The 144179-nt window shown below is 42.1% G+C and overlaps 1 protein-coding gene and 2 long non-coding RNA genes across 9 annotated transcripts; 1 reads left to right on the top strand and 2 right to left on the bottom strand.

Moving 5' to 3' along the window:
- Window positions 1-27291: 27291 nt before the first annotated feature.
- On the bottom strand, window positions 27292-30874 carry LOC109202385 (uncharacterized). The gene is made up of 3 exons (XR_002062311.2): window positions 30743-30874; window positions 27989-28149; window positions 27292-27900 (listed from the first exon to the last, which is right to left on the bottom strand). It is a non-coding gene; the product is annotated as an uncharacterized LOC109202385 (long non-coding RNA).
- Window positions 30875-42419: 11545 nt separating this feature from the next.
- LOC100693618 (axin-2) lies at window positions 42420-120350 on the bottom strand. 7 transcript variants are annotated; one of them, XM_025908044.1, is made up of 15 exons: window positions 120214-120350; window positions 104936-105116; window positions 104673-104727; window positions 100193-100310; window positions 76011-76068; window positions 57437-58380; window positions 54753-54893; window positions 51979-52081; window positions 50062-50202; window positions 49027-49448; window positions 48792-48941; window positions 48472-48705; window positions 47174-47278; window positions 46670-46795; window positions 42420-44176 (listed from the first exon to the last, which is right to left on the bottom strand). In XM_025908044.1, exons 6-15 carry the CDS (start codon window positions 58267-58269, stop codon window positions 44050-44052), a joined length of 2382 nt encoding a protein of 793 aa, XP_025763829.1. In that variant the 5' UTR covers window positions 58270-58380; window positions 76011-76068; window positions 100193-100310; window positions 104673-104727; window positions 104936-105116; window positions 120214-120350; the 3' UTR covers window positions 42420-44049. The 7 variants fall into 7 exon arrangements, with proteins under 7 accessions (XP_025763829.1, XP_013128478.1, XP_013128477.1 ...); XM_013273024.3 differs by having other exon boundaries at window positions 104902-105116; XM_013273023.3 differs by lacking the exons at window positions 76011-76068; window positions 100193-100310; window positions 104673-104727; window positions 104936-105116; window positions 120214-120350 and adding an exon at window positions 59794-59944.
- On the top strand, window positions 60181-82802 carry LOC112847131 (uncharacterized). Its single transcript, XR_003220502.1, has 3 exons — window positions 60181-60370; window positions 75704-75812; window positions 82741-82802. It is a non-coding gene; the product is annotated as an uncharacterized LOC112847131 (long non-coding RNA).
- Window positions 120351-144179: the final 23829 nt, after the last annotated feature.

The following is a 144179-nucleotide window of genomic DNA, read 5'->3' on the forward strand; positions in this document are numbered from 1 at the left end:
ACCCTTGGTTGCCCCCTCCTTCACTTTAATCCAGTGGCAGAATTTCACTCGACAAGTGATCAAAGACCAGTAGCACGATGCCAGGTGCGGCTGTAGCTTCAACTGTTGACAACCACCTAGCAATTTTTCCCCCCTTCCTTTTTCTCTTCTCAGAAACCTAAACAAAGCTGGGCGAACTGCTGTGTGTGTTTGAGTCTGAGAAAAACAGTTTCTCTTTTTTTTAAGACTTTATTCGATTTTTTTTTCCAGAAGGAGAAGTAGAAATGTTTTTTTTCTTTCTTTTTGACGGTGATCTGTATTACCTAGTCTCCTGTCCCCCTCAGTGCACGGTGTGGTGGCCGGTTTGAGGAGTTCTGTGACAGTAAATTACAGCACTCTTGAGACAGACGAGCAGCAGGAGTTGAGGTACAGAGAGAGGATGCACGGCGGGGATTAGGCTTTATTAAGACTCAGCCACCACTCATAGGCACAACAACACAACATGCAGGTGTGTGTGTGAGCGAATAAGTGAAGGATATACAGCTCAAAGTATCTTTCTCAACCTATAGGTGGTCGGCAGTGAAGAAAGATACACATCAGCTCTAATAGGGATCTCATGTCTAAAAGTGTTCGCTACTTTCTTGAAGAATGTTTCCAAACTGTACTGTTACATTGTTCACCAGCATATACTGACAGTATATATGGAGTATATGGTGATTTCTCATTATGTATAGGCCTGTAAAGGATTTGTGTGTTCTGTTAGCAATTTTTACTTTTATTTTTTTAAGTCTCATAATACTTAAAATTGTGATGCATACTTATTTTTATTTAAATAGCAGAACATGAAAAAAAATTAAAGAAAGCATTAAAAAAATACAGCCTAGAGCACATCTTATTGCCTACATCAAAACAGGGTGACAGCCAAACCGAGGAAAATATCCATCCATTAGTTTGTGAGGCCTCTAACACTTTGAGCAATGCTTCATTAATGCCATTTGGAGTGTATTGTTAACAAAGGAAAAGCTTTGTTTTAAATTACTTTATACAGTACAAGTGAAAAATTTAAGAACACTCCAGTTTGTCCAAGATAACAGTTTAGCGATGATGAATAACCTTCAGTGAGAAGATAAGTGATTTTTTTTAAAGCAAAGTATGATAGGTTTCATGGACAATAAGAAAATAACCTAATTAGCTTCTTGAAGTCGCCTCATCTGCCCTAAAAAAGAAAAGAAAAAGAAAATTATGGGTTTCATAAACACAAAGCAATAATTTTGACTAAATAACTACTGCAAATATAAACTCTATTGTTTTACATTTTACTCATTAAACAGAAATAACAGGAAATTTTCATGAAATTAAATTACTTAAAGTCAGCATTTTGAGCATAAATATTTTTGAGTGTATAAGACCCTACACCATCACAGATGGGAGCCAATAATGCAACAATCCCATATGAGGAAAAAAAAATCAATAAAAGCACAAACATCTGTTGGCTGTCAAACCTGTCTGTGATAAAGTGCTGTACGGTGTAACATTATTACAGCAATACTGTACTGCAATAAGAAATATTCCAACTAGAATGGATGGAAGAAGCCTGACTGACAATCTGGGTGGAGAAAAAGGTTCATCCCAAAGCAACAAAAGGAAAATGCTGCAGACCCTTCATGTGATAACTGCTACGGCCATGAAGATGGTTTGGGATGAACTGCGATGCACGAGTATAAAACATTTGCACTTTTTCAGCAACACTGCAAAGACTTTTCCAAACAATGTTCAATTTTCTTGATGAAAAAAAGAGTACTGTACGGTGCTGCTGGATGATTCCTTTTGATTAAATTTAGATTTTGAAATTCTACAATTCCTTTTTGATAAAACTGCATCAAGTTCAACCACACAAAGGAATCCCACTCTGTAACAACAGGAAAACTGTTGGTGTGTACCACAAAGTCTGATCTTAATCTGCTGTTAACATGCTTTGGGATTTATAAAGAACCTTTGGATGCAGAAATGAAAAGTATTTTTAGGTGCTACTTGTGTGATTATTGTGGAAAAGAAATGCTGAAGAGGATCTCTTATCTGAACGTCCTGTTTTGAGCTCAATTTTACAAGAATTTCACTGAGACGTACACGGTGGGTATACAAATCAGAGTCTCCCAGGAGAGAATACAGCTTGGATATGGACACAATTTGCAAGTCCAAAACCCATACTTGAAATAACTCTGTTATAACTTGACTCTGATGAAGCTCTGAGTTGCCCTTTGCCCTTTGTGATCAATATGCGTACGTTTGTGAATGAGCCAACACTGCATATATTTTCATATTAAAACTTTCTTCGTGTGCGTGTGGGTGGATATGGGGACTTACTGACAGGTGGGAAAGCAAGCGAAGCACTGTCAGGCTCCAGCTGTCGTGAAACGCCTCCCAAACACTCTTTAACACATCCACATCATCCACCCCCTTCCCCCAGCTTTGCTCTCATGCCTTAACTATCCTCTCTTGTCCAACCACTGCTGCGTCCAGCTGGAAGCTTTGAACTGGTCCAAACACACACACACACACACACACACACACGCACACACGCACACACAGATGGATTGAAAAAAGTTGAGTAGAGATCTGTTCAGACTGATCAAAAGATCAAACGAGTAACTAAAGAAGAAATTTATTTCAAAGCCTGTTCCACTATTTCATGAACAGTAAGAGAGTTGTAGACAGAGATTTGTATCTGTGATGATTAGAACTGTCATTTAGTGGTCTGGGGTAAATTTGAGTAAAGGTCGATGTTGTCACCATGATTTTGACTCACCACTGCGAGGCCTCAGCATTTGCTTCTTGGTCACCACCATGTAGCTTTTTGGGAACCAGTAGTGACCATATTTAGATGAATGAGTGGACTCCCCAGCTAGCGAGCTTGGTTAGCAGGCTGCTTCCATATTTTATAAGATTGTCCCGATGCCGGCAAATTAGCCCCAATTAATGGAGGGCTGCTATGTCCACATCCACCCACCAATCAACGCAGCCATGCCACTTATGTTAAAACTCCATAAAGTTGAAAAGTGAATGAGTTACAAATAATAACCTCCTGTTTAGTTGTTAAAAATAAAGCAATAGTTTATACTCAATGAAAAAAATACAGCTGAGCCTAGCAATCCTGTGCACCACACAGTTATAGCAGTTGGCTATTTTGATTTTTTTTGATGACTCACACACTTTGCACAGTGAGTTTCACTTTTTTCCTCCTGGATGAAGGTTTCTGGTACCAAAACCGGGGGCGTAATTTCCAGGGGGGTTAAGGGGTTATGACCCCCACCCAATAATCAGACCCAACCAATATAACCAATATAATATAATGAATTATCTTGCATAAATAGGCTGTTTATTTTCTTTACTCATTTCAGGTATTACCAGCAAAATAGTTGCATGTTTAATCATCTGGGAATTTAACCAGATTTATTTATTTATTTAGACAGAGATCGTCCACAATGTTCAGCACAAAGTTAAAAACAGCTTTGTTCCAGCATCCATCACGCCGATGAACAATTTATATCTGTATTGCTTTATCAGTTACATGATGGTCATTTTCTCATTTTCAGTATTTTATATTATGCTTATTTGCTGTCTGTTGTGCCTGTATTAAGCACTTAAATGTGAGGATGGTTGATTCATGACTGCAGAACAAATCAATTGATCTCAATGACAAATCGAATACAGGCCAGGTTGTAAACATGTTTATTTTTTTGCCTAAAAGTTTATGGGGAATTACTCTCTGTCGCAACTAGCCTCAAGTGGCCATTAGTGGAACAGCAATTTTTCTGTGTTGGATTCACGTTTCAGCCCCAAGGGTTGCAGTTTGAGTGGCAAGGATTCGCTGTGAAGGAGGCATCTTCATTAAAAGTCACAAGTTTGCAGAACCTCTCGACACCATCTCTTTCCTTGAAAAATGAAGGGTAGACTACTTCCAGCAGAGCAACTGTTGGTGCTGGAAATAAATTGTCTGTTCCTAGTATGAGCATATATAATTCCTACAGACCCAGAGATGGTCAGCATGTAGGCTTATCACAACACAGGCCTCATCATTTTTAAATATCTTTGCTGACTGACAATTAAATGGAGACTGCCGGAGCTGTTTGACCCAGTAAAAATAGGGTTGAAAGAAACCCGGAAACTTATTTTCGGAGCAGTTGAAGAAGTCTCGTGCCACATATGAAAGAAAAGGTTACCCGAGTTGGTTTAAAGTGAAAGAAAAGGCGATACGCAAGTACTGAAGGTACTGTTGTCCTTTTGAGAAAATCACTTGTTTTCTCCCTTTTGAAGAATTGGTTATGAGAGTAAATCTGACAGAAAATTATCTGACTAAAACAATATAACTCCAACACGCTGAGCGACTGGAACAGTGATGATCACATTAAAGAAAATCAAGCAAAAATATTCAGCCAATTCCTTTCAAGTTGATATGAAAATGGATTGTTGCGAAAAAGAAAAAAGGGGGCCAAAGAAGTCTTTTCTGGCTGTTAAATTGGATGTGCATATGACAAATTTCAAAGGCTGTCAAAATAAAAAAAAATGGAGGGGGGGAGAAGAAGAAAGGGCTGGAAAAAAATACATTTACATCATAAATGCACAGGTTCCCTTTCAATAGGCCTCTTCAAAACTCTGTCAGGCTTTTAATGGTAGGCAAGTTCAAAGTGGCACTAGACTCCCACTGCTTCCACAGATAGAAGTAGAACAGTGTGTGTGAGACCGCATCCCTATGTGGACACACACACACAGTGTAGCATGTGAACTGTTACCTCTTCTGTCCGAATTTCTCACACCAAACCCTATTGTGTGTGTGTTTGTGCATGCACTTGAGTGTACAAGTGTGCGTGTGACTGACAGGTGTATACGGAGAACTGATGGCGGGAATTCTTCCTCTTCCTCTGCTCTACCTCTTTGATCCACCCATCTCCCTTTCTGCTTTCTTCCATCCACTTTTCTTTCTCTTTTTCTGCATTTCTTCCGCTTCGCTCCCGGTTTGTCCTAAACTGTTGGCGAGAGATTGCTCGAAATGGTATCTCGGGGAGCATTGCAGACATTCTGAAAGCGCTCCGGATCCCGGTACCAGCCAGCCCCAGCCAACCAGCCATGCCCCACGGTGATATCCCTGCATCAAAGCCACAAATCTTCCCCTCTTTCTTTGCCTCCCTCCCCTTTTCTCTGTCTCTTTTTCTACGGTGGCACTTCCAGCAGCTTCGAATGTTTAAACTTCATATATCAGCCTCATTACGGAGCCTCAAAGCCTTCCATCGATTCTAAAGGCGCTCATTTGAATTTTTAATCACACGTATGTACGAGTGCTGCGCTCAGCAACTATCCGACGCAAGCATGCACATACACACCCTCGCGCTCTCATCTCCGCTCCTTCAGCTCTTTCAAAGTGCTCTGCCTCTGAAGTTTTGGAGTTCAAACTTCCACTTAGAAAAAGTCTCAGTTAATATTGCTCCGATGAGTTTGAATTTAGAGCGATAACTGTGGGCACACAGTTCAGGCTCCATTGTGGGCACGGTCGCATTGCTTGTGGGCGGCAGGGTGCTTGACTTGAGTTAACACAGGTGCTTCTTTAGACTTACTTTTCTCTTTGATGTCAAATATGTAGTTCGAGCGTAGAGAATATTATATAAAAAAATATACAGTTATACATCACTCGGTCCTCTTGGTGCATATACTGTAGCTATGTAGGGCCTTCTCACGCTCAGTTACAATGTGCATACAAAGTCCTGGCTAAGCTACAGAGAGACTTTGTCACTCAAGCAATAACAGGGAAAGGGAGAAAGAATCCTTTAGATCTTCCTGCAAGAAGTACACCTTTGAATCTGAATTTCCTTGCAGAAAAAAGCACTTTGAAAATCTAATGCATAAACATTATCTTCTTTCCCCCCACTTCCACCCCTCTTCTACTTCTTCCTCCCTTCATTCCCTCCCTTCACCTAAAGCGCACAAGCTTCTGAGCGACTTTGGAATAACTTCCCTTTTTTTAGAGTCCTCAGTAACTTAAATAAGAGGCGGTCGGGGATTTGGATATTGTTACGTCTCATCAAAGGCAGAGATCTTCAGCTATCCTCCCTTGCCTGTTCGCTTGTTGTCTGTCAACGCCCAGTCTTCAAGAAAGATGCTTCTCCTCAAGACTGATGTACTGTAATTTGATATACCCCCACCCCCACTCCACCTCCCCTACTTTTTTGAAAAAAAATCTTTGTTAGGGCACAAACTAGCTCAGGGGAGCACAGACGAAGACGTTAGCACTGGTTCAATCCGTTAGTTATCATTTTTTTAATGACAACAGTAACTAAAAAAAACACAAAAAACCCCTGCAGTTGGTTTCGTTACCTGCTGAATACTCTCGCAAACGTGGTCTGTTTTCACAAAAATATGAAATTCTTTTTGTTTAAAGGTTAAATATCTAATTTCCACATGCCTTAAAAAGGTTCAAAGCCATGTTTCAGAACCAAATTGTAGAGCTTCATGCTTTGCAGAAAGGCAAAAGGACCTTTGTGGCAACATGGTTCACATATTTCAAGCACCATGGAAGATTTATGGCATGTGATTCAACAAAAAAAAGACTGCACTTACAATCTTCAGCTAGGTCAAAAGATATTTCTTGATGTGCCTTTTGACAGCCGCTGTTTACCTTCACACAGCGGGCAGCAGACAGCAAAGCGTGTGCCTTCCTGCTGTCGGCGGTGTCGGCTCGAATGCCGCTCGCAGTCCGGAGCGTCATCAGAAGTTCAATGGATCATAATGAAAAGCTTCACGCTAGCACAAAATCAAACAGGGATTCTATTTATTGGAACCCATGTGGGGACTCCGTCTCATTGGCTTATAAGCAGTGAGTATGATTTAGTGAATGCTACCCATATGTTACCCCCCCTACCCACGAACCCATCACATGCTCTTTTTTCCATTCCACAAAACCACTGAACCCCCCCTCCCCATCACTTCTACCCCCTTCCCTTCTCCCCTTGCACCTGCTGCTGTGAACAGCAGGATCCCAGTGTGTGATTCTGTTCATCCCTCGCTTTTCTCCCCTGCGCTCACCACTCCATCCCTCCATCCCTTTCTTTCATGTGTGCTCTGCTGTCAAGCCCAGCTGGATCAGGCCTGCCAGTCTAGTCACATGCAGTCTTTGTTGGTGTTGAAACAGGCAGTGCTAAACCCATGTCTTGCAAGGCCTTTTATGTCTGTAGCATTTATGTAAGACATTAGCATTTATGTTAAAATGATACTAACAGGGTGCATAATAGACATATTTTCATTTCTTTTTTTATTTATGATAAACGGCAAGTTTGGGCTGAGAAAAAATCTTTCTGTACAGTCTTCAAGGGAAGTATCACACAGGTCAGTGTTTTTGCTGATACTGAATCAAATTTCCCGAGTCGCGCAACTAACGGAAACTTTTTATTCAAAGCTACTTTAGTGCGTTGTATGCAGACATGTAGGTCAGCAACACCTAGCTGTGAACAGTTTTAGGGACTACTTTCTACAAAACTACATCCATCTGTTGTATCATTGTGTGTAAGGAAGTCGGTGCCTACCCATGAGGACACCATGGCAACCATTCACAGTATACTTTTTTTTTGGATGAACTAGATAAATTCTGGTTTCAACTGGCAAAATGTTTTTTTCACATTTTGTCCAACTATTGTCATTATAATTTAAAGGTACAGTCAGTTGTTTGTTCGGTTTATTCAAAGAAAAAAAATGTATTTATGAACATACAATGGTTAATGTGTAATTACGTCTTCCAGTTTGTGGAAACCGCTGTGTTGCACCACCATCTTGAATACAGTGACCGTGTTGGACACCACTGTTCTGCCTCGTCTTGTTTTGTGTGTGTGGCTAGAGCCATAAAACATCATCCTGTTCCTCCTTGACTCAACCCTCATCTCTTGATCTGAAGTCAGGGTTCCAGCACACGAAAATCTGCATAAGCATGCTTACTGACAGCAGATGAGACATGGGACTCTCCCATTTTCATATGGCTGATAATGAGCTAGCTAAGCTACTGGTTATAAGCTAACACTATGCCATCTAATGTTAGCTGCTAGTTAGTGTCCTAAAAATCATACTTTCCCTTTGATAAACAGTTTGATTACATTCTCTCATCATATAAGAATCTATCCCTAAATGTCCAACTACGTTAGATGTGCTTCACTAATACCAGGTAACAGCAGCTAACAATGGTAAGAACAGCAGTGCTTACCAACAGAATAGTTCAGGATATCCTCAACAACTCACCTTAGCACATATCTATCATCAGTCACAACTGAGATTCACTGATTTATCAACTCGTATTAAACTCCTTTTACAAAGTTTCACGGCCTCCTCCAGAGATATGGATGCTTCTCACCCAGCATATTGACAACTGAGGTAAACAGTAAGCTGACAGCCTACACAGACAGGGAAAACTCACTCACTACAGGTGAATGGTGGACAGATTTTTGAAAGGCGGGGATAGTGTAAAATACCATACCATAAGTGTAAAATACCATACAATATTCAGTTTATATATATCTGTTTTTATTCCTAAGTTATTGCTCAGTGTTGATATTATTAACATATTTGTTAGGAGATAGTGTGTACAAATGTTCTTTGTACATAAATAGAAGTAGAAACACACTGGCTGGTCGCGGCTGTTATGAGGTTATGGTCTTGGCTAGTTAAAACATTGTTTGTTGTATAGCGTCCGCCGTAGCTAAGAGGATACACTTGAAAGTTGACCACAATCTGCAATCTACTGCCATCTAGTGGTGACATTTAAACACTGTAACTTCAGGATTGTAAAACCGTTCTGTAAACAGCCAAGATTTTAAAGATTCTCCATCAATGTGTTTTTCCATCTATTCCTACTATAAACGGAATGCTGATTAAACCATCCAAGAATTCTATGCTCCAGTTTTTGGTGAGTAAAATCTTAGCAGGTGATTTTTCTTTCTCACTATAGGTATCTGTGATATTGCATTGCATTCATATAGTCAAGAATAGCTGATAATTTAACACGCTAACCTCATGTCCAAATACGGTAACTTCAGGCTGCTGAAAACCAAGATGGCAGTAATGCATCACAGTGGTTAGTCCATTGTTTATATACAGTCTCTGGATGTTCCGTCTTTAACACACTTTCCCACCTGATTTCAAAACTTTACACCCATACATGCACGTTAATAGATGCTTACACACACACACACACAAAATCCCCTTTCAAACTTCGTCTTAATTCCTTGAAAACACCTGCCACTTTCTTGATGTTTCATTTACACGGGCAAAAAAAGAAAAAAAAAACATCAAAGATGAACACTTCAGCAATCAGCTATCACTCAATTAGTGCTCAACAATTTTTTGTCTAATGCACTCCAGAAGGAACGCGTGGAGAATGTTGAAGAGGGGAAGAAAACTCTTTGAAAAATCATACTTTTTCCTTTATCGCTTCATCTCATAGCAAAACAATTTCTTCCTATTATCCTCCCAGTAGGTGGTCCACTGTCCTGTAAAGGTGTACGGTAATGCTTTATAGGCAGAGAGGAGAAGATTCCTTTTTTCTTTGCACCTTGTACCCCGGATACATTAAACAGAATCAAAGACGACATTTACATACCATTTGTGTTTCATGTTTGAGGAGTTTAGACAGAAACAGCTCTCATCCTGTGTGAAAGTAGGGATGTTTTGACTTTCTGAACTTTTTGCAGAGAGAGAGAGAGAGGCGGGAGGGATGATTGAAGGACAGAGGAGGAGGAAGGGAGATGAAGAGTGAAATAACTCTCAAAGTTTTTCGCTACAATTTTCTTTTGTCATCTTGTCACCGCTTCTCCTCCCTCTTATCCAACTTTAGAGTGAACATGTCATAAATTAGTGACAAAAGCCTTTGAATTTGATTTCCTCTTTTTCTTTCTAATCATTTGTAATCTAACAGAGCTGAGCATTCTTCATGTCTAGTACAGTCACATTAGCAGTATCTTTATCTGACTAACGTATGAGTTGGGGTTAAAAATTACAGGATGCCTACAAAATTAGAGCAGCATGCAAAAATTAATCGCTTTTGAAATATTTCTCAAAAAATATTTCTTAAAAAATATTTCTTAAAGACCTCTGCATTATGCATGTCTTTGACCTCAGTATATGCATGTGATAAGTCTGCCTTAGTGTCTGGTCATATTATCAGTGACCTGCAGCGTCATCCAGCTGCACATGAGGCTCTTTTTTGGATTCATTTTGATCAAACAAAAATTACAGGAGAAGATTTCTAGGTTTCCTCATGAATCTTGATTTGTCTCTTGTGACGTGCTCACTCCTCATCTTGCTTTGCACCTAAGCTGCTCTGGTGTTGTTGCAAAGCCTGCCATTTATGAGCTGGCTCTGTACGTTCTCCATATGGAGTGACTGTTCTGCTTATATCCCTCCAGCTGTTTGTAGATGGACTTTCATCAACAGACAGTCGCAAAGGAGATCCCTTTAGTCCATAAGTGACCTGCTATACAGTTGAAAGCACGGTGCTGCAGTGTTTCTTCTTTAAACGTTGACTAGACAGATGAGGTGGGGGGATTGTGCCCTCCTCCCATACATACATGTGTTTTTTATGTCTGCTTTATTCGCAAAGTGACGCTTTAAAGTTTAGAAGATAGTAATGATGATAGCAGCTCAGTAACATTCTGTTTTATTTCTTTACAGATATAGTGATTTCAACCTTATTTGAAGCCACTGTTAATATTTATATGAATAATACTGGGAATATGTTACTACTTAGTACCCAAGAGGGCAATTTTCACTAGCTCACTGACCAGGTTGCCACCCTTGGTGTGTCTCAAGATGTGCAAAAAAGCCCCATAGCCTAAACTTAAACCTCAGAGGAAGTCTGAATGTAAGATATACTTTTGGTTTTCAAAATCAAAAATTCTGATTTGCTGTCATTCATACATTTGCCTATCTACACAAAACTTTACATGCTTCATCAGAATCAGAATCTGGAGATATCTACTGTATATGTGGGGAAATCAGCAACAGGCAATAAACCGTGTCCGATCTACATGAAATTTTCATACATGTTTTCATGTTTGTGTTCTAATAAACCATCCATGGGGCACAAGATGTCCTGAGCAACTTGTTTGTGCAATAGTCAAATTAGAATTGAGGGCGTAAGACATCTCATTGACTGCATGAAATGCCTCGAATGCACCACGCCCGACCCTCAGCACACTTTCACCGCAGCATGCCTCAACGTGTGCCGAGACGCGAGGGCCCAATCATCGCTACTTGCAGCTTTAATTACACTTGCCATGACATCTCAAAATGTCAGTACATTGGAATTAAAATGACTGAAATAAGCCTGGATAAGAACAGAAAGCTGGTTTACAGTCTTATGGTTTTTTTAATCTTTCTCAGTTAATTTAAAACTTGAGACAAATCCGACTGTTGTTCACATCCAAATTGTTGTTTGGTCTTGTGGTGGTCATTTCAGTTAGTGTTGTGGATCTATGGTGTAGTTTACAGTGTTTAGTTAGTAGTGAATGAGCAGCTACAAATGGACAAATACAGCATGGTATAATCAGGTTATGAGACAACCCCTCAGCAGGTTGTGAGACTGTTGTGAGTCAAATTCCAGTGCTGCTTTTATATCCCAGTCTGTCCATGGCCATATCTGTTGACATATGCACACAGGACTACTTTCTTCTCCTAGAAAATAAATGGAGGCAACTGCCTGCCATGTGAACTTGCACCTGCTGTGCATCCACTGTAACCTTGTCTCCTTTGTCCTCATATTCTTACATTAGTTTTCATTCATCATTGAGCTCACTACAAGCTCCTTTTCCACTCGCCACATTCCCCTCATTCGTTTCTCCCCCCACGTTCCTTTTCTCCTCCACGTTCCTGCACCTTTTTATCTTTTCCTCCCTCCATCCCTCCATTGCCCCCCTCACGTTTAATGAAGTCTGCTCTTGTGTAATCTTACTGTGATCGGGCCCTCTCACCTCCCCTCTGTGACTCAGGTGTGTTCTCCAACAGAGAGCCATTGTTCTCAGGATCCTCTGCTGAAGCCTGCCTGGCACAAGCACACACCTGCAACCAACAATGATACCTTTATTCGCCTCACACACACACACACACACACACACACACACACACACACACACACACGTGTGAACTCTCAGACAACATGCCGACATGCAGAAGAACGAGCTCTCCCACAACATTCATATGTTGTGGGAGAGCCACTTCTGGTTATCTATGGTGAAGGAATGAGGAAGAAAAAGTAGCTGGGCGAGAAGGGGTGAAGGAGGGGGAGAAAGAGAGAGAGAGGGGAGGAAAATGGCACAGATTACATAGCCAAGTTGTTGTTTGCACAAGCTGGTGTCATATTTGATTACATCGGACAGAGGATCAGCTGTGTTGGCGCACAGAAGAGGGGGGGAGGCAGGATCAGCGGTGCATGCTGGAGACATTGCACCCCACGGCGATGGGCAGTTAATGTTTAGTGCACAGTGACGGAAACATAACTCTATTTGCATTCACATGCTCTCAGGCGATGCGTCTCAAAAATCAAAGGTGATCTCTGCAACACAAAGGCACGGATGGGGTATTTCCAATGCACCTGCTGCAGTTTATGTTTAGGGAAATGGCCAACTAATCCTTTTATTTCCCTGCAACTGCCACTGAAACCTGAAGTCACCTCTTGCCTTAGGGTGGAAAGAAGGGAAGGGATGATCACAAGCAGAAAGGAAAGTAGAAGGGACAGAGTCAGGAAAGGGGGAAATATGGCTGAGATAAGGCAAGAAAAAATGTGACTATAATAGGAACAGAGAAAGGAGAGCTGGGGAAGACCTCTGTAGCTTGTAGATGAGATGTTATGCTAGAATCACCTGTTAATGGGTGCAGGCCTGCAGGCAGGCCTCTCAAGGTCTCAGATATCAGTGTTTGTATGCATGTTTGTGAGAGAAAGACGGAGTCAGCTATCATTGCGATAGGATTTCAACTTACCATGTACAGTAAATACGCCGTCTTGCCCAAGGATCACACGCACAAACCAAGTAAACTCTGTCCACCCATCCCTTGGGTTAGATTGAGACTGTGTGAGCTGCAGGTTTCCTGTTATAGCTGCACATATTTACAATAACAGAATCAAAGTTTAGGGTGGGGGATTCAAGATGACAAAACCTTCCCATAACACAGTTATCATGTGTACACAGTGTGTGGCACAGTGGAGCTACAGTAGTTTTCAGTATGTGGGAATGTCTTGGTTTAAATTGGGAGATGTGCTTCATGCTTCAAACCAAAAGAGGTTCACAACCTCAGCTTTCCAGTTCCAGTTCTTTGCCTGAACTCCAATTTGCAGCAGGAAGACTGTAAAGTTGTGAAGTATTTTGAGAATAATCTAAGTGGGTTATATGCCTCTCTGACGTTGGAACATGGGGAAAGGGGTGGAATATGAGTGAAGGGGAGGTGTACGGGTTGGGGGGTGGAGGGGTATAGGAGGCCTTTTGTAATTTTACATGTGACAGGAGCGAAGCGAGGGATGGAAATAGAACAATGGAAGAAATGCTGAGCTTCTGAGAAGGCCCTCAAAGACTTCCAACTCAGAGGCTGATAAAAGCCCTTCTACTTCATATCCCAGCACCCCCTTTTCTGTCTCTCAGACACACACACACACACACACACATACACACACACTTCTCTCTGAAGAGAATATCTTCAAGCTTTGTGCGCGTGCAGCTGAGCGACAGATCGCCAGGGTGTGACAACGATGACGGTTTCAAGCTGAGGAGACGTCTTGAAACAGAGTCACGGCAGTGTCACATCCTGATCGTGGTGTGATGAAAGTAGAGTAAACATGGTAAACATGCCAGGAAATTTTGGTCAAAACTCTGAAAGCGAGCAATACAATGGGTGGACGTGAGCGTCTGAAAAGTGAAACAGTCTCTATCCACAGTCAGAATGACAGTGTCAGTGACACTGTATCTCAGGAGGAGTCTGCGGGTAAATAGAAATGTGATGTTTTTTGAAAATCATGTACAGTGACACAAACAATGTTCTGTAATTACAGAAGAGGCAACAATAGCTACTCTTTACTTTATTATATTTCAATATTTTTTACCTGTACTGTTTTTTTATATAGAGTTTTAAAATGCACATAATTTACTTGCAAAACTAAAATTTAGATCAATAAATATCACATGAGAATTATATGGTAGCAAGTAGAAACAGGCAGTAAATCAGGGATTAAACTTGTGTTTTTTTATTCAGTGGGGGTTTAGTGCAAAACTTACATTTAGGGCTTCTGGAAATGTTCCTCACGTTTTTCTTCACTGAAAAAAGATCAGAATTTGGCATAAAATTTTAATATTAAAATGGGCTCAGATTTCTTTGTTTTTTAGGTTAAGTGAAGTTGTAAAATGTTAAAGACTTGACTGGCTGTGGAGAAAAATCTTTTACTACACTGAATATGAACTTTTTTTTAAAGTTTTTTAGTATTGGCCTATGCTTTGCAAAAGATTCATACAAAAGCTGACCTAAACAGAGAACTTTTGTTGTGCGGTGGTTAAATCACAGAATGTAATAGTTGGTGAGATGGTGAGGTCGTGACCCTTAAAGGGAGCAGCCGAAAGAAGAAGACTTTTGTTTTAAGCTTTTGGGTTTAACCTGCCTAAAAGCTTTTACAAGGAAGTCTTAAACTTGGAAGGCTTCTGAGCAATTTACTTTAAAAGCCACTGTCCAAATGAATAAAAAAAAAAAAAGCCATAGCTATCGAAACTTTTTAAGGATTTTTAAAAAATAATTTAAAAACTTTTAGTCCTGTTTGCATGGGACTGCTATAGCCAGTAACCTCATGTAATTTAGAAATTACTCTTGTGTGTTTTTCCTGTGGTCCGTTTTACTAAAATTTGATCAAAGACTACAGACCTAACATAAATGCTAGTATGCTTACAGATTATGCATGCACTCACACTAAAAAAATAAAAGAGACAAATCACTAAGATTTCAATTCACACAGACTAAAACAATCACATCAATTATATGTTGGGTAGTTGATAATTTGCCATTTCTGCTTTACAAATTACAGAGCTGGCTGCTTATTATTATTATTTTAGAATTATTAGGAGTCCAGACATAATGCTAGTGCTGTAAGAAGAGTGCTTTCCCCCCAAATACGTTTAAAACTATGTATTTCTACCTTTCCTGTTGAGCACAGTGTTGATGTGACCATTGTCACTGGCTTTATAAGTTCAAGCTCACGTTATAGTTTGATAACAATTTAATGGGGATAATCAGCATCTTTGACAGTGTAGAGCTGTCCTACAGATTTCTATTCAGGGTTATTTAGGAACCACGTGTCTGCCTTATAATGTCTCTGATATATTAACTTTATGATTGCTCACAGGTATGTATTTCCTCTCAATAGGTAGCTTTTTGCATGTAGCTTTATTAGCATTTAGCTCACCATCTCAGATGAGAGCATGTGGATAACTGGAGTTTCTAAAAGGAACATTTGTTCTCTTTGCACTCAACCAGAAACATTTTGTAGTAATGCTCCCATTTATTCTCAAACATCTGATTGTTGTGTGATAGAGTGATACTTGTTAGTGTGTTTCATGTTTGTGCTGCCTGTGAGTGTATTTAATGTTCGCACTTCACACCGATGCTGAAGAACTTTCTTCATATCTTTCTTAGTTCCCTCCCTTCTGAACCATGTTGAGAGAGGGAAGCTAATTAGAGTTGCGCAGCCTTGGAAGTTGAGGAGTAGGGGGGATAGTTAGCTGGCGGACTCATGGCGGCTCCCTGTGACATGATTGATTTGGACTGTCACAGCGCTCAGCTGGGTGTCACTGCATGGCGACAAATAAAGGATTACATCGTCTCATGGTAACATCCCCCCCGCCAGTGCCGCCACCATTGTTCGTCCCACATCAAAGCACAAAGGAGGCACATTAGCATTTTTAATCAGGGGAGAGGCTGGACGCTGTGCAGGCACCCAGCACTGGATTGTTACTTTAATCTCTGGGCGCCCCCTCTTCTCCCCTTAAAATGATCTCATCGAACACACACACAGACCATCGCTACATTTAGACAAACACACATATTCGCTGGCATAAAGGGCCATGTCTAAGGTTACAGAGTGGCCTGGTGGTGGAAAATTAACAAGACCCATCTGCAGTCACACTTCAATTAGCACTCGAGAGTTTGCCCTCATTTCACTGGACAAAAAGTCTGTCCTTTTTTTCAAAATCTTTTTTTTTTCAACTCAGTAAACGAGAGCCACCAGAAGGGCCGGAATACAATTGTCCTCCTCTGCCTTGTGTATAGCCTCCCTTGGAACATGCAGATGGATAATTAGGGCTACACTCCTGGTGAGAGTACAAAGATGATGCTAATTCCATTCATGAAGGGGTCTTCCGCTAATTACGTACAGAGTTGTTCTCTCTACTGAGTGAACAATTGCACAGCTGAGTGGTTAAGGTTAAAGGGAGCAGCGTTCATGTTTGGAATCAAACGAGATTAGCTCTGATTGGTGTGTCCCTTCAGCCCTCTCAGGAATAATTTACCTAATAAAGTACCTGAATTACTGCTTTCTTTTCTTGGAGTCAGCCTGAAAGGAGGAGGGGGGGATGAAGGCAAATTCTCTTTTGCAATTTAGATGCTTTCCAAACTTGGATTTAAGCAAAATGGCTTAAAGTGAAGGATTTTATTTCTAATTTGGCGCAAAGTAAAAAGCTCACAGTCTCTGTTTTGTCAGTGTTTATGTCTAAATAACGAGTGACTTGATATCATCAGGAGTTGGGAGAATAAAAGGGAGGAACACAGCAAAAGAGAGACAAAGGAGGAACTGAGACGGGAAATGTTTAAACAGTCCCTCTCTTTTTCTAAACTGTGGTTTTGAATCTACAAACCATTAACCACAAATGGTGTACACTGTATATTAATGCTGACTGCTTTCCAAGACGTGTTGCTGGACTAATTTGGTGGGGAATCAGCTCATTCGTTTTACCACAGAGTGAAAATGTCCTTTCAAATCCTGAAATAAGCAGCACGTCTCATGCTGTGTGTGTTTGTGTCTGTGTGTAATGCGACTGCAAACATAGGATTTCGTACCAATTCGTCTTAGTGATACATTCAAGTATGCCCTGACATTACAAGCCCTCCTTTATTGGCAAGCATTTAAGTTGTTCAGAGTATATAAGAATACGTTCATCTTGTGTTGCTGTGTGTTGTTCACAAGCTGACTCACAGATCTGGTTTAGAGGCACTGATAAGGACATTTTTTTTAAAGTTCTAGTTTGTTCCTCTGTTAGACAGGACAGCTGGTAGGAACAAATAAAACCACTGCAAATTCGATGTAACCTTATTTAAAGCCATATTAGACAACTTATATTTCCAGCTTTCTTTCCTTGCTTTGTTTCTTCTTTTGCTTAATTTCTTTTGCTGGATAGTTACAGTTACAGATATAGATATATTTACTGATGAATGCAGCTTCTAGACCTGAAATTGAGGCCAGTGCAGAAGTGCATTACACCTGCCAGCAGGGCGCAAAACCTTTGGTTTCAAAACAACACTTGGTTGTATAGAACAGCAGTCCCCAACCCCCATTTGGTACCAGGCCGCGAGAGTTGAGGCTCAGGTGTGAAATTCATGGTTTTCAGGGTTTTTACCGGTTTTTAGCATTAACGTGGTTTCCCTGGGTCTTTTCCCGTTTGTTATGAATAAATCTTCTTTTTTTGTAGCGGTATTGGTTTTATTTTGTTGTATTTATCCGCAACACCTTAAAGGCCAGTCCGTGAAAATATTGTCGGACATAAACCGGTGCAAAAAAGGTTGGGGAGCGCTGGTATAGCAGTCTATGGAAAATGTCTATTAGTCTACTTTGTCTGTGACCTCAGTAAATAGCTGATGCCTTTATGGTCTAAGCCACTAGTTTTAAGTCTTACTGAATACATTATGTTCATTTCATTATTATGTCAAATATTCAGCGTGTGCCTTTACATTGGGATTTCACCTCCAAATCTTTAATACACACTCTGTTGCTGCTACCTGAACTTAGTATTGTTGATTCCATATCGATAAGTAATATATTCGAAATGGCTTGCTGTGTGATTAATAGCATCACTATAGAATTGGGATGCACCCATACACCTTATGGATGCAGCGTGGTAACCAGCCTTGCTAGCGTTAGCTGATAGCTAAGCACTCTGTCCTTCCTTCCAAATGTGGTCATTCCATGGCTCCAATAAGCACACTGGCAATAACTTTTGTTGTTGTTGTGTATGCAGCTTAAGCAGTGCTTTGTTATTGATGGCCTACAGTGACTTTCAGACTTTCTTTGGGTATTATAAAGTATCGCTGCTTTGGCTCATCGACACCTCCAAGAGAGGCAAAAATGAAAATTCCTTAACAATAAAAGCAAAGAAGTTTAGCAGGGCGGCTGCAAGAAACAGGCCCTAATCTGCATGATCATCACTATGGCACGCGCTAGTGATCAAATACGGAGGGGGCTAAATAATAGATCACAATGGGGCTGTCACTGTCTTTTGTTCTGATGTGTGCACTGTGATGAGCCAGAGAATGTGCCTTGCAGTTTAACTTACAGACTACTGCTCATCTACAGTAGTGTGGCACATTTGCCCTATCACCCGCCGCACATGACTCGATTTGGGAAGAGGAAGGAGCGGGATAAGAAAGAGCTGTCACACAGAGAGACGATGCAATCTCGTACTAAAATTAGATAGTGGCAAGATTTTCTGGAGAGAGAGCCTGAATGAAAGTGAACGCACTGAGGCAAAGGTTGTCTCACCCCACCGCAACTGGTAAGATGACTTTGAAACAGTGACTATGATGCACGCTAAAATGAAAGAGACAAAAATACAGGAGGGAGCAAACGGGTGCTGATTACAATGATGAGGAAGAAAGAGAGAGGAGGGGAGGGGAGAAAACAAACCCAAGTCATCACAGCTAATCGTGTTATCATACTTTGATGTGTCAGTGGCGTACACAATGTACTTCTATCATTTATGACTTTTAGTGAACACATGATGGCAGAGGATTACATTTGTCAGTGGGGGAGGTGGTGGGGGGCTTTGAAAGAGATATGCTAATTTAGCCAAGGAGCAAAAGAACAACATCAAATATGTACCAGTGAATAGCCAAGGGACTTTCAAGTCTTAATATCCTTCAGAAGTGCTTTATCTTCACACCACAACCTGCATTTACAGCACAAACAGGAAAAGAGCCAGTAGTGGCTTCAAAGCGCCGCTGGTCTGTGAGTTTAATTCCAGATCAGGCTTAATAAAGGTTATCAGCCAGACCACTAATGAAACAAAGGCGAGTGCACATATGCAAGCGGTGTTAGCATGTTTCGCATCGCCCCCTCTTTCTCTTCTCCCCTCTCTCCCTCTTCTCCTTTTCCTCTTTCCTTCTTTTATGGCAGACGTTTGATTTTTTTTTTTTTTGCCAGCGTTTTAAGTTCTGCATCAAAGTGACTGGAAACAATACGCGACCCGCCTGACTCTGACTCTCTTCTCGCTCTCCCGCAGTCAGCGTTTGGAATCATAGCAGGGTGGTGCTTGTTTGATAGCTTGATAGTCATTTGTTTTGATCTGCGACTCCTTTGTCTCTGTTTGGGTCTGAAACAATGAGAGATTAGAACCCTAGACTGAGGGTGCAAGCACAGAGAAAGAACAAATGCTTTCTTTGTTGTTTTCCTTTCAAGTTTGCTTCTTTTTTACCACAAATCTTGCAAATCTTTTTTTGTTTTTTTGCCTCCTAGAGACTTGCTGTGCTCTTAAAGCCCCCCAAAAAGCCTCTCTCAGAGGGTTGTTATGAGCTCGGGCAGTAATGATTTTGAGCTGTTGCATACACAAAAAGGTTGCCTTGCTAACTTTTTAGCGCACACTGACAACAGGCAAAATTGGCTCCTGCCGTTCAGTGATGGCATCCCAATTATGAAACCATGAAGACAGGGAGAAAGGATGCATGATGTGAGAATCACAGAGAGGAGAGTGGTAATCGAATGGGGACCATATTAAAGATCTTTTTCCCTCCGTCTTCTCCATCAAACATCAAGGCAAGAGACAAAGAAGAACAGGAAAGGAGAAAGTGCCGTCCTCCAGTGGAAGCCTTGACTGAAGATGAAAGCTTTCGAGGAATCAAAGAAGTCCCATCACTCATTATATCTTTACCTTGGTGGGCATGCTTCAGTCCAGATTCACCGCAGTCACGGTGCCGAATACCACGCTAGGTGGACAGAGGATTCCAGGTGGAGGTCAAAAATTATTGAAATCTGTCAAACACAAAGAGGGCATCTCAAATATTATGCCTTTAGGTACTAAAATTCAGAGAATTGAAGCCTTGCTAGACTGGAAGGCTAAAAAATACCCAGAAACCTCTGGGCTGAAAGACGAGCCCCATGTGTAAATATCAAAAACTGTAGTTCTTCAAATGGCCACTTGAGGTTCCCTCCAAAAAGAGTCAACTCATGCAGACTTCCATGTCAGAATGGAAATGTGTCACACTTCAAATATTAAATTACAAATTTACAGCGTAAATAACAGTTTTGGTCCCTATAGCTAAATTCCCTGCTCTTTTAAGTGTAATCAAACCTTAAAGTTATGCATCATTATGGACACAGTCACTTTGACAGCCAGGTTCTTACACAGGCAGCTGAAGATGATGGGTATCTTCTACCTCAGTCTCAACAAATTTCAGTAAACTGTCTCCTCAGCTGGTTTTGTTGCATTTCTGTCTTTTGATCATTTTTGATACAATTTTCTGACAAATATCTGTGTCAACAGTATACATATGATTAATGGGTGAAATTCTAATATTGTATGTGTACTTTACTGAGCACTTATTGGCAGCTATCTGCATCTGTGTATTATTGGGGGCGACCGTGGTTCAGGGGGTTGGGAAGCTCATCCTGTAACCGGAAGGTTGCCCGTTCGATCCCCTGCTCCGTCTGTCTTGGTCGTTGTGTTCTTGGGCAAGACACTTCACCTACCGCCTACTGGTGATGGCCAGAGGGGCCAGTGGTGCGATATGGCAATCTCGCTTCTGTCAGTCTGCCCCAGGCTACAACTGTAGCTTGCCTCCACCAGTGTGTGAATGTAAGAGTGAATGAATAGTGGAATTGTAAAGCGCTTTGAGTGTCTCAAAAAGCGCTACATAAATGCAATCCATTATTATTATTATTATTATCCCTACCCAGTAAACTTCACCCTTTGCTCATTAGAAAAGAATGGGGAAAACATAATGATGAAACTGTATCATAAAGCCACAGCATGATGGCTACTTCCATTTTTAATATGCCATCTAGGAAAATATTAGAACGAGTTTGACAAATCGACAGTATAGGTAAGATAATGGCTTAGTTCCGTCTCTTCTCTCAGGGAGATGGATGAGGCTGTAAAGAGAGACGGAGACGTACAGTGAAGGCAACAGCAGCATTGGCAGGAAGGTCAGCGCTTTTAATAAGCAGGGTACACAATCTGATAAGGATGCAACTCCACATTGACGCACACACTCACACAGTCTCTCGGGTGATGTCCTGCTCGTCCTGGACAGTCACCTACCCTCCCTCATTTCCTCCCATCATGCACCCCCCCTCAACACACACACACACACACCACTCCACCCCCCACGTCCCTCCCATCCCTCTGTTGTTTCGTTTTATCTCTGTGAAAAATAATGAAAGCAAGCACTTGCAACCGTGGCTCCATTGATGTTCGAATACACAACCAGCAAATTCAAAAACACATTCTAGGATCAAAGTAAAAAGGGAGGGTGGGGGTGTGTGGAGGGGGGGGTCTTCTTCTTTCCAATGAAATTAGGAGCGCAGTGGAGTCTGGGGTGCAGAGCTCATTTGCTAAGACTGTGAGGCAAATAGTCGTTAAAGAATGGCCTATAAGTAGGCATTAAATGGAAATGCCTGCGATTCCTGTGGATTAGCATAAGAACCTTTTCTTGCCAGGCCAGCTAATAATATTCATTTAAAATAAATACATGGGAAACGAATCTGTTTGAAAAGCGGGGCGATTGCACATATTTACTGAAGGGGCCGTCGAAATGAAAGAATGGAGATTCACAGAGTGCTCAGAGGGATGTGGACTTGCGAATCGTCAGTTCTTTGAAGTTCCAGAAACTGGAAAATTAAAGTCTTTACAAAAAATTAGAGGAGGAGAAAGGTTTTATGATTCAGTGGGCTGGCAAAGGAACACAAAGCTGAAGATGTCAAGTACTTACAGTTATGTTGGATGAATTTATTCATCTTGTTTGTCATAATCGTGCCGTATAGCAGACGATAACCTTTGATCTTCCACCTATGGCAGCAGAGCTAAACTATGGGGGCTTAGATATGCTGCCACGGGTTTTTGTCCCTGATTCAGCATGATTCAACGCTAACAAGAGATGTGAAACTTTTATTTTGTTGGCAAAGTCTTAAATCTCTGACATGAAAAAGTGAGTTCTCAGTTGTCCAAACACATCAGGCCTCTGTTGCTCATAGGTTCTTTGATGCTCGTAAGTTCGTAGGCCAAGCCAATTAAAGTGACCCCCCTACCCCCCTAAAAACAAACACACTCGCACATACACACGTCCACGGGGCCTTGTTTATACACCCTGTGTCAGCAAATGTGTCAATGTGTGTCCTATGTGCGGCAGCTTCTAATGATGCTGGCCCATCACGATAGCCCAGTCAGACACTGACAGCCAAGCGCTAAAGTGGAGGAACTCCAGCCGTTTCTATAGCTACTGTGGAGTTCAAAGGCGGCCATCTTTTTCTAAGCATAACAAGAAAAGAAAGAGGCCATCACAGAGCAGGAGACCAAAAACGACCTCCGGGGTTACACGTCAAACCTAGCCCCCTCGACCCAGAGACCCTTGCGGATCCCCCCCACCTCCTCCCGTACCTCATGGTGTGAAGGCATTGTCCCGAGATGTGCGGCTGGCTGTCAGAAGCTTCAGACGGGGTCAGCAGAGCCAGGTAAAGATTCTCCTATCAGTATTATATTAGCCCACTTTCTTAAAGCGCAGGCTTTGAAGTGACACCAAAGTCTGTTGCAAGTATCTCTCATCTTATGTCCTTTTTTCTAAAACACTGCAGTGTCGACATTTCAAGCATCTTTCAGCGTTTAATGTTGAGCCTTTGATTTTTTTTAAGACACTAATTTTAACATCTTCAAGAGAGAAGTGAAGTCTCTGCGTTTGGGTCTTTTGTCTGCTGTCTTCTGCCCTTTCTCTCTCTCTTTATGATATGAAACAAGCTTAAAAGCAGAACTTGTTAAAAGGCGGATCTCCATCAAAAGTAACGCAGAAAGCGCTTTTTGGTGACATTTTTGCTACTTGGCCATTTTAACATGATGCCTGTCATCCCAGGGCTACTTTTTCTCCTCTCAAAAAGGAATTTTTACAAAGCGCACAGACAAACACTGCATTTCAAGAGGCAAACAAACTTAGATTGGGAAACCTTTGATATATTATCATGCAAAGTTGAACAGCAACCGCTGCAGACAAAGGCCATAAAAAAACCGTAAATGCGCTGTGAAATTTTAGGTATTCAGCATGGAGTGTTGAGACATCTGCCGCACATTTGCTAGAGAAATCATCTCAGTATCAGAGGAAAATATGGATGTTGAAACAGAGAAAGGCACATCAAACTTTCACAGTTTCCATAACTCTATCCAACCACAATGTGAAGACTGAATGCTCACACAATAGATGTAGATGTATTATAATCTTTTGTGGAGGCTGAAAAATCAGACTTTTCTCCTTAATAGCAGTAGAGAGATTAATCTCTCATTTTAAACCCAGTGAGGTCCTAAATGTGAGTAGTTTTTATCTTACCTAGAATCATTTTATTTGTTCCTTGATTTTCAGGATTTGGGAGAACTGTTGAAGAAAAAACTACATAGGGTTAGAAACAGGGTTAGGGTTTTAGGGTTTGTTGAGAGCAGGGTATCTTTCACTTCCTTTCCCCTTTCCTTTTTAAGTCACAGTGTTTCCTTACAAAGCCACGGAGAAGGAGCAAACTTCCTGGTCGGTCCATGGATGGGGAGGTCATCGATAAAGCTCACAAAGTCTTGCAGCTGCCTGATCTGAACAAAGCATTTGTATTCAGCTATTTTACAGTGTAATTTCATTAGTAAAGGAGTATTTGAAGGCCCATGTGGAGATGACAAATGACTATAATGATTAGTAATTCTTTCAACATATATGAGTGTTGGTGGGGGGGAGCAGAACCTTCCCTCTACATCTTGTTTGCCTTCTACTCTTGGCTCCACAACACTCTGTAACAGGTGTGGTGCAGCTATAATGTCAGACCTGTCTTGTCTTTCCATCTTCCTTTCCCCTCTCTGCTCCTTTTCTCACTCTTTTCCAGCCAAGGATACCAGTTTGTATCTATGTATGGAATCATCAAACAAAAGTGAGCTTCACATCACATCAGATAAAGAAGGCATGCCTGGGCACTTCTAACAGCCTCCCAAAGATGCCTGTTTCAAGTCCTCACAAGAAGGCTGCCTCTCACTGAAGTTCAAATGGATAGCTCTTGGGCACAAGCTTTCCAGGGGGGAGGGAGGGAAGCCTGCTCACCTCTGTACCATACTCACACATCCTACCAGGGAGCTACGTGAGGGGGAAAAAATTAAAAGCGCAGCTCATGGGCAAACCAACTGATTCCCTCTTTTCTGTCTCTCAAATAGCCCCCCTCCATCTCCTTTTATCACCCAGCTGCCCCACGCCACCCCCATGCCCTTGAGCTGCTACTGCAGTGTCAACAAAATTGAGTTTGAGAATATGGCCGTCTGATGAAAATCAGCTTTGCTCCATGAGATCTTCATATAAAAAAAGGAGATCAGTGCCTGAGCACAGATTTTCGTATCTCTCTTTATGAGCCCCATCTATCACAAAACTGAACTAATCGCCGGGTTATTGGCCGCGTTATCCACAGTTTGCCCCTTCTGAATGGTCTTTTGCCACGAGGACATGCCATTGAATAAAGACAATTAAACTACAAAGGGCTCGATTACAACTGTACCACTTTGATGAGGGAACAATAATTCTGCCAATACCAATCCTTATGAGTTCCTCCGGGTTAAACATTTTGGGAAAACAGTGTTAAGCTGTATCAAATTAAGTCAGAAGGGGGAAGTTCATTTAATAGCTTGGAACTCCAGACTCAAGATTAAATATCTTTTCCCATGAGCCTTTGCCCACTGTGCCCCTCCTCCCTCCCTACAGTGAGGCCTAATTTTCCTGTTTTCAGCAGGAAGATTTCACGGTTCACAAGATCAAAAGCTCGCATAAGCTCTGTGTTTGTTTACATCAGCCTACACCCAGGCAAATAAAACACTGTTGAATATCTTTCCTGGCTTGCGCTCGTCCGCCATCGCACATGACCGCCCACCTCTGCTCGCTGCACATGCTCTCATTCACTTTCATTTTCCACTTCTAACAATCCCAAGCGATGGATAGGATCTCAGCTCGGTCCATATTCATGAAGGGATCCCAAAGAGTTTACAGCTAAGGCTAATGCTAAACTTGGATCCTCTGAAAATGCCGTCTCTATCCACGAGAGCGACTGACAACTTCTTCCCTGTCTCCACATGGTGCATTTTGACACAGCCCAAATGAGGTCCTTTGACATTTGAAGTGGAAGTGTGACAAGAGGGACAAAAACAACCACCAAATCAACACATGAATAAATAATCTGTTTGCCTTTTCAGCATCCCATTTCGACAAACCGCAGGCCATCCCTCCTGAAAGATGCCTGTGACTCATTTGGTGCTGAACTGTTTTGAATGAACACGTCTCTTTGATGTTCGGCTGAGTTTTGACATGCCTTTATAGTTCTATTGTTTTATACAGTAATTTTCCAGTGACTGGAGTCATTTAAACAATAACAACCAGACAAGCAAGCATCTTGAACAAACTTGTTGAATATTACATATTGCAATAACTGAAGTTAGTAACTTTTGCACATTTCTGTCCTCATGTGTAAATGTAGTTGCCAGTCAAGACACTTTTTTTAAACTATGGAAACTTAAGAAATTGAGTGAATCACAAAGAAATGACTCAGACTGCAGTAACATTTTCCCACAGTGCAGGTTAGAGCAATATGATAGTGAGTTAAAGACAACTTTTCAGTTTGCAAGACAAATTCTATTTAAATGCCTGTACGTCTTAGAACAGGGCAGCTAGTCCTGATTAGAGGACTTGCTGCTTCGCTGAGTTACAGCTGAAGCACCCAACAAACACAGGAGGACAGGCATGATTCCTTCAAAGGTAGAGATCAAGCAACACTTATGAAACAGTCAAATTGTACCTGCCGCAGAATAACACCTCCCGGTGGAGAAGGACTTCCAGCTAGCAGGAGACTAAGAGGTAAAAGGCAGACATGCTGTAGAGATTAAGTCTCTTGGATGACTTGAGATTTCTTTGGTGTCCCCCCCAATAAGGGTTAGGCCTTATTTGGAGCCATCAGCTATAGACATGTCTGCCTTTTCATAAATATAATGGAACTAAAAAATGCTATTGGAAAATTTAGCACTATTGGCTCTTTACAAAAACCGTCTCGACAGTAACAGTAGTAACCACTGCCCCACCCTCCTGCCTTTGGTGAAAGCTTAATACAAGCATATCAACACACTTGACTTGTTTTGCAGCCACAGGAGCTATGCACCTCGCAGCCATTGACTATGAACTCCTCTCAGTATCAAAGTATTCCGGAACAGCTAAAGCTTAACAGGATATCATGCAACAAGATAATTATCCCATAGACACCACCAAAAGTACAACAGAATGGCTTAAAATGAAAGGAAACAAGGTGTTGCAATGACCCAGTCAAAGTCCAGACCTAAACTTGATTGAAATCCTCTGGCATGGGCTGTAAATAGGCGAATGCCCACAAACCTCAATGAACCGAAACAATGTAGTAAAGAAGAGTGGGTCAAAATTCCTGCACAATAATGTAAGAGACCGATGAAATCACACAGAAAACAATAACCTCAAGTTGTTGCTGCTGAAGGTGGTTCCACTTGCTGCTAAATCACGCGATGTACTTACTTTTTAAATTAAATTTTTTCACATCACTGTTTGAGGATTTATTACTTTTTTCTTTCAGTCTTTCAAATTGATTTTAAATAATCCCAAACTGTAGTTCAAATAAGAAAGTATCACTTTGGACATGTAATTTTTTTGCTTTCTAAATTTAGTTAAAGCAGTATAATACTTCCCAAATTTTGGTGCTTCACTCATAATAATGACTTAATACTCTTGACCAAACTATCTCACTTAGATTCAGGCTGGGTAATCCTGGAGGCCTTGTCATCTCATGCAGCCCTCAATACTCTGCTTCTTACACAAATAGCCATAACAGAGCCTTGAGAGTTGATTTAGTGCTGGAAAACTAATGATGGTCCCATTAAGCTCAGACTAGATGGGATTGTGCATCCCTAAGGGGTGCTGTGGAAGCCATACTGGTTAAATGCTGCCTTAAATTGTTCTTAACCAACAGTCACAGCTCCTCATGCTTCTACATATTCAAAAGTTAACTTTCACCACGTCTCACAAAGACACAGCATCTGTAACATGAAGTCTCAAATTAGACCAAAAGACCAAAGTGCATGTTTCCCCTGCACAGATGTCCACTCCAGTTTCTTTGTTCTTCCTCAGCAGTGGTGTCTTTCAGCCATGAAGGCCCGATCCGTGCAGTCTCCTCTGAACAGTTAATGTGTCGACTACTTTAACTGTGAAAAGCTGATTTGGGCTGTAATCTGAGGTGTTTACTTCTCCTCATCAGAGGTAACACTTGGCCTTAGTTGTGGCCCTTCAGCCAGCTTCATCCCACTGTTTCATCCTTTTCTGACATTCAACTTGAGGAAACTTTGAAAGTTCTTGAAATTTTCTGTACCGGCTCTGTTAAAGTAATGAAAGAGATATTTGCTATAAACCAACACTACATGAATTTTCACAACTTTAATTCAAACAAGGCAAAATCGTTCACCTGTTATCAGTGAGAAGCTCAAAATTCTTCTTCTTTTTCTTCCCTTTTACATCTATTGGTACCACATTTGTTAGCCTGACATGTCATCATCTGTTTTCAATCATGATGGATCTTTCTGCGTGCTCGCGTTCTTCCAGCTGTGAGCACGGAGATGTTTAGCCCTGCCAGATTCCCAAAAACAGTCATTAAAAACAGCAGAATAGGCATCGCATGTGCATGGATGAAAATCACTGTTCACAAATGACTGATTGCACTGTGGTCTTTGCATTTCTGGTGTTTGTTTTGATTTGTGAATGTGTCAAGATGAGGAGAATCATCTCATGCTGCAAATTTAGTGAAATAGGTCCCAGGTTGGTTCCATATCAGGTCCAAAAGATTTTACTGTCATTGCCAAAAACTGAAACTTTGACGAGTTGAAATGATTGCAGATTTAGAGCTTAACTGAGTGTAGACTGATTGTAGACTGTACATCATTTTCAAATTACAGTAAGTATTTTACACCTGGAAACAATGTACCGTTAATCGGCAATGACCTATTAGGGCTTTTCCCAAAATAGTCAGCCAAAGACTGTATATAAAGGATGGATGTAGATGTGCATTTCACAAACACCTGCTAATTAGTAAAAACGAATAAAATTAAAAGAGGCCACCTGCTGGTCATTAAAGATAACACAGAAACTTTTCAGTATCAGAAGCTATAAATCCATATTTTATACTGTCTAAATTTTGAAGCCAAACTGAAATACTTGCTTAAAGAACTATATTTTTAGCAGGTGTGAAATCTGTATTTTATTGTCATCTCGAATTAGAAGTTTTGCAATAATTTCATGCATACAGTTCTGATAAATGTGACAGCAGCTTTGCCATGCATCATACAGCTTTTGCTTCTCACCAGTATCTTAAAAAGAAACATATGCTTTTTTGTAAGTGTGCTAGCCCTCTTTTGAACAAGCTTTACTAACAAAGGCAACAAAGACAGGCGTAACCAGACTTGCCAGAACAAGCCCATCAACACTTCTCTCAAGAAAGAGACTCTCCTGAAACAGTAAATATACCACATTTTTTTGTTTTTTAGTTCTCCTGACACACTGATGGATATATTAATGATTTCTTAATTACAAACACTTTCTCTTGCTTAGGTCCAAAAACATGACACAACACTTTGTTGCCATATTTCCACTTCATCTGAAAGCCACTTGTACAAATGAAAGCTTTTCAGACATCAAAACCATGTGTAGTGAAATTATTTAGTGTCAGTCCCACATAATCAAGAACGGATGACTTTTGTTGACTGTTATTTGTGCTTTGATGTCTAACAATGATAAAGTGAGAACTCAATAAAAGGCAATAAAAGTATTGATTTTGATAAATGATGCAAAACAGCCACACGGTTAAGAGAGGTTACGACTTAAAAAGGAAATCTGGTTTGATTTAAGGATCTTGAACTTGAATCATAAACTGCTGCAGGTGAAGTGCAGTGGGTAAAGGCGAAAAGGGTAAATCACGCAGCTTTCCGAACACTGTTGCAACACTAACACCTGGAATGCTCAAGGCTGCACTTCCAAATGAAACCAGGCATCCAAGATCTTTACCTCCCACAATCGATTTAAAGGATCTCATTGTAGGTAAAGTCTGGTCCTCGGCAGATCACAAGCCAATTGCACAAAGGGAGAAAGTAATGCCTCCCACGCCCCGACTCTCACTACCTCTCCTACAAGGCAACTGGACCACCACCGACTGGTGTGGGTACACCTCAGACACAGGAGAGGAAGAAGGAGGAGAAAAGTGTGTGGTTCTCATGAAGGCTCCTTAATGGCAAGGCCAGTGCCAGCAATTTGAGGTGCCCAAGGCAAGTGAAAGGATTACAGCAGGGGAGTGTGAACTGCTGAACTTGAGCCAGAGAACGAAAAAGAGACACTGAAGCAATGAGAGTTCGTGATAAGAAAACATGTTGACCTCACAGTAAAACTAAAATATGTCTTTCAACAGTGACAACCTAAATTTTTTGTGCTTTCAACAAGATATACATACGTGTATATGATCTAATCCAAATATCCCACATTAAGGAAAACCCTATCAAATGCCAGGGGAAGAGTCAGATTTGAAGATGATTAGGCCAACGTACTTCCCTCTGCTCATCGCAGGAAACAAACAGTCCGGCTCTGAATTTAATTGAACAAACAAGAACCATATGGCTGTCTTTCTTCTTCCGTCATCCTCTTCCACCGCCCTCTTTTCCATGAGAAACATGTAAATACTAAGACCTAGAAACACATGTGGTTAGTCATAAAGCTGGAAATGCAGCCCCCGCTCCCACCCCTTCTCTGTTTTCCACCCCCAGCCTCGACCTCCTCACCCAACAAAACCAACCCGCAAGAAAGCGGACGAGAGAGAATAAACTTAAAGGAAAAGGGAAAAAACAAGAACAAAGAATGTTGGTAGAGGAATCACAGCATTGGGAAACTGACTTAACTGCCTGTGTGTGAAAAGCAAAGGAGAAGAGGGACAAAGTGGCGACAGAGAGGAGAAAAAAAAAATAACACAGGGCTGCTCTGGGCTCCTGCTGACTGCAGATCCATTTCCTCACTATGGTGGCCTCTCGTTAAACTAAGGAGTCCATGCTGGTCCATCAGTAAGCTACACGAGAGACCAGAAAAGACAGCACCACTGCAATCCTCATTAAAAGACTGTTGTCTAGTTTGGACAAAGACAGATTCCCTCAGAGACAGCCATTTTGTTCACGCAACTTTCTACCTTCTCATCCAACTTAGTCCCTTCCCATCATCAAGGCCGATTAGCCTAATCGTTTGTGCTTCAGGGGTAGTTATCTTCTTGGGTGTTAGATGAAAATGGCTTGCAGCTGGGTTGTGTAGAACTCAATCTCTAACAGGTGCTGGGCTCTGTGGGTAAAGAGTAAACAATGGTGGCTAAGCCCTGAGCTTTGCCAGGCAGAGTGTTTAGGGTGGGAAACAGTCAGGCTTGAGGGCTTGCAACGCAGGTGGCTTTCAGAGGTTCATTTAGGCATGTGTAAACTCTTAGTGTGGCTTAACTTGTTTTGGATGATGAAAATCAGTGATAAAATAAATTTAAAAAGGTAAGTTTATATATTTTACAAGTTAAATCTTAAGTGTGAGGCAAAAGACAGAAGATGAAAGTGCCATGGAACTATTAAACAAGAATCAAATCTGAGTGCGCTAGAATTTCTTGTAGATTATAATATTAAGCAAGTTGATGAAAATCACTTGTTGCCTGTTCTTTCCCCCTCTTCACTGGACACTAGTTCCGCAAGAATCACGTGACTGTGTCACATGACAGAGGTTTTTTTTTTTTTTTTTTAATCCCTGTGGTGTCTGGGAGGCTTCCAAACCCAGAGTGGCCTCACCACATTTCCCACAGCCGTCTGGGGAATGGACTGCGGACCTGAAGGTATGTGTGAGGCACAACACTGAAGGACTATGGCTGTCTTAGGATGAAAGCAAAGAAATTCCCCAGTTTCTAAAAACAAGCGCAGTTCAATATTGTCTGAGGCAGCCACACCCAAGCAAGACAACATGTACGGACAACAATGTTTGGTCGCTGCTGCAGATTCTTTCTCAGGGTCTTGGAACACAAACTTTTTTGACTTGTAAATCTAGAACGTGAGCGCATCAGTGTTTAGTTTGTTCTATGCTACTTATCAACAGTGTTCAAGGGAGGTGTTACTGCAGTAACATTATCGATGAGCTGTGTTCTTCGGTTTTCTGCATGATGGATCAATAGAAAAAAAAGACCCCTTGTTTCGTTCTGTGTACACTGTTGCAGCCATCGCTTGACCTTACGGCATGTAAGAGACGACAAAAATGACAGAGTCATCTACAACTTCAATCATTTTTGCATGTATGACTATGCCAAGGTTTGCTTGGGCCTGCGGGACATAAATTTTCCTCATCAAATGGTGCCTACTAATTTCTACCACCATGAGGACTCATCCACAGAGACACCAAATATATGTCCTTCATGTGGACTTCAAAGAACGATAACAGGAATGACTTCTCGTCCATGGTGACTGCAGCGGTCTTTGTCCATGCCCCCAACCGAGTATATAATCCTCGTCTTGGGGAGAGAGACAATTACTGTTAATTTTTTGTACAAAGGGGCAAGAACATGACATTAAAGAGCAAACTGTGCTCAGTCGAGGAAGAGCAATCCACTGCTGCGGACACAACATCAAAGCTCTAAGAGCAAAAGCAACATGGTAACCTCCTTTATGTGCAACTGATAAATAAAACAACCGAATGGTGGTAAGCTGTGTTGCCGGTTTGCTGGTTTACTGGTGGGCTGGGACCCTTCTGTGTCAAGTTTGCATGTTCTTGTTGTGTGGGTGTGGGTTCTCTGTGGGTACTGTGGCTTCCTCCCACAGTCCAAAGACATGTATGTTAGATTAAGTGGTGATTCTAAACAAGCCATAGGTATGAATGGTTGTCTGTCTGTGTATGTTAGCCCAATGATAGCGCAGCAACCTGTCCAGAGTACACTGTGTCTCTCGCTCTGTACACCCAGGATGCACTCCAGCACCTCCATGTCCGGCAATGGAAAAGTGGAATAGAACTGATGGATAGATGGCAAATGAATAAAGTATTTAACTGCTTGAAGAGTAATCTGTGAATCAGAACTTGTAACAACATTGCTTCTTTGTACTTTGTACTTTCTGCGTATCAGTATTACATACAACAGTATTACAACATAATATATAAGTGTACTGGAATTACTTTTTTGGTTATAACAAGTATCGGAGCACAATTCATAAAATAATATAGTTTAAATTAATTTAAAAAATAAAAAAAAATCAAAGAGCAGCACGATGGGGCGGTGTTTAAAACTGTTGTCTCACAGCAGGAAGGTCCTGAGTTCGAATCCACCAACACTGTGGAGTTTGCATGCTCTCCCCATGTTTGTGTGGGTTCTCGCCGGGTTCTCTGGCTTCCTCCTGCAGTCCAATATATACCAATGGAACTTTGAATGTTTGTTTGTTTCTCTTTGTTAGTCCTGCCATAGACTTGCGACTGGTCCAGGGAGTACCCTGCCTCTCCCCCAATGGCAGCTGGGATAGGCTCTAGCCGCCTCATGACTCTGAATCGGATAAGTGGAAGAGAACGGATGGATGAAAACAAAATCCACCAACAGATGAAGGGGTATTGACTGTTGGTAATTCAGAAGTAACTCCAATTAGTTTCTTTCTCAGTTGGCAACAATGTAACAGATTATTTTTAACTGTCAGAACTGTTACCATGTAACAAGTTACCTTTTAAAAGTAACTTTAGCCAACTCTGCTGACCATCTTGAACAGCTCAGGAAAACAGAAACAAGGTGACAGGTAAGTACCACCAATGTGTGAGTATACGTATGCATATACAAGCTGTTTCATTGAGTGCTTTTTGCACTTTTGGTAAAGGTAAGCAAAACCATAGTAGTAATGTGATGATAGCAGAAGAAAACCAGTTTGGACTGCCATATCTATAGAGGAGTGGAAGAGTCCACATCTTTGACCCCTTTTCTCTCATGCAAGTGAAACATAATATATGGGTTTTCATAACCTGAATAAATTTTTATTGTTTTCAGCCATACACGCCTCTCACACCTCCTCTGCCTTGAAGCTGTTTTCTCAAGCTGTTAACTTTTTTTTTTTCAGACTTATCGAGTAAGTCTGGTGCTTTTGGTATGAAAGTTTGGGTTTTATGGCTATTGACAGATTTGCTCCATGAGCTGAAGATATTCTATAAACTTGTTTCCACTTGTGATTCATTTATTTCCTCTGTGGCTATAAAAGATGCAAAATCTTTAATGACACCAGTGCTCTGACCATAATTGTCAACATGTTTCTATCTAGTGCTCAAATGCAAGACCACCCCAGCTTTTTCAAACATAACTGCCAGAAAAAAAAGAAAAGAAAAAAATCTTATGAGCAAGATGCCAACAGCCAAGATGATCATTTCAAGCAGGTCATCAAACCAGTGGGCTGTGTCCATCTTTTATATACAGTCTATTGTTTGTACAAAAAGAGCAAGAGAAACAAAAAGAGAAAAAAAAGACATTGTGAGTTGTCTGCAAGACAAACAAAACAACAACCACAACAGCAACAATGTAGCGAGTCTTGTCCGAGAGACCGCAGTTTTATTGTTGCTTAAGTTTAATGGCTTCTTGACAAGTGAATGAGAACTGTGTCACAGACATCTGAGTCAGCTTTTCTGCTACACTTACAGCAAAGACAATTTTCTATAAGTGATTACTTGTCAATTACTTGTCAACCAAAAAGGCTGCTAGAATCACAGAAGCAGCTTTTATCCGTAAAGGATTGACATTTTCCTTCTTGTCTACACCACCAATTCATGACCAGACTTCATAGGCGACAGACTGGTACTGGTTTATGGGTCGCATCTATCCCAAATATATCTTTATGGTAAGAATATGTTTAGCTTCAAAGCCTTTTCTGACCCCAAACTCCAAACCAGTTCTCTGTTTGCATACCAATCTTCCCACTGTGTAATGTAGGCCAATGTGATAACAAGACTCTTGGTTGCCATGTATTGACACATTAACATACTTTGTACATGTACAATGTCCCTAAGGGAGTTTGAGTCAAGCGTTCATGTGAAAAACCACAACACCTTAATCATTGTATTTTTAGAAAAGTGCCTCCCAATATTCAGGACGGTACAAGAAAAGAGTCCGACGGATTCAAAATACACCACACACCCTCCAAACTGAGGCCACAGGCGAAGCCTTTCGAGGGACTGCATTCCTTGGTCACTGAGGAATGTGGACAAAGTTACGTGCCATGACTAACTTGTGTTATCGGATCATTTGGCCATTCTGAACTTCTAAACAATGGCGGTCCAAGCAGCGGTCAGAGTAGACCAACTTTGGGCCGCATGGCATAATTCTATCTGTTTCTGCTTTTGAGATCTGAGAAAGATACCGTCCTGTGGTGTTTACTGACGAAAGAACACTGCTAAATGGAGCTGTGGTTCACCAATCTGTAAATATGGCCCTTGCCAGCCAAATTGTTCCCCTTGTTGACAGTGGTTTTGGCCCGAAGCTCTATCTTGCCCAAAGAACACAGGCTTCCCTTGGGGGTGGTTGAGACCCAACAGGGGATAGTTAGACAAAATAGACAATGCCTATCCACCGCTGACACAGAGTTGGCACAGGTAGAGAGAAAGGGAAAGAGACGGATGGATGAGCCCAAAATAAATGAACGAATGCCGTCCAAAAAGAATGCTCTTAAATCAGAGCCGAGTGGGCCGGAAAGCTGCTATACACTTCTTTGAGTTTGTGATTACTGTAGGCACAGAAAGAGATAATTAATGCCATCAAAAAAATTCTGGAGAATTTTTGTAATTGCATTTAAGGTTCAGGCTTCCAGAAATTCTGAGAAAAGAAATATATCAAGTTCCTCCTACAAGGACAAAAAGTTCCATACTTGTATCTTTTCCAATAGCCAATAAAGGATATCCTTTGAGGCCCAAACTTCCAGAAAAGTTGGTTAGTAGCTTTTTTGGTCCATCAAGCTACTAATCATTTGCTGTTTTGTAGAACTGTTGAATCAGCTTTTTGATTTTCTTAGATCAGAATATGACTTTGTGGATAGCAAATTTGTCTGACAAAATGTTTTACCTCATGCACTCCTGAACTTTTCTGGGACTTTTCTGACAGAGGTGCATGTGAAATGTTAGCTGCTCTTTTTCTCTGGCCGGGGCATGTCAGTTTGCTGCAATGTGTGAGTGGGGCAGCTAATAGTGCATTCACTACTAGCAATTGGGCTTTGTAGGCATGCTTTATCCTGACAGCATCCTCGCATAAAGCACAAAGAGTATTTCCAGTCGTGCATCTAAAGTTATTATTTCCCGCTTTGTGCTCCACGTGATTAGGACAACTATGTGAAATATCCTGACCTGATTCTCCCCAAAATTGTCAAAAGTTTATTATCACTTTAATTAGATAGATTATTTAGAAATGGGGCTGGATGTACCAAGGAAAAACATCAACACAGTTGAAGTGGAATCTGACACCTCCACCTTGCTGACAGATTGCTTTAAAGCTTCTGTATTTTCCTGGAAATGTATTTGCTTGCAGGCGGTTAATGAACTACATCCAGGTGTCACTGGGCTACCAGTTTATCATTTAACTAGAAGAAAAGGATTGTATCGACAGTACATACCGGTCTGGTTAAGTCAGTAAATAAAGTAGGGCTGTGTACTTGCTCAGCAGGCATACTTGCTAGTCAAGGTTATGTTGAATCTAAATATTCCCTCCAGATAACAGATACACCCTCATCACCCACATACACATCACCCTCACAGTAGAATGACAGAGAAACAAGATAGTTCAGGGAAGCTGGGAAGATAAGCAAACCTGACAACACAAGAGAAAAGAGGAGAGTGGGTGAGAGAGACAGACAGACAGCCAGACTGGAAGAGAGACAGAGAGAGATCTCCGACAGTGCCAGCCAAAAGAGGATCAAGGTGGTCTTGGATGAATTTCAGAGGTAAGCTGCAGTTAAAGCTGCTAGCTTGGACCGTTCACACGCAAAAGCCAAGTCCCACCGCACACATCATGAAACACGAGACAGCATTCAGGTGTTTGGTGACAGCAGCGAGGACAGCTTCCACTGTTTGGGGTGTGTTTCACGAATGCAAATGTTGCATTGTTAAGTCCTGCAGAGGAAGTAGTCTCATATTTTTCTCCACTGACTTGATGCCAAAATCTTCCTACTTTCATATCATTTCTAGTGTGTAAATGTTGCCAACTGTAGAAACAAAAATCCCCAAATCGTATTTGTTTATTTTGATTGCTTTTTCTAAATGAGTAAAGCAAGATTTTAAATTTGTTGCTGCTGCACAGTTGGTGGTTTCTCAGTTCACCCACTTTCTAAGCTGAAGCAGTAAAGCATAGAAAAAAATGTAACTTATTTAATGTAAACTCCTCCAAAAGGTTTAGTTTTAAACAGGTCACACATAGAGTTTTTGAGAAATTACCAGTTTACTACAGTAATTAAAACCAAAAAACCTAAATGAAATTTTAAAACAACAACAACAAAACTTTAACTTTGCTGTACAGTAAGCAGATTTCAGTCCAATCGAGCACCTTTGGATGTGGTGGAATGGAAGATTGCCGTCATGGATGTGCAGCCGACAACTGTGAGACAATATCAAAGTCATTATGGCGCAACACACCTTTCTGTGCCATGAACAATTAAGGTTGTTCTGAAGGATATAAGAGGGCCTTGTATATTCTAAGTAGCTGTGATGGTCAGCAGTGAGTTCACATAAGTGGCTGTTGCTTGTTTGATTTTTTGAAATCAGGTGTAATGTCAAATGCTTAAAGAAAGAGCTTAATACTCTAATCTAAAAATGCCAGAACTGTTTTAACCCTATTAGGTTACAGTTTGCGGCTGTAGCTGCTATTTCATACCAGCCCTATCACCAGTGAAACACAATTACAGTCGCTTACAAAGCAAACTAGCTGACATTCCTGGGCTTATGTTTGTGTCAGTGTGGCTTTGCAGCTGACTGAAGTTAGGAGGCACAACTGTAGTCTCTTCTGCAACAGGTGTGCAACATTTTTGCCATACCTGATCCCTCTGAATTATACTCTACTGCATTTTACATACATACACCTACATCTAATTTTACATTAGCTGTGATATTGACTAAGATGCTGAGCTTGTCTTTAGAAAATCAAGCGACTGACATTTTCTGTCAACCCTGCTGAACTGAAAACACACTTGTGAGTTTTAAAACAAAAGCACAGTCAAAAGGCAAAAAATTATTCAGGGCTATTTTAAATGTAAGCATTGTCATGATAGGCACTGCAGTGCCTAAAACCTGACTGACAGGTTGCTGTGGGAGTGACTTGTCAATCACAATGTAACAACACCCTAAAGCATGCTCTGTTTATCCAGTTTAGTCAAAATGGGAACAATCTTACGCATCAAACTGTGTTGCAGAAGACTTTAGCTTTCTGAAATTAGCACTCAACTCTACAGAAAATCTTTACTGTGGTAATTAATCTAGTAGAAGGAAGGGCAATATGCTCTCTTTCTGTACAGATGTCTTTTTGCAATCAGAGATTCTCTTCCTGAGAATTTAAAGGATGCAGGTGGAAAGCAGTGTACACTGGCTTCACTCTTCAGACCTGCGGGCTACGTCCACTTCTTTGATTGCAGTCTATTGAAGTTCTAAAATTTGGATCAAACAGTTAAAGTGCTCCCTTAGAAGATTCCCTGCATTTATGGATTTGCAAAATCAGTGCACGGGAAAAGAAAAAGCGAGGACGTTAGTTAGCTGTGGGATTACACACAACCCAATGTATTGTTCTTTCGGGTCCTTGTGACTTGTGATAAGTGAGCAGATGCTGATTTGAATCTCCTGGTCTTTTAACCTAAAGGTTTAATGTGCTGACAGCCTCCTAATCACCTCCAATCAGTCCATTTGACCCACCTCTTCTTCATTACTCGCCCTTCAGTCATTACAGGAAATGAAAGTGAAAGCGAACAAGCCAACTGGCTTCTCTCACTTTCTTTCTCTCTGTTCAACCCCTTCTATCTGGCACCGGGTTCCAGTGTTTATGCATTTACTGAGATGGCTGGCGGGATTGTCAGAGAAAAAGGAGGGTTTATTTTTTCTTCTCTCTCTTTCTTTTTTTTTTCTCTGCAATCTCTTGCCTTCAGAAACCATTAATGCCCATTCAACATCAACATCAAGGCACGGCTTTGATGTCTATTCTGGCAACAGACCCCTTTTCTTTCTCCGCTGCCTGCTGCTCTCTCTCTCTCACTCTCTCTCGCTCTGTCTCTCGCCTTCTCTCTATTCCCCTTTATCCCTTCCACTTCCCTTCGCTCACTCTTTACGGTTACTGTACAATCAAATAATTAAACGGATTGTCGACAAAATGATTTTACCTGGCAATTAAATATGCAAAGCGAGTCGGCAGGCGGTGTATGAGAAGGCGATTAAAATGGGGCCCACTGCAAATCTACAAAGGCTTCACCAGCACAATAGGCAGCAGCCCCTGCCTGCTTCACACACTAGCTTAGCCTGGGGAGTGACTGGTGCCTCTTTATACCAGTCTCACACAGGCATGTTTACAATAGCCCCGACCGTGCTATGCCAATTACCACAATGCAAGGAGAAATGAATGCCAGTGTTTGGAGAAAAGACGGCGACGAAGGTAGCAGCGTATGGGACATATGGGGCATACAGGGTGGCGGGAAAGAAAAGCAATGCTGCCAACCAAAATCAAAGTTACAACTCAGAAAAGTTTCCCCTGATGAAAAGATACCGAAAGAGTTGCACGCTTCAACGAAATTAAAATTTGAGTTAAAGAAGTCTGAAGCAGCAGAAGAAAGGCGAGTTTCTGTGAAAGCAGAAGCTTCAGAACCTGTATGTAACCTGCATTGCACTTCAACAAAGCACCTATTAGGACTGGAATGTCATAGAAAGGCTGAGCGAAGATGACAGGGAGGGAAAAGAGAAGCAGGGGCTCCTGATGGGCAGGAGAGGGAATGCGACAGTCAATGTCCATCTATCAGCGCTTCAGTGGGGAAAAATGCAAGCAATTTTCCTGGATAGGTTTTCCTTCAAAGCCGGAGCCCCAAGAAGCTGTAAAAATAGAGTTGGGAAGAGTCGGTGAGGCGGGGGCAGAAGGGCGGAGGCCTACACCTGCCCCATTCCAGACAGTTCCTTATTGTGGAGTTTCGAGCATGGAGGAATTGATTTCAAGGTTGGGCGAGTATGCAATGCATTGATTATGTATTGAAGTTTCACAGCTCAGTGCCTTTGATGAGGTTGGAGAATTAATCTGCTATTTGCGGTGTTAAAAATACAAACTGCTCAGCTGCAGAAATGTCGTTTAAAGAAATGGTGAGGAAAGATGTGGCGAGCATTGGCGGCTTGTCTGTTTTCCTTCTGCGGGGGGGAAGAAATGAGAAGATCATTTTGTGAGAAGTGAAAGCTTGTCAGTAATGACTGTTGTTATCTTTGTTATGTGGCTACCTTTCTGACCATTTCAAGTCTCTGCTTATGTCAACAGTTTCAACTTAGTTGTACAAGTGAGTGAGTGTGCACATAGCAGACGCGCTTCCCACCACCGAGTTATTCCTGGTGTTAAATGATTTTTTTCCTTCCCCCCACTGCTGAAATAACGCTAGTTAATTGAGGCAAACATGACTAGGCCCTCTGATGCAGGATGCAGGGTGCTTCATTAATGTTTGTGTTGACTGTCAGAGAGTAGCGCTGGTCCTCATTGCTCTTTAATAGGACCAATTAGCCCATGCCCTCATTTCCATGCCTAATGTCTTCCATTTAAGTGCTGAATACGGGACCCACACATTTAACCACCGAGGGTCTGTAGCACATCAAAAGGTTACAAGCTTTCAGAGATTTCTGTTTGCGCTGTGAATTAGCAGCTGGCATCTGTGAATTTAAAGTTGCATTTTATTTTCAGCACAAAGTTGTGTCTTTTAGGTTTTTGAAACTCCTGGAAGTGATGCGTCTGAGAAGAGACTACAAGAATAACTCGTTTATTTTGTTTTACTTTCGGCTCAAATTCAGTCACCTCTCCACCTTCAGTCTGCACTGCGCTATGATCACAGCGCTACGATACTGTACTTCTTTGATGGTGATAACAACATTTTATGTTCTTCATTACTAAGACGTGAAGGTTACAGAGAAGGCAGGTAACTGTCAAGACTCATTTTTGTGAGTATTTAACAACAGGTTCCACACTCTTGGCCTACTTATTGGAATCCTGCCATCATCATTGTACATCATTTAACTGTTCGGTACTATGAGGTGAAATTTTCTTTTATCCAGCACTGGTTGTTATTTAAGTTACATTTGCTCTATTTCTAGTTGAAGAGCAAAAGCAGGAAGGAAAACTACCAAGACCTGAGTGTGACATTTGACCTGACCTCACATCTAGAGCTATGACACGCAACAAAGGTCTCTGACTAGAATCTGTTAAGTGTTAAACTACAAGGTGACTCAAACACCCTGAAGGGTGATTTTAAAACCTTGAGCCTAAGGCTACTTTTTGACCTTGTCACCTCAAAAACATGGTGACTGCTTCATGTCTGTGAGGCCAAAATGAAGAACTTTGGGCGTGGGGGAACTTTGAACCGAACACTGATGTTAACCAGTTCTCACAACTCTCGACTGCAACAATGCCAAAATTTAATTCAACCGAAATGAAGCATAACAAATGCTACACCCGTTTTATTTACAGTAGAACTCTTGGAGTGGTTGCACTTTCTTAACAGTTACTGCCTGGTTTCTGTGAAGGTTTCCGGTGATTGTGGCTCAAGAGTTGGGAGTTTGCCTTGTAATCGGAAGGTTGCCGGTTCAAGCCCCGGCTTGGAAAGTCTCGGTTGTTGTGTCCTTGGGCAAGACACTTCACCCGTTGCCTACTGGTGGTGGTCAGAGGGCCCGGTGGCACCAGTGTCCGGCAGCCTCACCTCTGTCAGTGCGCCCCAGGGTGGCTGTGGCTACAATGTAGCTTGCCATCACCAGTGTGTGAATGGGTGGATGACTGGTTGTGTAAAGCGCGTTGGGGTCCTTAGGGACTAGTAAAGCGCTATACAAATACAGGCCATTTACCATTTACCAAGGGGTCTCCGGGGTAGAAATGGTAAACTATACGACTATTTAAAAACATAAAGGTGCCGAGTTACTGAGTTTTTCGATAAGCACATCTTGAAGAAGCTCGGTGTCTAAGCTGTACCCATAAGGCCATTTTAAAGACATTAAGAGGAGGATCTCTTTGTGAGAATGCTAAATGTCTGAGTCAATGGGAACGCCTATTACACATTCTTTGACCCGCCAGCTTTCAGGTACAAAGGTCATGTGAGAATAGAGCAGGTAACTGACTTCTTATCGAGCGAGAAGGCCTGCAACGTGCTGCCTCCTGCACATTTTACTCAGCACACACTGAGAAAAAAACAAACAAAACACAGAAAAAACACAGAGTATTTCTAGTAGTATACTCGACTACAAATAGTATAGCCCGCATCAGAAGCAGACACTCTCCTGCTGTGCGCTACACATGAGAAAAAGCAACTTGGACAATGTCCCGACCTAATTCCCCTCACACTGTCCGAGGCTCATGTGTAAAAACAGCCCCTGTTTATGCATTACCACATGCCCCAGACCGACTGTAGCACTGTAATTTTCTTTAAGTGGACAAAACACTCCAGTCAACTTGTATCATGTCTAAATAACTGTCTGAAAAATATGGCTGCACTGTGAAAATAAGTCATTTTCACAGCGCAGCAATAAAAATAAGCTATTCTGAGTCAGGAAAGAAGCAGTTCCAAGCACATCAGTTTTCATTTGAAAAATATAAAACTTTAATAAAGGCTACATCTCTCAATAATTACAATAATTATAGGTCCATGTAAATCTTTAAATGAAACTCTTTATATAATGTATAATTTACAGTTTAGATAGAATGAACCAAAACAACAAAAAAAAAGGCTGTGGTGTAAAAACAAAACACAAATACATGATTACAAGATATTAAAAGCATAAAAATATCTTTTCAACATAAAACCCTTCTGAAAACCAAGGGATATATATTAAAACCCTGAAACAGGGTAGCACATGGTATGGCATCCATGTAGGCACAGGTGCTGTACTCATAAAACACCAGCGATCGTGTGTTTGTACGTGTTTTGTTTGTGTATGCGTGCATCACATGTGTCGGTATCCATACTTCAGAATGCATAATTACAATGTATACAGGAGCTCTGCTATATACGGTGTTATTGTAACAACATTCAAAAGATATTGGAGCCATAATTCTTCAACGTTCACTTTTTTTTTTGTCTTTTTTTTGTGTTTTTTGACACGCTAGCTGAACTCCTCAAAGAAGTCGTTCTTGGTGACCCAAACTGGTTCTCGTTAGCACAAGTTATTTTGGTGTGGGGGCTGTAAACACTGCCATTATTAGGTGGTGCAACTTGTGCTCCAGGTCTCGTCTCTGTGTGTAATCTACAACGGTTTCTACCCCCCATCCCTGTGCAATGCCTGGTTTACAAACAAAGGCACAAAAAAAAAGATTGAACTTTGTCGCTCGAGACAAAGCGAAAAGGAGGGGGAGGGAGGGAGGCCGAGAGGACGAGGGAGAGGAAATGCTAGTGTGACAAACTTGCTTATTATAAACTATCAGCAGCATATAAGACTGGGATTGACCATTAGAAGAGTGGAGGGAGTGCGCCTCGGACAAGACCACCGCTAAGTTTGGGTCAGACGTGGCTACAAGGCTATAGGAAATGCTAGGCTAGCGTCACGTCCTCTGTGTAACTTAAAACACTAAACTATATCACCACAGTATTCTCCCAACATTCAAAGCAGCTTACCCATTGGCTGTAAAAAGGGAGGGTGAGGAACACAGGTTTAAGAAGACTCGGGGGAGAGGACAACAGGGGGAAGGTCATTTTCAATAAATACTTAATAAAAACTTTCAACTCATGACAAAAAGCATCTATATATATAATACATGTATATATACATATATGCATGTATGTATATGCACACGTATGGACGTTTTTGTAACGATGTTGGAGTGTAATGTTAAGAGCAGGTCGGTGGCGCTGCGTATTCGCCTCCTGCAAGTCCATCAGTCTGTCACACATCACAAGACAACAGTCATCTACATCTTCAGTGGTTATATTCAAGAAGAGGCGGGGTCTCGCGCCCACCACTGGCCTCCGGTCATCATCGTCATCCTTGGATTGGTCTGTCATTCCCTTGTGTTTCTAAGGCTGATTGGTTGAGAAAGTCGGGGAGGGGCAGCGCCTCCTCTGTGTTCGGCATACTTCATTGGCTCGTCTTCCTTCAATCGCTCCTCTTGTGCTGGATATATTAACTCTGTTTAGCTTAATATTAAGAAAAAGAAACAAACAAAACAAACAAACAAAAAAAAGGAGTCCAGAGTGTTCTTGTAAATTACAGTCTCTTGCTCAAGTGATTTAGCTTTTGGTTGGGCGGGGGGAAGGGCATTAGTTGGTTGGCACAAAGTGGCCTTTAGTCCATCCTCTCCACCTTGCCCAGGACCTTGCCCTCATACATGGGCAACACAGTGGCATCCTCCCACACCTCCTCGAACACTGCACCGCACTCAAACTCATCACTCGCCTTCTTGAAGTAGTACCTGAGGAGGGAAAAACAAAAAAGAGAGGTTTGTGATTAGAAAACGTGGAGCGTAGGTGAGAACTCAAACAAAACCTGACAGAGTGGCAGCAGGAGTGCATCTGATGTATTTCATCGCGTTTTAAAGCGCTTTGAGGCACCTACACGACTACTTACATATACACGCTCGCGCACAGCTCCCTTTAGTCCAAATCAAACACAGACACACACACTCTGAGAGCCAGAAATGGATCCTGCTCAAAACAACTTAGTCATAGCCTTCAATGCCATCCCTGCTCACTTCAAAGGTAGAGCCTGACTCCACATCACACCGCTGCGCAAACAGAGTTGAACCCTCCGTTTACACACTCCCTGTGATAATTCAAGCTGCTAGAAAAAGCCTGTTTGTGTGCGTGTTCATCTATGTGTGCTCATCCACTTGTTCATCCTGACTGCTAGCCATTCTGCAGATGCCTTTCTGTCCTGTAAGGTCTTATTAAAGTTGAAGGGTTAATTAGAGGCTGTCTTAAGGCCCCCTCTAGCCTCTCTCTCTCTCTTTTTCTCTCTTCTTCAGTGCCTTCCCTCCCTCTCTGTGTCTCCATGGCTTATAATTGGGCTGGCTGTCAAATGAAGGGCATTTCTGTCACACAGGTTGACATTTCAGGTGCCCGAGAGTCTGCTTGTGACTGCAAGACTGCGCTCTGCTGTCTGCACATAAACACACACATGTACTATGTTTCTCTGTTACGCACACACACTTCGGGCAGCTTTCCGATCACCAGCCGAGAACAGAGGAAAAAAGAGGCAACAGGAAGGGAAGAAAGCAGGGGGAAGCAGAGCGGAGGCCTTCCCCGGCTCGGTGAGTGGGTGTGATGGGTTGGATGCGTGCCAAGTCTGAGGGGCTTTACCCCAGAAGGGGGAGGGAGGGTGGCGACTGCTCAGACGGGCTCCTGGAGGTCAAGGGGTCACCTAGCTAACCCACTCTTCTTCTTCTCTCAAGCAGAGATAACTCACAGGGTATAGCTTGGTTCCAGTGACTGTGAAGTCTCCTGGAGCTCCTAATGATTTCTCCTCTCTACTTTAAACCCAGCAAAAGATCAGCAGGAGGGGATATAATGATAAGCTTTGTAATGGAAAAATGCCTCATTTTGCCCATGTGTGCCTGCGTTCAGAATATAAAAAAGGAGAAAAAAGGGGGAAACGGCTCACTGTTTTATGAGCTCCGCTTAGAGTCATTCAAACAACACATGTACAGAGGGGCGTACAAAAATGTACACATGCAGCCGTACTTTCCATGTTGATTGTTACACACAAATAAAAGAGAGAGGGGCCCGCTTTATCACAGCTGCAAAACTTAAAACTGTACTACAGCGTGCAGAGGTGCGACAGCAGTGATATAGTTTTCTTTAATCATCTGACATTTATGCACACTTTTCCTCTGTTGATTTAACTTTCTGGTTTAATACGTTGTTTCATTCCTAGCTCTCGAAGCGTGTTACCCTTTTTTTAAATTATTAATAGAAGAAAACGCTACATTTTCACTCACAAATAGTTCAAAGTCATCACTTTGTTGCAGAGAGTGAGACAGAGAGACACAGGAGTCTTTCCATTGGAACATGTTTTATGTGGCAGGATTTTTCTCTCTTCACAACATCTGGCACCAATATCGTCTGGCAGAGCTGCGGCGTACTGTTCTCAGCTGTACTGCTGCCATGTCCAAATTAACCAACTCCACACATTCTGCTGCCATTGAAGCCAGACGCTTCATCCCCACCTCCCCCCCTTTTCACTCGCTAGCTGAAGAGTTATGGGATAGCAGGGGTGCAACGACTTGTGTTTTGCAGGCCTTCTTCTTCTCTCTTGCCTAACAAGCAGATGTGACTAAAACCTGATGTTGATGTCACCGGCATGCAAGGCTACATTTGTTTTCAGAGGCACTGGAACAACTTTTTTGATAAATTACTGTGAACCCCTGATTCAGATTTTTTTTTAACTGTCTATTACTTTGGAAACTACCTTAAAAGTTTTCACTATGTGAAGGAATTTCCCCTCATCATTTCACACGGGAGGTATTTCTCCCGCATTAACTGTCATTAGAAGAAGAAGGTGCCTCCAGCATTTGATTCTAATGCCTGATGCAATAGTGTGGAGGAGGAATTTGAGGGCCTTGCAATGGTCTTTGTGCACAAAATAAAATGGCCCAGGCTTCAAAGCCATATTTATTAAGGCTGCCTAAGCATGGAAATCAGTACCAGATGTGAGAAAAAAAAATTGCTGCAGAATATCCCCTCTGCTCCCCTCCCCGATTTTTGTAAGCTTCGAATACAGCAGATCAGTTTCTTTTCAACTATCAGGCTCCAGTATTTCACACTCCCACTTAGCAGACAAACACATAAAAGCACAATAACAAATGCACATCCAAACACAGATGACTAACCCTGCCGTGACGCTAAACACATCCGAGCATGTATCTGCTAGCGTGATCTGTGCGCACTTTCCAGTGGCGCATGCTTACCGGTAGTTGCCTTTCTTGCTAAGCTGTTCCTTGAAGTGGCCCAGGGTGAGGCAGTGGGTCTTCATCATGCTGCGATAAGGAATTTCCTCGCCACAGAAAAAGTAGGTGACCACCAGCTCCTTAGACCTGAACATGCAAAATCAAAATTGTAAAATTTAAAACTTGCTTGTTTTCAGTTGGCTTTAAAAATCCATCACATTCACTGACAAACATATGAAGGGGGCTGATTATTTTGAAGAACCAGGGGCTATTGGGCAATGTGGGAGAGAGGTAGAATGTCACATCTAATCCTATTTTTCTTTAAGAAAAAAGTTCAAAGACAAAGCAAAGCTGACTTTCTAAGAAGAGAGGAGAATGAAAATCTGAGGGTGAAAACTCATAAATGACAGAATGACAAAATAAGTGAGTAATGGTGTTTGGAAAACTAGAAAGTAATTGTGAAAGGAATAAAGACTGAGCTTTAAACAAAGGATTTAGCAAAAGTAGAAATGAAAGAGCTCTTACTCGTCTGCTTGGACTCCAGGGCTGGCTAAAGAGTTGCTTCCCGTGGGGAAGACAGCTGCCGGGTGGTTCCTGTCTCTCTGAAGGTTGCTGGCTCCAGCTGAATGTCTGTGAAAATCACAAGATTAATGACTAATCAATATTCTTCATATAAACACAAAGAAAAGAAACGGGACTTCATTTATAGAGTGTTGTGTTGTAGCAAATAGGGCTGCCACAAACGATTATTTTGATAGTCGACTAGTCACCGATTATTTTTGCGATTAGTCGACTAATCAGATCATGCATCCGTTGGACGTAAAACGTACAGCTTATTGCACCAGCATGCATCTGCTCTTATATAACTATCATTAGCTTACAGCTTTAAGTGTTTAAGGTATGTGCCAAGTAAAAATAAAGACAAGATGATAGTTTATTAAATTTTAATGACATTTGCAGATTGTTTCGGTGGAGTTTAATAAACTCAGCTGTCTGCTCCTTGCTATCTAAAATATAACGGGACCCCGGAGTATATTCTCAGGCATCTCACACCTCTGATAATCAGTTGTCTGCTTGACGTTTATTTAGCTGCTGTGTAAAACCTATAACTTTAATCTCCGCCAAACCGATTTACTCAGGAACAAATAAAATACTAAAAAAAAGCCAAACAATAACATTTGTAAGTTATCTAAGTGACTCATATACGTTTAACCTGAGTAGCGAAAGACCGCGGTGGGTTTGAAAACGATTTGCCGGGAGTCCGGTGTTCTCACGGGCGCTAGTGAGCCTTGCCCCCGGCTAGCTATCGAGCTAGTGGGTAACAGACGTCTCTGAAGACGTCGGAGCGCTTTTGAAAATATGTGGTGTCTTGATAAACTGAGCAGATATTTGCGGTTTACACAGCTACATTCTCGCCTGAAAACATGTTAAATATGTTAAAGTTATTTTGTGACCCAGAAAGAATAATAAGAGTAATATTAAAACTAACTAGCTGCCGCCATTGTTGGAAACTGAGCTGGGCTGCGCTATGAATTCTGGGACGGAGCTACTCCTCCTTCTTCTTCTTCTTCGTGGTTTAACGGCAGCTGGCATCCTTGTACATGCAGTGCTGCCATCTTCTGTTTCAGTCCGTTATTACACTCTTAAATCCTACTACTTATTCCTGCGTCTTTTGTGATCTTACAAAGCTTCAAACGACGCGTCGACTATTAAATCAGTCGTCGACGATTTTGATAGTCGACGTAATCGTGATTAGTCGACTAATCGTGGCAGCCCTAGTAGCAAATCAATCGCACAACTGTTTTGTCTACAAGTTTTCCTACCTTTGTTTTGGTGGCTTGGAAACCTCTTCTAGTCTGCGACAGGCTTCTTCTAGCTGTGCCAGGGTGTTGGGAGGGGGTAGGGGTGGCATTGCTGGGTCCTGAATGAAAGGGTGGCCTGGGTGATGGCCACGGAGGTGAGCCCCGTTGCCGATGCCACCACCACCCCAAGATGAGGAAGTTCGACCAGGCAGGGTCTTGGAGTCAAGCGGGTTGGACTTCTTCAGGCCTTGAGTGCTGTTAAAACAAAAAAAGGGTCAGTCTCTTGAGCTGAGAACTCAGTGCACTTTTCTAAAGATCATTTTGTGCAAACAGACACTTACCTGTGTGGCTTGTGCTTTCCCTGCCTCTCACTCTCTAGGATCCACTGCCAAACATTCTGAGAGCGGTCGGTGGCAACTAGAGGAAGGCGTGGTGAAGACACGCCCTCATCGGAGGCCTTCACTGGCCGTTTGGACAAAGTGCTGCAGCGACTGGAGGAAGAAGGCAAATTAGGATCAGAGAAAGAGCAGCTCATCACGGGAAAAATTTAAGGGATGGCTTAGAAGTAAAACTCACGTAGGTGTGAAGTCGGAATAATTGGCGCCCCCTTGAGGGCAGAGGCACTGCACACGCTGAGCCGCCTCGGCCTCGATTTGCTCCTTGGTCTTTGGCCCAGCGTGGTGATGGTGAATGTAGTGGTGGTGGATGTGCTTTGTAGACTGCCTGCCAGTCATCAGCACCTTAGAAGCCCCAGGATAAGCACCAAAGAAGGGCCCGTGGCCAGATGACACCACAGCACCCGTCCGGTCTGGCGAGCGTGAGCGCGGCGAGTGGCGAACCACTCCTGGTGACTGGCAGCCAGGTGTCTTGAGGACACGTGAAAGATGCTCGTCTAGGATAGCTTGAGGATCTTCCTCACATTGGCTCGCAGATGGGAGCAGGGGGTGTTGGAGGGAGGTGCTGCTGACAAGGTCGTTGCCCTCCTCCCTTTCCTCCTCCTGGACAATGAAAAGAGAATTTTTTTACAATTTAAAGCAATTGACAAAACATTCATACAGCCACATGTGGGAAATGCAGCCAGCAGAGAAATTCATGTCTCAGCTTACACCAACTTATATCTATCGTTCTCTGAAGTCAGTGAGAGCAAACGCCTGGATAACTTGATTTGAGTTTCCTTTTTGCCGTACTGTTATCTTCGCTAACAGGCTTTGGGTGCGCTTCATCTATAATGCAGAGTGTGCCTGTGCTGCACAAAGAGACTGGCACTACACTATTCAGCAAACGTGCCACTGGAGAGTAACTAAGTACTAACTATTTGAAGGAACTTCAAGTGTGTCTAGAAACATAAGTTTGAAAGTTCCTCCAGATGAAATGGGGGAGGACATGGAGGAAAAGCGAAGTAGCAACTAAACCAAGACAGACTTTAAATCCCTTGGTCTGTACCCCGTTCTTCAACATGCTCAAACTGGAGTAAAGGCTTTTGTAGTGCAGCACAGAACCACTGCCTGAGCTAACTTGGATACAAGATAGAATTTCCAAATAGCAACCATTACTAACTGGAAGTAAGTGGAAGTGTCAGACTACTTAGAACATTTTTGAGAGCATCCATACCTCCTGGATCTGCTGCAGCCTCTCCTCCAGTGAGCTCATAGTCTCCTGCTCTCGCTTTAGCTTCTCCAGCCGGGCGATGAGTTGGGCAGCGAAGGCCGAGGGCTCAACGGGGGTCATCTCTTTAGGCAGCCGGTGTGTCCTCTGCAGGGTACACAAGAGAGAGAAGAGGACACTTTAAAGTGTGTGCTAGTGTAACTACTTAGTGTTTCTGATGGATGCAATATGGTGCATTAATCCACTGCCCTTGCCCTAATCCTATCTTGTTCCAAAAATCCTGCTACTATTCCAAAGGCCTAATCCACATGCCCTTGCCCTCGAGCTAACCTGAACCTTCTCCGCTGCCCATCCCTCCCTAGATCTTCTCATGCCCAGTGCCCTTGGCAGTGCCAGGCTGCTGGGCGAGGGGGAGAGAAAGGGGTAGCAATGGCGGGGTAGCAGTTGGTCTCGCTCGGAGGGGAGGCCCCCTGCCTGCACCCTCTGTAGCCCGACCAAGCCATCAGCTAGGCAGCCTCTGAAGTCAGCACACTTCAAAGGGCCCTTGTCAAACATCAAACGCACACTAGGGGTGGGAGGGACATGCAGCTTTAAATCTCCGAATAAAAGCCAGATATCGACAGAGAAGAGAGAGCGAGGAGAGAGGGGAAGAAAAGGGAGAGGGGACAAAATTAACAGCGAGAAAAAAGAAGAGGATTGAGACGTACATTCGTGAAGTGGCAATGGTGGCAGAGAGAGAGAGGGAGAGCGCGAGACAGAGAAGGAGGGAAAAGAGGGAGGGAGAGGATAGAGGAGTCAAATACTGGGAAGATCTGAGGGGAAGTAGTAATTTATTTCCCGGCTGCATGCAGGGCAGCTCAGAGGTACTCTAGTCACATTATCCTCCTTTTTCTTTAACTATATGCGCCGGCTTCTCTCTCTCCCTTTCTTACTTTTTTGTTATTTGGCACACTGGCTTTCTTGATTTTGACTCTTTTTTTGTTGTTCCTCTCATCTCTTTGTAGACACGATGAAGGGAAGAAGAAGAAAGGCAAGCGGAGCTGCTGGCAAAGGAGCGCCAGCCCTGCACGGGGCCCCCGCTGCCTGGGGCTGGTGCATCATGGGAGACAGAGCCATCTCCAAATCAGGAGGGAGACATTAAAGGAGTGCAAGTGGGAAAGGAAAAGAGAGAGACTGAGAGAGAAAAAAGACAGAGAGGAAGAGAGAAAAGTGTGTGTGTATGGGGGGGGGGACATTACTGTCAAATGCATGCACAAACACACACACACACACATACACCTGTGTTTGGATATGAAGACAAAAGAATTTAATATTTATTTTCTTGCCTCTCCTAACCTGTGTCAATCTGTTTTGACCCAGTTCCTTAAACCTTTTCACAACAACTTCAGAAGGTCAAAAAAATATATCTTGAATTCAAGGAGCATACACAACCTGACCCAAATACTGATGTGACAAGATGGGAATACAGCAAACTGGAACTGAATAGTGATGTGTCTCCTATTCATGTGCTGGAATTTAAATAGTAGTTTCAATAGCCGTACAGTTATTACTATTCCAGAAAACATACAACACTATCAGCTTTGTGACCTACAGTGACAGAGACGTGACAGCGTTTACATTAACAGCCCCAGAGAAGTGACTTTAGACGGGGGAAGAAGGGGGATTTGAAACAGCAGAAGAAGAAGCAAAGTAATAGGCAAACCCAGCCTTTCATTTACCCGCCTTTAATGTGAAACTAGCGAGGGAATGAAATATAGTATTCTGTCACAACGCGAGCTCTGAAAATAAATACATAAATAAAGTGCAACTCCTTGAGGGGATTAGGACCCAGTTGTCTGTCAGTTGTGTAAAAGTTTGAGTTCACCAGATTACGAAAAAAGAAACACTAAGACAGGAAGCGAAACTTAAGGAAGTAGGACTTACTGGAAAGTGGGGTAGCGTAACCTGGCCATTGATCTTGACGCTGCGGTGCATCTCTCGCTGAAGCTGCTTCTTGGTACCCAGCTTGTAAGGAGGGATTCCATCTCTGTAACACAAAAAGACGGCATACATTTACGTTAACGAATAAAAGACAATGAAGACCACATGAAATGACCTTATTTTGAAGTCGCTGACTACAATCATCCACCCGGTTTTGGATAGTTTGCCGATACTCATCACACGTCACACTACCTCTACATTAACCACTGGTGCATTAGCACTATTAGCCGTCTTTGCAAAGGAGGGCCATTTGGCAGCAGCTCATCATGGAAGTTACCGACACCACCCAGAAATCACTCACTGGGCAAAGTACTGCTAAATCAAAAGGCCAGGGATCCCTTGAAGCCAAGACAAATAAAAAAACACATAACAAAACACACCAGGACAATGGCAGGGATATGCAAAACATCTCACTGTAGGCTTCAAAAGAAGAGCCCCACTGATAAGATTACATTGGCTCGTGTCAGCCCTGACTGTGGTTATTCAAAAAGCAAAACAATTATCACCAAACTGAGCAACTGGTTAAGAGTCAGAAAGTACATCAGACTAAAGCAGCCTAGCAAAAACTGTGATATATTAACATGAAAATAAAGATAGAGCCAGGAATGCTAGAAGTCTCGGGACAATTAGGCATTTATTCTGGGAATCTCATTCTCCGTTTTTCATTCTGTCTGCTTTTCCAGTCAGTTGCCACTTAAGCTGGGCCAATTATCTTGGCCGTTTTGGCTGCTCAGAAGTGCCTGACCTAGCCCAAACGCTACTTTTTCTGCTGCCTCTTTGAAATCTCACACTCATGCACATATGCACCCGCTGCCATCTTCGTTTGGCAAGCGCTCTGCTGTGAGCCTCTGATCTCAGCAACATCAAAAGGCTGGTTTGTAAGATAAGGTAATGTTTGAAGTTGGTGCTGCAGCATTCCCCAGCGTCCAAGTAAATCCATAAATAAGATATAAGCAAAAAGAGAAGAAAAAAATCCCCCTCCCACCCCATCTTCCACCCCCTTCCAAATCCTTCTCTTCTTGTTCTTTATCTGGGAAATGAGATTCAAATTTGCAGTGTGTCTTTTAACCACTATAAAAGGACACACTAATCAAATTGTTCCCTCGAATGAGAGCCGGGGAGAGACAAGAGCTCAGGACAAGAATGAGAAAGATCTCTATGTCAAAGACTGTGTAAAGAACTGTTAAAAGGCGATGACTTTGACACATATCCTTGTTCAACAATTAGACATTTTTTTGTATTTCTGAGCAAGATTTTCAGTGTGACATTGTCAAGAAGAGTCAGACAGTGAAGCCAGGCTGCCAATATCACCTGTGTTCCAGCGAACGTCTTGTAAGAGGGGCCTGCTTCCAAAATCAATGCTTCACAAACTGTACCCTTGAGACTACAAGCCATCATCCCTCAAGGCGCAGGAAGAAACACAGGAAACTCTTCAAAAGTAAAACTCAACAGCCCAGAGGAACTCGTGAGCTAACAAGAACCCCCAAATTAGAGGCAAAACATCCCAAACAAAGCTCGCCAACTTCCCCCTCGCTAACTATGTTTTTAACAATCCAAACTGTCCCCACCCCAGCAAACCATGTGATGGCTGAGCGCTTTGTCCAGGTTGGGGAAGAGAAAACATACTCTTTCATGGTTTCATGGGCCCTTACTTTATGGGGATCTCCTATTCAGTTGTGCAAGTCATTTTCAAAGCAGCCAGCCACCCTCTTATCCCGCTAAGCTCCCCTCACCTAACAATAGGCTGAAAGCGATTCAGTTAAGCCCTTTATACTCCGTGCACTTTATTTTCTCACTCCCTTGCACTTCGAGCCTCACCACTCCTGCTATTGGCTCTGGAGAGTGGAGGAGAGAAGCTGTGGAGGGTTGGGAGGTGATTTTTTTTCAGGGGTGTCCCTGCCTGGCCGGGAGGGTGGGGGGGGTTCCTTATGTCTTGTCCCAAGGTCTAGAAATGAGTAACCCCTGTGAAAGCCTCGCAGACACATGATCTCAGCACGCCACAGAGGCCAGTGGCAGGAAACCGACCCACCATGTGAGTAAGCCTTCTTTCATTTGGTGCCAACATTTTTCAATGAGTTTGTCTTGAGGCCCGAATGGCCATTTCCCTCCCCCTCTCCTTCAGCTCTTCAAAGGGAAAAAGCGATTAGATAATATAAAAAAACAAGTCTGTTGTGGCAGAAGGGTGGGTGGGATGGATACATATCAACTTTGAGGAAAATGAGGCAACACCCCCACCCACATCAAGACGCTCTCATTTTTTTCCTCTCCTCTCTACAGCCTGTAACACATCAGAATAAACTTCAAAAGGTCTTCAGACATAATGACTTTCCCAGAGTTATCTCCCTGGAGGCCACAGCAACAACTGCACATTAATAGAATTACCTGGAGTCAATCATAGAGGATAATTGAAATACATTACAGACCATTATTTTGCAACAGTGCAGTCCCCTGGCCCCAAGAAAAGCTGATTCTGTTGAAGTACAAGGCCAAATATTTTTCTTCACACCCCTACACTTTTTCCTGGAAAGTTGATGAGTGAAATCTGGACCAGGCACGTTCAGATACTGGTGGAAATAAGAAAATTCCCAGACCTTTGGCCACTGTGAGTTGAAAGGAAATGAGCTTTTTGAAGCTGCTACATCTTCAGAGCCAGCTGGGTTTCAAATGAAACTGATCGGGTTTTGATTCCAATTTTTTTTTTAAATGCAAACACTTACACACTGCTGTCTGTCATCGACATGGAATCATCTGTTGTGGCATCGCTGGAGATCTCGCTGTCGTTGGCACTGGTGGCAGGGGCAAAAATGTAGCCAGAGTTCACAAAGTACGGGCTGGCAGGGTCTCCTCGACGGTGGGACCTGTGAGTGATCCGGGAAAACATTTGCCTAGAGTTATTGTGATATCTCTAGGTATCAAATCAATACAGCTAAAAAAGGTGACACACTTGGGTTATGGGGGGGGTGTTTATTTGCTGTTTCCTGCTGTTGTTTGTTATATCATATTTATAAAAATGATTTGTGTCTGCTTGGGCTTTGTCTTGCCGTCTTTCTCTGCAGATATCTCCGAGTCACTTTACTGAGAGTTTGGGGCCTGAGGAATGTGACAACAGTGCAATAGATGGAGCTGTAAGTCCTCTTTTTTCTTGCTTCGTCTAGTATCACTCTCTCTTTCATGTTTTGCCTCCCTAAAACACAAGCATTCAGTGTTGGGGGGTGGTTATGGTTGGAGTGGGTGAAATGAGGAGCCGTGCTGTGTGTGAATGAACACCAGCGTTTCCCTTCTTTCTCTCTCCTCTGCTATCCCTCCACTCTTTCGTGTGGGCCACACTCCTGCTCTTTTCCACTTTGAAACTCCACTCTCGTTCCTTGGAGTGTTTTCTCCTCCATACTCTCCCTCTTTTATCTCTCTCTTTCTCTCTCGCTATCATCCAGTCTGGGGCCCCTCCTCTACCAACTCTCCCCTGCTTTCCTTTCTAAAGTCTCTCTCTTTCTGTCTTTTTACTCTCTCCTGCTGTGTTGCATTCCTGTTCCACTAGTGAAGGGGGTGGACAAGGAAGAAGGAGGGAAGAAGAGGGAGGGGGAACGAGCTTTAGAGAGGGAGTGAGAAGGAGAGAGGGAAAGGGGGAAGGAGGGCCCCTTTCTTTATGAGAATGCCTTCTGCCGGCAGTGCTGAGGAGAACCCCAGCATGACTAAAGCCGTAGGCCCCAAGCACAAACCTGACCTTTGGAAGGTCCACGCAAAGAGTCAGGTATTTAGCACAGCTGGGCTCTCCCCCCCCCCCCCCCCCCCCCCCTTCTCTTTCTCCATCTCTTTCTTTCTTTCATGATCCCCCCTTCCTGTATTCCCCCCTTCCCCTCCTCTTGTCTCTCCATGTCTCCCTCCAAAGCATGCTTAGTCTCTGTCAGACAGATTTTTCTTTTAAAAAGGAGAGATAAAAGTGCTGGGCAGAAAAGAAAGAGGAAGGAAAACACTGACACACACAATCTATGGCAGAGTGGGATTGGTGGTTGAAGCTGCGGAACTGAGCTGAGGATGTTTTTGTTGTTGTGTTTCTGTATCACTTTGGAGTTTAGTGTTGGAGGTTTCTCAAAAAGAAGGGAAAAAAAAGAATCTGTGCAGTGGCAAAATTAGTTCCACATGTTTGAGATGGAAATTGGTTGACCTAAAGAGATGGTGAGGGGCAGGCAGGGGGAAAGGGGGAGAGCGTGGGTGACGGAAGGGAGAAAGGGGCTCTCTCTCCCCCCTGCTTTTCTTTTAGTGAAAAACAAGAATGCAGGGGATCACACCAGGAGAGCAGGATATGCCCACATGTCAACAAAACCCGTGCTTATTGGTTCCTAACCCAACACGGTCACTTCCAAGCAAATGAGCAACTGTGCTAAGATGTTATCTGACATCTGCTCACATGAAGGCTAAAACCCTCGAGGGAGTCCTTAGGTAGACTTATTGCACTTAATCAATTAGTTTTGTACACTGTTATTAAAAAAGTTGGGCTTGAGACAATTTTTATCTCAGCTCATTAAATGTTTAGATAACTTGACAGGAAAAGTATGGATTATCTATAAATTGCACTTTTCCTACCAAACCGCAAGACATTGTCAAATCTCTAAGTAATAATTGCATCCAGATGTCAGGACAAAGTAGTTGAGTGGAAAAAAATAAGTACCCTTTGATGGAGGTTCATGCATAAAATCCACTTTTTGAAAATGTTCCTGGCTTGAAAAGATTTCAGCTGTTGGACAATGTGTGGGACGAGCTCTTAAGATAAAAGCACAAATACTTTGCACAAACAGTTCTTTCATCTCTGACCAAGAGAACAATATCTCCGCTTGGCATAAGACTGACTGCACAAGTTCTTTTAACTCTCTATTACCATTTCTATGGATAAATGAGATTTTGTGGCAGTATACACCAGCTCTATGGGTTATGGAGCAGAACAAAGAAGGAAAAAAAGCAGAAAAACTTTACAATAGCGCATCATACTGTTTAATGTAGCTGTAACAGTCATGAGGTTTGGTGTCTAAATTCATTCCTGAACCGGAGGAAGGGTTTCAAAGCACAGGAAACTTGAGCAAGCCAGCAGAGGGCTGCCTGCAAGACACCATTTACTTAAAAGGAAGGCTCAGATGCATTGATGTTTTGTACCCACCCCGCCCCTCCACCCCTCCAACCCCTTGACTAACTGCAAGGCAGGAGGGCACAAATATACAGGCATGTTCCTCTGAGACCCTTTGATCAAGTGCCTTTACCTCTCTCGCAGGCATTTGTGAAATACCTGCCACATATTCAGTGTAGTTTAACTAATGAGGGATCATGACCACAGTAAGCAATGCTCAATATAGCAACAAGCACTGAGAAGTAATTACACAGGCATGCACTTCTAGGTGGGTGCTGCTCTTACCTGCAACTGTTTTCCAGCACTTCAGCTGCTGTCCGGATGGTAGCAGTAGCCCTCAGGTTTTTGGCAGACAGTCCGACCACAGACCCTAACGCTTTTGCCTTCAGGTCGTTACAACTCCATTCCTCTTCTTCCATGAGAGGAGGAAGGTATCCGCACATCAGCTTGAGACTGCCAAGACCGCCGTGGTTCATGTATGCCGCGTTCTCGCAGCCGGTGCGCACGTATTCGAGGTATATGTCAGAGGTCAAAAACATCTGGTATGCATTCTCTTCCATGTTGGACTGAATTTCCGTCTGTGCTTGGTCAAACATGGACGAGTCTATTTGTTGTTTCTTAATACTATCCCTTATGAAGGCCTTGGTGGCCGGTTTCAGTTGCTTGGCGACAATGCTGTTGTTCTCGATGTACCGCTTGAAAATAACTTTGGCAACTCGCAGCGTTTTGGTATCCTTTAAGTCCATTTGCCTGAAGCCGTTGCAGGCGAACCAAAAGTCCAAAGTGTCCACGCAATTCTCCCGCTCCAAAAAGGTCTTAAAGAGGTGAGCGCCGTCTTGGTCGCCCAGGAGAAAATGCAGCGACTTTGTCCACCGGACTAGAGGCGAGTCCGGGGACGCGCTGCCCTCTGGCTCCCCGAGTCCATCCTCGTTCCTCCGCGGTGTGGAGCCGGGAGGTGCGGAGGCGGCGGGGGTATCTTTAACCTTGCTCTGGGCTCTCATTTTGGCAGATCTGCTGGGGTTGTAGCATGACGCCTCTCCCTCTTCCCCCGGTACCGGAGGACGAGGAGCATCTTCTCGGAAGCTACTGCTGATGTGCTCCGTAAGCGCCCTGCTCATGGCTCCAGCTCTGGTTGCCGTGTGAGAGTGCCGTCGTGCCTCCACTGAGCTCCAGCCTAATCCTCCTCACTCTCTAAAAGCAGCGGGGGAGCTTCTCAGCTCCTCTTCACTCTGAAACACAAAGTATTGATCTAATCAAAGCCAGATCCTGCTGAACTTCAAAGAAAGACATCAAGTAAACAGTCCCTTTCAAAAAACCCTCGCCGGGTTCACAGAGAAAGGAAATATGAAAGGCTTTCTTCGTTTCATTTATCTATTTATAATCTAAATGAGAGATCAACTGCAGCCTACATTCTCAACGTGCATTGATCTGCCACATCAAAACACATTTTACAAGAATAATCATCTCACACAGCCTCACTCTTCACCAAACCGTATTCTCACAACTGTGGCTTACACGTGTTTTCCTAACGAGTCCATGTCACAGGCTTCAACTTCAATTTATTCCCAATCTGTTTCGGACGACCGTACTGTACCCCTTGCCTGCATCACGCACACTCGCAGACTCACTTCCACACTTGTCCTCACTATCCAAGAAATGTACAGCCAAACTGCACCTGATCTGCACCACAATGACCTTAAAACGCTGTAATGTGCGAGAGGTAAAAAGCCCCGCGGGAGAATCCGGTCGCCCATGCGTAAATGGAAGCGATCAGTCGTCTAAATATCTAGAAGGTTATTACAGCACATTAATAAAGCCACAGAACCGGTAACGTGTTTAAACTACCAACACGAAAAGAAACACTCAATAGTAGGAGGGGAAAAAACAAAAGAAAAGAAAAACTGTGCCAGAGATTTTAATCGGAGCCTGAGCGTAAAAATGCAGACTACTAAAGCACCGCCACCATAAATGACAAACTGCTAAAAGGCTGTTGCAAGTGCTACACAATCATTTACAGTCTTAACAGCCAGTGTATACACCACGGTGAAACCGACACTAAAATCCAATGGATGAATTAACGAGCGTAAAATAACATACCATCGCAGACAGATCCAAACACAGTGAAACCCGTTAAAAAGTTAAACTGTTTCTCCATTTTTTTAGTCGAGACGAATACACTCCAAAAACTCCCCGAACAGTAATCCAGCACAATAGAGATAAAACGTCGTGCTATTTCAAGTCATGCCACATGTGTCCGCAAAACAAGCGCCGTAGTTTAATGTACCCTGTCCCATTCAACAACTGACCTCAGAGTAGGCAGGCTCGGTCCCTATGTAGATCACTGGGGGTGTCAAAATCTGGAGGAGGCAAAAGAGGAGGTTGAGGGGAGGGGGGCTCCGACTGAAGAATACATCCCACTTTTTTTCCCCAGTCAGAAGACGCACCATCCGACAAATATTCGGTTTTTATCTGGGCTACACATTCATACGCGCGCGCGCACACATAAGCTTCTTATCTATCTCACCGTATTTCTCGCCCACAAACAAGAAACATAGCCCGCATTTCTCAACTTCAAAGCTCAGCAGCAGCACATCAAAGCGGCCAAGAGAGGGGGCCTGTGGAACAGCTTTCCTACAACTTACCATCCATGTACCCGAGTAGCCTCTTCGATTAGAAAACGTGAAAGTAAAGTAGTCCCAACAACAGGCTGCGCATATATACAACCAGCCCCGGCTCCGCTCCTTGTCCCGTCACATCGGACAGTTTTTTTTTTTTTTTTACCCTTAAATGCGAATAAAAGAGAAGAGCTTTTTTCTCTATACTTTTCTCCCCAGGTAGTGTTTCAAGAAGTCATGGCAGGCGGTAGAAATCCTCCGGGCTGTTTCTACACCAACTGGGCTAAAGGTTTAACTGTGGACTTCAAAGTAATGAACCGCTGGCCTGGTCCCGGAAGATACATAAAAACCCAGCGCTCCGGCTTCGCAATAATCAACAAAATAAAACAAATAAAAGCGAGTAGGAAGAGGGATAGATAAGTGGGATCGTCTGATAATTTTACCGTGTATTTTGTTCTGCTGCTCTTAATCAGCAGATTTAGCGTTTCGACGTTTATTAAGGCTTAATAAACTTTTCTAGACGGGGACGGGATTTAGTTGTGTGCCAGGACCTTATCAAAGACAAGCAATCTCGAGCCAACTCCCCGAGGCTTTGGAGCTTGAAGTAAGTGATCTGCCGCGCCAATAGCGTTACTCTCACAGTCTGTCTGTTACTACACAAAGTTTCAACAGAAACACAAAGCAAACAAAAGCGATACTTTTGTTGTATGTGGCTCCTTGGAGTGACAGCAGTAGCAGAAGCCATTATAATGAATACTTTTCTGTGCATACTGCTGCAGCCTTTATGTATCACCTGTTGTACAGCAGGATATTTCTTAATTATTCCCGGCAGTTTATGGCACCATTATACTCACAGTTTTTTCCATATTCCGTCTAAATGACAGATTCCCCAGAGTACAGGGAATGACAGTAAATAAGTTATGCTTAAATATGACTTCAAACAATGTCCACGATGATTTAAAACTTGTTCTTTTGGGTTATAGCACTGCTTTGATAATCCCATGGAGTGTAACTGTCAAATAATTTACATATTAGTCACAGGATTTTAGCCACAAAGATGTCAACCTAACACACTTGCCAGTTCCACATTCAGCTAAAATGGCACAGCATGACATTTTGATTGAAATTGGACACAGAGCAAAGGCAAGAGCTGTTCTCTAGTCTTTTAATTCACATGACTTCCCTAATGTCATTGTGACAGAATCTTAAAGAGTGGGTTAGACAGTGATCCAATCCCATGGTACTTCAAAGGCTATATTGTCCCTTTGATGTTGGAAATCAACTTTAAAGGAGAATATAATTATATAAGTCAGAGGATTCAAATTCACAAAACTCTCATGATGGTACAGGACAAGAGAACTAATGAAATCCAACTTCTCTGAGGTCCCCAAGTGGTGATTAATTCATGTTATACATCAGGAAATAAGCATGCTTTGTACCAGATCCCATGTGGATTCACCGTTTTGTCTGCATTTCTTTTGTATTTACATTCATTTATGTTCCTGGTTGGCACTACTAATTGCTGAGTAAGATCAGCAACCATAAACCCAAGACAACATATATATAGATATATATATGTGTGACGATCGAGACATCACCTGCTGTTTTCTGGATGTACAAACCCAATTTCAAAAAAGTTGGGATTTTGTGTAAAACAGGATGCAATGATTTGCAAATCTCACAAACCCAGATTTTATTCACAATAGAACATAGAAAACAAATTGGATGTTTAAACTGATACATTATAATATTTCATTAAAATTATAGCTCATTTTGAATCTGATGTTATGTAACGTCTCAGAAAAGTTGCGATAGGTGCAACATCTGCTCAGTGTAAGACTGCAAAGCCTTTGAATATCTCATCATCTATGGTAAATAATATCAAAATATTTGGAGAAATCTCTGTGCGCAAGGGACAAGACCAAAAATCAATACTGGATGGTCTTGATCTTCAGTTCTTTAGGCAAGTACTACATAAAAACAGGTATGATTCTGTCCTGTAAATCACTGGATGAACTCAGGAACACTTACAGAAATCACTGTCTGTGAACACAGTTCAGACAGCTCACAAAGGTTAAAGCTCTATCATGCAAAGTAGAGGTATGTGATGGGGAAACACTGCCATTTCCTCTTGGCTAAAGCTTGTTTATCGACTGAGGAAAAGTGGAAAATTGGTAAGACAAATCAAAATTTAACAATCCTTTTGGAAAACATAAATATTGTGTTCTCTGGACAAAATAACAGAGGGACCCTCCGGTTCGTTATCAGCATTCAGTTCAAAAGCTTGCATCTCTGAGGGAACGGGCGCGCATTAGTGCCTATGGAATTGGCAGTTGCACATCTGGGGAAATACCATCATTGCTGGAAGGTATAAACCAGTTTTAGAGCAACATTTTCTCATTTTTTTCAGGGATGACTTTGCATACTTTTGCAAGACAATATCAAAATGAACCGCATAGTGCATTTATTACAGTAGCGTGGCTTCATAGTAGTGAAGTGAAGAAGAAAACGGGTGAAAAATGGCAAACGAGATAAGTAATTATTTAAATCTCACATTTTTAATGTCATAGGTTATATCATAAATGATTTTTTTGCCGTGTGTTGAGCATTGCAAAATCACTGTATCATAATTCCATCCATCCATCTGCAGTAGTATAAGATTGTACAGTTTCTGTTATGGATACTTGCTCCCTGCAACCCTATTTTGTTTCTGACATATTGTGTTGTGTATTTTTGAAATAGTTCAGCTTTCTACAGAAAACCAGGACTTTCTTTTTTTTTTTTCTTTACAGCAATGGAGTCCAGCTGATTACATTGACATCCTGCCAACCACTTCCTGAATGTTGCATGCTTTTAAGAAATTTTCACTGGTGTTATCAGAAAGCTGCATGACAGCAGACAGCAGAGTCTCTCTCGTTTGTGTATACGTATGTGTGTGTGTGTGTGTGAGCGAGACAGTGTGAATATGAAGAGGTCATTCATCTTTGCTTTTAGTTTGCTACTGGATGGTTCTGTAAATGGAACATTGTACAAATCCAAACAATCCAGCACCCAAAATGCACCAGTCTGCGAGATGGAACACGAAATAGGTCAGCAGCATTGGCACGATGACGTTCAAGTGGCATTTGGCTGATCGTGAGGTCCAAATTAAAGCCATGAAATATGTAGCCGTAGTGTTATCTGCACATTGACATCTTTAAAGTCAGCTTTGAAAGGAGAATTGTGATATAGAGGGGTTATAAAATGTAATTTTTGAAGTGCAGGACAATCTTAAAAGTAGGATATTTCACATTTTGGATAAGATGCTATCTTCACTCAAATTAAATTAGGCCGCACATATCACTGGGAAATGGAGAAAAAAGGAGTCCGCAGACAGTTTAATTTTTGCTGACAGGCTGAGAGCCTGCTCATGCCTTGCTAAGTCTACTTTTAATGGCGTGTAATGTTAGGCTATTGAAGATTTGTTTGTTTTTAATCCGTTTTCTTTGAGTCAGACTGCTGTGATCAACAAAGATGGAAGTAAAAATGCAAGCTGCTGCCTACTTTAATTCATTTGAGAAGTGTCATGAGATTTTAAGCCCATGAGACCACACCTGCTGACCCTATGAATGTGCGCTCTTCTGCTTAGCAGTGTCAAAAGAGAGAGGGTGCTGTAAAGTGGCCGCAAGAAGCCCCTTTTTGAAGTTGACCCTGCCATGACCCTTTTGTTGAGGCCCTAACCATTTCACAGGAAGATCCAAATGCTTTAAAAGCACAATACAGGACGAGAGTGCTGCCACTGACTTGCTATAAAGCCCCAATAAAACGGGGTGACCTGGAGGCTAATTGGGAGCTCGTGGTTCTGTAGAAATTAAAGGCATCTGGTGCATCACCATAGAACAGGATGAAGATCATCTTTAATCGTAGCTCATATTAAAGGCAGAGACAAGGTATGCATTTTCACAGAAAAACGACATAAATTTATGACAGTGGAAATTAATGAATGATTTTTCTAAAACAACTTTATTTTAGCTTTTTCATTCTTTCTTTCTTTTCTTTTACTGCAGAAGTCTTTGCTGGTGTATCATTAATTGCATCACTCAGACAGTAGGCCTCTATACCCGCTTTTTGTCGCTTTTTCATAAGAAACTTTGGATTTGCATCACATCACAGTGAACAATAAATTCTATACAGCTCATTTTCATTCCTCCTTCCTCTACTCAAATCCTACACTTGAGCTAAAATAGCACAGAAGCAAAAGAAGAAAAAAAAACAGTGGAGAGGGAGGATAATTGCAAATAACCCAATATTTGGGAGTTCAAAGGCTGTGGTGGGTTTGAGTGATAATTTTGGCTGAAGCATCACCATAAACACTAATAAAATTAAGTGCGTCGGAGGAAAGAGGGGGCGTGGCCAGGCGTCCCTTTGAACAGACCCTGTGATCAGTTCCCCCTCTCAATTAGCGTATTGTCCACTTCTCCTTTCAGCTGGGAGGGAGGGGGCAGTCTCCCCCTCAGCTTCCCTTTGAAGTGATTATCCCTTTATCTCAAGCCTGAGCGAGGAATATCTTGGGGGACAATGGCAAATTAAAGCCCATATGGAGAGAAGCGTGAATGTCTGTTTGTAGGCTCAGAGAGAAATACCCCCAAAAAAAGAATAAAGAAAGAAAGTGGCAGTAGAGAAATAAATAGAGTGGATGAGCGGGGGGCAAATAGCATCATTCAGTGTGAATGAGCTGATGACTGAGTGGTAGATGTCAACACTCATCCAAAAAAAGTAATTTGGGGCTCGTGCTTGAGTTGACACTTGTAGCAAGGAGACTTTGGAAGAGCTGGAAGGGGGGGGGGCAAAGTTGTATCTGCCATGACAGATGGAGAAAGACGGAGAGAAGAGTACAGAGATAGAAGGATGAGCATGAAGAAGAGAGAGGAGTGTAGTTGTCAGCAGAATCAGATGGCGGTCAGGCAGACAGGCTTGAAGAAGATACAATTAAAGTGTGGAGTTAAGACGGGCTTTGAAGTCGGACATGGTGCATAACACCCTTAAAGTTTGAGAAGGCAGCTATTCATCCGCTTGTTATGGCTTGTTAAGACCATTCCTTTAAAAAGAACCAATTTGAGAAAATAAACTTTAATTTCAACTTTGAGAAGAGTCTAAATAAATGAAGGGTGACAACAGTCAGGTTAGGCTTCCAACAAGGTAAAAAATAAGAAATAAAACTTGAATGGTCATCTTTTGAAAGCTGACTGAGGGATTTGCTATAGAAGCTGTGGGGTGCATGTGAGTGCTGAGGATGAATAATTACTTTCTCTTCCCACTCTCCCCGTTTTTTTCTTACAATCCTGTTTTTCGGTGGCTTAAAAGTTTAATAATGTATAGAAACAATGCTTGGCCTAATCCGTTTTGGCTTGGCAAACCTTTGTGGTAACCCAAACTCTATCTGATGTGAGCAAATGTTTGCCAAGCTAGTCTGTACAGACGGACAGAGTGTGCGACTGTTTGTGTTTCTTTCATTCTTTCTAAGGTGGAAGACAGTTTGCACAGCTAGAAAAACAATCTGCTTGCTGGATTCCTTTGTTACATGTGTCTACAGAACTATAAAAAAACTACTCTGCTAAAAAAAACAAACCCAAAACAATAATACATAATAATAAAGGGACACTTTGAAATCACATCAGATCTCAGTTTGTGGAAAAAAGTCATACTACATATCTATACTGATACGAACTGGGAACTAAAAGATGCCACATAGTTTAATGGAAATGAATTTATCAATCTATAGAAGGGTGAATTCAAAGGCACCCCAAAAAACAATGTGAAAGATTGATGTGGTAGGCTAGTTCATTGCAGCACAGAGAAATGCAAAAGTAATGTAACGAGTAGCTTAACAAATTACTTTCTCCTGGGAGTAATTAAGTAATGTACTGCATTACTTTTGAGAAAAATGTTCTGTGTAATATGTGTAATACATTACCTTTTTTGAGTAATGACCTCAACACTGATCACAACAAAGAAAGCAAAGACTCCAACATGCACAAACATTTGACTACATAGCATGCAGTTAATTTGCATAAATGTAATGCCTTTGATGTGCTGCTTAGAGATGGCGGCGACTCTCAAATTGGAACCCAGTGAGAATTGATAACAGAGTTGATAAGGAATACAATCGATAAGTTCTTATCAATTCCCATCTCTACTGATACCTAATGACAGTTGGTGCCGTTGCGTAGCTCATGGAGCTCTTCATGTCCCTCCATGGATATGTCTCCTCAGGCCATCACTGACCACTGATGAACTGGACATGCTGAACAATGTTACAGGCAGTTTAATATTCTCCACAGCTTCTCCAGCCTGTTTTATGTCTGCTACATGTGCTGATGAAGAACCTGCTCTAATCTGTAAAAAGTACCGAGCGCCAGTTGTGGACCTGCCAGTTTTGGGATTCTATGGCAAATGCCAATCGGGCTCATGGTACTGGGTAGTGAGCACAGGGCCCTGGAGAGGATGCTGAGGCCACCCTCATAAAGTATATTTGAAAATGTTTGGTCAGCGACTTTCACAGCAGTACCCTGCTGGGAGTCATGTTGTAGAGCTTGGGCAGTTCTCATCTTGTTCCTCCTTGCAAAAATGAGCAGATACCAGTCGTGCTGATGGGTCAAAGACCTTCTACAGTCATGTCCAGCTATCACAGAGTAACTGCTAGTCTCCTGGAATTTCCCCCATGCTCTTGTGACTGTGCTGGGAGACACTGCAAAACGTCTGGCAAAGGCACGTATTGATGTGTCATCCTGGAGGAGTTGGACTACGTGTTCGGCCACATTAAAGTGCACGTATTGCTCATTAGTGACGCTGACCTTCGCAAAATGCAGAACTAATAAAGAAAAAGTCAGAAAAGCTGAAAAAGGAAAAAATGTCAGTGGTGTCCACCTGGAAAACCATTCCTGTTTTGGCAGTTGTGTCATTGTTGCCTCTCTAGTACACCTGTTGTTAATTTCATTAATATCAAAGCAACTGAAACTGATTAACAACCTCCTCTGTGACTTAACTGACCAGATAAATATCCCAGAAGTTTAATTGACTTGATGCTACACTCTGTGCATACTGCGCTAAATTCGCTGTGTCAGGTTTTCCTGCAGTTGTAATTCCACTAAAACAATTTCACAAGTATTAATTATGTTTGTTAATTTATCATGCATGAAAAATCAAGTGATTCTCTATGTGACTGCGAAAGCGAGGCAAATGTTTGAGTGTTCACTTTGAGCTCACTTAGCCGTCCTTAATGAGCATCAGACAAATGATACTGAAAAGTGCTTGATATCAACGAGCACTAAGACCCATTAGACGCCAAACAAAACGCTAGTTCAAACTGACAACTGCTAACTAGCCGAGGCTCTGCTGGACAGCAAATTCAATGCACTGATAAGGAAAATGAATTTGCCGCATAGATTCGGCACTCGGCCGTTGAATTCTGGCAAGAACAGCAAGAAGAGACAGCAGTACACAAGAAAACCAGCAGAGAGATGTGACAGCAGTTCATTGTTTAATTTACAACATTTACAACCATTGTGATTTTAGCACATCCACATCTTGCCAGTACTGACACACTCCAACAGACAAGTATGGCTATGTCCTAACACAGTGTCAGACTCTGTGGCAAAATGAAACAATTCAGTGTGGCTTAGCATTAACCAGACAAATATTTCATCACCTGTGTGAAGGACTGGTGTTCCCTGTTATTTTAAAACCTTTTTTACTATCTACATTTAGCTCTGCAAGGTTGGAGCTCCTTCCTACTGTTTGTCATGAAGCCTGTCACGGCAACGAAAGTGGCACTCACAGGATTTAAGGGAGCATAAATACTGAAGAACACATTAATGCAAACACCACATGAAAAAGGACCTAAACTCTGAAACACATGAACCACAAGCTGTAACACAGGTATGACGAGCTGGTTAGCTGATAAGCTAATGTGAAAGATAACTGACACTGCATAATCTGGTCTCATGAAAAATTTGAATCTTCCACAAAAAATGCAACGTAATTACTTTTTAATGGCACTTATTATACTAATGTAGTTTGTAACTGTAACCACATATATTTTGGAGACTTCTCTGAGGGGATGTTTGTTATAGTTTGACATTAGACTGGGGAGCTAACAGCTAACAGTGCCAGAAGGAAAAAGCAGTAGGTTATTTCAATATAGTGTTGAAGGGAACAACTTATAAGTTCAAAGTGTACTAGAAAAACAACTGCTGGTGTATCAAATACATGAGAAACATCAATCATCATCAGTGACTTAAGATCTATTTATGCCTGCAGTTGTTGCCATTGCAAATTGCAGCTTCACTAAAGGCCTTGCTTTGGTGTTTCGACTTGTTGTGCATTTCTAGATTTTTGTGTGGTTGTCATGTTTTGATTTGTTTTGATTTCATTGATATATCAGTTGCAGAAACTGTAATAAACAAGGCATTAGCCCTCAGAGGTTAAAGGCTACAAAAGTGGCTTAAGTGAAAAGTCAAGGAAAATTATGGCTTCAGTCATTTGCGTAATGTTAGGCAACTACAACACTTTCATTTTTGTGTCAGATTGCAAACTACTGCAAGAAAGCTGTAAACCCATTCAGCAGCTTGGAGAGTTCAAACACACTTTGTGCTCTGAAGTACATAAAGGGAGCACTACTTTCTGCCTGTAGTCTCTAGTTTTACTGGGCAAATTCATTTCCAAATTGGTTTTTGCTGTTCAAAACACAGCCTTGTTGCATTTGAGTGTTCAACAAAAGTTGTTTGAGATTAAAAAAAAGAGAAAATCAGAAAAATATTTCAGTACAAGAGATCAGAAACTCAGAAACGTAAGTCTCTGATTATCTCTCATACAGATGCAAATTACACCAATAAAACATGAAAAAACAAAAACGCTTGCCAGAGAGAATCCGTGATTTATTATAGCTGTCAAATAGATATTTTGGCTTATGAAATGACTACCTGCCAATCATGTGATGATTGTTTTTGTCTTTTAGTTGTCCTGGAATATATGTTCACCATGATCTGCTAAAAAAGCGATTTGATTTCATTAAAACCTTTTTAGTTTTTTTTATTAAAACATATTTTCATTCTTTTCTATTGCAGTTGCTGAGGGTTTGTGCTAATATGCATGAAAGTGGCACATCTATAACACATGCTGATTTTGTTTTGCTGTAACATATAAGCCTGTGTGCTAAACTTTGCATAAACTCACGAGCCGTAACATCAAATTTAAAGTTAGAGAACACAACAACGACAACAACAAAATTCCTTCAACTATAGCTTTTATCGTGCTTATGCATGCTTTCATGGTTTCAGTGTGACTCACACTCTTTTAAGATTGTGCCTCACACTCTGAAAGTCCCCAAAAGTTAAATCACAAAGTGCACTTACAAAGCAAAGCCACCCAAAAGCCTAATTTGTAGCATTCAGTCATTTTTAGTAAGAAGCCACTGTGAGTCATATGTGCATAAACAAAATGTTATGAGAAAAACAACTTTTCCTTTTTTTTGGTTTGAAATTCGTGATTACAGTGGAAATCAAATCCACTAAGGCTGGAGCTCTTAGTAGAAGGCTGTGAGGATGACGATCATGTTATTAGTCATAATGAAAAGCTGATTATATGATAAGCAAGTTTTTGGGGGGATGTTTGAGAGGAAAAATGCTTTGTTCACAAAGCGATGAAAGAAGTTAGGAAAAATCATCCACATGTTGAAATAGCGATTACCAGATGTGAAACTGCAGTTCCTCCGATGGCCACTCGAGGTTGGATCTAAATGTGGGTCTCCCATAGAGTCCACAATGGCCTCAAAACAGGACAAAAACCACCAAATAACCCCGGTGGCAATGTCCTTCCTTTATATACAGTCTATGCTACAGATCACTAACAATAAGTAGGCCGTGTGATGTTTACACAAGTGCATGTTCACACATATGTGCATATAAAGTTTTCTCTATAAGTCTGTGTGTTTGGGTTCACTATAATCTTCGGGGCTTTGAATGTTTCCTTTGGGGTTATAATATTTTTACTAAATGAAGAGTTAAGCCCACCTACTGTGAAAAAAGGAAGTCCCAGATGCAGCAAAAGAGTGCGATCGTCTGGGACTTCAACTCTGGCCAGCTGCATATTGTTCATTTATTCCTGAGAGAGTTTCTAAATCGATAACCAAAACTAAGATAAAAGTGTTTTGACCCTTTTGTGGGATGTTTCCCAGTGTCATGCAGCTTCTCAGCAGGTGTGCAAAGGGAGGGTGAGTTTCAAAACACACTGCACAGCAGATAGGCAAAGAGGAACATCAACAAAGCGCTGCTGCTATGCACCTCACTGACTGCTCTGACAACCGATAGGGAAAACATTCCCACAGAGAGAAAAAAAAGATGGAGAAAGGGTGCGTAGCAAGAAAAAAGAGCTGTAAAGTGAAGGCAGAGGAAAGGAAGAGGGGGGAGAGGGTCAAAGAAATAAGAGGAAGGCATGGAAGAATGAGAGAAAAATGAGAAGAAATGTGTCTGCTTCTCTTATTCATGTATTATGTATTGTTTATATGCTTTAACTACAGCGAATCTGGCATCACAATGTACATGTCATTCCAGAAGACAAGTGAAACTGGATGTTTGAGGAGAACAGCAGGGAGGAGGAAGGAGAAATATATAAACACTGATATTGATGTAAAACACTATAAAAGCAAATGTTATTGAAGCCTGTGATTTTCTGCTTTCAATAAGACTCTATCTATCTATCTATCTATCTATCTATCTATCTATCTATCTATCTATCTATCTATCTATCTATCTATCTATCTATCTCAGCTCTGCTCAAACAGTGGAGGTAGAATGAGTCATACAACAATCAAATGATCCGTCATTCAGTCCTCCATTTCACATGTTTAAGTATCATTTTTCTGTTTTGTTTTTGTTTTGTGTGTGTGTGTGTGTGTGTGTGTGTGTGTCAGCCAGGCTATGCAGCTGAATAACTGACTGAATTTTAAATAATGACGTATCAGAGTAAAGTATGGATTCATATGCTTTGCCCTTCAGTTCTTTTTTTTTTTTTTTTAACTTTCCAATCACACAGTTGCATTACAACACCAACAAGCTTCAGGTTTAACAAAGTACATGCATACTTGATTGATCAATAACAACATTGATGTTATTAATTTACATTTGTACATTTGTTAAGCATTTTTGGTCATTCCATATATATATATACTACTCTATTCTGAAACCTGAATAAAGGAGTTTTCCATGGCTGACAGTTTAAATTGCTCCTTTTTTTTTCTCCATCAGGTCATCCTGTTTCTTAAACAAGCTGTTTTAGCTTTCTTTCCAGCCTCCTCCTGATTGGCTGCTCCTCACAAAAAGAAGGTTTGAATAGCAGACGGGTGGAGGCTCTGGGTCACCAGCAGAGTGGTGTTCCTCAGATGACTGTATAAGAGATACCTGTTCTCATCCAGACAGACTTTTAAGAGCAGTCTGAAACCTAACAGGAGATGTATGCTGCTGGATTAAATCTGCACCTATGTCTCTGTCATAACCACAAATCCTTCTGAAACGCTGTGCTTATTTACGCACACATTGCACTGATGCAGCCATCAATCACTGTGATTGGCCCGTTTTGTACCATTATTCCCTCCTGTGCACGTCTGGATGCTTTTTATTTTGGTGTCCTTTTTCAGGTCAAGTATGACAAACTCTACTGCCCACTAGTTTAGAATAACAGAGGCACATTGGGACAAGTATAAATACTAGAAACTGACAATGGTCACTTGCAAAACTATGTTAACTCTCCTTAGAGTTAACACACAAGTAAAAATTAAGCTATGATTCATAATTAGTACTTGCAAAAAAGCAGACCTCATTACTTGAAACTTTGGCCGTGTTTAATATGAATTTATCATCAGAAAATAGACCATCCCACAGAAATGTAACACGATTGTACTCATGTGAGCCAAGAGACTGTGTGCTTTATTAAAAAAAGGCTGAATATAACTTTGCCACTATTTCCATTATTATTTTGTCCACCTCATGTACAGAGAGGAAAAACATACAAGAAAAATTAAACACAGTAGAGGAAAGGGCACAGCAAGAGAAAAACAGCAGTAAGAAAATGATTTTTAATGCGTTCCAGTGCTTGAAGAACAAAAATAAATTAATATACTTCTCCTTTCAGCATTTTTGGAAACACTTCTGAAACTTTCAGTCTACTAATGCTAGCCAATAATGCCACGTCTATTCCAAAGATGCAAACGTTTCGACTACTGGGAAGCCCTAACGGTAAGCTGGGGGAATAACAGAGATTGTGGGAGTGAAAAGGTCATCAAGGTTCACCGGGCCCCATATTAACAAGCAAAACCACCTTGGAGTTGAGCTGAGGGGAAAGCAGGCTGTCAGATATTACTGCTCCTCCGGCGGCAGCTCAAATGTGTCAACAAAGCAGTGCGAAAGGAGCATGCTCCGCTGTTTGCCCTCTCACACCTGAAGAAGATGTGATAGGTGAAAGTGGAGTAAGAGAAAAGATGTGAGAAAGTGTGGTGGGGTTGGAAGATAGGAGCCCACCCTTTCACCCTCAACTCCTCTACCACCAATCCTCCCCCTCCTCAATCTCAGAATAAAATCTGGTGCCATGAAATGTAAGAGTGGGCAAACAGCTCCACCCCGGCTTGTCGGGGAGTTTATTTTAAAGTGGAAATGAGGCTGATGCGGCACTTGGTGATTAGCCCCCCCGGCTAACATGAAAGGAGAGGAAAAGACAGCTGCTAATTTTCTCCTTTGACCTTTGGCTCCCGCTGGTATTTCATACAAACGTTGATTTATGGAGGAGCCTAACAACTAACTGCTACTGGAGGGATTACCGTAAGAGAAACGGAGCGAGAGAGAGAAAAAGAGTCTGACCTCTAAGGACTCCCAGTATCTAGATTTTTTATTTCTATCTCTGTCCTTTTTATTTCATTTGTCCTTCTCCGCTCTCCCATATCTCTTTGTCGATTTTCCTTTGCCGTTCTGTCTGCCCGTGGATTTCCAACTCATTTTTTCCATCTTTATTTATATTCTGTTTCTGTCTGCATTTGTCCTTCATCCTGTCCATCTACTCGCCCCCGTCCCTTGAGTTCTCCAACTCTTCTATATATACACTCTGAAATAACCATCAGTGCATTAGTCTCTTCTTTGCTCACTCAGATTATCATTACAAACTGCCCGTCTAAAAACAAACCCAGACATCCTGACGCCCTGTGGTGCAAAAATGAGAAGGATGACACCATGCGGAAGCTCTTTGTCATCCACCGCGCAGTGCCCACTACTTTAGCTGCAGGGAAATCCCATCAAAGTTCAGTTTCATTTCAGTTCTGAATCCCATGCGTGGATTGGTCCCATATAAGGAGGCCCTGTAATGGCCTCTAGGGCAGTAGACACCAAGGAAATGAAGATTCGGCTGCACATTCTCTTCTTCTTTATTATCGTCTATCTTTTGTCCCCTCTATTGTTCTCTCAGTTTGCCAGAGGGGAAAATAGGTGCAAGGGGCACAACGTGAAAAAGAAGGCAGTTACTGGAAAACCCCACTTTAAACATTCAGGTTGGATATTACCTTGCAAATCACAGAATGACTCATGGTTAGGAATACAGGGATCCACGCTGTCCACATAAAATAAACAGTTATATTAATGCTTAACTGTGTTTATATCATAGCCAAAAGCTCCAGACCCATATGCTACACGCTTCATCTGTTAAAGTAGCCTGAAATGATCTTAACAAGTCATTTGGCTCACAAGATTGTTTTATCTTGAAACCAGGTAAAAGGTTGCCAATGTGTTAAGTGGTTCATATGTTGGCTTTCTATCAAAATAAATGTGTTTTTTTTCTTAAATTTATTACACAACATTGTTTCCATGGAGCACTTTTTGCCCTCCTCTTTCAGTGGCTTTACATTATAAGTAAATGTAAATTTAAAATAGTTTAACTATGATTAGAAGCATCTTTCTGGAGTTGTGGTTCTAAATTTGCTGCTCAATATAAAACCCAGGGACTCGATTATACACGATGCAGTAAAATATCTAAACCAATTACAAAGCCAGTATCACCAAAACTCTCAGATTATTACAATCTAACAACAAACCACAATCAATCTTTCCAGCCAGCTGTGTTCACACGCTGCATGACTTCAACTGTAGCTCTCCCCACCTTTTGTTCTCACCCTCTGGGTTTCATTCAGAGTTCAAGCAGGTCATTAGCAGAGTGATTACAGTGGGAGAGAGGGCATCCATTAAGAAAATGTGCATGTGTGTGTGTGTGTGTGTGTGTGTGTATACATATATATATATATATATATGTATATATACATATGTGTGTGTGTGTGTGTGTGTGTGTGTGTGTGCATTTGCATGTCCCTTTCCCTGTGTGCACATGTGCCTGTCTGCATATGTGTGTCTGCCTCTATGTAATCATGGTGTGTGCGTGTGTGTGTGTGTGTGTGTGTGTGCTTGTGTGTGTGTGTGTGTGTGTGTGTGTGTGTGTGTGTGTGTGTGTGTATCAATCACTCCAGTGTGGGTGACTACGAGGAGCTGTTTGTCTTTCTCATAAAAGGGAAAGGGATCAAAAGGGCTGGTCTACCAGCTGGACCTTCAATCACACTGGGACAACGTGACTTTAGAGCCCTGGGCAGCTGGAGCTCTGGGGACTAATGGTGTGTGTGTGTGTGTGTGTGTGTGTGTGTGTGCACTCACGCCTGTAAGAACCCTCTTAATCAGGGTCCCTGCACATTTTCCATCACAAAATTCCAGACTTATCATTTATTAGAAAGCATTTCTTGTTTAGCACAGCTGAAATCTTTGAGCCATATTTTTGGCCATCATGTCTTGAGGTTATTACTTTGTAGTCAACAAAACAATTATATCATAATTTAATATTAGTAATACAGTAATTAGTAATACAGTAATACATACACTACTACCTCAAATCTGCCAGTTATTCATTAAATAAAATCTTGAAAAGATTTCTTTTGACTCAGCATCATTTCAAAATATGATGAAGAAATGAATCAAATGCCAACATTTGAGAACCTGAAGCTCAACCGACATCATCAAATCACACTGCTCTCTATATAGTTCCAGTCTTAGTTGGTTAACTGTTGCAAACTAATCATGGATGTAGCTTTTCGGTAAGATAACTTAAAATGGTTTCAGTGGACAATTTGCAAAAATAAGTCTAGTTGTGTAGAAGCTATGGGGAAACAAGCTTTTCTTTCCTTTATCAAAATCTTCATTTTATAAACAATGGTCTGCATTTAAGTCAAAAGGGCTGTGGTTTAGAGTGGGCCTACCTTGTGACTGACAAGTTGGTAGTACATGTCATCATCTCAGACCTCATATGTATGCTATCCTAATGGAGCACTTTGCCCTCAGAGGCCTCAGGCCTACTTGTGGTTCCTAAAGTTCCCAAAAGTAGCTTTAAGCTAACGTGTAACTATTTTTTTTTTTTTTTTATGGAAGGCCAGGTGCTCCAATTAATTGTTGGGAAGAGCTACACTGAACTCTCTATGAGTTGAAAGAGGAGGCCAGAAACTAAAGAATAGGTCTATTGTATGAACAAGTGGATTTCTTATAATGGTTTTACCAACTTTTCCCAATTAAGCAATAGATACAATTAAAAATGATAATACCCAACAATGTCCAACAAAAAATAAAGTGGACTCATATATCAAGATAAAAACCTTGAAATGTTCAGTTTGTAGCTTGACTTGAAGCACTATGACACAACAACAGGGGAATGTGGTTGTCTTTAAAAAAGTATATGTCAAATTCTTCTGTGTTAGAATTTGTGAAAAGTATATTAATAATGTGCATTTCAGTCAAATGACTGTACCGCATCCTTGGCAGTCTTGGGGTTTAAAATGCTGATTATAAAACTCAAGGTTTTGAATCATCCACCATCTTTCTCTCCCCTTCAGTTCACGTCGTCCCTTCACTGCAAACCAGCAGCACAAAGAAGAATGACTGTGGTTCCAAACTTGAAATCAAAGGGGTTAAACAGTTATGTGCAGTTTGGCGAGAAGAAGGGTAAGTGAATGGGATTCGTTTGTCAGCATGACTACAGATGCATATAACGTGGATGATTATTCATTTTCCAGTAATAAGCTTTTTAAAAGGGCTCATGATGCAAATTAACTGTCTCAAAGACTGAATGCCAGTGGCATCTTAATGTGACAACAACTTCAAATCCCAGAGTGCATTTTAAAGCCATAGACATGGACTTACCTTATTAAGCATTTAAGTTCAGTTCTTATGACGTCTTCCCCCAAATTTTAGCCAACACCTATAAAAAACAAACACAGTAAACAACAAATTAAAAATGTTCTTTTACTTTCAGCATGCTGTATCAAAGGTAGTCCCATATAGAAGGCCTTGTATAGATGATTCTGTAAGCCACTGAGCTGTGAGATAATCTGTGATACTGTACAGACTTGAGGGTTTAAAGAAAATCTAGATTCATGTTTTCAAATGCACAGGAATGCCCGAGCGATTACAAAAAGAGTTCAGCAGCCAGCAAATGAGGTGAGAGTTCAAAATGTTTGCACATTGTTGCAGAGACATTCCACAGACATAACTTATCATGTTTCCTTTCGGTGTCCCTTTCGAGCTTCAAAGTTCCAAAAAGTCGTTACGTGCTTTTCTGCCTGATATAAATCTCTTTGCTGTTTCACAAAAAAGAGGATTTCACCTGGGCGTGTGTAAGTGTATACATGCGCATTCATGGGAATGCATGAATGTGTACATCTATCAGTGTGACGAGATCAAAGCAGTACAGGCATGACTGAGTTTTAAGATCTAACGCGAACAAAAGTTCAGTACATTCTTTGGTGTCTGTCTGAATGGTGAGTATTTACTTAGAGCATTATAGTTAATAAAATAAAGCAAAAAGACAACGTTACAAAAGCACTTGTGGGTTCGGCCATTTTTTCCTCAACAGCAGAACACAGTTGAATCAACTAAAATTAAACTGATACTGAGCATACTTGTTGCAAGATGTACAAATTCATGATTTTAACAGAATATATTTTGCCAGGGTTTGTGCTATACCAAGTCTGACATGCATTATCCTGTGGAGCTATAAATGTGAAATGTATGAATCAGTTGGATCTAACATTAAATGGACTTTAACCTCCCAGCATATGAGTACAGACTGCATTATTAAGTCAATGTGAGAACATAGCAGTTAAAGGTAACTGTGAACAAATGATTATTTCCAGAACTGACAGTGTTGTTCTCGTGAACAGTCTCCTGTTGTGACAAATGGAAATTGAGGACAATGTGCAGACAGCACACAGTCATGGACTCAATAGACCATGCCAACATGCACCAATCAATAGGCACTTTTGACATTAATTAATACTTTAACAGATCTCATGTGCATCAGCACTGGTGAAATTCTGTCCACCAGGTGTTAAGGAGTGTCATTTTGGTATTAAGTTCATCAGAAAAGGCTAGGAGCTAAAAGTGCTACACGGCTAGGGTTTTGCTGTTTATTTGGCATGCTCTTAACAACGCTTCACATTTTTTCTTGCGTTTTTATGTGGAACAGAGATATTTTTCAACAGAAAAATGGCAATTTCCATCAAAAGAATACCCACATGTGCAGATTTAGACACCATTTCATTACTCATCAAACACATTGGGAAAAAACCCGAAACAAAACTCAAATTTTTCAGACACATACTTGTCTTGTAACGTATATAAACACATTGCGTTTTGCAAAAAATGTGAACAAAATGAAGTCAACATCAAGTGATGAAGATCTGATCCTAATGCTTCTAAACAAGAAAAGTAATAAACTGAGATTCTGGGTTCATCTCATGAGAAGTTCAGCAGCAGGGAGAATTTAATGCTTTGATCCAGGAGCTGAAGCTGTATCACAAACACTTTCATACATTTTTCAAGATGTCATTGGGGCAGTTTGAACCCTTGTTAGCAGAGATGGGACCATATCTGAGGCAGAGAAATAATTTCAGAGGGCCGACTGACCCAGAGCAGTGTCTGGCTTTGTGTTTGAGGTAAAATAGTATTATTTTACTCTGTCCACATCATTGTATATTCAGTGCATACCAGTGCACATTCTGAGCTATGAGCCCACTTGTTGCCAGATATAGTGATCTGATTGGACAGATCTGTTTATACACATCCAAAAAATCCCCCCCAAAATTGAGCTTGGTCCAAAATAAATAAATAAATTCATCTGTCCAGCAAAGTTATGCAGTCGGTGTGAATGGCTGCATCAAGAGTAGGTGAGCCACAAACATATTTGATGCACAAAATATTTGCAAAAACTTTATATGTTCAGTGTGTAAAGACCTTTATTGTGTCACAGCTAAAGGCCTGGATTTCTAGGCCTTAAATACAATATCACCATGTGATCAACTAGGCTCGGAAGAGTTTATGGCTCATACCATCTTTGGCATATGAAAAACTTATCATAATAAAAAAAAAATTAAATAAATGCATTACTAATTATATGCAAATTTAGATCATTTTCATGGGGTAACACCAATGACCTTCTTTTTGTACCATCTCTCAGTTCACCTTAACTGTTTTTATGACCACCAAAACCAAATGACACCCAATCAAACCTGACTACTAGCTAGTTATTGTTGCACTTTTCTATTGCACTGTCTTGTTTCTGTATTGTTCTGTTTTGTCTGGTGTTGCACTGTTTTTGTTTTGTTGAAATTTTTGCACACCCTTTATGTATTATGTAAACACCAACACAGCGAATCTGGTGGTATTATCAGACATTAGCCAAGAAAGCTACTAAAGGGTGTAAAATGTTGTAAATAAAACAAAAATGTTTCAAAATATGGACATATTTAGTCAGGGAAAATCTTAAATGTATTATTTTTAAAAAGAATAAGGTTTATCGGTTATATAAATCTACTTCTGAATTTGCTTAAATACCAATGAATCAAGTTATGAAGATAACACCTATAAATCTCTCAATCACTGGTTGACAGACATTTAGGTGTCTGTTTCCAAAAAGTGTCCACGAGGATTCCAAAACATACATTAGAAGAGGAGGTATGTTGCAAATTAAGTGATTTACAGGTAGGATGTAGATGACCTGTGCAATGACTGCAACCTTTCTTAGTATCTACACATATCTCATTGTGTGTGTGTGTATATACGAGCACACCCGTTCTCACTATGTAAGTCTAGTTTAATGGAACTGGTGGATTGAAAGATTATGTCTTCTCTGGATTCAGAACATTTTTGAAGCAGAGGCACAAATCTTCCCAAGCATGTTGTGTAATTTCAAAAATGCATGGTCACCAAAGCAAAACTTAGAATACCGAGAAGCCCGTGGAGGGTTTCTGACCCTGCAGCAGTGGTAGCTAAATGCATGAAAGCAGCTTGGGAATAATTTCAGACACATTCTTTAGGCAGCCTCAAAAAAAAAAACCAAACAAAAAAAAAAACTCGCTCTTTTTTAGTCTCTTTGGAATCTGAATGATATTTCAGTCAAAGGCGAGAGCAAAAGCCTGTGGTTGTGTGGGTGAAATTCGGATACCATCCAATGTTCAAAGCCTTGAAATACATACGCCACACAATGTTAAAGCATTCCTTTTCACAATTTACAATGCATAAACATGATGGTTTACAGAGGCCCAAGGTGATTATTTGCACAGAGGTCTAGTTTCAGCTATTTCAGGTTTTTGTCGAGGCTGCCCGGCGATGTCGCCCCACAAAGTGATTCTTAAAAGTGTTAAACCACAGTCCCCCAATCCACCCCAACCCACCCACACCCATCTTCTGTGAACACAAAAAATTGAGTGTTTAGACTTCAAATATCTAACACAGATTGACCAGACAGCACAAGCTGCATAGAGCAACGCACGGCTGTCAGAAAAGAAAAGAAAGTATCGGGTACTTATGTTGCTTACGCGATAAGTGCGCTGATTCATTGCTCTCGTATCACACACAGTCCTATGAATGAGGGAAAGGTCTGTTTCATTTAAAGTAAGCACTGCTTCTGTGATTTCATGACAGCAAAATTGTTGTTTCACTTAAAAGAGCTGACATATAAATCCAGGTTGCACCTCAGCACTGGGTTTTGCTCCAGGTCATGTATTCATTGCATTGTCTTCCTGCACGTACAGAACATGAACTTACTGTCAGCCACTCTGATATCACAAGAGAGAATGCACCAATTTCTCATTTTTCAAAACTTGTGAAAAACCTAAGCAGAGCAGCATCTCCACAAGGGCCTCACTGATGTATCTTAAAAGACTGCGACTTCTCAGTTTGCATTTGATTCTGTCTTTTCAGCAGCCATGCGAGAAAGCCAGTTATGGGAAAACTGCAAAAGGGAGAGACAGGACGAGCTCGTGGGCCTTCAGAAGTCTTGTCAAAAGCCTTTCCTTTCTACGCTTTGTCCCACTGATATTCATCTTGCCAGTTGAAAAGTGAAGACGGCAAAAACTTTGGGCTTGAAAAGAACTTTTCAACTTCTAAGAGATACCTCGCAACAGGATTGAGCATTTGAAAAAAAAGAAGAAATGAAGAAAAAGAACGAAACAGTAGGAATGGAAGGGACTTCCAGACCGAGAGGCATGTTAAAAATCAGATACCACAATTGAAAAATGGAGCAAAGATGAATATAGCATTGTCTTCTGGTGAAAAGACGAACCAGACACACCCTAGCACGCTCTGTGTACCCACATGCCTAAAATCCATTTGACACATCCCAATAAACATATACTTAATCTTCCGATATTTCCTCGGTCGGCATGTGCCTTTGTGTACACGCGTGCAGCATGAGAGGGATACAGACATAATAGAGGGAGAGAGATTGTGTGGGCAGGGTGATGGGCATATGTTTATGCATTAGCCACAACCGTCAGTTACACCTTGTTAGACACAATCCTCCTCAGATGTGTCATCGTGCAACGTGCCGCTAAAAGAAAAGTTTAATAAAGTTTGAACACCATTTACTTTATCTCAAAGATCAGTGGGGCCTTTCAAAATTTGCCGAGCAAAAACTTTCGCTCCACATCTTTTTACCTCAACTCCGCTCGTCTCTGAAAAGAAAGCTGACTTCATCACCGCACCTCAAGAATTTGACGAAAATGAACGCTAAGCTCTTGAATCCTTTCTTTCTTTTGCTCAATGGCAAAATGAATAAATGATATTCCTCCCTTTAATCGACGCACTCAGCCATAACAAAGAGACTTTGAGACACTTTGAGGACACCTAACGATCAGAAGCATCAGGAGGTGCTCTTCGTTTTCGTTGATGGACAGGCAGATCAAAAAGCAAGCCCCTTAAACGCTTCTACCCACTTTAGAATAATCGCGCCTTTTCCCTCTTTCAAGCACAAAGTGGGAAGAGAGAATAATCGTTTCATCTTTTCTCTCTTCTCCGCTTTCAAAGTTATTTTGCCCGTGATAAAGCAGTCTGTATTGACGACTTCGAAGGTGCCTTGTCTCTTGAAAGAAGTGACATTTTATCTATATATAGTGTTAGAGTGTGCTTCAATTTAACTTTGTCTGGCGCAGAGCATGTCTAGTGTTGATGTGGCTGACAGCTGCTGCTTGAAAGACACAGGGAAAGTACTGAAGATTCAAATGAAGTTTTTCTATGACGACAGGGGCTTGATGTATGCTAATCAATCGATGGTGTAGAAAATATGCTTGCTGGTTGGGAGAGAGAAAGGAGAGAGCGTGAGTGACAGAAACTTGTCAGACAGCACTCACCAAGATATCAAAAAGTCACAAAGTTTGCGTCGCCACACAAGAGCCCAAATCGCATGTGGTATATGCTACAAAAGGTCTGACTTGAAAAGTGCTGCATTTGATTTAAAGGAAAAGAAATTGGGACAATTCTCCATATGGTGTGGCAGAAAGCAGGATTCTTCTTCTTTTTTTGACGAGGGAGGGGGGCACGCTTTGTCTGTGTGACACCTACAGTGAATTCCTGAGAAAATTCTCCGTCTAGGTCTGTCTGAGTCTCTTCCATCCTTCAAAGGACATGGGCCATAGGATGTCGAATTTACATCACAAAAGACCCCAAACTGTCTCAGCCGGTTAAGCTGTAACGCATGATCAAATGGGCACGTCAGATCAAATATATCAAACATCGATATCTAATAGAACAGATCATGAAAGAAGGACAAGACATCTGGTTTAAAAACACTCAGTTGGGGCTCAGAAATATTCTTTTCCTATACTTTTTCAGAGCTGTTTAGAGGCTTAGCCAGATGCTTACAAGTTTACCACCTTGAAGCTTGTCTCCAGGCTACCTGACAGTCAGAGGGTTTGGGTAAAATCACAACATCTGAGTTGCCGCTCCTCATTGCGGCTTTCAGCTCCAACTCCCGAGTTTTCATAGTGCAGTAAAAGTAAAAGAAAAAAATCAATTCCAGATGTGGATCCCCGCGGAATTCCAGGAAACGCATACTAAGCTGTTCAACTGCACGTTTCAAACTGTATGCTTCAAAATCAACTGGGTAAGATTCAATCATCAGTGACTATTGACAGAGATGCACCATACTGGCCTCTTGAATGCAAACTTTTCAGACACTTCCAAGCCTATACATGGGTCTCAATCACATGTGACTTAGTAATGTAGTTCTGTTACTCAAAAGAGACAAAGAGTGTCATAAAATGTAAACATCAGATTGAAGCTGATGCATATAACCTCTCTCATATTTACGGATTTGATGTGCTCATGCTGGCACAAATGTAGTCACACACACACAAACCACAGATGTGTTATCACCAAATGTGATTAACACTGTAAAACGATTAACATCATGGTATTTATTCAAATCGCAACATCAAACAAATTCTTTCTTCTTTTTTATCCGACTGATCAGAGAAGTTACTGTCAGGGGAGAGAGGCGCCTTCCGATCAGCTCACCATCGTGCGTCCAGCACACTCGGCCAAACAAGCCCCGCGCTTTCAGCTCAACTCCCTCGCTCTCTTTTATCATTTACAGAGGGAGCGTGCCGCACCAGCGCCGTCCTCGGCCGGAACAAGGCCGCTCACTGTCAAGCGGACAATGGACAGTAGAGCTGGAGGTGGCAGCGGAGTCATTGTGACAGATGATGTCAGGAACATCAGACGCTGATGCTGCCAGACACCAAGCAGAGGGTGATGGGGTCAAGAGAGAGGGCGGACAGCAAAATGGTAAACAGTGACACGCGGCTGTGGGGTCGAGGGTGTGCAGAATGTGAATGGAGAGAGTGTTTTTTGTGTGAGCGTTCCTGGTACTGCTGAAAGAAACACACTCTCTGAATAAAGAAAACAGTCATGCGTGCAGTCCCAGACCAGAAGAACTTTAACTACAGCAGTGCAGTGATGCCATTTGATAAAGCAATCGTGTGTGCTCTGCGTAATTGTGCATATTATCTCAGAGCACAGCTTTCAATAGTATATCCCACCCTCTTCACTTCAGAGGAGTAGAGCAACAGTCACTATACTCAAATATTTCTTCACTATATAATCTATAGCCAAATCTTTAATAATGCAAATTCAGCTGGTTCTAGGAGGCAGAATGAGCTCATAATCCTATTACATCATGATTCTGAGAGTTTCATTTTATAGCTTTATAGACTTTAAACCAAAGGCAGAGCAGGGGTGAAATAAGTGCCAGATACTCCTGAGGAGCATAAAAAGCATTTGAAATCACTCCGTTAGGAGCCTCGCCTTAGATTTGGACTCCAAAGTTTGGAGGACCAAAAGAGCCACGTGCATCAGAATAAAGAATTTTGTGCTTCAATAATGTATTAAAGCAGTAAATTCATTTTTAATTATTTTATTTATTTAAACATTACTAAAGTAATTTATTATTTAATTTAAAATGAAAACCCATCCATCCCATCCATTCTCTTCTGCTTATCCTTTCCAGGGTCGCGGGGGAGCAGGAGCCTATCCCAGCTGTCTTAGGCTACGTCCACACTAGCCCGGATAGATTTGAAAACAGCGTTTTCGTCTGAAAATGCTCCACATCCACAGTAGCGTTTTCAGTCGTTTTCACAGAGGTGTGCGTCCACATTGAAACAACCGAAAACGCTTACGTTCCAGTCCTGCGCATCCACAAAGGCTAGTGAGAATTAAAGAATTTGAAGAAAAGTTATCTGGAGCATGTACAAACTGCTTCTCCGTGAATCGCTACCTTATCGTGGTGGAGGGGTTTGTGTGTCCCAGGGATCCCAGGGGCTATGTTGTCTGGGGGCTTTTGCCCCCTGGTAGGGTTTCCCATGGCAAATTGGTCCTGGGTGAGGGACCAGACAAAGAGCGATTCAGAAGACCCTTATGAAGAGAACATCGAGGGAACAGTTTACCCTGCCCGGGATAGGGTTACCGGGGCCTCGCCCTGGAGCCAGGCCCGGGGAGGGTGCCCGAAGGCGAGCGTCTGGTGGCCGGGCCTTAGTCCATGGGGCGGGCACAGCCCGAAGAGGAGACATGGGCCATCCTCCCACAGGCCCACCACCAGCAGGAGGCGCCATAGGGGTTGGGTGCATTGTGTGCCGGGCGGCGGCCAGGAGCGGAGGCCCTGGCGGACTGATCCCCGGCTGCCAAGACTGGCAATAGGGACATGGAATGTCACCTCTCTGGTGGGGAAGGAGCCTGAGTTAGTGCATGAGGTTGAGAAGTACCGGCTAGATATAGTCGGGCTCACCTCTACGCATGGCTCGGGCTCTGGAACCAGTCTCCTGGAGAGGGGCTGGACTCTGTCTCAGTCTGGAATTGCCCCTGGTGAGAGGCAGCGGGCTGGGGTGGGTATTCTAATATCCCCTCGGCTTGCTGCCGGTACGTTGGGGTTTTTCCCGGTGGATGAGAGGGTTTGTTCCCTGCACCTCAGGGTCGGGGAATGGGTCCTGACTGTCATCTGTGCTTATGCGCCGAGTGGCAGTTCAGAGTACCCAGCCTTCTTAGAGTCCCTGGGGGGGCTGCTGGAAGGTGCCCCACCTGGAGACTCTGTTGTCCTGCTGGAAGACTTCAATGCTCACGTGGGTAACAACAGCGAGACCTGGAGGGGCGTGATCGGGAGGAACGGCCTCCCTGATCTGAACCCGAGTGGTGTTTTGTTATTGGACTTCTGTGCAAATCACAGTTTGGCCATAACGAACACCTTGTTCGAACATAAGAGTGTCCATAAGTGCACGTGGCACCAGAATGCTCTAGGCCGCAGATCGATGATCAATTTTGTAATCGTATCACCAGACCTGCGACCATATGTTCTGGACACTCAGGTAAAGAGAGGGGCTGAGCTGTCAACTGATCACCACCTGGTGGTGAGTTGGATCAGGTGGCGGGGGAGGACGCTGGACAGACCTGGTGCACCTAAACGTGTAGTGAGGGTGTGCTGGGAACGTCTAGCAGAGGCCCCAGTCCGCGAGATCTTCAACGCACACCTCCGGCAGAGCTTCAACAGCATTCCGAGGGAGACTGGGGACATCTGGGGAATCTGAATGGACCATGTTCAGCGTCTCCATCGCCGAAGCTGCTGCATTGAGCTGCGGTCGCAAGGTGGTTGGTGCCTGCCGTGGTGGTAATCCCCAAACCAAATGGTGGACACCAGAGGTGAAGGGAGCCACCAGGCTGAAGAAGGAGTCCTATCGGGCTTGGTTAGCCTGTGGGACTCCGGAGGCAGCCGACAGGTATCGACAGGCCAAGCGGAATGCGGCTCGGGCAGTGGCTGAAGCAAAAACTCGGGTGTGGGAGGAGTTCGGAGAAGCCATGGAAAAAGACTTTCGGACTGCCTCGAAGAGATTCTGGCAAACCGTCAGGCGTCTCAGGAGGGGAAAGCGGTGCTCTACCTGCACTGTGTATAGTGCTGGCGGAGCGCTGCTGACGTCGACTGAGAAAATTGTCAGGCAGTGGAAGGAATACTTCGAGGACCTCCTTAATCCCACTGACACGTCTTCCGAGGAAGAAGCAGAGTCTGGGGATGAGGGGAATGACCCGCCAATTTCCGGGGGCGAGGTCACTGAGGCAGTTAAAAAACTGCTTGGTGGCAGAGCCCCTGGTGTTGATGAGGTCCGCCCCGAGTTTCTGAAGGCTCTGGATGTTGTGGGGCTGTCTTGGTTGACACGCCTCTGCAATGTTGCGTGGAGATCAGGGGCAGTACCCCTGGACTGGCAGACCGGGGTGGTGGTCCCCATCTTTAAGAAGGGAGACCGGAGGGTGTGTTCCAGCTACAGGGGGATCACACTCCTCAGCCTCCCTGGGAAAGTCTATGCCAGGGTGGTGGAAAGGAGAGTTCGTCCGCTAGTCGAACCTCGGATACAGGAGGAACAATGCGGTTTTCGTCCTGGTCGCGGAACACTGGACCAGCTCTTTATCCTCTCAAGGATACTTGAGGGTGCATGGGAGTTTGCCCAACCAGTCTACATGTGTTTTGTGGACTTGGAGAAGGCATTCGACCGTGTCCCTCGGGGTGTCCTGTGGGAGGTGTTGCGGGAGTATGGGGTGTCTGGCCCATTGCTACGGGCCATTCGATCCCTATACAACCGTTGCAAGAGCTTGGTTCGCATTGCCGGCAATAAGTCGGACTCGTTTCCGGTGGGTGATGGGCTCCGCCAGGGCTGCCCTTTGTCACCGGTTCTGTTCATAATTTTTATGGACAGGATTTCTAGGCGCAGCCAAGTGGCGGAGGGCTTTCACTTCGGTGGCCTCAGAATCTCATCTCTGCTTTTTGCGGATGATGTGGTTCTGTTGGCTTCATCGGGTGAAGGCCTCCAGCTCGCACTGGAACGGTTCGCAGCCGAGTGTGAAGCAGCGGGAATGAGGATCAGCACCTCCAAATCTGAGGCCATGGTTCTCAGCCGGAAAAGGGTGGAGTGCCCACTCTGGGTCGGGGATGAGTTCCTGCCCCAAGTGGAGGAGTTCAAGTATCTCGGGGTCTTGTTCGCGAGTGATGGGAGAAGGGAGCCGGAGATCGACAGACGGATTGGTGTTGCGGCTGCAGTGATGCGGACGCTGCACCGGTCCGTCGTGGTGAAGAGGGAGCTAAGTGTAAAAGCGAAGCTCTCAATTTACCGGTCGATCTACGTCCCTACCCTCATCTATGGCCACGAGCTGTGGGTAGTGACCGAAAGAACGAGATCGCGGATACAAGTGGCAGAAATGAGCTTCCTCCGAAGGGTGGCTGGCCTCTCCCTTAGAGATAGGGTGAGAAGTTCAGCCATCCGGGAGGGGCTCAGAGTAGAGCCGCTGCTCCTCCACATCGAAAGGAGCCAGTTGAGGTGGTTCGGGCATCTGACAAGGATGCCTCCTGGGCGCCTCCTGGGTGAGGTGTTCCGGGCATGTCCCACCGGGAGGAGGCCCCGGGGCAGACCCAGGACACGCTGGAGAGATTACATCTCTCGGCTGGCCTGGGAGCGCCTTGGTGTTCCCCCGGATAAGCTGGAGGAGGTGGCTGGGGAGAGGGAGGTCTGGGCTTCTCTGCTTAGGCTGCTGCCCCCACGACTCGGCCTCGGATAAAGCGGATGAAGATGGATGGATGGATGGATGTACAAACTGATATTAATCTTTTTTAGGGCAGTCAAAATTGAGAGCAATCAAAACAACTGCTGTATAATGCACTCCGCTATCTTTGTTTAATTGGTCACATGACTGCATCACATGACTAAAATAGGTCATTGTTTTAGAAAGTCTGCGTTTTCGTGTGTCCACACTGCGACGGGACAGCTGCGTTTTGAAATGTATGTGTTTTCGAGAGCGTTTTCAAAACGCTGCGTTTTTCCTTGAGGAAAGCGCCGTCTCAAACGAAAATGCATTAGTGTGGATGTAGCCATAGACACAGACAACCATTCGCACTCAGAGTCACACCTATGGGCAATTAAGGCCATAGGTGTGAAGATGCATTTTCTCTCCGTTTTGTCCTTCCGTCCACACGTTTTTGGTCAAGGAAAACTGAGCTTTTCGAAAACGCTCTCCAAAGTGGATAAATTTGAAAACGCTGTTTTCGCGTCGCAGTGTGGATTGCGAAAACGGATGCTCTCGAAAACGATGATGCATATTAGTCATATGATGCAGTCATGTGACCAATTCAACTAAGATGGCGGACGGCATTGTACAGCAGTTGTTTTGTTTGCTATCAATTTTGACAGCCCTATTAAAGATTAATATCAGTTTGTACATGCTCCAGATAGATCCAGATAAAACTCAGCAATTTTCCTCGACATTTTGCCGCGACGTTTCAAAAAGCCGGAAAGTAAAAAAACAGCAGACGGAAATGATGCAGGCAAATGGTCTTATGTTTCACGCATGCGCAGTACAGGAACATAGTGTTTTCAGTGTGGATGAAAACAATCAAAAATGATAGTGTGGAGCGATAGCTGAGCGTTTCAAACTTATCCTAATTAGCGTAGACGTAGCCTTAGAGTTACCAAATAGCCTATCCCCACTAACTGTATGTTGAAAACCTCAGTTCAAAAACCTTTTTCAATCCCCAAAAATAGATTTTCAAAACCTTTTTTAAAAGAGTACAATTTAAAAAAGAGAAATACGTAAACGTATTCAAAAATCAAAGATTTATCTCTGACATTTAAAATGGCGATTCCAATCCTCATTTTCAATACCATTTCTTCCCTGCATTTCCTTTCACCATAGTGCCACATTAAATGTTATATTTTTTTAATGATATGGAAAGCGAGAGTTCTTTTAATGTTTTTGCTAAAGAGAAATAATCCAGCATTTGAAATCAGATTACATTCTGATTTTTCATGGAGGGAAACAAAAAAAAACCTTGCAGTTATAAATGGTATGACGGAGGAACAGAGCTGTAACCTGCCTTTTGCGTTTGCAGCTTTAAAACAACCATATTATATCCACTGTAAGGACAACAATTAAAAAAAAGACCCCAAACAGTTCTTTCCCAAATAAATAAGTACACTAACAAAGGAAAATTAAAGGTATAACAAATAGTTTACTAGTCCTGTATTACGTCTTCTGTGTATCTACAAGATTTGTCAAGTATGAGGGAAAAAAAACAAAGCTTTACTCAAACTGTGTCATAGTGATGTCATCAAGGGTTATCCTAAACTCAGGCTTAGACAAATTTTTGTGTCAGCCTTTCTTAAAATCTTGCGTTATGATTTTGAAAAAGCTTCTACGGAGCAGTATGATGCTAGTAAAAAAGTAAAAAACATGAAATAGTAATAATGTTTGCTGTGTGTTATTGAACATCCAGAGCTTTTGGAGGGTGCACATCTATGAGTTGTTTCAATTCTTTGTGGCGGGCATGCTTGACGTGTGACACCACACACGAGGCAAGCTAAAGGGGTTGTCCACACATCAAGCAACCAGAAGCGACGTGGGCCCAGAGACCATAGAAAATCAATGACATTCAGAGACTTCAAGCAGCAACAGGAGAAATAACCGCTGGTGATGTGAAGTTTTGAAACTTTTCTCAACTTCAAGGTGGGCAATTGAAGCACTGCCAATTACAGGAGAGGCTACTTATGAGGAGGTGGTAAATACATCGCAGGGCTGGGCAATTAATTTACCCAAGGGGTCATATGAGAAACTGGGACTGTCATGGAGGGTTGCACCCTTTGCGTTAGAGCGTTACCTAGGCAACAGGAGTCAGTATGTAGACCAAGCTTCAGTCAGCAGTTTGCATAAGCTAATTGCTATTTGGGCACTTGTGTGATGACAAAAATGTTTTGATTTTCTGAGTGCTGTTATACACATTTTTTCTTTTCACCAGCAAATAACCATGAAAAAAAGCCAATTGCGGAGAATATCAGGTATTTAATTTGAATGTAGCACAAATGATCCTTAATGCCAATTACTAACATTGTACACAGTCACCACAATGATCAGTTTCCTTTTCTTTTTTGGGTCTGTGTCACAGGTTTTTTCTGTAAAACAACACAAGTCCAGTCTGAGGGGGACTCAAAGTCAGGATATTGCTGCATTTGGTGAAGTGATATTCACAATCAATAAAAAAACATCTTCCTGATATGAGTTCCTTGGCATTATGAAACACTAACTGTATTTTAATAGACTCGCCAGACTGCACAGTTTTGATCATTTAAAATGTGTAATTATGCATCTGGTCTCTACTGCTGCAGGGAAGAAGAAGGGGAAACTACCAAGAAAGGCATCAGAGTGTGTTTTGAGGTGCATTCGAATGTGTATTTTTAGAGCTGCTGTTGTTGGAGGAGGAAACACTGTGGAACTGAGCAAAAACATTTAGACAAGCTTGTCTTTATGTTGAAACTTCACTCTACTGGTTGCCTCCACAGTCATGCTGTGGGATGAAACAATCTGTTGTCGCTCTGACACTTGTTTTCATGGCTAACTCCTCATATTAGTTGAACTGGGTCTGGGAAAAGAAGACACATCCAACCACCCACTCACCCTAAACCGCAGTTCCTCTCCTCGGCTTCATGCTCACACTTAATTGTCTTAGTAATTAGAAACACAGCTTTGTCTGCTATACGCAGTAATGCTACAATATTTGCACACACATTTGGACTGGGGTCTTCTTTAAACCAACAACTTTCCGCCTGCGCATCTATTGTTGTATTGAGGGCTTGAGGGCTTGAGGGCCACATAGCCACGCTGGGCTGACAATGATGACAGCGAGATCAGCAAGAAGGTCTGCACAGAGCGGGAGGCAAAACAAGTCATATTAATACACAACCTGTAAGGAAACTTTAACAGCAGTTACATCAAGTCGTGCTTTTTGATATAGAACTGGATGGGACAGAAAAATACTGTACCAGTTAAAAGAAGATGTTGGTTCATTATGTTGTGTATCCATGTATTTAAGATATCATTTAATATGGAGGACATGATGAGGCACTGCACTCAAAATCTATGGAGGATTCTGAAATGCTAATAATGGTCGTTAAGACCATCAAGAAGAAAATGGTCGAAACGAAAATACTCTAACTCTTTGTTCCCCTGAGGCATGCACACAGGCGCACCTCTGGAAGAGTTTCACAGCCATTTCATAAGTTATGTTGTGAAACTGCGTGTAGGTGATGTTTTAAACCTCATCCGGTCTTTAAGTCTGACGTCATTAGCCTCTTCAGGTCCCAAAGTCACACGAACACTGCAGCATCACTGAGAGTTACAAACTGTCTAAATTCTGTCCTCTTTAATAAAATGATCAGTGAGGCTGCTCTACCAGGTGTAACAATTAAGTTTAACATCCATGAAAACAGAATTTATTACATTTAACAGAGTTCAAAGTTAGCAGGAAGTAAGCTTGCTAGTTTCCACCCAAACATAATATACCACGTTCTGACTGGGGGATTTCTGAAAAAATTTAAACGCATAGCCCTGCTATCGCTTCCAACATAAACGAAGACAGAAACTTAAACAGCAGTGACGTTTGTAGTGTTACTGAAGTTTGGCTAGCTGGTATATAATGATGTGCTACGTGATGGCTAGTGACACAGCTATGTTAGCATAATATAAACAGTGAAGCTGGAGGGCGAACGCTAACCTTTTTCCACTCGATAAAAGTTAACGTGAGGGCTCCCGATGGATAGGGACAAATGCAGTTGCATGGCAGGATGCTGTAAACGGACCAAACTTCAGTCAGGAAAACAACTGAGATAATCCATCCACAATACGAGTTTAGTCATTAATATACTGCTGCATGGGCTGGGCTGTGGTTACATCGTAAGGTTTTAAAAACTGAGCTTTAAAATGAATATTGGTAATAAAAACTGAGAGAGGCCGACAGTGATCACTGACTTTTTTAGGGGCTTGGATCAGGATATAAAGAATTAAAACATGTTAAAAACACAATAGAGATTGAAAATGTGACGTCATTCAGGGGTAAAACCGCAAAGGATTCTGGGAACTCGTGGCAAGAGGTATTAACGCACGCAGGCTTTCAATTGAAATCAGTCACACAGCGATAAAAAGAAACACAAAAAATGGCAAGAAGCTGTTGTATTATTAACTGCAATCGCATGACAGCCACAGGTAGCCGACGGGTAAAGAGATCGGTTGTTATCGGATTACGTCGTTGAAGAGAAATTGTTCAAGCCATGTTTCCGAAGTAACAAAGAGCCGACGGATGGCCTGGATTGCAGCCATTCGAAGACCAAATATAGCGTCTCAGAACACTTCAGCTCACATGTTAGTCTGCTCCAAGCATTCCCACAAAGGTCAGTGTTTTGTAGTAGTTAATACGTCATTTTTCTTAACATAATTGGTGATATAGGTTACAAGCAAGTCTGGCGCTGAACAGAAATTGTCGCGCTATGCTCCTTTGTTTATTGTGCATAAATAGTGAATTGTCCTGACACAATATTGTGTTTCGCTTCTGTTATTACCATGGTACATTGACAAAAACATATACTTTTATTCACAGGATAAAACAGTTTTTTTGTATCACTAATTACCCAGTACGATTACAGCATACAATATTATTGTCACTGCTACATTTCTGTAATGTGTACGAGAAATTATTTCCACTACTAATTAATTACCGTTGAGCTCAAAGGTCCTATTAATAAACGGTTAACGAATGTGTGTTTATGAAGACGATTTGTGAGACTGGTAAACTGGTCTTTCGTTCTACACGGTGCATTTCAAGGCCCTGTACCAATCCATCGGTAAACTGTACCTGGGCTTGTTGCAGTGACCTGAAGTTACTAAAAACTTCATGAGTGTATGCACTCACTCCAAGAGCCGTATAATTATAAATATGAGCGTGGTGAAAGTTGGGCAGCACGCTAACGTCTTTTGTCCATTCTGTGTGCTCATAAGGGTCTGACCCTCTCACTCCTTTGATTTTTTCCTCGTATCTTTTCTTTGACTTTTCATCAAGTCTGTCTTTGTACGGACTGGCATTGTTCTCCTTCGTTTTGTACATAACTTTTTTGGGGGGCAAAGAAAAAGCAAGAAGGCATTGGAACCGGAGAATGAACGTTTTGCGGTGCTGCAAATGCTTGTGTTTGATGCATTGCTTTGATTGTTTTGCCACGAGTACCCGGCATGCAATGCACGAAAGTCACATGGTCTGTCAATCTCTATAGCCTTAATAAACGCAGAGTAGTTTGGACCCGGAAGCAGCGTTCATACGCCATCACTTAAAGACCGGATTCTTAGGTAAAACTGACAGAAACCTTTGAAATGTTATCAGATCTGACAGGAGATTCAATGTCACTGTGCCCACTGAAATTAAAATGATGTCTATTAAAGATAGAGGCTTAGATAGAGGTTTCAAGATAAATGCCCAGATTCCACAGATGATGACTGTCAAGTTGTGAGACTTGCTTTTCAAGGGACTTTGCTAAATACTCATCATAAACATTTCTATATGACGGTTTTACATTTTGTAGATAAAAAAAGCAAAACTGATTTAAGTGTGCAATGAGATATAAAGAACAATTGATATTCCTCCGCACCAATCAGCAACAATGACAATCTGAAAGAAATTAAAAAGCAGTTTGTCTGCAGTATTTGTAGCTCGAGGAGTTCTTGAGACTTTTTAAAACAAGTTATTTCCTTTATAGCATCTAAGACCTGCTAAGTGAAACCATCAAAAAATTTGGACGTCTCACTCCAGTTACAGAAGAGTTTATAGAACCATTTTCTGGATGGCATAGCGTAGAAATAAAAGCGAACATCCAACCTAGCTGCTACGCGTCTCTTCACTCGAATACTTCTTCTTGTATTCAGGCAATTGATTCGTCTCTATATGGCACCGCAAATATGAAAGGCCCGCTTGTGTGTATGTGTGGGAACATCAAAACAGTTTTAATTGTGGCTAATCCTGGACTAAGATTCTTTCTAATGGGAAATCTTCAGTGAAGATGCTCCGACTCAATTTCCATCTGGGATTATTGAACTCTTTCATTCACAGGCTTACATCTCACTGTGGATAATCATCCATGTCCTGGCTCGCAATTATAAAAAAACGGAAATATATGTATTTATATGGTGCAAACGCACATCCACAGTCACACACACACATGCAGTTGTTTATCTACTGTAATGCGGTGATACTGTAACCTTGCTGAATGTAGCCTAGTGTGAATTTCAGATGTGTTCTTTGCTCTTTTTTTTTTGCTTTTTGGAAGGGAACACGAGGCCTAGGACGCCCATGTAGGTCAAAAACAAATCCTGCGCCTCAAGCTGGGAAGCCAGAAACTTCTTTGAGCATCTGAGGGAAAGGAGCAGGAGCACTGAGTTTCTTCCAGGTGCTGCTTTTCACAGTGGTAATCCTGCCACGGCGTGACTGTGATTTTTACAGAAAATCTCTCCAAACAGGGCCCAGATGGTGGGAGGTAGAAGCGCGCACACGCACACACACACACACACACACACACACACACACACACACACACACAAAACACATTCATTCACAGACACACAAACACACACACATAAAAGCATAGGACTTGTATACAGACACAGCTGTACACTTATAAAGTACAAACCTCACACACACACACACACACACACACACTCAGACTAAAGGTGAGAACTGACTTGTTGCTCCTGGGTGGTCTCTGTGTAAAGATAAGGCCAGGCAGGAATAAAGCCTGTTACGTTACGTTGAGGCTCAAGCTCGGGACTGTTTCGTTATGTTCCTCTTTCATACACATGTGGAATGTCTGCGGCAGAGAAAGAGCCTGCTCCTTTCTAAGTTTAGCTCCGATTACAGAGGGCTTTCTTAATGACAATGAGTCAGGAATGAAGCTGTATAAACCTCCTCCTCGGCTCTATTTCTGCTCTCATCAGCTCTGTTTGTGGAGGAGTTATACGTGTCCTAATACAGAAGACACCTCTCCTTTGTAGTGGTGTTGGTCAGGCATGACGATCCTGACGGTGGTTAGCATGTGGAGGATGTGGATACGGAGGACGTTTGAAATGAAGAGATAAAAGAGTTAATCTTCCACCGTTTCTAAACCGATTCCCTCCATAGCTCCCTATTTATGTACAAGGGAAGAAAGAGGAGAAAAAAACTTGCTCCATCTCTCTGAGCCTTTCTCCATCTCTCTCTCTCTTTCTGTTTCATGTGGTTACTGGAACAACAATGTACATTCTGAGTGCTAGGCCTTTGATGTTGTTGCATTCACCGAGCCGTCTTAAACCGGAGGAGAAAGAAGAGGGTGAAAAAGACGCAGGAGAGATTCTGTGGTGTGTTTTTGGTCTCTCTCTCTCTCTGTCTTTCTCTTTCCATCTCTCTCTCTCTCTCTCTGGCAAGGCATCTGACATCTCCCGGCAAAAGACAAATTCGGTTTCGCCTGTTAAGTCGTCAGTCAAAGCTTCGCAAGACTTTTTTTTTTCTTTCTTGCTCTCTCTCTGCCTCTTTCTCTCCCTCTCGCTCTGTCTTTGCTTCATTCCCGTGGATGCGGTATTGTGAAGGCCGCTTACACGCTTTTCAAACAATAACAGTTCACCCCCCCACCGCAAGTTTCCTCTCTGCCAGAACCCTACACATGCCAGCACATCCTTTACAGAGCCTTGAACCAACAACAAACGTTAAGCATTTTCACCGCCGAGAGAGATGAGGGGCCCATCCGCAAGCCCCTGTGTAATTAAACTAGATCTAATACTGTTATATGTTTCTTTTAGAAAGAAGGAGCGTTTAGGGGGTTTCTTACTCACAGTGGTGAATATGAATTTCCAGGTCAGCATAATGTCTTGCGTATGGGACGATAGGAAAGGAACACAGCAGGTCTCAGACAGCCTGCAAAATTATGATTCTTTGAACTTCGACGTCCTCTGATTATAATTCCTTTTCTTACAATCACAGTGTTTATGTGCTCTTAAAGGATACGATTATACTAAAAGAGGAAAAACATAGGAAACAAACGTGTGTTTTTATCCCAGACCATCAAATACTGCACGCAAGGTGAGTTGATGCAATTTCAAAGAAAATATTTGACTGACACATGAAAATGGCCCCCTTTTAAAGAACAGTGGAGGTCATATTAAGAGGCTGGAGAAGTACTGTGGAGTAAGTGACAGGTATGGCAGCCAGGTCTTCTAGAAGGAAGGCTCACCACTGAACATGGATCAAAAGTAAATGTAATTTTAACGCCTCTATCTAAATAAACGACCACACGTTTCATTTCAAGGATCAGTGAAACATAAAAAATGCACAAATAGAACTGAAATTCAAATCTTAGAAAATGTCTTTCCAATTTTAGCAACTTGGCCCTAAAATATGATTTAAGAAGCTTGTTTTCTGCCAGATGTTTCACTGCTTCATATACGGCTGTGAACCTCTCCTGTATGTATACGTCAGCACAACATTTTCAGCTGTTGATTGGCTCTTTGGGGACATAGCAACTTAATTTAGTAATAGTAGTAATACTATTTAGTTTATAGGGATCAAGCACTTCTTCTCCACAATAAAACTTGATAAAACTGCCTTATTTGAAGCTTTGAGAATGAGGATGAACTAAACTATCACTACTCTCATCCTATTATTCCAGGCTTTCCACAGTGAGCATGTGTCGAAAGCACCACGAGAAAGAGTGAGTCTATTCCTGCACATACAGTACTACCTTGCACTAAAAGATACCCGTCTTAATGCTTTTGTACATAGCTTTTCCATGAGGGATATTTGGATTATTTCGCTGTTGCATCTATGAAACGAATAAAAACCAACATCCTTCCAGTGCCTCTGTCCGTCACACTGGCAGAAACACATCTCAATCTTCCCTCCATCGCTTGCCATCGCTTCACCTCCACCTCCAGTGCTGCTGCTTACACCGACGGCAGGAGGAGAACATGAAAGAGACAATCAAACGCGAGGCATCAGAGCTGTCATTGGTGTCTGCAGAATGCAAAGTGTTATCAGAAATATAGCTGAACCTGATCCTCTGGTGCTCTGTCCTTCCCACAGGCAAAGTTATCCTTTCAACTCACTGTGGCTTTCAATAACACGCAAACAAAAAAACATCGACAACTTCACAGAAGGCTGTGTGTGTCTGCGGTTATTCAGAGAACGCTGAATGGTCCTCTGCTAATGGTGTGGTATCTAATGCATGTTCTGAAAGAGAGGTTTATAAAATAATACATGCAATCCTGTATCCTTTAATTAATGCTTCCCTGCAGGCCTTTAGTTTAGTTTATCATCTATAATTTCTTTTTATAGATGCCTCGAAATCATTAAAACTCTTCTAAGTGACAACAGACATAAGTTGCTCACAGAGTAAGTAGGTCTATAGCCTCTTTGAAACGCTGAACACAGTGGCGCTATTGTCACAATAAAGGGAGGTGTGAGGATGTGCAGGGAGAATACCCAGAAGCCTCAAATACCCCACTGTCGGTGCAGATGAAAGGGCCGCACCAAGCCAAATCACTTTATCAGCCCAAACAGCCTCTCTTATTGTTAGGCGCTTCTCAGACGTTGGGTGCTGAGATGTCACACCACTAATTGAGAGTCACAACAAGGCCCCTTGTTTGGCCTGCTCCACCGGTTGTGTACAGCTACTGTAATCACCACAATAATTTGGCTCCCTGAAACATCAAATGGCAGCGTGGAAGCTGCAGGAATTTGCATTGCAGCCTTTGATCTGGGAAATTTAAACAAAGCAAGCTCTCGCTCTCTTGAACGGTGTGAAGGTTACAACGTCCTGCCCTCCGCTGTCTGCTTGTCATTCCTGCTTCTGTCTAAATCACCTCTACTGTGGTTATTATTTTGGCTACGAATGCAACAGAGCGATAAAATCACACATGAAAGGCAAATATAACCCAGGGTTGACCTAAGGGCTTGTTTATCTGTTACACACAAAAGGAGACAGACATCGTTATTAAGACATACTAGCAACAGCCCGCAAGTCTTGTTGATGGCGGTTTACATTGCACAAGAGTAGGAACCTTTACTCAATGCATTACTCGACTTTAATCCAAAGCCATGCTAGCAGCTCCGTGTGGCTGTGTTTAAACACACTCATACTTTGGGCAAAATGTTAACATCATGCTAACATGCTAATCTTTTACACGCACAATAGTATATTGGAAGCAATGCTTAGCATATTAGGTCAGGATGTTAACATTTTATATAGGTTAGAGTTATGGAAATTTTATTTCTCAAAGGTTTATGGTCAGTCCATGGTGGGATGTAACTCACTGTATTAAAGCTTCCATCTTGGAATATTGTTGATTGACTAAAACAGGTGACTTTTAGAGGGAAGTTTGTTTTTTGACTAATTTGAGGCTAAAATCAAACCCATAAGTGCTGATACTCCAAAAGGTCACCGAGAAAATGTCTTACTTCTTTAAAATGACCTTTACTACATTTTCTTATTTTGTGTTTTGCATATACAGTATAGGTATAGTTACATATGCAAATATAAGCATGATAAAAACAAATCCAAAGTTTTGAAAAAAATCAGAGCAGCATACAGTCAAAAAGTTTTTGACTGACTTTATGCAGTCCAATAAAAATATGTGTGCTTCCATCGGAATCAAAAGAAGAAGTAGCAGCCAGGATCACTTTAATAACTGATCAACAGTAAATCTAACCACCTTTAAGAAAGCAGACGCTTTAGCAGTTTGCTTGTCTGGACCATCCAAGTGTGTGTTAACACAATGCCACGATAATAGAACATCAGAACATGTTATGCTCAGAAAAACTGCACAAAAACACAAGAGCTACTCCTGAGAGTCTGCAGGCCTCAGACAACCAGATAAAGACGAACACGCATGTCCTGTCTGGAAGGGTTGTCAGGAGAAAGCCGCTTCACTAAAAATGAACGTGGCAATGCGGCTTAGGTTTACAAAGTTCCTGAACAAACCACAAGATTTCTGGAATAATGTCTTTTATATAGATAGGACCAAAGTAGAGCTGTTTCACACATCAGCACAAACATCTTTCTTCTTAGAGTCGAGCATGGTGGTGGAAGAGTAATGTTTTGGGCCATAGGACACGGGCACAGTGCAGTCAGTGAGTCGGCCCTGTACTCCTCTGTATATCAGAGGATTCTAGAGTCAGACGTGAGGCCATCTGCTGGGCCGTCCCGTGAAAACTCAGCAATTTCTAAAAGTGCAGAGTTGAGACGGCTCACTTGCAGTTCAAACCTTCTGTTTGCAACAGTAAAACATAAAACAGCTTATTCCAAAAGGGGATAAACTTAGTGGCTGAATCAGTGACCACTACAAGATATTAAATGATCATTTTTAACTGACTTATTAAAGAGCTCAAGAATGAAGATGTGGAGTTGGAAATGAGCATATCGATGAGCAGATATAAGAATGGATTCCCTTTAGTCAACAGTTTTTATATGAAAAGGTAGCAGCACACTGATTAACAAGAACACAAAGATGGCTGAAGACAGCAGTTTGTACACCTACGTAGAAATTTCCTTAAAACTCATATGAGTTGTGATGAATAATTAATTTAACACATTTCCTACTAATTTCAAATATTCTTAGATAAATATATAAATGTGTTTTCCCCAACAAACACTTCTATGTTTGTTGTCTGGACAATACTGAGAGCCACACAAATTTAATGGCAAATAGCTGGATGGATGAATAATACAGCACAATAATAAACAAATGTATGAACCAAAGCCATCAGCAAACACAGCTACAGTAACCACACCCAAAGACTTATAAAATACGTTGCCTCATTTATATTCCTAATCTGCTTCCCAGCCACCTAAACCCACAACAGAGGAACACTTGACACTGATCTCATATCGTTATGTGTGCGAGTGACCTCATCCTTTGCTCTTCTCCCTCTGTGGCCCCCTCAGTGAGATCTGCATGCTCACTCAGCCATGCATACTGACGTCTAATCAACAGCAATTAACCCTGGCCTCTTTCACGGGCCGTGGAGCTTGCAGATAATGAAGACACCACTGTGTATTTATTTTCCTTTTTTTCACACCCAGCATTTGTCATCTGGAAACTTTTTTCAAGGCTCACTGACTTTGGAATGTGACTGCCAACACCGAAAAGCGTCCCCTCGATATTGCTGTCAATGCTGGGTGAACATAATTAAGACTGTGAAGAAAGCGATAAGACACGGAACAATTTCGAGATGGTTTTGATTTTTTCTACACACCTATTGCAATATAGCAGTTCTGGATGTTTTTCTAGGCATTATCCAACAGAGGTGCATGAGAGACTGCAACTGCTGGATTGGACATTGGCCAGACTTTAACATGCCAGCCCCCTAACACAAAGTCTGTGTCGTGTAGGGCTGAGTTGATATGCTAACAGTACAGAGAACAGTCTGGTGCTACCTCCTGCAAGTTCCTTTCAAGTGGTTTCTTTGCCAGATCCACACAGAGTATTTCCAATAATGCAATAGTGCCTGATGCAGACTATCTCCTGCTGTGTGCTACAAATAAGAAAGAACAACTATGGATTTTTATTTTTTTTTTAAAACGTCCTGATATCGTCTCAAGTTCGTATGAGAAAATGGCCATAGCCCATTTTGTATAGTGTAGTACCCTCTGGAAGATAGGAGCCAGCGCTGCTGAGGTGTGACAAACCTTGTTTTGGCTGTTTTAATTCCATTTCTTATTCCTTGCTGCTGAGATAATGGAGTTCTTCCCCAATCCATCCACTGTATCTTTGGTCTCGCTCCAGTCTATCTGACTGTGGGCCGAACTAGAAAACAAAGAGACACGAGACACATCCAAACAGTGTTACGGTCTGCTGTTTCAGACAAAGGTATTTGCATTAGTTTGCAGGCAGATTTCTTTTCGACTGAGTTTTGGAAGCCACATTGTAATCTTAAGCAGAAGAATGATTCAAGTGTCAGTCAATCTCCCCTGTGAGAAGCAGACAAGCTAGTTGGAGCCTTGGATGCAAAAATAGCATGGGAGATGGAGGACACCCTTGCTCTACCCCCACATCTGACCTTTGGCTCTTTGAAGAAAAATGTCTACATCAAATACTCTGAATTATCTATTCAAATGCCTGGAAACAATCTTTGGACAATGACACATCAATCAAACGTTCTGTGAACCGGGGGTGGTTGTTTATATAAATGCTGTCCATCTGGGGGAGAGATCTCAACAATGTTACATCTCTTTTTCTGTGGGGAGATGGCAGTAAAAAGAAAGAAGGAAGTTCATAGAAAAACTTAAAATTCGGCCTTTTTTTCTCTTCTTCTTTTTTTCCTCAAATCCCAGCGTGAATGTGTCGGCGAGCTCGTGGTATGCACCAAGATGAAAAGTAGAGGCCATCCCTTTGAAATCCTCCTCAAGTCAAAATTACCATTTCATTTCAACTCCAGCCAGGAAACGGAGAGCGGGGCCACTGCTAACTGCTTTGGGCATATCGTTATTTATTGTGTGTAAACTTTGGAGGAACATTGTTGCCTGGGAAAATGTGTTGTGTGGGTGGTAGAAGTGAGCAGTTGGAGCAACCACAAAGGGAGAGATCAGGCCTATTTTCTCTGTAGGAGGAACACATAAAAGTGAAAATAATGCCCATTATTACAGAAAAACAACATCAGCCTTCTTTGCTCATAATTGTCTAACAGCTGAGAAGTTACCACTGAAGCTAAACAACCAACCAGTTGACCCTATTTAGGTAACTGCATTATAATTTTTCTGCTCTTTTAATTAGTAAGCTCTCTGTGCTAAGTGGGCCATTATCTGAGTTGGAACTAACTGCTTTTTCTATATTAAGTCTGCCATGTTGTTTCATTTAATTAACTTTATTTACCTCTACGCTGCAGGGGTTAACATTTTCTAAGCTATACTGTGAGCCTACTCATGTAGCAGTACTTTAAAAAGTCCTTTAAAATGTGTTACTCTTATTGTGAAAAGATTAAAAGTGGCTTCATAGTTTGGTGTTTTACATATTTGCCTAAAAAGTCAAATATCCCTCATTCAGTCCTGGGAGGAGGTCTAAAAATCCCCCAGGCTTGTGTCAGGAAAGGAATCTGGTGTAAAAATCTGCCAAATCAAACATACAGATCCCTGCTCTGGTGACCCCGTGTGGATAAAGGAGTAGCCAAAAGCACTTTCTAGTTTGAGCCAGAAAAGGTTACTAAACAGGGGATCTTTCCAAAATACTCTGTAATACATTATTTTGACCACATTAGATTTGGTGTTTGTAACAGTAGCTATATCTTGTGTATTTAGGAGACTGCATTTGCAGTTTTGATTCAAACTGCAATGATCATTTTTTTCTTTCTTCTGGAGTCTATTCTAGCTGATATTGTATGAAAAAGATGACACACCTTGGATAAGTTGCACTAAATACCAAATTTAAAATCATCAATTAACCTAACAAGCGCGCCTTACTTGTTGGAGACTAAAGACAGTTGATGATGTCATCAGAGACATAGAGAGCACACACACACCCCACAGAAAGGCTACAGCTGGTGAGGAGGTTCAAACCAGGAATCTTCTTGTTGTGAGGCAGCAGTGCTAACCACTATGATGGCTGCCCCAACTATAGAGAAAGTAAGCCGAATGCATGAAACCACACACAAATTCTGAATTTGCCAGTATTTCACCTTCCACATGCAGTTTAGTAAAATTTAGATCGTTAGTCTGTGAGTAATCTTATGGAAAGACATCATGTTATTTGTTTTTAGACATCTGGGTCAGCACCAGAGCTTATTAGATTCTGCCTGTGATATGAGGGATGTGGCTCACATCACAGGCAGATTTTTTTAATCCAATTTTGGCTGAGTTCATAATATCGTTTAAATAGAAGTGGTTATATTTAATACCACTAAAAAATAGCGGTAAAAAGGCTATTCTTGGTGGACAAGGGTTGGTTGAGGTTGAGCAACAGCTAGAGTAGGTCTGTTTAACCAACAGGGCTCTGCTAGCTAGGGACAGGGTAACTTTGCTGAAAGCATATAAATCAAGGGTTGCAAACTTATTAAGACAATAAAAGGAAAGCCTTATGGGGGCGTTAGCTGTCTAAATGGCATATCAGCGAACATATCATTAAAGTACAATAGAAATACAGATATGACGACACATAAAGAAAGTGGCTATAGTGAGGTAGGCTTCTGGTTTGATACCTTGGATGTTTCATTTGAGCTGGTTTCAAGAAAATGGGCCGCTCATTGGGATCCACAAACACATAACTAACTTCAATTATTTCTACCATCCTGTTAGCTTTAAAGGCTGGATCTTTTAGTTCGAACTGTTTTTGTTTTTGTGACCCACATTCAGCACCATCAGGCAGCTGTTTGCACTACAAACCAAGCGAACACTACCTGGCCTGCCTCTAATGGCAAACAGATAAAGTTTGTTATCTAGCTAGTGAACACAGTGAAGCATTTGGCAGCTAAAGATCCGGTGTATTTCTTTTTAAACTACTAGGGACTATATTTTTTACGAGACAAAACAGAGCTTTGAAGAATGGTAAGAACTAATTCTGTCTTTGCTGTTTGCAAATGTCTGTTGTTTACAAATTATGAACATACTGTATATTCTGTATGTTCTTCTCTCTTCAAGAACAAAGGAAAGGTAACAAGTTACTGATGATTGAATTCCCATTTTCACTTAAACAGATGCCACAATATTACTAGTGTTGATCCTTTGCTCATTAATATGTCGTGCAGAAATGTGTTAACACATTACCCAGCTTTACAAGGTGCTAATATCTCAGTGCTGTATTATCAATTTAATCTGCTGCCCCCAAGTGGCCAACAATTCAAATAAATACGTTTTTAATCACTGGATCATTTAGCACAACTTTTGTAATATGTAATTACTCTTCATTATTCATATCAAACAGAAGAGGTAGCTCGGGGTGTGGGGGTGAAAGCACATACATGCGCACAATAAGTATCAGCAAAACAGTCCAGTCATTCTTATTTTTCCAGTTCTTCTCTCATAGTTTAAACACAAACATCTCCATAACAAACACACGTGCCCAAGAATATTAAGAAGAACATTATTCATACGATCGTCATCATAATACTGTAAATGTGTTATCATTGTGTTTAATAGAATTAAGACCATAAGGAGAGAGTGTGGACAGAGCCCAGTTGATTCATGACCAGAGGGAGAGGCAGCAGAACTTTGTTGACTGTGTTCTCCTCCAACAAAAGAGTACATCTAATCTTAAACATGTGGCTGAAGTCGGGGATCCACAGATGACAGCATGCAGATATGGAAAAACACTGCAGTTGTCTTTTTTTCACCCCTATAAATTCATGTCAGCTCTTTTATGTCCTGGATGTTTTCGCTGTTTCAGACATTTGTACGTTCCCCAAACCATAACCAAGTTAAAGATTGCACCATGTAATGTTTACTAAAATCATAAATTTACTCACTTCTGGTCACATAGTTTTCTGTTGAACTTTTCTGCTCTAGATATTCCAGATAATAGTATTTTACTATTTTAAGTAATGATACACTGAGATACCTGAACAGAAATACACAAGTTAAGTAGGCTAGCTGCTTGATTCCCATGTGCAGCTTAAAAAATATAATTAAGGGAAGAACTGGATTGTCGAAACAATATGATGGCTGACTCACAAGGCTGTATAGTCGCACACTGTGTTCTATGTCAGCATATCGCAACTGGCTCAGAAGTAACACAGATATAAATGTGTAATGGATTTTTCATAGTCATGATTCTGCTGGTGAAAGAGATGTGCACAGTGGCACGCGCCACTTGTTGAAATACAGAAAATAAGAATTTGCATGTAAAACATGTGGACTATAGCCCTGCTCTGACTCAGTAACATCATCTTGGCCATTCTCAGACAAGTTCTGCAAACGTGTCAGTTGAAGGAGTTGAAAAGCAAGCTGGGTGTTGCATATATATTTGGACTACAAGGGCTTGTTCATTTGTTTTATCTGTCCCACATTTTGTGTCCTCCACAAGAATTTATTTGTACTGGCTGCGGCTGCATCGGACTTGGCAGCGGGACTTATATATTTAAACAAGGACTGTTGAGAGTAAGGGGAAGTGTTCGACTAAACTCAAGTCGGGTCTTCTTTAACATTTAAACATGTTTCTGTCCACAAGGGCAAAAATGTTTACCTCTGCTGGTTCTGTTCCCGTTGTACAGCCAGACAGTTTCTTTCAGATCCATACTCTGGAACAGCAAAGAAAAACAGAGTCAGAGAAGAAGAGTGCACGATAGGTGTGGAAGGAAACACAGGCATACCAGTTGCAGGAAGTAAACAAACTGACAAACTGAAACACGGGTATAAGACAAAGACAGATGGGAACAAAATGGAATCAGTTGCACGAGGCTAGATCGTCTTACAGGAAGCGCACGCTCTGATACTTTAGCCGCTGACCTCTCGTATGCAGCAGAGGGGGTGGAGGCGACAAGGGCTCTGTGGGCCCCATCTGCACGGCTTGTCCCTGGCTATGTGGCCATGTGTAGCACCTGGCCCCAAGCCAGCGCCCAACGCCCCTTTGTGGTGGTCAGAGTGGCTGGTTGGGGTCTGCCTTTGATCCCGGGCCAACTATTCATCTCTAAAGGAAGAGGAAGAGCAAAAAAAAGGAGAAAAAGATAAACAGAAAAAGAGGGAGGGGAATAGAAGGGAAAAAAGTCAACCTCTGCTGCCAATTATTGGAAAAACATCAAGGTCTTTTCTGCTTTTCTGTCTGTGTAAAGAGAAAGAAGAGAAAAGAGAGAAGGGGAGGCAAAAGAAGAGATAGCTGTTTGATGGCTTGGCTCAGTGTTAGTTGGAAGATTGTGGCAAGTCAAGGCGAGACAGAAGCTGACCTGCAGGAGGTGATTAAAGGTGGAGAGAGCTGTTTGTCTGGCTGCTAAGGCTCTCTCTCTCATTTTTTGGTGTGTTTTCTTTTTCCTGCATGCCCTTTTTTTTTTATCTTTGCCTCTTTCACTATCTGGCGCAGACTCCCCTCTTCCCCTTGTTGTTGCCATCCTTATCTGTGCCTTTCTTTCTTTTACCACCACGTGCTGTTAAACCAGTTCACAAGGACAAATAAAGGTCATTTTTCTGTCCTGTTGAGGTGTTTCTGTCTCTGTCTATTTGTCTGTCTGCCTCTTTTTCTTTAGTCTCGAACCTCAACACATATCTATAGTATAGTTACAGATATTTACAGTGTGAGGAAAGCAGAAAGCAAGCATGAATGACAGCCTGTACACTGAAGAAGCATGTCAGACTGCTGATGAGGATGTCACAATAATAAACAGAGGAGAGGATTAAAGTGTTGTCAGTAAGAAACACGCATTTTAAAACCCGTGAAGAACAGAAATAATCACATAAGTGATGCAGTTTACACTTTCACACCAACTCCAACTTAGCCTTTAGGGCTCGAGGCTTATTTTTTATTTATTTAGCTATTTTTCAGGGAATAATTTGGCTCTACTATACATTTCTGTATAAAAACTGCAATACACCTACTGCAAGTTCTGACATAGGCGAATATATAGCTACTAATGTGTGACATGAACTAAACTATAACACCAAACGTGAGTATCTAATACCGATAATAACACAACTACAGCAAGTACAGCAGGTAAAGGTGAAACTGAACACCAAACTAAGTAGTATTTATGACAAATTATTGTTGTTTTGTCTTCCAGGCAAATGTCAGCAGCATGGAGGTTGAATTTAAACTAATCAGGAAGTGCTCATATTTCTTTCTTCTTCATCAGCTCACTGTCAGTTATTATTTGGCTCACTTCATGAATATTGGTGTCTCATACATGACCCTGCCAAAATCAGCTAATTAATTGTTTGTTCTACATTTATGGAAATTTGACATTATAGAATTGCAAATTTTTACCATTATGTTATGATTTTTTTACAGATCCTGAAAGTATTTATTATTTATTATATACCTGTTCTGCTGCTCATTATTGGCTAATCAGCTAATCACATGGCATTTAGGAATGTAGACATAGTCAAGAACAGCGGTCCCCAACTCCCGGGCCATGGACCGTGAGTCGTTTGGTACCGAGCTGCGAGAGTTGAGGCTCGGGTGTGAAATTTATGGTTTTCAGGGTTTTTATTGCTTTTTATCGTTATTTATTTAACTCGCGTTCCCTGGGTCTTTTCCCGTTTGTTTAATTAATTTTCTTTTTTTTGGTTTGTTTATTTTTGGTACTGGTACTGGTTTTATTTTGTTGTATTTATCCACGACACCCAGTAGCGGTTTTTGATACGGGCGACACGGGCGGTTGCCCGGGGCGGCATAGTGGTGGGGGGCGACATCACGGGCATCGGAAAAAACATAATAAATTTGTTCGTACTCATGCTGCCCCGACATCATGCGTATTTTGGGAATGTCGTAGGCACCGATCGGTTTTCTATCGCCCATATGCTGGGAGTAAGGGCGCCCTGCGTTTGCGAGGTGCGCCTGCTGCTTGCGGCACAGGGAGGAGAGGGCGGGGCGGCGGGGGATTCTCTGGCTGGCTGGAGCAGCATCTAATAACCAACTCGCAAAATAAAACAATATAAAAACAAACCAACAAACACGAAAACACCGGACATTATGATACAGACTTATAATTTGCACCGATGTTTTTTCGAAATTCTATATGCAAAAAGTGAGCGCGAGAGCCCTCGGTGCGCCTGCGCGCTGCTGAAGTCAAAGTAAACTTTATTGTTATCTCCGCTACATACAGTCCAGTATATCGAGAGATGAGACGACGAGGCTCCAGTTACAGCAGTGCAAGTAAGCAAACAACAAATATAAGAAGAGAAAGAATATACACTTTAGGATTAGGGGTAAAGGGATCAATAACAATTTAAAATTTATAATTTACAGTTTGATGATTTAAAGTCTCACACACAACCCGTCGAAAGGGGAGGGAGACATGCTGCTTCCAAATAGAGCACATTTCATTCATAATGTTGTCAATCTAAGCCCATTATGTATTCATGTTTTGAATCCTGGGTTGTGCGAAATCCCAGAAATAAACCCTAGACAAAGCGAATCTGTGAAATAAGGTGTAGGTCTGTTAGGTTATGATTCTCATACTGGAGTGCAAAATTAAAACCAAGATGGACAAGAAAAGTTCAAAGCCATCAGGTCCTCAGTTTAGAAAAAAGAGAAAAGAGGAGGAGGAGAAACGAGCAAAATATACAGGTAAGCAGATGTGTCATTGGATCATGGCAGGTCATCCTGAAACAATCAGAATCAGAATACAGAGGGAGTGTTCGCCCAGGGCACCAAACAGGCTAGGACCGCCACTGACGACACCTTAAAGCCTGGCCTGAAAATATTGTCGGACATAAACCAGTCCGTAGCACAAAAAAGGTTGGGGACCACTGGTCAAGATGACCTGCTCAAGTTCAAACTGAGCATCAGATTATGGGAGAAATGTGATTTAAGAAATTTTGTATGTTGTTGGTGCCAGACGGGTTGGCCTAGATGAGCTACTTGGATTTTTCCCACATGACCATTTCTAAGGTTTCCCTCTTTTGGAGAATCGTCCCATTAAGCGAAAATATCAAGTGAGCAGCAGTTCTCTGGGCAGAAGAGCCTTGTTTATGTCAAAGGTTCAAGGAGAATAGCCACACTTCTTTGAGCTATAGGAAAGCAATGGTAACTCAAATAACCACTCCTTACAACCAAGGTACGAGTGAGAGCATCTCTGAATGCACAACACATGAAACCTTTTCAGCTAAGAACATGAGACTGAGGCTACAATCCTCACACGCTCACCAAAATCAGAAAACAGAAGATTAAAAGTCCTGGTCCAGTCTCACGAGTGTATTTGGTGGTGTTGCAATGGCGTCAGGGATATTTTCTTGGCTCATTTTGGGCCCCTTAGTAGCGACTGAGCATTGCTGAAACTCCACAACCTACCTGAATACTGTTGCTGACCATGTCCATCCCTTCATGATCACTGTGTACCCTTCAAATCATCTCAAACTGGTTACTTGAACATGACTATGAGTTCATGTGCTCAAAGGACCTCCACAGTCCCCAGATTTTAATCCAATAGATCTTTTGGGATGTCGTGGAACAGGAGATTCCCATCATGGATGCAGCCAACAAATCTGTGGCAGATGTGTGATCCCGTCATGTCAAGGTGGATCAAAATCTCTGAGAAATCTTTCTCACACCTTATCACTGTAGGCCATGAAGCCTGGTACTTGCATGGCTTACCTGTGAGTCGCCTGTTAAATCTCCTGTGAGTGTGGTTGTCTATTTAATTAAAAGACCTGAATAGCAGCGACAAAGTCTGGCAACATTTTCATACATACAGTATGAAACATGTCCTGACACAGAGACACACCTAAACATTAGCAGCAGTGCAGTTACTTCTTTTTGTGGTCTGGTCAGGAATTTATTATAAGCCCCTTAAAACCCTGTTCGTATGCATCACTTGCCTCCTCTCCTCTGCTTTCGTCCTTGCAGGCAAAGAAACAGAACAGACAATAGCACATGCATTGATCACCAAGGACGTATTTCTATCGCTCTCCCTCCCTCGGCCTCTCCCTCGGTCTGTCTCTGTAATTTCTCTTTCATGGCTGTTTTTCCTGCGGTCTCCCGAGACCTTCTTAGCCGACGAGAGAAAACATAAACTGAACATTAAAACGCCCCGCAGCCCTTTAAACACTTGTCATTTGTCCTTTGTACAAATCATGGCGAGAGTTGCTATAGAGACTGCGCTTTTTATCTATCTTGCTATGTTATTACTAATTCTTTTTTTTATTAACTTTGCTGGTGAGAAAGAGAGAAAGAGGATGAGAAAAACAGACAGCGAGAGAGAAAACCACAGTCGATCATGAGTATGGGGGAATGATCAAAAATGAGACGTTTAAAAATCCTGTTTGCCACAGAGGTGAAAGATGAGAGATGAGTGAAGGACATGTACTGTGGATCTTTGTGGACAGATTCACTAATAAAAAGCTTTTGTCCCCGTCAGATGGAAGACGTGATGTTTAGTTCACAGTTTAATGTATGTATTTTTCCGTAATGAGGCTCTGATTCTCACAGTGGCTTTACCATGTGTATCTCCCTAACCTGCGTCTTTCTCCCATTGTTTTAGCGTACGTAGTGTGTATGACTGCCTGTAAGACTGCGTGTTCATTAGATTCCTGGTACCTGCACCCAGCCATGGGCGTTTAATTCAGCGAGCAGGCAGGGGCATTATCACACACTACCATCACTAATCCCCATGGAATGAAACACCGACACTTTGATGTCTGCCAAAGAACACCACTGTAGTATTTGGAGGCGAGACCGTGCATCACGTACAAACCGCAATTAACAATCTATAGCTGGACTAGAGCCAGGCAGAGTGGTGGAGGTGCAAAGAGGGCGGGAGAGAAGAAAGAAACAGCAGAAAGACACTGATGATAAAGAGCCAGAAGCAGGATGGTAAAGCATAAAAGGATGTATACTATGTATTTGTGTGTGTGTGTGTGTGTGTGTGTGTGTGTGTGTGTATACTGTCAATGTACATATACGGGGGTTGAAGTTGCTCGGAGACATATCATCAGTCTCTGCCAATGTGGAAGTGCTTCTTCAGTGATCAATGCAGGACACACACTGACACATACACGCCAGTGATTGATACACATGCATGCGCTGTAACAACAGTGTTGCTGTCTCAGTAACAACCTGCCGGGAGCTCAAAGAACACAGGACAGTGAAGGAAGTCCTGGACAACAGAAATGAAGGCAAGCGGCTGCTGGGTAGAACACAAAACCCTGGACTTTTTGTACTTGACGAGGACGCCGAATGAAAAATTCAGGCCCTCCAATGCCGACAGGCTCTGAGAAAAGTCCTTCAAACACACGCGCACTCTCGTGCACACAAAACACAATTCCTCATGCCACCTACACACATTCTGGTGAGAAAATGATATCAGTGCGTGCCAGCGCGAATGCGTGTGTGTTTGCGTGCGTGTGTGTGTATGCGTCACACACTGGAGCGCGCAGGCTATAATACATACACCTCATGTAAGAGGATAAAACACCAAAAAAAACCCAAAGACTTTCATCAAAGCAAGTGAGAGAGGATGTCAGAGATTTTTTCAAAAGATGAAAGAGAGGGATATTCTCTCATTTCGGCTCATCTCTCCCTCTCTCTCCCTCTCTCTCTTTCAAAATCCTTGAAGTATCATCCATGTTTCTATGACGAAGAGAGAGCGAGGAAGAGAGAGAAAGGGGGGTAAAAGTTATTTACGTCCCACGCTGTGTTATGTGGCCTGTCACTTCTCATTTTCTCCCAGGGCTGTCCAACTGGAAGACTTCAGTCAACTCTCTCCAAGCCTGTATTTGCTGAGGTAATTACAAAGTGACAGCTTCAAATCCTCTACCACACACACACACACACACACACACACACACAGCCAAATATGGGTAAATATGGGAATATGGCTCTGTGGCCTCTCAGATTCTGTTGTTATTATTTGACTCACTTGGGTATAACACGAGATGAGCATCTCTTATTTCATTCCTTCAGCAGCTCTTGCATGAGTGACCTTTAAATACTCCAAACTGCACTCAACACAATCCCCAGCTGATGATTAATATTCCTCAAAGTTTATAATAAATGAAGAAAATTGATGTATGTAGTCAGCAAAATGTAAAGCCTTTCTGTCGACTATCTGCATTCCCCATAAAACACACGTGGGCCGCAAACACGCACATGCATGAAAACACTTCCACCTCCTGTATCCACTTAGAGGTGATTGTAAGAACATCTTTGATCTTTTTTTTTCTCCTTTCTTCTTCAAGGAGATGTATTGCCTGTACACATAATCCATGACAGACATAATGTGATTTGGTAGTATCTCTAAATGGCAGGGAAAACCAGCTGACAGAAATTAATAAGTTACTGCGGCTGTAAAGGAATCAGAGTAGGAGGGGTTGGGAGGAGATGGTGGAGGTGGTGGGATAACCTGGCAGCAAAACACACAGATCATCAAATTATCTTTTGAGGCATATCGTCATGGTGAAACTCATACACACACGGAGCTCAACCTGCCCTATCTGCAGCGGCACACAACGCCGGTCTGTCGTCTCCAGTTTGGATCATTACCGCAAAACACAACACTGATAGAAGTCATTGGCTTGATCCTGTGAAGAAGCTGAAGACCTATGAGGACTTCTGTGTCTTGTTTCTGTCAATATGGCCCAGATCTCCAGAAGGAGTCATCAACTTAAGTGCATCATGAGGGCACATGAGTGGACACTGAGCTGCTTACAGGTTCTCATGAACTGCAGCTTGCAAGTATGCAATGGTATTTTCACTTTAGTTTTTAAGGACATTTCTAATGTTAGAAGAGTTTATATGCTCAGTTCCATCACTGAGTAAAGTAAGAGTGTTTGACTTGTTTGACTGTTTTGCAAAGTTACAAAACTCATCACATGTTATACTCACACAAGTTCTCACCCAATCCAGGAATATTTGTTGCTGGACAGGAAGATACCATTCAACAAACACATTGTTCAAAGCATACTGACCGCCATCCATCCATCCATCCATCCATCCATTTGCTTCCGCTTATCCTTTTCAGGGTCGCGGGGGGCGCTGGAGCCTATCCCAGCTGTCATAGGGCGAGAGGCATACTGACCGCCAAAAATTCATAACTTTTAAAGCCCAGATTAGTATATAACGCACCTACACATTCTGAGATTTCAGCAATCCAAAATTTGCAAACAAAAGTTGCAACATGGATCTAATAAACATGTTTGAGACATCAACTTTAATGCGTGCCTGTAAGATGACAACGCTGGGCTGCGATGCACCTCAGCAGATACATATATATACTTCATATGACACGGCATGATGACAAGGATGTTTCTCTATAGACTTTCTTCTTTGCTGGAACTGCAGACAGTTTTTGCATGTTTTCCCTCCATCAAGTAATTTTATTTTTCCTCTTTTTTTTAACGTCTCATTGTTTCATGATCTACTTATTGTTGAGTAGAAGATTTAGGTCAGAGGAGTCATGTTATTATTTTTATTGTTATCCTAAATTACTGATAGTTTCCCAATCTCTGGTTGCAAGTGGCCAACTTTAAACCTAAGAAATGGTCTGCTGCAGTGGTCAGCACTGTCTTACAGCCAGAGGTTCTCTTTTTGAACCTCTTGGTTGCCGGGGACATTTCTGTATGCAGTCTGAATGTTCTCCCTGTGCCTTATTAGTGATTTTAATTTGACTGTAGGTGTTGAAATAAGAGTAACTGGTTGTCTGTTCCTGTTTGAGACTTTTGCATTCCCGAAACTTCTCTGATTTGACTCGTAAGCTCTGTGTGATTTGGTTACATGTGATTGATAGTGCTGGCAACATTAGCAAACAGGCCACAACTGTCATCAGATGTTTACTCACTCTGTCCTGATTGATGCACTGAATGATATCACATCATCCTTTGCAAATGAGCTAAGCCAAGTTCAACACGAGAAAAGTCACAAATACAGAAATCACTTAATAACCAAAACTGTTCCAAATTAAGAAGAACGCTAAAGAGAATTAAGAGGTCTCAGGAGAAAAGGGTTTTTCTGGGCCACCAAGGTTCCAGCTTCATCTATTTCCTGAGGATGAGTAAATACATTTACTGCTCCCTGTCTGGTTTGACAGCCCATTAAATCTGGAAGGGCTTCACCTAAAAAAAATCCTTACTGAATCTGAATCCAGACCAGAGAAACACACCTAAATCTACCTGACAGATGGTCTGAGACTGGCTCATCACAAACTGTGCAAGTCACACTGTAAATTATACTCCCACTGAAGAAATCTTATTTCAGAATATGTGTCAAAAACATCTTTAGGGATAAACATAGAATAACTTAAAAGCCTGACTTGATGCAAACTCTAGCTGTTGATTAGACAGAAGATGTTGCTCTGTTTAAGGCTATTGCAGGCTATCTAGATCGTCAAACTCCCATTAGCCACGCCTCTGTGGTCCTACCCATTGTTCCTCTATTCTCTAAATCAACATTGCACCTCGATAAGTGTGATAAACAGCTGCACATAGATGAGGAAAGCATTACGTCAGTGCAAGTTTGAACGCAGTGCAGTCTGATCTAAGTGCTGGTGGAGGCAGTTGAACTGTGTAAAGCACGTGTGCACATATTTGCATGCATGCATACTTACGTACTTGTACAAGTATATCAGCCAATACGAGTGGTGCACAAAGCCCCCCCTGTACAAGTCAGAGCAGCTCGATTACATACTGATATGTACAATGACGTACAAATAAATAAACTATCATGATTTATCTTGCCATAAGAAATAGAATAGAATAGAATGCCTTTATTGTCACTATACAGTTGTACAATGAGATACAGAAACTGAAAAGACAAAAAACAACAACAAGAAAATGACGCCGGACTGATGCTGAGAAGTCAATGTGAGCATCGGTGAAGGGAAGGGATTTTCAAGGTGGCTGTGTTGTTTATGTCCAGTGGGGACGGCTAGGACAGATGTGGCTTTATGGACTGCTGTTGGTTTGGATATAAGTGTGCGTGCATGTGTGTGTAAAAGAAAGAGGGCATGAAAAAGACACAGACAGAAAGAGAGAGTGCGAGGGAGGGAGGTATGTCAAGCTCGCCAAACTACTCAGCAAGACTGATTTATTTGGCAACTGTTGGAAGGTGGTCTGACTACAAGAGGCCACCTACTCCAGTGTCTGACCTCCGACTTGCTTCAACTTCTGAAACGAACTCAGCTGTCCTTGCTAAATCTACAGCTGGACAGGAGGGATGAATTCTTGTTGGGGAGAACACACATACACAAATACACCCATAAACACACACGCACAAGATTATGAGCATGTGTCCTACCACCCTTATTCTTCCCTGTATACAAAGAAAAGAGAAAAAACGTCTTTTAAATCGTTGCAGATTAGTTGCGCTCATCAGTGCGGACTGATTCAGATTGATTGTAGTGTGTTGTCAATCTGTCTGCGTTAACTTTATTAGATAGCAATAATTTGTCGACCTTCTCCAGCCTGTCTGAGAATGACTGCCATCACTCCAAGTCAGACCATGATGAAGAAGGGTTGCCTCCTACCAGGCAACCTCTGCAATTGCATTGCAATTGAAATTCGGTTGCTGCAACTACTAGCAATCTGTCTCCAACAGCAAAAAAAATTAAGTCAGTCAAAGAGCAACATCATATTTCCTCTAGTGTGAATGAGTGTAACAAAGCTTACAAAAAACATTCATCACTATTTTACAGGAAACAACTAGCTCTTACAACACAGACTAACAGAGGTTCCGATGCAAACTCCTTATAAGGAAAAAGAGACAGACAGATAGAATAAAGTGTAAACTTACATATAGTTAGCTAACCGTGGCTACCATTATTGCTAGTAAAAGCCACACACAGTATAAAAGGTGGAAGTAATTTGTGTCTGAAGAGTAAGGCTCATGTAAAAGTGCTTTAAGACTTCTATGGGAAGTCTATGGGACATTTTATCCCTACCTCTGACATTTGTAAATAACTTCCTGATGCATTTATAGTCTCAGTCACTCAATTTCAGTCATAATCAATAAATTATTCAACCTTGTCAGTGTCAAAAGGATGATAATGCGCATTGGCTAAAGTCATGGTGGCTATGTACAGATTTTATACTGTGTATGGCAAAATGCAGGTTGGTTACTTTAGAAATTCCTCCATCAGCTAACTTGATCCATGATGCTACCTCATGTATTAGCCCTGTAAAGCCTAAGCTATGAAATAACAGTCAGAAAATTCTACTGGAGTGTTTAATGAAGTTTCTGACAATTAAAAAAACACAATTTGTTTATCTTAAACACACAAAGACATATAGAGGGTTAAGATTAATATTAAGGAAATCCTATTGACAAGTATGACACAGTTGGTGTTACAGGTTCAGTCTGGTCTCATACTACAGCACAGTGTTGTACAACAGACACGCCATACAATACATACAACAGTACAATATATCAATGCAGGACAGTTCTGTATGCTCACTAGCTAGCACTACCTGCAGTTCACCCAGCTGCAGGTGCCATTAATAAAAGTTTTTTTTTTGATGATATGCAGAAATTCTTTGTTTACTTTTCTTTGTTTGGTAAATTAGATTGTAATTTGCCTGCAATAACGTTGTAACGTGTTTAGGAGCTGGCTGTTATGCACCATCTCTTATTCTCGCCTTTTGCTATACAGATGGTTCTGGGCTGTGACCTTGGACACGCACACACCCTAACACACACTCGTGTATCCATCTGCTTGCACTTAGATTGGCTTAACCCTCATTCTCTCTCTCTCTCGCTCTCCCACTCTCTGTAGTTCTCATCTTTTCCTCCCTTTGTCATCCCTATTGTTGTTTCCATTCCTTTGAAACTTAAAAATATCCCAGCCCGATTGTGTTCTGTACATTGTGTTACCATGGTGATTGCCATGCAGAACAAGCAAAAGGAGTTTGTGTTTGTGTATGCATGTGTTATGTGTGTTCGTGTGCCAGTAGCAGTGCTATCAGCCAAGCACAGAGTCCAAAGCTATTTTCTAAGGAAGCAAAAATAAAAGGAGAAACACCCACCATCCCCTCTCTTTGGTTTTCCTTACCCCCTTTTCCTTCTTCTCATCTCTCTCAGTCTCCATCTTATTTTCTGTCCCTTCTCCCTGCCCTTCATCCTTATCTTTCTCGCCTGGCCCGTTCCCCTTTCTCTTGCTGTTCCATCTTTAACCCCACGTCTCTCTGCACCAGCCTTCACATGCCTGCCATTGCACTACTGCACCCCATGGCAACAACCAAGAGAGGGAGTGAGGAGGAGAATGCACAGACAGATTGACAGTAGACTGCTCAGAAGGTCTTTTGGGAGTTGTACTGTACATGGTGATAGCGACTGAATGGCAGACCTCATCTGGCCAGCACATTGCAGCCCTCTGACGACAGCAGCATCACAACATCAAGGTTTCAGCTTACACCCAGCTACCATCAGCGGCCTGAGAAACCAGTGCGCACCACACCATAGTTTGCAACTGACTTTAATGAGGGATCCCAGTCTGTGCTCGTCTCTGTCTCCTATTTTACGTTTTCATGGCATCTTTCCTTGAAATATGAGCATCTAACTGCGACTTTACGCACATGTATATACATACTTGGTGGAGAGTTGCTATTTAAAATTGTGTGTATTCCTGTGTGTCATCAAATTCGGTTGATATTATACTGCCATATGACATTCCATCGTGTTTTGTGTACATGTAATCATGCACATATGTTGTTCTCTCTGTGTGTTTGAGTATGTTTAGAGTTCATTCCCACTGATCAAGGGAGCAATAGGTTCCTTTAATCTAAGGGTGGTCCCCATGTGCATTCACCACCCTGGGTTGATCAAGGGCAGAGCAGAGGGAGGAGCAGCAGAAAGAGCCTGGTGGGTCTGTTCGACTGACTGAGTCAGCGTGTTAAAAAGTGGATTTCAGCAACCTATTACACATAGCCAGGGATTACCCAAACCACAGCATGATATTGATTGATAAATTTCTTCCTAGTTTCAGTCTGTTAGGTGATAATGTACATCCCAAGGGGGTTATCAGATAACAAAGTGCTGAAACAGATTCAAGTAGAGAGGCAAAATAGAAGGCCTGATGCTTCTGCCCTATGGTGAAATAAGTAGAGAGACTTCTGGCTTGTGTATTAACAAATACTTTTAGTTTATTAACGGCTGGGTTTTTGTAGTTTTAGTGGTGTGTTATGTGAGTTAGAACTAAGTGACAGGGGTGAGAGATTCAACTCAGTTCAATTCAGTTTTATTCGTATAGCTACAAATCACAACAAGGTGCTTTATATTGTAAGGTAAAGACCCTGGAGCCAAGCCGAAGTGAAAAAAGCAGCTCTTTGATTGGCCACCTGTGGTTGGCTCCATAAGTGCGTCAACCCCCAGAGACTCTCATGTTAAAATGGCTGCCTCACCGGCATGAATACACTTATTCACCATCTGACACAAAAGCCACAAAATGACTATAAGCACGTTTTAGTTTGTATGACCAGTTTCTTCATTTTTATAACTATGCAGAGCTAAGTCTGTCAAGGTTCTCAGTCATCCAGGTCATTGTAGTCTATGAAGCTCCACCGTTTGACCTTGAAACTGAAGAAGCTTCTCGGATGAGAGGTGAAACATCTTCAACTTACAGAAGTCCAGCTGCCTTTCTTTCCAACTCCTTAGATCATACAGAGCTAAATTTTTACAGGTTTAAATTGTAATAAGATGGCTACCTAACTCACTCGCAGGGAGTTGTGCGTGTACCTCTTTTTCGCCCAGTACCATGCTAGTGACTGCCAGCAAAATCTTGCCACCTCTTGCCAACTGATTGCAGAATACACATTTTTCCCCAGCGATCAGTATGGTCAACACTGTGAAAAGACGTATGCTGCAATAAACCACAAATATTCTTTAAATCTGACTGACTGCTGTGTCTTGGTCACTGGATACATCCAACGGGTTCAATTCAATTTAGTTCAGTCTTATACCAACAATGCAGAGAAAATCCCAACAATCAAACAGTCAGACGACCTCCTAGGAGCAAGCACTTGGCAACACTGAGAAGGAAAGACTCAGGAAGAAACCTGGCCCCTCCCTGAGCCTGGTTCTGCTGTGACTGGTTTAAAACTGCTAAAACTCTACAGCACTGTTAGATGATGTGATGCTAAGATAATTACTAGTATTCAGGAGAAATGAAAAGAACAGAATTACCCCTGCTTCATCTTTCATATTACACAGTTAATATAAAATTATTAATCGTGGCATAAAAAAAAGCCAGAAAAGAAAAAGAAGGAAACTGTGGTTAATATGTAAAAAGAGAGGGATAGTGTAGCTCTGGGTTATCAGTCCTAGCTTGGCAGTCACATTTAAGAAAGTGGATGCTGTCTGGATTCTGATAAGCTTCTTCCAGGAAGTCCCGTGTTTCCTTGCTTAGTAATTACCTCTCATGGAGACTGACCAGGGTGAGAAATAAATCTCATCGTGTGTGGACTGGATAATAGGAGATCTATAGGGATAATGGCTTAGCAGGTGGTAGAAACACACACACACAGTTCACACACAGACTGAAACTGTTTCTCAGTGAAACTGGTAACAAGCAGAGAAATACAGAGTTGAGACAGGCGCTTACTACTCAGCTCAGTGATGCAGATTCCTGCAGCCAAATAAAGTCTCCACCCTGCATATGTGTACACATGAAATGCATCCTTATTTTCTAAGCTTGTAGCACTTTGCAGCTATTGGGCCTGATCACTTCTGATAAGGCTGCTCCATATCAACCTCCACCTTCTCAAAGAAACTTGTTTTAATGAAAGTACTTTCCTGAGTTTGGCCGATTTACTGGATTTTCCTTTTGCTCTCATCTCACTCTCTCTCTCTTGAGCTGGAGCAGCAGTGGCAGCAGCCCATTTTAAGAAGTGCTGACGCCAGGGCACCCAGCATTTCTGTGTGCATTCAAGGAATGAGGAATGTATCTCCAAACAGCTTAGAGAGAGGCTAGGAAGAGGGGGTAGAAGGAGGGAGTAGGAGAGATAGCTAGAATGAGCAGGAGGAAGAGTAGGACAGAAAATTAAATGGAAAAAACGGGTGGTGGAGGGAAAGACAATTTTGTAAAGAAAGAAAAGACACAGAAGTGAGGAAGCCCTGATGCACTGTACGGCACCTTCACTGTGAATGCACCTCTGCCCTGACAGCAGACTGCTGAATCCTGTTTTTAAATGCTGACATTGAGCTTAATGTTGACAGCGATGTGCATATAAAGTTCAGAATGTTATGCAGAAAGAATTTGCAAACAAGCTGAAATCCATATGTGACGCGTTATACATACGATACAAAATATGTCAAATTTATTAGAAAGGGCATAACAAGTGACATATGGTGACAAAATGATGGGGGCCAGATCAACCCACAGACATTCCCAGACCTCGCTAATCCACAGCAGATGATGCTTGACACACACGTGTGCTCCATGAGGACAGTGGCTTTGATGAAAACCACCACAGCCACACTACCATGAATATTACTTCCTGTGCGCTGATTTACTATACGTGCATCTGTGGCGTATTTGTTCTGACCGATATCACGAGCTGGGGGAAAACCCTTCCTAAATTCGCCTTATTTTGACGCAATCTCAGAAAAATCAAACATCCCCTCGTCAGCCAACCGGCAGGAGCGCTGCCTTTGGTCAGTTAATGCGAAGAGTTACAGACTCTTCTGAAACAGCAACAGGTCAGGCCAAACCGCAGCTCTAGCTTTCTCACGGCTGCCTCGATCCCCCACTATAAACACCACATCCTCATCCATCCATCTATCTGTTCGTTTATCCATACTTGCATCGGCACTTGTCGACCCTCAACAACCTCGCAGATTCACATGTTAAAGTGTTGACCTCCTACACAGTCTTGTTGGGGTAAGCCTGACAGGCCGGAGGATGAGACGGGGGAGCTGTCATTGATTACAGGTGATTGGAATTAAACGGTTCATGTAAAGGAGACTGTTGTGGAATAAATATGAAATAAAAACACAGACACTTGTTCAGAAAAGAGGAAGACAAAAAAGAGCCAAATGCTTACACTAAAAAATGCAAACACAAATTTGTGATGAGTTTCATGTTGGTGGGGGAGTTTGGTGATCGAACAAATGGGAAAGGAGAGCACACTGAACATCACTTGGTGTCTCTCACTGTTGACTGAAGTCCAGTGAGTCTGCTCAGAGAGCCAAGTCCTCCATTCCCCCGGTTCTCCGTTGTCATCCTTTGCCATGTTTGACTCTCCACTCTCCTCTTCAGGCACTCCTTGGCCGTTATGGGAACACTGGGCACTGCTAGCTAAGCCACCTTGTTGACAGCTCCTTCCCATGGCTCGCCACCATCACCTCGCTTTGTACCCTGAAACGGACAGGAAGAACACATCGCCCACGAAGGTAAGCATGGGAACATTTCATCATAGGAGAGCACAGGTGACAACGGTGGTCTGAGACAGGTAGATGTATTCTATTATTCACAGCCCAGCAAGGGCGTCAGATCTCCCCGGTGATCGCTACAGAGGCTGGTGTCAGAGGTGACATCAAACAGACAAGAGCTCGGTGACAGCCGCCGACTACACCGCCGTTCAGGTAATTCCCAGGTGCCCCCGCAAAGGTCTCCACTCTGGAGGCACCAGTGGGATCAGGAAAGGCCACCTGGCAACACAGGTCAAAGCTTTGATCCAATCAGAGGAAAAATCCAGAAGGGAGAGGCTTTTATGAATGCCGGCAAGAGGGAAATGGTCGGCTGTCATTTTGTATTTCGGGAGCGTAACATGCAGCCAAAAGGAATCTAGCACCAGCAGTTGCTCCATCATTATTTCATATGCAGCTCACTTTAGATGCTTCTAGACTAAAACGCAAGGTGGAAACAAAAAAGGGCCCATGATAATCGTTATTATTAAACCGCATATTTTATGAGGTCCCTCCCGATTAGAAAGTCAATTGCCGGTTATGTATTCACGCAGGCTGTGAAAAGGCACTGAGAGAATGACCCTCAAGCTTGACCTTGCACGCTTTGAACTTTTTCTCCTCAGCCCCCCTCCTGTCTCTGTCTCTCTCTCTCTTTTTCTTTCTCCCTCTCCTTCTGCCTGCACTTGGTCCCAGGGAACGAATGCTTTGATTTGGCCCGTCCAGCTGCATAAGTAAACCACATTACATTTTAGGAATGTAAATAACAGAAAGTGCTTTTGTGAAAAATTCATTGGATGCTCCCGGCTGGACCACATAATTATTTAGAGAGCATATGTAAATACCTCTTACGATTATGGAGGAATGCATGCAATTTCCCTTTCAAGGCCCTAACTGGTCATTTGGTCTGGAGATAGGAGGTCACAAAGACAAAGAGGGAAACTATAGAAACACTGTGTGCCATAGCAATAAACCACGGTGATCTGATCAAGAGTTCCAAGTTCTCTTTAGACCCCCAAAGCGAGAGCCAGTGTCTATAACTGGAGGGTCATATATATATATATACAGAGCATCCTGTGAGAGCTCCAGGCTGACACAGCTGCAGACATGCTGTGATATCATTGCAACTTAATACCATTCGTCAAGGTTATGAGAAATAATTTGTCAGTACTGTCAGCAGAACGCATCGTCATCGCCGCTCACTAGGAAGGCATCCGCGTCAAGCTGAAAAAAATTCATGGTTTGTGGTTGTCAAACACAGTTCTGGACAAGATAACCCTGATCTTGATAGCATGATATCCTTAGACGAGTATATTCTGATAAGATCAAATGTATACTTTACACCACACAGCACATCTGCCAGATGTAGAGACGGGGATGAGCTCAGATTGGCTGCCATTGCTCATCACTTCCTCCTCGCTAAGAACTGTGCACACAGGCAGGGCTGACTTCCTGTCTGTCTGGAACATTGCTTGTCTGTGCAGAAGAAGGGACATGTCTGTAGACTGACAGGGCTGCTCTTTGGAAGCAAGTATCTATTCTTCTATCGAGAGTAAAATATGCACAAAAAAAAGAAAAAACGCTTTGCTAAATACAGTGACTTTCAAACTTCTAGCTGATTTTCTTCTCATGTCCTTCTCATGTCCTCTACCATATATTCTGCTTTTATGCAGACTAACAATGATACAGACTCCGAATCCCCCCCGCTTTCCCATGATCAAATGTAACAACACTGACAACCAAGCATCTCCTCAGCAAACACACAACTTCCCCAAAGGTAGGCTGATATGATATGAGTGAATATGTGGATAGCTGTGATCTTTTTCTCTGTCAAACATCAGTGTTTTCTCCCAAGACAAGAGAATGGTGACAAGACAGAAAAAAACCACACTCAAACAATAAACTGTGTCATTGAGGAGGTGATCGAGGAATAATAATTAATGATGGCCATGCAGCAGGACAAAGATGCTCTCCAAAGACCAGACTGCTTTCCCCCGAGGGACAGAATGGGGCTTCAATTAACTGACAGGCGGACGTATTAGAATTTCTATCATGGGCCTTGGCGAGCTAGTGAGATTCAGGACTACAATGCTTTGAAAACCAGTGTGGTTTCCCCATCAAACGCGTCCTCTAGGTCCTTTGATCTGCTGGGTGGTATGTGTCCTTGGAGATATGTGTCTACTTCCTCAAAGCTCTTTGTTGCCAGCACCTCATTTTCCTGTGCTGAGGTTTAGTGCAACAGCAACAGCAGGCTCTGCCGCATTCATTCTCAGACAACAGAAACGGCACATCCACATCATGACACACCAGGTGATTTTAAGCATGCATGATGCTGGACACACTGGTGTGTGTGTGTGTGTGTGTGCATAAACACACAGAATAAATGTAGTCGATGAAGTACGATCATCTGAGGACAGTTTGTACAGAAACTATTTCTATGAGTTTTGAAATTTACAACCAACTTGTCATTAATTACACCATATCAAAACAAGATAGAATCATTTTTGATAATAGTCCTCCCTTTAGCTTTCTAAACATATAATTCAGTGGAATCTCTGAATAGTGATGTATGTGGACGTTTTTTCCTCATTTGACCCTCAGTTTATCATCTCCAGCCTACAGCCAGTCTTTTGAAGCTCGCTGTGGAGTAAACTGATATCAATACTTCCTTTTTCAGTTTACTATTACTAATAATACTACAAAAAACTGAACTGACTGTTTACCTTCATGCAATCAAAAAGCTTCCAATACAAAAAACTAATGCTGTCAGCGTTAATCTGGTTAAAATGACGTTAACACCATAACTGCATTAACGCGGCAAATCTCCGCTAGCGAGTTATCGTGGATCACCCCGTGCGTGGGGCTGCATGGCATCAATGCATTAGCGCGGTTAGCTTGTTAATGCATTAGCGCCGTCCAAAAAAAACTTGTTTTTGCTATCCTGCAGATTCATATCCATATGCATATATGTGTTAATAGAGCCTATAGTGTTTGACAGCTGACAGTCTATAGAGACAGAGCTTCACCGAGAAGCAAAAAGGGGAAAAAAAGAGAGAGGGATGGCACAAACAAAGATCCTAAAGTCAAGAGTTTAAAAGTGGATGCTACAAGTGTGTGGTGCACTTTAACTGTCAGAGATAGAGATCTGTTGGATATTGATGTTATCTTTCTATTTCACTGCCTAGACACATTCTCAAAAACTCTCAATAGAAGAATGGCAGCGAACATGGAGACGTGATCTTGGTTACGTCTGCGCTAATTGTTGCAAGGGTGACCTGTAGAAAAACAAGTCTAAAGTTTTGACTCACTGGTGAGTTAAATCAAATGAAATCCCCTCCCAACATGAACACATGTCGGGCTGAATGAATGAGGTGAATCAAAATAGGGTTAGTGGTAGCCTGATAATCAGACAGAACTGCTGCTTCCACACCTAAAGCAGGATGTGCTGAAACACACAAAGGTGCACTCACCAACATATGATGTTCAGTTCAGTGTAACCCATAACTCTTGAGAAGTAGTTTCCAGTGTACAAACAGGTTAATAAAAGACATGACTGAGATACCTGTAGGATAAATATTGCTTGTCCCACAGTAGTGACAGCTGTTTCAGGTTTGTACAGGTTGCTCTTTGTCTCTTTTGAATCCCTCAACTTTACAGAAGTCCAGCACTAATTGCAGTACTATGTAGGAAGATTCCTTTGATCCACAATCAGCCTAAACGTTTCACAAGGTTTTGCATTAAGTTTAACTAGACTCAACATTGATCCCACACCTGCATTTCTAAGAGGCTAAAATTATTATGGTGGAGGTTTCATCACAAAAATTCAACATCACGGGATTTTTGTGCACGAGGCTTTGAATTCTTGAAATTATGTAACCCTGTTCTACTTCCTACTCTCCACTAAAATATCAAGCATGGCAAAAAACCCCAACTTGCTACAATCAATCTAAATGTTGGCTGTAGCAAGATAGCTTTTGGGGTAAAAGCCAAGCAGCCCCCTTACCGCTGCCAGAAACCCCCCCACATGTTCACTGACGTCAGCAGCCACTCTCACCGGCCGACTCTCCCTTGAACTGCTCAGTCAGTTTCCTGTTAGGTCCCGACACAATATGCACGAATGCTCCATCTTGCAGCGCTGCTTCCCTGTGAAGTGGTGTTCAGGTTACATTCCTCCCAGCTAAAGCCCTCGGCCCTCCCCAGCCACAGCAGATCTGTAAACTGTTTACACTTCACTTCCCACACCTGGACCGAGGCCAAGGCAAATCTGGAACGAGGCCCACAAGAAAGAACCAACAGATAGGCCCTTAGACTTGAGCAGGAGAGGAAAGATTGTGTCTTGGGCTGGAGTGGAATATTGACTCACCACCAACACCGCCCTGTTCTCTTTTTCTCTCTCCTAGAGTACAAGAGGAAGTTTGATCTGGAAACAGATCCATGTGTTCAACAGTCTGCTGGCCCACAAAACTAAGACGTGCTGTGCTCTCATCACATAAATATCTTATTAAGATTTCTGATAACTTTTCCGATCATACAGCGACGTCACATGGGACAGACTCCAGTGTTTCCTTGAGTTTTACTGATTGCGTGCTTCTCAACGCTCCGTGCAGATAGATTATATTTATGCATTTATGCACCACCCCTCATATGCCTCCCTTTTTGAAGTGATTAAAAGTCCCTTGAATTCACAGTGGCAAATCCACTACTGACGCACAGGTGCTCTGCTGTACATCACTGCATAAGTCCCAGAGAGGATATCATAGATAACTTGTCTTTGAGCCGTGCTACTTCTGCCATGTCATTTTTTGTGCGCACTACAGCTCGTGTAAATGGAAGCCCAATCCCTGATACATTCTGTAAGTGTGATGTAAGACTGAGACAGAAAGAAATCTTCAGTTCCCCTGTGTTTGTGGAGGAAAATTAGGATGAGGAAACATGCGATTGAAAGGATAAGTGAAGATCTGTTGAGTATGTCTTATGACTTAAGAAAAAAATCCAAAAGAAATTTGTGATTTAACAAAGTGAGACACTGCTGACACACACTTAGTGGACCCATTATGGGTTTCCTCATTTTCCATCATATTCCCCCAACAATGAAACAACCCCCTTTGAGCAAGCACTTGGCAACAACAGGAAGGAAAAACTCCCTTTTAACAGGAAGAGCAAATTGTGACTGGTTGGGCTTTGGGGGTTGGGGGAAGCACAAAAGACATACTATGGAAGAGAGACAGAGATTAATAATAATTAAACTACATGAGACCGAGGAGTAGCTAAACACTTGACACACTAAGCAGGAAAGTGCATGAGGGACGCGTAAAGAGGCCATGCTGCTAACGAGTCAACTACTAATTAAGGTAGGTTAGCGAATCCCTAGACACAGGAAATGAATACTGTGAATATAATTAGCAGGTTATTCACCAAAGAGTGTGCTTTGGAGAAAAAACATATGAAAATTACACTATGAAATAAGCCATTATCTAAGTTTTTATTTAAGTGGGCTACACTGAGCCATTTGTAAAAGGAACAGGAAGTGATACTATACTGCAGAGAGAGCCAACACCAAGTTCATATATAATATATATGCACTGTTACGAAGGTGAATATTCATATTAAACATGGCTTTAATGTGAAGTGAACTTTAAGCTTCAAATAACAACAGCTTAAAGCTCAGGCTTCAGACTGCTCAGGTTTTCTACAGGAGCACTGGAGCCCCACCCACTTGCTGTTAAATTTTTTTGTGTAGGAGGGGCAGCCAATCAGAAGACAGTTGGATTAAAAGAAGGAAGAAGACCTAAATTGTCCTATTTCAGGGGGATGGCAGCAAGTCCCATTATTTGTGAAATAAGGATTATTTTTGTGCAGTGACTCATGCAAAGCTCCTCTAGCAGAGTCTCAAAAAAAAGTTGATTATTAATATAATATATGCTCTTTAAATTCTATGTTACTGTGTTTACTATATTAAGCTATGTTATTAACAGAAAGTCTACAAAAGTACGCCATGTGAATAACAATTACTATGGGTGATGATTACATTTATTCCTGAAATAATGAGAGGGAGACATGAATTAAATACACCGGGGAATAGAGACCCACATTCTGCGTTATGCTGTGTAATAAAGTTTTTACTAGATGAAGCGCCAAGAAGTAGCCTTTTGCTCAGCAGTGAGGGGAGAAGATAAATCCAAATTTAGTGGACTGTCTGACAGTCCTGCTACAAAATACCGACCACATTTACAGTACAAGACTGGCTTGGACTATTAATTGCCCCTTTGTCCGATTTGCTGTCGTCTATGTTTGTGGCAGTGGTAAAGAAAGACATTTTTAATAGTTGGAATTAGAGGAAGATGAGCAAGGGAGAGCAAAAGCTAAAGTAAACCCATAGATCCAAACTGGCATGTCCTGCAGTGACATGTATATTGAATACCAATCAGAGGCATAGGGCTTGCCAGCATCGGAGCTGCACTCATTTCCAATGCACACACTGTAGCTCAATCAGTAGAGCCCTGGCGGATAAAAAGGGATCGCTTGCCTGGCTCTCTGAATATTAGCTAATGCCACATTTGCAAGTCTTCAAGAGCAAAGGGAGAGTGGGTAGAGGGGGAATAAGAGGGAGATGGGAGAGATATGAAGAGATAGAGAAACAGAGGGATGTGAGAAAGGGAAGATAAAGATAGAAATAGTGTGAATGCAAGTGAAACATTTAAAAAAAACTGTGCTCTGTTTGGGACTGTTGGAAAAAAAAGATTATTTCTTGCAATAAATTGAATGGCTTTGTGGAGCACAAGTGATGGAAGTGACGCCTGGATGGGGATTATGCTCTTTTCATCATAAAGCCCCATCTGGTATACTAGCAAGACCACGTCTGTCCAGGCCTCTCGCCCTTTAAAGTGCCGGCTTGGGTTACACATCAATCCAGCCCTGTTGCAGCTGTGCTGGGAAAATAAGACAGAGCGATTCTACACATACATGGCAGAGCACATGCTAACACGCACACACAAAGAAATGCTCATCAATTACAAAAGTGTGTGTACACATGCAAATAGACAGATGGAGGAACAGGGAGGCAGACAGAAAGAAAGATTTCACGCATGCAGACACACACACACACACACACACACACACACACACACACACACACACACACACACACACACATCCCCCTGCTCCCATGCCCCAGTGCACAAAGTCCCAACAGAAACAATGGCAAAAAAACAAAAAGGACATCTCTGTTTTTGAAGCATGCCTATTTCTAACTTGAAAGAGCCAACCATAATTAAAACCAATGGGCAGCAATGCGAGATAAATGAATAGCAGAGCATTCACCAGACCCCTCCTCATCTTTTAACTAAACCACTGGTCCGGTGTATGGCAGATGTTCCAGCTCCATTTGATGTGTGCGTGTGTATACCCATGTGTTTGTGTGTGCATTCTTGTGTGTCTGCACTGACTGGCAGGACATTATCGTTTGTCATTTCCTTCTCCTCTGTCTTTGCAGATCCATCATGGCTGCGCTTACATACATAAACCTATCACGAGCTCAATTTTTCTTTTTTCTTTTTTTTTATAGGAACCAGATTTCCCCTCGCCACAGTGGCTGCATGTGCAACACATACAGTCACATGACTCAGAACTAGTAAAATAAAATACCTTCTGTTACATTACCAGAAGCCATTTGGACTGGTATTACATCTAAAGAGCTGTGTCTAGGGATCTAATTAATATAATATTATTGAACATTAAATCAAAGTTTGCATGTTTTTGAGGAACCTGTGAGTTGAAATCATTAAATGTTTTGTTCAATATATCTGAAGAGCATTTAGACTTGTATTGCAGAGAGCTGAAAATGCAAAAGTGATTCACAGCCAATAAAGAAAATAGAGTTAAACTATATAAAACCACCAAATTATCCCTTTTTTTTTCATTTACAACTTCTTTAAAGGAGACAAGATTTAACTGATGGGTCACATTTCTCCCGCAGATGTAAAATTATTCTTTTTAGACGAGATGTCTGCCTTTTAGCCACAAATGATATTAGATGTCACACATTACCTCGGAGGACGTGATTCACTTTCTAGCTACGTAAGACCTTTAATTCTCCTGTCTAAATTGGCTCCGGAGGATGGTTCTTCATCTTTAGACCGTGTCATCCTCACATTGGACCTCATCAGCAGAAGAAAGGCCCACCATCATTATCTCGTGATCTGCCTATTTCTGCTCATTCCTACACCAATGAGGATATGAACAAAGAGGATAATACTACAAATGGATAAAGATAAATGGAAGTCAATTTCACTGGAATTAAAACAAGTGTTTGATTCATTTGGAAAGGAAGCGTTAAAGAGGAATTTAATTTGATTTGTTTGGCAGTTTGGTCTCGCCACTGACCATTCTGGATGAAGAAGTTAACGCAGCCTCTCTCTCTGTGCTTTAAAATAATGAACAATGGAGAACGAGAAACAGAGGGAGATTGGGATGGGTGGGGGGAGCAATGTTATGACTCTATTGAAAATTGTGCTGTTAACAAATTGGTGGGCCTCAGCTGTTTTCCAAGACTTCAGCCTGCAGGTACATTTGTCTGCCTGTTTGCTTGCCTCTTGCTTCATTGTAGTGTTTCTTTCAATGCCGGACTTTCAGTTATATCTGGACAGCCCAAATGACAACGCTGCCGGCAAGAAAGAAGTAGTTGATGGACGAGAAGTGAATAAAAGGAGCCCGAATCGCCGCTCCAGCGCCCCCCCCCCCACTTTCCCCTCCTCCTCTGTCAGCCGTTCTGGACAGCCCCGAGGAGATCAAACCTGTTTGTAATCCTGCTCTTCCTCTTCATGTCTGTGTGTTTACAACCTGACCACATTGCTACAGTACACTCCCTCACAGCTCTGTCTGTGCTCCACGTCTCTCTCTATTAAATCAGATGTAGGCAGGTGGGGAAGAAAAGGGATGCATTCATTGTCCTTGGCTGACAGATTTTCAGAAGGACGGTTGCACAGAGCTTGTTTTTCTGCACTGCACTGACAAGTGATAGGCAATTAATTTCCACAACCACTTCCCCCCATCTTCACTTGGTCATCAGAGAAATTTCCAGCCTGGGGTCTGAGTGAGCCGTGAAGTGTCTGCTGGATGGCTGTCGTCAGATGGTTGGTTCTACTTCTGGTTCACTCTTGGGAAGAATGCAGGCTGACTGGTAGGGAATGACGTTTCCTCTCGAGCAGTCTGAAGGCCTTGTTTCTCTTTTGTCCATGCTCGGGTTCTTTTCAAACACAGTAATTTGCGGAAGGGGACCCCAGCCACAGATCACAGGATCTGCATCTGTGGGGTTGGTGTGCAGGGGGAACGGCCTTTGGGGCGCAGTCCTGGAACTTCTTCAATGGAAACCGCATGGCTTTAAATGGGCAACCTCTGGGTGGTCCAATCAGCATCAAGATGACATTTACTGACACATATGTCTCTAGCAATTGACTTCAACCCTGTGAAACATTAGCTTTTTATTCCTCTTTTTTGAGATGTTTCAAAATGTGATTTAGTGGAGGACATTAGCAGTTAATTACATGATGCCATAAATGAATTGCAAGCAGGTTGCTTTGGGTTTCCCAAGGGCCTTTGTGGCTTCTTTGACAACTTAATCAAGCCAGCTTTTATGGTCCTTGAGATCTTCTGAAAAACAGAGTTTTAATAGCCAAAACAAAAATCGCATAAACACTAATAACATTTGAAATAAATCGATAAATCTTTTCAGACAATACAGAGTTGTTAACATGTCCCCAGGCCTCAAGGTCAGAAAGAAAACAGGATGGTGCAAAGCTCACCACATCTAACCCCAGTCACTAAAACGTTACTAATCTGCATCACGAGAACAGCAATCATCTCACTTCAGTGGCTTTCCGACCAAAAGCCCTCTCGGCCCGCAACAATCTGACATCATTGTCTGCAGACTCTCCAGAACTTTTGTGGTGTGTAATTCCAGAGCAACGGGAAAATCCCTTCCCTCCAACTCGGAAGTGAGCGTGAATAAGCAACATTTCACTGGGTCAGCTGGTTTCATGTGTAACTGACTATTTTTTCAGCAGAGACACACACTAAGATGCTTTAGAGCACAGAGGGAGGCTAATAGGAAATGTTAAGCTTGGATATTATAAAGCCTAAATGATATTACATATGTATATACAGGATTATTCTATTCTAAATGAAAGCATTAACAATGATACTGGGCAAAATTTGATAAAAATATCGATGACATTGTAAAGTTATTTTTTAAGCCGTCGCTGTGTTAATGCTCGAGTTTACAATCAGTTGATCCCATTATCTCCATCTTAGTAACACATTGTTTGGATTGCAGTTGGCTTGGGGTTGCATGAAGGTTAAACAAGTAAATAGTGTTTTCCCCATGCCTTTAGCAGTGCTGATTATCATCTTAAATGACATAATAGTACAGCAATCAGTTTGTAGTTCAGATCTTTGCCTGGATCCAGTTTCCCATTATGAGGCCGGGTCTGCTTCGGCCAAAATGCTTCAAAAGCTCTTTCTAAATGGACAGACCAGGCCCCATAAAGAATACTATAAGGTGAAGGTTTGGCCACTTGGTTGGGCTGGATTAGAAATAGTGGCCTGAAGGAAAAAGTGATGTAACCTCTGTGTTTTACTTAAAGCCTGGCATTAATCTGAGTAGAGCCAACATTCTTAGCCTCTGACTTTGAATTCCCCTAAATGTGGTTCTGGTTACAAAAGATTTTATACTTTCTCCTCAAGAAAAGAGCTGAGTCAAAATTACTATGTAATAAAACCTACTATTTATCAAAAACAAAGAAAAAAAAGAAACCGTTGTATCCACTGCTTTGTCCCACCATTGCTGGCTGAAAAAGCCACACATGGAAAATTAACCAACAATTGTACCCACAGTTAGTTGGACCCACTTCATAATTTTCAAACAAGCAACTTGTGCAGTTTAAAACAATGAATAGGAAATACTCTGTAGTCCTCCCGGTTTTACATTATCAAGTGTTCTTTAGAAATGAGATGCCAGCACTTTCCCAGACATTTCCACACAACAAACCCAAAACTGTCCCGCTGCATCACGCCGTTGAGCCGTCATTTGTAAAACTGCTGAACTAAAGTGAACATTTTAAAGAGTCAACTATGCTGATATCCAGCCAGGAGCTAATAAAGGTGGTTTTTGCCATGCTGACAACTTTCATTTAATTCTCAAGTTTGAAGAGTCAAACACAGGCACTACTGGGGGTCAGTCTGTCAAATGGCGTCCCACAGAGACTCTGCGATAGAGGGACTGAAGCTGGGCGAGGGAGGGGTAAAGAGAGGGCAGATAAGGTTTGGGTCTCAAATGAACTGCTAAAAAATAAATCCTAATTATTGCCATTTCACGGACAGGACAATATTCCAAAGAAAAGCAATATTATTTGTGAACAGCTCTACTTTCTGCAGGTTTTTGAATAACAAGCTAAAGAGATGATGTCCGTAATGGCTACCTGCAGTGCTTGGAAAAAACCAGAGTGCGCCCCCACCAAGCCCTCCATCTTTCACAGAGCTACAAATAGCTTCAGCTTCTCCTTTGGTCTGCCAGCAAAAAAAGAAAAAGAAATGAAAAAAATGAAAAGAAAAATCCTCCCCGCAGTTTGAAATAAAAGGCCTGGATCAAACTAACACCGGGAGAGTTTTTCGTCCACTTTGCAACCTGCAGTTTCTGCATATTAGCCTCTTCTACTCTTGGTCCACATCCCGCAGTGAAATGAATACAAAATTGCATTAAAGTTAATGCTACATGACATTTCCCCCCTTCACAAAATTTCCCTTGCTTTTTGAAACGGTTCTTGTGGCTGTGGAAATTTTGTAAAAACCACCTGCAGGAGTGATTTGCCAATTTGCTAAAGTGCACCTGGAGCAATCCGATAGCTCCATCCAACATCCTGAAACATCATGTTAACCGTGCTAATGGCAATGTTGAACATGGCATACCGGCAGTAAAAATAAATAATGCATTAATACTTTGTATTAATGGCAGAAAAGAATCACGACTCTAAAAGCATCAGACATGATGGAGACCCCCTACCTGGCAGCCCCTGTATCCACGACCCCCACTGTTTGTGTATTTTCGAACCATGGCGGCCCATTGACTGCCTCCCCCGGATTGCCAATTTCCCGCTGGTGGTCCAAGGTTTCGCCTGTCCTTTCTCAGCATTGTGCAACTGGAATAGGTGCGTCCTCCCCTGTTCACGCTGCGGTTGTAGCTCCACGATCTGATTGGACAGCGCTCAGCGAGACTTCATCAGCAGAACATCCCTGTCGTCATGACAACTTGCCAATATCCCAACAGGGGTGTGTTTGTGGAAGGGTGGGGTGGCGGGGCACGGCTGCTCTCTTGCCTCCGAACGCCTGGTACGCGACAGCGATTCATTTTACATCATCGTTACCTCACCGCCGCTCGCTTCCCCCTTCCCAGACCTAGCGGGTTAAGCTAATCTGTGTAGCATGCGATCTTGGAGAATGCATGGGCCACTGTGCTGCCACAGTCTGTGAGTCTACAACCAGCTGTCCCATCAGGGTTTCTCAGACCAATGTCTCGCACCACAGGATGCCAAATCAGCTTAAAACGATGAGTATAATCACTATTCTGTCACATGACATTCAGAAAATGGATGGCAAATCCATAGTGAAGCTTCTAACTCTAACCAATGAAAAAGTTTGCTTTTCTTTTTGGTCTTAAGCCTGCTCCCCATATTATGATTTCCCATCCACACACAAAGGCAAAATTACAAAGGGAACTGAAGTTTAGCCAGTTTTTTGGAAACCATGGAAACTTGACACAAACTTTTGAGAAAGACATTTTACTTTCTATTCTCAAATGGCCTTTGTCCTTGAATCTCAACACTTGTCGCCCACATCATTCCCATGAAAATTTGAGGACAACTTATGCCAGACTAAAAAGACCATTGTACCACTTCATCGTTCTGCTAACTCAGCATACAGTTAAGTTCAAAGAAAGTGAACCAAATCTCAGAGAATCAGGCTGGAACAGAGCAAAAGACATCAACAAAAGACAGAAAGAAGAGAGAAAAGAGGGGGAAAGTGAGAGGAAAGTAAAAGCAAGGCATTATCATGTTGTCAGCCATGCTACCAAGAGCACAAACAGATGAATGTTTGGCGGGTGAGACACCCGCTGTGCTGCTAGCCTGCTAGCCTGCGATTAGCACCGAGCAGACGAATGGTTCCCAGGGTTCTCTCCCAGTTACCTCCTGCCGAGCTGGAGACGATGACCTTGGCCGCTGCTGGAGTTCTCCTCCCCTGCTAGGAATGAATGGCGAGCCAGGACAGAGAGCCCTAGCCTCCGTTCGCCTTTGATTGCTAATCCCCCAAACATTGTACACCACCCGGCACCCTACCTGGCCTTCTAGCCAGAGGCTGCTTGGTGGTGGCCATTGAAAGCAGGTGATGAATGGGGCAGAGCTGCTGGAAGCCAGGCTCCCTGGGTAGCAGGGGAACTCTGTAGGCCCACAAATCTGCTTAAAACAGTCCAGTGTGGCTCTCATCTGTTTTTGTAGATTTCTGAAGAAAAAAGGATGCCCCGGATCAGTCCTTGGATTTTAAGTCTCGTTGAGTGGATAACATTTTCCCAACTTAGCCATATGATAAAGTATCAGGGTGCTGCTGAAATGTAAACACAACTATTCACAACCCTTGTAAGGGCGGAGATACCAGTCCGTGCATGCAACACATTTGCTGCCACAAACTCATTTAATAAAAAACAAACAAACAAACAAACAAACAAACACCAAAACCCTAAAAGCCAACAACTGGAAAAAAAAAATAGCTCCTCTGCTAACCAGAGGAGCTAGCGTACGTTGATCAAGTGTGGTTTGGGAGATTACTGAAACCTCTTAAAGAGATAGTATCCTTTTTTTGTCCCTACCACCGCCCAGCATGGGTTTGAGCCTGAATGTAAATCTATATCAGCATTTTAATGGCTCTCGGTCTTTTTATCAAGTCGCTAACAGAGTAATCTAAGCATTTCGGGAACCATTCCAGGATACAATCTATAGAAAATTTGAATGACATGCATAATAACGCAATAATTTTCCCATGGAAACTTTTCATCAATATTCCTCGGTACATAAGCTATGTATTGTATGGCATTCACCGTGACGAACAGAAGGCACCAATACAATAACACTTCTCCAATGCGGTAACACTCGATACTGCTAAATGCTAAATGTTGTTGCCCCAGTGACATGGAATCCCAAATACTGCTAAATGCATTTCGGCGGCAGCAGCACAAAAAAAAGAGTAAAAAATAGAGCAATGCCACAAAGTGAAAAAATGAAAACACAAACCTTCTCATTGTAACGTCAGCAGCATGTTCACGAGAGACTGCTGGATGCCAGACTCTTAAGGGGACCGAAGCTGAATTCAATGCCTCTTGTCAGGGGAGCTTGATGTGATTATCGCCCCCTGCTAGGGCAGCGATAGTGAAGTTGTCTGGCGCTGGCAGGGACGCTCAAACAGCACTGCGGGATGCCCTCCTCGCTGTCCCACTCCAGGACCATCGCTCTGGACGCAACAGGGGGTGGGAAGCATGTGTACATGTGGATGTGTGCGTGCATGTGCGCATGTGTGAATGCACGTTGTGTTGATATTATTGTTCTGCAGGTTTTCACTCTTGTTACTGCTGCCGTTTAGTAGCAAATGGGACTTCTGAGATGGGCTCCCATCACTGAGCTAAAAACTGCTGTTCAAGGTCAAGGTGCTGCCGACTGCCCACTTCTGGGCTTATTTCTTTTATATATATATGCCTCAGCACACAAACCAATTTTAAGATATTCCCCAGCGTGTGTACATATTTGTGTTTGCCAGAGAGTGAATAAAAATCATTGTTCGGGCCGCCTAAGGATCATTCCCCTCCTCCTCTCTCCACCGAGGAGTCCGTCCCTCCCGGCTCATATCGACAGACACACTGCTGCTTATTGATCTATGAATTTGTACAATATGATAATAACAATATGTCTTTTTTCGTGGTGGTATTGTGATGCGTCTTAATTTTTTTCCTTGTCTGTTGCATTTGTCTTTATCAATTATTGTACCAAAGGAGTTGGATACAACATAGAATGCATCTGAACAGCAAACTGAGTCTAAAAACTCTACAATGTTTTTGTTGTGCGACAACATATATGTTTGCTAAGTTCTAGGCTTGAAGGCATACATGAATTACAATAGACTTGATGAGCACAAAATGTAAAAAAAAAAAAAAAAAAAGCATAAATAAAAGACAGGGAAAAGAAGGCCTCGGGATAATGAAAGTTTCTCCTAAGGATATGTTTATGCATGCAGAAAGGAACACGAGTACAACAGCAGGCATGAAAAGATAAAATCTTGCAGCACAAACATGCGACACAGCGACAAAGATGACAGGTTTGACGGGGTGATGCATATGTGATTTGACCACCCAGGCACGAGATCAAGACTGCACTGCCTTTTGGGTTATCAGGGCATTTCAGTAAATTTCCCCACATTGTACCACCCAGCCCCCCTTTGCTTTCTGTGCTGTCCCCCTGGAGGCAAAGGGGGTAAAATAAGACTTCAAAGCAACTCCAAAATAGTCCTGACACAAACTCATTTCCTCATGTTACATGAAGGGGGCTGGCAGACTCGCTAGACTGTTCTGACTCTGGTATGTCTCAGCCTCCTGCTCTGTGCTACCTCATAACAAGCAGCGGTGACGGAATGCCATTTTGACAGCGATTATGGATAGTCTGACATAGACTTAAAAGGAGCCAGATGGGGGGAGAATTTACAAGAGCCTATCTGTGGGTCATGCTGGGCTCAGATGAGATGAGGAAATGGGAGCTCATTTAAGGGGATGCTATTAGCAGCGAGGGACCACAAATGACTGCAACTTGGAACTTTATTAAGACAAAGCAGCAAAGTTTAGGACAGCCTGCACATTTAGGCTGTAAAAACTGTTGTTCTTGACATTTTGACCACGAAGCTAAGGAAGATCAGAGGAGCTGTGTTTGTACTAAAAACATGGGTTAAAGGGTCAGTTCACCAAAAAAAAAAAAAAAAAATGCTTACATCTACTGGTATCCAGCAGTGCAGGTATTTCATGCCTGCTTGTAAAACTTGTTTTGTCAAAGCTCCTGGTATGATACGCAAAAAGTGTCCCCGTAAAGGGCTCCTTGGCATCACATTTAAACTTAACGTTTAGGGTTAACCCAGCCAAGTAGTTGAATGTAGTTACACAACTACGAGGCAAACAAACCTCTGGCGTGTGCCACCCTTCCAGCTTTAAATTGTCATATTTTCCAATATTGGTGCAGTTCGTGCATCAAGGGAGTGATAGAAAATGACACCCTTGACAGAATAGAATGCACTGAACCGATAGATCACGTAACAACAGAAACTATAGAGATTTTTTTGCCCTACATCTCTCTGTCGTGCAGACAAAAAAATAAACATAGCTTAACATTTCAATAATTTTATCATGAGTAGAAGGCCAGCAAGAAGTGACAGAATGACAATATTTGACACCCTAGGGGTGAGAAAGGGGTTTAAACGTAATTGTATTTCTTCACTATGTGAAGTTCATGTTTGCCGCGTACTGAGCTGAACCATGATGAGCGCTGCAGTGAGCATGAGGGATGGGATAAGATGCATTATTCACTTAAAATCTGAATGTATTTACTACATTCCATTCTGGTAATCCATTTAAAATTATTAAAAGGATAAAAGCAAGGATATATGACAACGTGTGCCTGTGAGTATGGACATGACCCAAAAAACTGCGCAGATTTACACAGCCCTGAACTTAACTTGGCTGAAATTCAAGAATTTGACACACTTATTGCTAAGAAATTATAAACTGGCTTCAGATCTGAAGTATCATTTGGAAAGATACTACCCTCGCTGGAGCTCTTCCCATCAAAAAGACTTTTTCATTTTAAAGTTTCTGAATGTTTTTCCTCCTTTTCTCCCCAAGTCTGTGGTGTGATAGAACCGATAAATGATATTCTATCAGACATGCAGCATTTGATGGTTAGAAAAGCATCTGCAGGCTGCAAATGGTAGGAAATGGCATTATTTGGTCAATGGGTATCAAAAATATGACTGTTCATCGGTTGATGAATTTTATCCTGGGGGGGGCGAGGTAATAGTTAGAATTGGATTTTAATAAGGAGTTTTTCCATCAAAAGAAGCAATTTGCCCAAACAATAGAGCTACTTTCTACATTACACCGAATCATTACAGAGTCATCTGCATGATATATTTCAATCACAGAGAAAATGAGGTAAGATTATTAATCAAGATTAGGCGATACTAATATTAGATAAGGCCAGGATGTAATATAGCTTGTATAATGAACCTGGGTAAATTCACAAGACCATAATTGGTGCAGGCATTAAGTCTCCTCTGGAAATTGATATTGTCACATTAGCATCAACGGCATCACCTCCAATTCTAGCTCCCAGACATAAACTCAGACCTATGCATTCTTCTGCTATTTGCCATAATGAAATAAAGTTTTCATAAAAGTATGATTCATACAGTTCAACAACATAAAATAATGATTAATAAATAAATGCGTGTAGAAAAATGGATCGCAAATTTCAGGCGGGCAGAACAGAGAATCACTACATCACTTCGCACTAAATTTAGATTCTATGAAAGCTATTGACTTTTTTATTGCTTGAGGTTACATTGATTTTTCTCTTTGATTGTGTTTTCCACAGACGCAGGAAGAGGAAAGGCAGCTTCAAACTGATGCGCGGATAGCACAGACATTTCCATGAAGAAAGGATCCAAAAACAGATACCTGGCAGGATGGAGCAACAAGGACACGCGGTGAAAAGCTGCAGTGTTAGAGGAGTGACACAAACCTGTTGAGCGACTCTTCCTCCCTCCTGCTCGGCTGCTGGGAGGAGGACACTTGTTTCTCGCACGGAGGGATTTTGATCTTTTTGCATTGGCATCCACTTCCTCCATCTACAAAGGCCATGAAAGGGAATGAGTAATTCCTCTATCTGTGTGTACGTGAGTGTGTGAGTGTGCGTGTGTGGATGGTTGACCTATTTCTGCTGCACTGACATGAGGCTGGCATTTCTGCCTCACAAGTACAAATGCAGACACAGGCGCAAGGTGGTTGTTGAAAGAGCTAATGTTTTAGCTCATGTGAAAGCATAAAATATGTGCGGAAGAGCATACATTTTTATCAACATCATTCATACTGTAGCATTTCCTGGAAATATACATGCTCCAATAGGCTGGCTTCTTCCTGTCACACACATGAAATGTGTGTTTGCAGCTGTAGGTGGTGTGAATTTTTTGTTTTCTGCGGTGGTATTGAACACTTGGAACACTTCAACAAAACCCACACAAACAGTTAAAATACAAGAAAGCTAACGAAACATAATCACCAGCCTGTCAGCAGTTGGGAACAAAGCTAAACAATCTCAGGTTCAAGTCATTATTGATTAAGAGCACAAACTCTAAGGCTACGTCCACACGTACATGGGTATTTTTGTAAACAGAGATTTTCAGTTTTCATTTCAGTTTCCACATGTAAACACAAAAAGTCCTGCCAAAAACATGCCAAAGCAACAGGTGATGATATAATCCTAACCGTGTAGAAATATTGGCCAATCAGAAGCCTGGGAGGGAAAGAGTAAACAAAGATGGCGCATAGAAGCAGTCTTTCTAAATGGAGGGACAGTAACTGCGTGTGTATATGTAAGCATGTAAAAACTGCAGAGTAAGAAAAACAGCAACAATATTTTTCATATCAAGTAAACAATAACATGGCGCACAGCGTGACGTCAAAAAAGGCGCACACCTTTGACGTTGTATGATTAAATCGCACACACGTAAACGCCAAAACAGAGTTTTCGAAAATCTCCACCCTGGCAGGAGTTTTTAAAAAGTCTCAGTTTTCAGTCATCCGTGTGGACAAAAGGCCTAGAAAAAGCTGCATTTTGAAAAATACCCGTATACGTGTGGACGTATATAGATTTGCATAAAAGAGAGTTAGGACATATCCTAACTCTCTTTTATACAAATCTATATGGCTTTGGTTTTATCTGCAGGTCTAAATAATATAAGTAGGACCTTTTTATTCCATGAACATAAGGGAAGGCTGTCCACGCTTGACTGGGAATCAGTTGCTTCCCCAAATGGACGAGTTCAAATATTTCAGGCTCTTGCTCACAAGTCAGGGAAGAAAGGAGCGGGAGACAGACAGATAGGCTGGTGTAGCATCTGCAGCGCTGCAGATGTTGTACTGATTTGTCGAGACGAGGAGAGCTGTCGATTTACGGGTCATTGTAAGTTCCTACTGTCACCCACAGCCATGAGTGGTGGTTTGTGAATGAAAGAATGAGCTTCTTCTGAAAGATGTCTCGATTCTCCTTCAGAGATACGGTGAAGAGTTTCGTCATTCAGGAGCTTCTCGGACTTGAGTGTTGAGTTGTCGAGTTTATGTGGTCTGGGCATCTAAGTAGGATTTTTCCTAGTTGAGGTGTTTAAGGAATGTCCAGCTGGGAGGACACCCTAGGGAAAGCCCAAGAGTTGGGCTGCTGCTTAGACTGCTATTCCCCCCATTACCTGGACACAATGCTCTCATAGACCTAGCTCCCATATGAAAATTAAATGTTCTTCTGTACTCTTCTTTCAATTTAATATCTGTCACCATAGTGGATCATCTCCTGTCCCCTCTCACGCTTGCCCTAGCAGCCTCCTCTGTCCCACCAACTCTATGTGTGTCCTTCAATGAATCCAGGAACCTTCTATGTGATCTTCCTCTTCCTCCTTTAAGCCACATATTCATTATTATTCATTTTTCCAATGTGTTCATTTGCCTCTTCTTTGTCAGCCTTGCATCTCTAACTTTGTCTTCAGACCACACAACCTGAGCTGTTCCTCTGAATGTCTAATCGTGTCTATCCTGGTCATTCCAATGAAAACCTTAACATCTCCAGCTCTGCCTCCTGTCCTTTTATTTTAGTCCATGATCTCCAAACTATAAATCATAGCAGGTCTCACTCCCATCTTGTAAATCTTCCCTTTGACTCATACTGCTATTGTCTCCACCCACTCCACCCTACCTTTACTCTCTTCTTTGAAAAGAAAATGTTTTAAAAATCTTTGTAAAACATCAATTTAATACAGTTTTGTTAAAATTGGGAAAAGTCATGATGTGTTAAGGTGGAAAAAGCTGCTTCTATTATTCTGCTAAATAGGCTCCAGGCTCTCCAGACCCCCCCAACCGGAGCATTGTTTTCATTTGACAATTTAAAATGTGCACTGGAGACAAAAGAAAACAGGATCAACTTCTCATCATCACAATAATGAGAGAGGTAACGATTCATAATTGGGCCCAAATGCATGTTTTGGCCATCTCAGGCTTAAAAGCACACACTCGCACATGTAGCCAGCACTTCACCTTGAGAAGAGAAAAGAGGAAGCCTCTATCAAAGCGTTGCTGTGGAGCTGGAGACTGGGGGGAGTTCAAAGGGCATGTCAGAGAAACAGGGGGAATGTGCGAGGGATGGGGAGGGGGAGGTGACATGGAAGACTGTCTTTGGGCTTCTCTGGGGTATAGCAAGGAGACTCTTAATAAGGACACCAGCTAATGAGGGACAGGGACATTCGATACACACAAACGTTCTCAACAGTCTCCATAACTGATGATATCCCTGTTTCACCATCAAGAGCTGAACAAGGCGTTCTCAATGATCTCATAAAGAGAGCAGTCTGGACTTGATATAAAGGCCCCTAACGGGAAAAACTGGACCATGTGAGGAGCATGTTGTTGTTTACCAGCTTTCAGTTTCCTTCATAGCACAATGTTATTCAAAACAGGATGCTTTTTGAAATAATTATGACGGGATGTTTGCAATTTCATCTGGTCATACAAAAACAATCCCTTCTTTGCAGCCAGATGGAACAGATCATTTCAGAAGGCTTAAGGATGGAAAATGCACTGTCCCACTTTTTTTTTTTTTTTTGATTGGGAACTAATTTGGGGAAGTTTTGAGATGTCAGTAGGATACTTTTCTCATTTTGCAGACTAAAAATTTGGCTCCAGTTTGCCACGCTAGATCATCAGCTCCAGTGGAAGAAATTAAAACTGTTTATGATTTGGCTAATGATTGAGATTAATTTGTGGATAAACTTTCAGTTTTGGCCACAACGGATGGAAAAATAATTTAAAAGAGGATCGGTTCTACCTTATCACTCTGCAAAAGCCTACAGGGAAAAAGGTGTGGGGTGAGAACCAACATTCCTGCATGTAGCCCTCATTAAGCCAAGTGTAGTGGGAAAGGCTGGTTTAGATTCATGGCCATTCCCAACCTCAGCTCACTTGGTGCATCTGAAAAGACCTTGTGATAGAAACAGCATGCTTCAGGAAATTAAATGCAGCTGCATCCCTGTTGTTTGTTTCCCAATTATAGCTTTTTTTCCTCCCTTTTTCTTTTTTTCAGGATTTGAGGAAGAAGACATTGTTTCTCTCACTATCATCCCCTCTCACTAGGTTGAAATAAGGCTTTCCTGCATATATATCTGCTGATGTTTTCACACACCTGACTAGATGGCGTTAACCCGCCCCCCCCAACACACACACACACACACACACATACATTAGAATTGCTATGGGTTTTTGGAGAATGTCTTTTTCAGCCATTACAGGGAAAACCAGGAATTTCACAATCGCAAACCCGTGTCTTTGGAAATGGATGTCAAGCTTGCAATCAGTGCTGCCTCAGTTTGATCTTCAGAGCAGTCAGAGTGTGATTAATGCTGCTGACACATTTTTCATTGCCCCCATTATATCTGAACCAAAAAAAAAAAAATGGAAGTTGACTTGTTTATGTCAACTTTCACAAGTGGAAGTGTTTCTGTATCTACGCACTGTATTTTTTACTCGTTTGTTCCATCATCATTGAGCAGAATGATGTAATTGAATGGTTTGTCCCTACGTGACTGCTAAAAAAGGAGCTTTCCTGTGTTCGCCTTAAATCTTCCAACTATAGGATGAATTTTTTGTGGTCAATGTGGACCAGTATTTTGACATATATTTTGTCAAGACAACCAGACACCATGGCAACCAAGAAAACAGGGCTTTTAAGTGTAAGTTGTACTATCTTGACCCAAATCGCAGCCTTCTTCTAAACCACACCAATTATCCAGGTAAGGAAATCGCAGAAAGCAGATTCTGTTCAGCCAAACAGTATTTATTAATAATTCAGCATGAATTTAAATGAACATATTTAACATATATCCATCCATTTTAAACATATGATAAAATAACAAGTGAAGCATAAAAATGTGTCACATGTATGACGCAAATACTGCTCTCTGGGGTCAGCAATACAATCTCATGATTCATTCAACTACCATCCCCTTCATCCCCCAAATGTGGACTTTTTTTTTAACCTGCCATGTGCACATGAATCAGCAGATACCAGTCTATAGAAAAGAAAATTATGAACAATGGCTGTGGAAAAGGTCATTGTTTTTTTATATCAATGGGTAACAAGGACTCTCTAATGTCAGATTGCATTGGATATTTTGAACTACATTAAAGTTAACTTCTATCATAAACATTCACAATCTGTTTATCCATCTGTTCACCAAAACTCTAGTGATAAGATCAACAGAGCTACTATGATGTTATGGTTTGGTTTGTAGACTTTTACATTTTTGGCCTGTTTCAATCTCAGATTTTTGGTTCCAGGTGTGACAAAGGACATGAGTGTGGATGGAGTACTATATTATCAGCTAATGAATAAAGTAAAATATCAGCACTTAACCAAAAAGTGGAGAAAAGACTTAATGGGTGGTCTGTTGGTGCAACCTAATGCACGGCATGTCATATTTTTCAGAAAATTCAATCGACTATTTAAATAAATAAAAATGGTTCCAAAAATATCCCAGCAAGCCTTTCCAGTTTTATACTGACTCGAAAAACTTTATTTGGTTAACTCCATCACAAATTAGTCTAAAGAAAATATTCAAAATTAAATATTAATGACCGAGTTGCATCACAGCGGGTGCCCTCATAAAAATTTCGAATGTGGAAAAAAAAGCTGTGTATTTGTTGTGACTTGAAATGACTGAATTTTGAATGTGCACATCTTCATATGATGTGGCTCTGTTGTGCATACCAGCAGGGTATTACAGATTAATTTAGCTGAGCTTTGAACCTTGACTTATCATCGCTCCATGAGAAGACAGAAGTGCTCAAAATGCAAGAGATTATTGTGTTAAAAGTTAAAACCTGGAACTTTTTCTTCCCCACCTGCTGCTCCTCATCAGCTCCCTTACTGCCCAGCACTCACACACCTGCTGCATGTGGTTTCACTGCTGCTCGTACCTGCTGAGCAAACAGCTGCCCACACTGCCCATCAACTCAGCTCCTTCCCATCAGCACTGCTCTTTAACGTCAGTGCTCTAAGGGTGCCAGCAAGCGGTTTACTTGCACTTTTATTCCTATTATTCTGCACTGCCTCCTCCGCAGGATATGTCATTTTCTAAGTGCAACTTTTAAGCACTCATAATGTTCAGTACTAAAGCTGCATTATTCATTAACCCATAAAACTAACATGTTTCTCTTAACTGGAAGGTTTTCAGGTTTGATAAGTATCTATATTATTCTAATTTTAGCGTCATTATGATTTTATTTCAAGTGAAGGTCCACCATTAAATTGAAATCCCAATACAGAT

The sequence above is a fragment of the Oreochromis niloticus genome, linkage group LG6 (assembly GCF_001858045.2).
Source record: "Oreochromis niloticus isolate F11D_XX linkage group LG6, O_niloticus_UMD_NMBU, whole genome shotgun sequence".
Lineage (NCBI taxonomy): Eukaryota > Metazoa > Chordata > Actinopteri > Cichliformes > Cichlidae > Oreochromis > Oreochromis niloticus.

Coding starts and splice junctions, on each gene's coding strand:
- LOC100693618 (XM_025908044.1), bottom strand. CDS start 58,269: ATGAGCAGGGCGCTTACGGAGCACATCAGCAGTAGCTTCCGAGAAGAT. Junction 54,894..57,436: donor GTGCTGGAAAACAGTTGCAG/GTAAGAGCAGCA, acceptor GATCACTCACAG/GTCCCACCGTCGAGGAGACC. Junction 50,203..51,978: donor TTACGCTACCCCACTTTCCA/GTAAGTCCTACT, acceptor TGTACCCTGCAG/AGGACACACCGGCTGCCTAA.